The sequence below is a fragment of the Plecotus auritus genome (assembly GCF_963455305.1).
Source record: "Plecotus auritus genome assembly, chromosome: 5".
Classification (NCBI taxonomy): Eukaryota; Metazoa; Chordata; class Mammalia; order Chiroptera; family Vespertilionidae; genus Plecotus; species Plecotus auritus.
The window spans coordinates 45,209,199-45,347,072 of record NC_137776.1 but is presented as its reverse complement, the minus strand read 5'-3'; the positions used below and the strand labels follow the sequence as shown (position 1 = coordinate 45,347,072).

At 38.0% G+C, this 137,874-nt stretch overlaps 1 protein-coding gene across 8 annotated transcripts; it reads right to left on the bottom strand.

The window, feature by feature from the left end:
* Nucleotides 1–34,638: 34,638 nt before the first annotated feature.
* Nucleotides 34,639–114,603, bottom strand: LNPK (lunapark, ER junction formation factor). Of its 8 annotated transcripts, none has more exons than XM_080671351.1 (14): nt 114,457–114,599; nt 109,248–109,336; nt 107,697–107,738; nt 106,739–106,926; nt 95,693–95,751; nt 86,905–86,945; nt 79,375–79,458; nt 79,241–79,292; nt 66,035–66,247; nt 50,398–50,503; nt 49,130–49,200; nt 48,175–48,345; nt 45,134–45,216; nt 34,639–36,201 (listed from the first exon to the last, which is right to left on the bottom strand). In XM_080671351.1, the coding sequence occupies exons 2-14, from the start codon at nt 109,272–109,274 to the stop codon at nt 36,193–36,195; spliced, it is 1,146 nt and encodes a 381-aa protein (XP_080527477.1). In that variant the 5' UTR covers nt 109,275–109,336; nt 114,457–114,599; the 3' UTR covers nt 34,639–36,192. The 8 variants fall into 8 exon arrangements, with proteins under 8 accessions (XP_080527477.1, XP_080527478.1, XP_080527474.1 ...); XM_080671352.1 differs by lacking the exon at nt 114,457–114,599 and adding an exon at nt 112,008–112,286; XM_080671348.1 differs by lacking the exon at nt 45,134–45,216 and having other exon boundaries at nt 114,457–114,603.
* Between the last annotated feature and the right edge of the window lie 23,271 nt (nt 114,604–137,874).

The window sequence follows — 137,874 nt, the reverse complement described above, 5'->3', positions numbered from 1 at the left end:
AGTTATCCTACCCACCGTGAACAAATTCTGAAGTTATCAAATTCTGCTCCTGAACCTCAGTGTACAATGGGTTAAAACTGCCTCAATGTAGTCTACTTTGGGAAAACCCACTGGAGGTCCAGGAAGAAAAGCCCAAATTACAGTGGATCCAGATCGAATCCTAACCAGTTTATAATAATACCGTTGTCCAAAGTGATGCTCAAGCTGAATAATCAGATCACACTCCTTCTCAAAAATGTCATTTTAAAAGGAAAGACGAATATTCGCCGACCATAAAGATGGAATTGAGGACATCAGTCAGCATCTTACCCAAGACCCTCTTCATGAGATGTCTTTCAGGTCTTCACATGAGGAATAGTTGTGGGGGAAACTGGCTTTGCTTTTACTTACAGACATCATGAATCACATAGCTTATCAGATGTTCACTCTTCTCACTAGCTTCAGGAAAGCTCGGAGTCAAATTGGAAATACTAAATATTGCCTCTAGCAAGTAATTAGACACCTATAATAAGCACTTTGGAATAAGCCTCGTTCCTGGCTCCATTTCAGTTTTCTCCCTTTCTCTTTCTGACTTTTTAAAAGGTATTTCTAATGTATGTTATCGTCAAGTCATTTGCCAGCCTCTCTGCTCTGGTCCTGGTGGCTCAGCAGTTTCTAGTTATTGATTTCCCAAATGATGGTATCAGTTATGGGACCTGTTCTCATACATCTCATACACAAAACTGTCAGTTGTAACAGGCAAAGGCACGTGGCCAGATGTAACAAAAAGCTAGTCTTGGTGGGAAAAGGGGCAGGACATGTTACTAAGAATTCTAGATAAAAAATGTGAGAAGATTCTAAAAATTCAAAAACAACTGTTATTATCAAAATGAACAATATTTATGGATGCATCACTATTGTAACATTCCCAAAACACTGAGACCATATACTGAGAAAATATCAGGGTGATTATAATTTTTTTGTAAGTCAACTTATCTGGGTTCCTGATATGCAATATAATTATAGGCCGAGCTACACTTCATCAACTCCATCAATTAATTTAGCCCAATTTACTCACCCATCCATCAATATACATTTATTGGGCATTTACAAGTGCCAGATGTGTTAGGACCTAAGGATATGAGATGGATAGATAAATGCAATATGATCCCGACCCTCAGGGCCCCTACATTTCAGCAAGAGTCAGACACAGTAATAACTATAGTGTCTCTAACAGTATGAACCAACTGTGATACAAGCACAATAAAGCAGTGCATTGGTTCTATCCTAGGCTTAGGGAAAGGGGAAACTAGAGAAAGTTTCACAGAGAAGATGAAATTTGAATTTGACCTTAAAAATAAGGAGTCCTCAAGCATCAACCCAAAGAGGAGAAGATCATGGAGGGGGGTCAGCTAGAGCAGAGGACTAGAGGCATGCAAGACATAGCAAATTCAAGGACAGTCTGGCATGTGACGTGACTGGAGCTTAGGTAGGGATAAGGAAGCAACGTACATGCCTGCACCATGTTTAGGAGTTTGGCATTTATCCTACACATGATGAAGAGCCGGAAATTTAAGCAGGGAAGTGACATAGTTAGAATCATATATTTTTTAAGATCACTGATAGTGATAGGAAATGGACAGTTGGAAGAACAAAGTTATAGGATCAGATGTCATTTATGACCATCTCAGTTCTAGAAATACCAAATTTGTAGTTATCAGCATGTGAACACACTCTATAGCTAAAACGATGGGAATGAGGGAGTTCAACAATAATTTTAAAAAGTATAGAGAGGCAAGAGATGATCCAAAAGCAATGTCAACCACTAATGGTGCTGTGCGAGGAAGAAGGAGAGCCACAAGAAAAGGCTGAGAAAGGAGGCCAGAACTAGCAATGACCTGGAACAAGAAAAGTGAAAGTTACAGATGGACAAGATGGAGAGGAGTCACCAACAGTGCCTAGTGGAGGGGGGCAGTAGAAGAAGGCCACTGAGCTAGGCATTAGTGACTTGTGCACGAGTCATTGCAGTAAACACTGGAGGCAGAAGCCAGAAACTGGAGTTAAAGTGGAGGGAGCAGAAATAGACCTCTTTTTCATATAACTTGCCTGGGAAACAAGTAAGTGTAAGAGAGGCAGGATGCAGAAAAGATTCTTTGAGGTTGTCAAAAACTTGAGTCTCTGGGCGGATAGAAAAGTACTAGCCTTAAAAAAAGAAAGAAGGAAAAGTACTAGTGAAGAGGAGATGGTGGAGGGGAAGAGAAAGTGGGAAGAAAGCTTGCTTGGAGGAGAAAAACAGATGATACAGGGTCTTGAGAAGGAAGCTGGGAGATGTGGTCAAATGAAAGGATCAGATCTGGAAATCCATCAAGTCACTGGGGGGAAAAAACAGTCTAGCAAGTTATTTGACACAGCATGCCTGCATTTTTTAAATGTTTCAGCCTGTTCTGTCAAACTTTTGAAGACAGAGCCATGGTGACCTATTTAGAAGCCAGCCAATAGAAAGAGTAGTTTAAGATATTTTGGTTTTTTTTAAGTAAATCAGCCTGGAAATTTTCAGTAGTGCTTAGAAAAAATCTACACACACACCATTTAAAAAATTTAACAGTTTTGATGTAACCATTGAAGTATTAAAAGCACGTTGTGTTTTTTTAAATACTAATGACTATTTAGATAAAATCTCACATGAATGATTACTTGCTACTTGTGGAATGGGAAAATAAAGGCTTGCCAACAGTGAAACAGAAAGGACACTGTGGCTCACATGCTCCCAAATCTCCTGCCTTCGGGTCCTTATCAAATAGGTATTATGTTGTCTGACTTTATAGGCAAGGGACTTGAGCTGGGGCTAGAACCAATTCGAAGTTGTTCTCATCTCTATCTAATATGGTGCCTCCTACTGGGAAAAAAATGACTTGAGACTAAGAATATTGTACATAATTCTTCACAATTAAGGGCCCCTAAGACATTGGCTACCCTCAGTCATAATTCCCATTTCCAAAACTGGCAACTGGGCTTTGTCCATAGACTGCCCACTGCTTTTTAATCTGATCCCTAATATCTACTAGGAAATAACATAAATCTCACTTATTTCTCCTTCCTTTTTGCAAATTTTCTTTTGGTTTATGATTATTTAGCTTCTCCATGCTTATTTGAAATAAATTAAAATCTAATAGAGTCAGGAATCAGAATTCCCAAATTATTCTATAATACAATGAATCCTTTAATAGGTTCTATCTTTTACCAAGAATATGATTATAAGTTTTAAAATTAAGTGTAAGAATTCAGGAACTAAAAGGGCCCTTTGCTGGCCATAAGATATATAACTATGTTTAAAAATACATTAGACTGATATTTTTAAAGCCAGGGTTAGTTATATACTCAACCCATACTCAAAGAGGTATATTTATTTGACTACATAGTTCCTTTATGCAACTGCAAGAAAAAAACCTCTATGTCTCCTTTGTTCTTAGGTAAAGCAATATGTACAATACACGACAGTACCATGTGACTGGAAAGGAAAGTGTGCTCAGAGATTACGGAGAGCTGGCTGGTTAGGGAATGCCTAAACAAAAATACAACACTTGAACTGGGCTTTGAAAGGTTAGTAAGCCTTCAATAAGACAAGGACAAAAGAAAAAATTCCAGGTAGAACGGCAAAGGCAAAACCAATAAGAGAAAATTAAAATGTGCGTGTTTTCAGTCATCCTACCAAAAACGGATCTCCTCTCATCGGCTGAAGTCTAAGAATGTGGAAACAAACCAGATGCAGTCCATACTCGTAAAGCTCTCACAGGACCTGGGGGAGCAGCAGTGCCAGCCCCGCAACAGCGTGTCTGCCTGAGGGTGCTCTGAGCAGCCAGGGGAGCGAAGCTGGACCTATGTCACTGTCGGAGCGGTGCATGTTGAGAGAGCAGGGAAAGGGCCGTCCCAGCAGGAGGAGCAGCATATGCAGACATATAGACATTTACCTGCAGCTTCTTAGGCTAACACATACCAAGCTCTTAACTATTTGCTAGGTACAGGTATTGAAATCTCACTGAATTCTCAGATACCCCTCTGAAGTAGATACTATCTCCACTTAACAGAAGAGGAAATTGAGACAGAGGGGTTAAGCAACTTGCCCCAGGTCACACAGCCAGAGGCTAGATTTCAATTCAGGGAGCCTACTTTCTTAACCACAGTTTCATCACAGATAACCTATGTGGCGAGGGCAAGCAAATGTGGGAGATCTGCTCTTACCAATTCCATGGTTTGGAGAACAGTTATATTTTTCAAGTCCTGAAAGTTATCTGGAAGGCAGTCAGCCTCAAATATTAAGCATTCAGAACATTCTTTGTGAGACACTACCACCTCTATCCTTAACGGTATCCTTGGGTCGCTTGTATTTCTGGTTGGAAATTGTGGTGGACTACTAGCATGTCTTCTGCCCTGAACCTCTTGAGAACTTCTCTCCCCAACCCCTTCCTCTTCAACCATGGGATCACAGTGGACTGCCATGTTCTTGTATGACCTCCTTGGCCACAATTGATGGATCTAGAGGTATGCTTGTCCAGGCTTAACTGAACTAGAACTTGGAAATGACAATTGGTGAATCTAGTGAAAGGAGCTGTGAGATGCAAGACTTGGCATCATTGGCCATGTGTTCTCCGCCATATACAGGATGTTGCTGCAGTGGTTAAGGATGAAAGCAACAGGCAGAGAGAAACACCACTGAGAGTTGGAGAAAGCAGGAGTTCTGAGGGAATTTGAAAGTCTAGATCCTGTTGTCCCTAAGGTCTAGCCACATGACTTCCCTGACTGAATTTAGATCACATGAGATAAACCTGTAGCCTTCCAAAGCTAGTTGGAGTCCTGCCACTTGCAGTCAAAAAGGTCTTAAGTAACATACACACAAATAAGTAATGCACATAAAAATACTCAAAAAATGTGTATAAAACAAGCTTCAAGCAAGAACCACTCTATCACAATTTAAAATGGCACATAAATATACATAAGGTTGAGTCTGATCAGGGAACTCTTTCCTAAAGGTAGTGATCAGCAACCAACAACTCCATTAATGTTGCCAAGTGGTTCAATTTTACCCACAGTTCTTGAGACCTTCCCTCTTCTTTGAGCACATAGGACCACCTCATTTCTAAGTCAAAATGGTACACACAAAAGGACTCCACGGTAAAGCAAATAATTTTTAAATAAATATGCCAGAATCTAAAGCCAAAATGTGTGCTTTTTCCTTCAAAGCCATCAGCCTAGGACTGTGCACTTGATCTGTGAGGCTGCCCTTTCTCAAACAGCACCGGAACTTCATTTTGGGGACAACCTTCACAGCTTACCATCTGTGCCTCTAAATTCTCTTAACGGTACCAACTTTTGTCATTAGAGACCACAGTGGACTTTTAGAATGAGCCAAAATATTTAGAGCCAAGGTTGTTGATTAAAGTGAGTAATCAAACTTAGAAAACCACTTGGTATCAGAAATAACATTTGAATATAAATATGGAGATAGATTTGTCTTTCATTATTTACAAACTGCTTCTGACAGGTGATTTTGCTCATTTATGTACCGTGATAATTTTTAAATATAGTTTAACTGCAAAGTAAAAATTTTAAATCTGATTTCTACTTCTTATCTAATCAGATCCATAAGTGAGGAGAAGGAAAACCTCTTCTCCCTAAGCCCAAGATCTTAGAATAAGAGCAAAAGGTATGCCACCAAAACTATTTGGATGTATTATGTCCACTTGTAAAAAAATTAATTTGGATTTTACAGAATCTTCCATTCCAACTGCAACAATACTGAATTACCTGGACTATCATCTCCACCCAATGGGGCATTCATTACATTGAGAGATGAAAAGTGACAATATTCGGAAATTTTTTTCTCTAAATATGATCGTTTTCGGAGGAGGATCAAAGATGGCGGCATAGGTAAACACCTAAACTGCTGTCTCGCACAACAATTTCAAAACTACAACTAAAAGACAAAACGTCTATCACCCAGAACCACGGGAAAGCTGGCTGAGTGGAAGTTCTACAACTAGAAGGAAAGAGCAAATAGCATTGAGGGGTGCACAAGCGCTGAAAAGCTGAGGTACGGAGGCGCGCCAATCGGGCTGGCGACGGGCGACTGGAAGCGCTGCTTTTTTCAACCTGAAGGGAGACAAGCTCCCGATTACTCCGAACTCCAGTTTCTGGGGAGACGCGGGGGACCCAAACTCCTACGGGGAGAAGCAGGACTGTCTGCCGTGTGGTCAGAAAGTAAGGGTGGCTTGCTTGCAGGGCTGCACGCAGGAATAATTGTTTACTGTGCTGGGGCATGGGACGCGGGGACACGGTCGGAGATGCAGAGCCCACTAACTGGCAGCCATCGCTGTTTGCCATGCCCTAGCCTAGTGATGCCCTGAGACCCCGCCCCGCACAATCTACAAACCCACCCAAGCTCCAAGCAGCGGCTTTAGCATATGAATGATCTGCCCTATGGCAGCTTAACCTAGCAAACTTGCAGCCCGGGTCAGACAGCTCCAAAACCTCCAAACACCAAGCAAAGAGGAGAAAACTGTAGTTCTCACTGTAGTGCCTGCTAGGTGGCCTCAGACAGTAGCTGACCTGCATCCCATTGGAGATCCAGAAGCCAGTGTACCTAGTGGTCAGTGTGAGACACCAGATTTCAACTCCTCACATCCATAAGTGACACATTCAAAAGGCAGACTCAGTGAGCACCAAAGCCCACTGAAACAAGTCCTGCACCATAAGCGTGTCTCCAGCGCAGCAGTTCTTCCATTATAGACACAGCGGGTCCTCACAGCCAATTGGCCTGGAGGTCAATTCCTCCCAGTGTACCAACAGCAATCACGGCTTAACTACACCAAGACTTTGCACTCAGCCCACAAAGGGGTGTACCAAGAGCGTCCACCTCAGGTGATTGGGGAGGCTGAGCTACTGGCCCCTATAGGTCACCTACCACACAAAGCCACTCCATCAACACAGGGAAGCAGCAAAATGCGGAGACAAAGAAACATGTCATGAATGAAAGAAATGGAGGAAAGCAAACTACTGGATGACAGAGAGTTCAGAACCACATTTATAAGGTTACTCAAGAATCTTCTAAAAACCGCTGAGGAACTTAGTGAGACCTTTAAGGATCTTAATGAGAATGGCAAAAAAAAATGGAAAAGGACCAGTCAGAAATTAAGCATACACTGTCTGAAATAAAGAATATACAGAAACTCAACTGTAGATCAATGTATCCCAAGAATCAAACCAAAGATCTGAAATATGAGGAAACAAAAAACACCCAACCAGAAAAACAAAAAGAAAAAAGAATCCAAAAATATGAAGATAGTGTAAGGAGCCTCTGGGACAACTTTAAACATACCAACATCCGAATATTTGGGGTGCCAGAAGAAGAGAGAGAGCAAAATAGTGAAAACCTATTAGAAGAAATAATGACCGAAAACTTCCCCTACCTGAGTAAAGAAATAGACTTACAAGTTCAGGAAGCACACAGAACCCCATACAAGAGGAATCCAAAGAGGACCACACCAAGACACATCATAATTAAAATGCCAAGGGCAAAAAACAAAGAGAGAATCTTGAAAGCAGCAAGAGAAAAACGGTTAGTTACCTACAAGGGAGCACCCATACGACTGTCAGCTGATTTCTCAACAGAAACTATGCAGGCCAGAAGGGAGTGGCAAGAAATATTCCAAGTGATGAACAGCAAGAACCTACAACCAAGATTACTCTACCCAGCAAAGCTATCATTCAGAGTTGAAGGTCAGATAAAGAGCTTCACAGACAAGAAAAAGCTAAAGGAGTTCATCACCACCAAGCCAGGATTACATGAAATGCTGAAGGGTATTCTTTAAGAAGAGGAAGAAGAAGAAAAAGGTAAAGATAAAAATTTTGAACAACAAAATGACATCAAATACATACCTACCAACAAGTGAATCTAAAAATCAAGTGAATAAAAAATCTGAAGAACAGAATGGACTGGTGAACATAATAGAATCAGGGACATAGAAAGGGAGTGGACTGACAATTCTCAGGGTGAAGGGGGTGTGAGGGGTGCGAGAAGAGATTGGACAAAAATCTTACACCTATGGATGAAGACAGTGGCGGGGGGTAAGGGCATGGGGTGGGGTGGGGAATCAGGTGGAGGGGAGCTATGGGGGGGGGGGGAAGAGGAACACCTGTAATAATCTGAACAATAAAGATTTATTTAAAAAATAAAATAAAATAAATATGATAGTTTTCTCATACCATAGCAGTTAAAATATAATCAATGTTTTTCACTTTTTGCCTTTTAGAAAGTTTTTTATTCCTCTATAAGGTATTCTTTTGCCCACCCCATGAGGCCAGTAAGCCTACTGGGGACTCTCTAAGGGCCCAGGAGACAAGGATAGAGGATTCTCTTAAGTTTTTCAGAAATGTTAACCATTATGGAACACTTCCAAAATCTTTTTTACATATTTTCTGTCAAGTTACAGAACACAAGGGTTGCAAAGCAATCTCTCACATTTCCCAGAAAATAAATACATCTGATTTGGCAACTTACATCAGCGAGATTGTGCAAATATTATTTGTAGCAGTTATTTCTTAAATAAATAAATACAATCCCCAAAAATCTTTTTAAAACATCATTTCAAACGATACAAATAGAAATGTGACATGCATGGCATGGCTGTCTCTTTTACTTGTACTGCTTTCCTGTTTCATATTCTGAGCAAACAGAGAGGCTATTTTCCCCCAAGGGTTCAGGAGGGCATACAATTTCATTTCTTCAGAAAATTGTTTCTCAAGATTTCAATCTTCTTAGCTGAAGATGACAAAACATAATATCAGGAACACTTATGCTTTTTATCTACTATATTTTCAAAGCATAAATAAAAGCTAAGTATGCATTTAAGACAGGTAGATGCAAACTTAAGATTAAATCACATACATATTGCAAAATGGTTTTATAATGTAAGAACATCTTAATTTTAAAATACTTACGAGAAGATCAATATAAAAACTAAGCCCTTTAAAATTATTTTGCATTGTCATTCTTATTTTACTCAGGTAGCATTCAATTTTCTAAATCTTGGGGTTAATGAAACAAGTAATAAAAAATTAAATTGGATTTTTAGGAAAAGGGATTCAAATGGACAGCATTCAGCTAAAGCTTCTTTTTCTATTTCTCTGCACCATGGTGAGCACTATTTTGGATTTCAACCTCATTACACTTCTATTCATAAAGCATGGTATAAAAACTTTAAACCTCAAATGTTTTAAGAATAAAACAAATCATGCATCTATGAAAAGATGAGCATAATGGCTTTTCTGTAGCATGCCTAGTGCACTTGTCGACTGGTCTTGCAAGGCATTAGCTGAGCAATTCCCATTAGCATTAATATGCTCTTAAGTTTCTACTGTCCTATCATTTAAGCAATAATTTGAGGATCAATTCAATTTCATGGGAATTTCACTATTCCAGGCCGGCTTTGTGGCTTTGTGACATGGAGAAATTTAGTTGTTGAGACACTTAAAGTTTCATAGTCTTTTGTGGAGTAATTGGACACATACATACATGTATATACCCATGATACACATGTCATTAAATTAATGTCATGGATGAAACCAGATACAAAATAAGGTAGCTTCTGATGTATGGATACCCATCAGCCTCTCACCTTCCTTCTCTCAGCTCCCAACTTGTTTCCAGACACCATAGTAAATAGGTCATCCAGCAAAATATCAGGGTTGGTCCCTTAAGAGATTTAAGAGACACTTAAAGAATGCTTGAGTCTCTATTCCATTCTGGTTGCTGTCTTGGGATAAGGAATTGCCTCTAGAAGGTCTCTGGTAAGATACCAATATCTGATCTGAGAGAGTTATCAGGAACTCATTAGCAGAGTTCCCTACATGTAGTAGGTATTCAATATATGCTTATTGAATTGATATAGCACCCATGAGATCACCCATGTGATTTGCCCAATTAGTAATGAGCAGAAGCATCAGAGGACAGAACAAGAGTCCTGAGTGCTGGGGTTTGGTGGGGGGATGAGGGAGAGGAAGGGTGATCGCAGAACATTTACATCCCACCTGAAAATTCGTAATTCTTATGTTAACTGAAAAAGGTTTAGAAAGAGGTTTCGTTGTTGGCTGAGCAAACTATATTCTTAACACTAAAAGTTATCTCTAGTGGTTGCAAGAAGGTCCAGAGAAGTCACTATTACAAGCTTAGGCAGCATTTTATAGATTCTCGTTCACTGGAACTAGGAGAGGCCCGAGGCATCAGAACATTACACTAAGACTGATAGGTTGTGAGACTTCTGAACTTTGATACTAATAAACCTACAAAATTTTCAGCAAGTCTCCTGGCTTATCTTGGAATCTCTTAGTGTTTTTCTCTTTATAGATAATCCTGCTCCGACCTTAGTTTAGCTTCCCAGGACAAGCCCTGAAGATGATCAGTTATAACAACCACATAACATGCATAAAGAAAATGAAATAAACCTATTCTACTATAAGCAATATATGTGTTTCAAAATATATTTGCATTCTGCAAAATCACAGGACCTATAGGAAAAATAAAGTTAGCAGCAGACCACTCAAAATTTGAGCAATTTTGTAACAAAAACACCAACAACAAAAAATAATAAACCTAATAAAATATTTTCACAGTTTAAAAAAAAGTCAAGTTAATGTCCTGATTTTAAAAAGACTGCTATAAACAGAGGAATTTTTACCTTGGGGAAAAAAAAGATATGTATTTTGCCACAATAAAAAAAAAGCAGAGAGAGAGAGAGGATAGCTTGATGGGAGACATAAAAAGAAGGGTTGAGGCTGCTGGTTTTTGGAAACAAGAGCAAAATACCCAAAGATAAGAGAGAATCACACAATAAGACAAAGCACATGGTCAAACTGTTCACAGGACAGTCTATTCCTTAACTTAGTTTTCATATTTGTTCTATATTCTATGTTCTTCCACAGCTTGCTGCATTCAGCTGTTGTTTGGTGATGCTGGCCTCATTCTCTTATTGATCAGTTGTATGAGAGCTAATTCATGCTACAGAAACATACTACAGACTCTACTGGAAAAGCTATTGCCCACATGTTGACATGGTATTTTGTGAGAAAACGTAAGACATCTAAGTGTCCTATATGCATTACTCCTTTAACAATCTAGAAGCAAAAACCTAACCTACATAACCTCCAAGACCAATCTAGCTCTTCCATTTCAGGAATATTCAATTCTGGAGGCTCCACAGCAATTTAATTTTTTAATGATAGGTAAATGATAATACCTGTAGACGATATAGATACAGTTGACAATAAATGTAGGTACTAACCATTGCCCAGTACCTCAAGTACAAGAGGAAGTTTTCATAAAGATGGAATGATTTTGAAATTCCTACAAATAAGAGAGCTCAGTCAAACAAGAGGACAGCTAATCAAGTCATCCATAAGGGGATATCTATGCCTTTGGGAAACAGGTGGCCAAGGTATATCATGGTTTTTAGATCCAGGAAAAATCTCTTCATTTAAAGACACATTCACAGTAGTCAACACTTTCTACCCTTTGGGATTGTTTAATCAATAAATGTCCAACAGACTGTATTGTGCTCTATTGCATTTCATCAAAAGAATTTACCCAGGCCTCTTTCTTTTAGGCCCTCCTCAATGCTAAGCAGTTCATCCTTTTAATCTGCTTTATTCAGCACAAAATATGAAACAAAATAAAGTCAGTGGCTGACTTCCATACCTGCCTTTTGTTTTACCTTGTTGGCCCCCTCCTGCCTATTTGAATAGTACTGTATCCCCTTCACATTCCGTTCTTAGTAAGGTTATTTACCTTGCATACCCAATGAGACTCTATTATATATAATAAATTCTCTTCTCTGAGATATGTCTGAGAGGGCAGCTTATTCAACTACTAAAAGGGTTAACCTTTTAACTGAGAGTGTTCTTAAGTCTGGACACAATTTTCATGCTGAGCTTTCAATTACTTAAAAGATGTCACAATAGCACACAGAGGTGTTTACATTTACATATACCAGTACATCAACTTTAAAAATAGCCCCTCATCAACTTTTCAAAATGGCTAGTAAAAAAATCACATTAGTTACTACATGTGTCTTGCTCTTGCGTATGTGTGAAATACAGGTGTACTAATAATGCAAACTGGGAAGTAAAAAATATAATTTTAATGCATTAGTATTACTATTAATTATGCGTGCTAATAAAATACATGGAGGTACAATCCATATAGACCCTTCAAGTTTCCTTTTAGCCAATAATTGTTCTTTTCTCCTCACAAAACTTTTTAACATAACACTAACTAACTTCATTGCATCTTTTTATATTCTCATCCCAGATGGGAAAGAGTAACAAACAGAGAAATAGCCAAAAGTCTAGAAACAGAAAATGGATGAGGAAAAAGCAAATGGCTTGGATATTCCACCATTTGGACAATAGATTTGGCTTTACCTCATCAATAGGGCTGTGGTAGAGGTGAGGGGGAGGTGGTTGGTGGTTGTGCAAAAAAAAAAATTCAGTTACTTATTTAGGCTACATAGGTCAAATGCTTATACTGCATCCAAAGTAATATGAAAAGGAATTTTCATAAATCTTTTTTCCTCTAAAATCCAGTTAACGTTTGCATTATGGCACAGCTCACCCTCAGATTCTCATGCACATCATTACCTAGTCTGCTTGATTAAATGTTTTACTGACCTAAAAAGGATTTGTTTATAGTGGTATCCAAGGCACTGGAGAGCAGATCTCTTAAGTCAAAACAATTTGGACTCGAGTCTCTGGAAAGGAGTAACTGAAAGGAGAATCTCCTCTTGGACATAAACCATCTTGTCCATGTCTCTTGCAAAAGTCCCAGGAAATTTTAGTCTATTTACTCATGCTCTGAAGCTTATGGATTATTCTAGAGAATTCAAATATTTACTGATACCCTACCAACTGCTACGTAATGGGAATAGAGCAAAAAGAAAACATTCAGAAATTCCTGGCAACATGGATTGCTTTCTACTAGGGGAAGAGGTACAATAAACAAAGATGTTAGATGGTAATAGCATTGATATTGAATGTTAGTGATAATAGAGAAATTGTAGACAATTTTAATGGAGGAAAAAAGCAGGAAAGGGCTATTTTAGGGAGGGTGTTGTTAGGTCAGGGAAAGCAAGTTGATATTTGAGTAAAGAACTGTTGAAGTGACTGTAAGCAATAGGCTAGCCCACTTCCTCTTCACTCTCCTGGGAGGGCCTGATCGCACAGCCCCAAACTACTTCCTTACCTGCCTTACCAAACATCTGGCAATAATGTTTGACAGCAAAATGTGTTGGTCGAAGTTTATATAGAAAGCATACTCTTCGAGAATAGCACCATCACAATGCATGAATCACATACAATAAACAGGAGTCATGAAAACTATCTGGAAAAACCTTAAGAACTAAGGGAATAGTTAATACCCACCCCAGTATCAATAGGAAGACATGCCAAGTACTGGTATGCACGTGCTGAGTGCACACAGGGATCACAAAGGAAGGAAGGCAAGAAGGGCCAGACAAGGCGGCTGACTAGTATGGGATCCTTTGTGGTGCCAGGGCCTCTAACCAAAGGTTAAGTAGAGAAAGGCAGCTGCTCATCAGTGCCTGAATGTCTAGGTAAAAACCAACAAGATGGGAACAGCCATACCCTTCCCTTCCTGACTTCAACAGAAGACCTAGAAGCACAAGGAAAACCAAAATGGAGGTTTCTTCATTCCATTCCAGAATCCCAAATTTCAGAGAAGATAAGCATCAATATCAAGGGCACAGTGTCCTGCTAAGAAACAATTCAATTCAACAAACATGCACTGAAACCGTACCATTTGCCAAGTGCTGTTCAGAGTGGAGAGCTGACAATACCTAAGTCACAATTAGACCCTCAGTGAATGTACAGTCCAGAAAGAAGTCTATATCCTTTGCATAAACCAAACCAACATTTAACATGTTCTCAGAAAAACATTTTGATAGACAATAAATGTTATTTTTCAGTGCTTTCACTGAAAATCTCATGTGAAAGACTATTTTTTTACATATTTTTTACTGATTTCAGAGAGGAAGAGAAAGGGAGAGAGATAGAAACATCAATGATGAGAGAGCTTCCTTCATGCCTCTCACTGGGGATCGAGCCCACAAGCCAGGAATGTGCCCTTACCAGGAATTGAACCATGACCTCCTGGTTCATAGGTCGATGCTCAACCACTAAGCTACACAGGCTGGGCTGGAAAGACTAATTTTTAAATGGCACAGAATCAAAGAATTTATATGCTGGTTTTATAAATTCAGTTAGTATCAAGAACAGAAGTATAATTTATATACAGAGCAACTTATAATCATCTTTTCTGCTGTTGTCACAAATCAGCTCAACTCTGCATGATACCCAAAAAAACACAGCCAACAGTGAAAGTGGAGTGAATGCACACTGCACCCTGCCAAGTGGAGGAGAAGCCAGCAAGCATTACAATATCATTTTTTCAGCTTCTAAAATAACTAGAGGCCCGGTGCACAAAAATTCATGCACTGGGGGGGTCCCTCAGCCCGGGGAGCGGGACTAAGCCATCACTCGGACATCCTTAGCACTGCCACAGAAGCAGGAGAGGCTCCCGCCACCACCGCTGCACTGGCCAGCCAGGAGTTGGCTTCTGGCTGAGCTGTGCTCCCCCTGTGGAAGTGCACTGACCACCAAGGGGCAGCTCCTGCATTGATCATCTGCCCCCTGGTGATCAGTGTGCTTCATAGCGACTGGTCATTCTGCTGTTAGGGTCAATTTGCATATTACCCTTTTATTATATAGGATAGTTAACATCTCTAATAGTGTTTCACAAAATTAGTGCAACCTAAAGAGTGGTCATCTTACTAAAGGGGTTCTTCAAGATAGTCTTCAGAATATTTAAACAAAAATGTTGCTATGGAACATTTTTACAGGATATTTTAATCATTTAAAGTAGACAAGTTAAAGACAGTGTTGCTAACAAAGAACCAATTTTAATAAATGAATAAGACTGGAGGTGGTGGGATACAGTGAAACATTTATGGATCAACCTAGGTTCAAATTCTCCCTTTGCCACTTACTAGCTGTGTGACCTTAGATGAGTTAATGAATTTCTATAAACTTCAGATTCCTTAACTATAGGGTGGAGATGAAAATTACCCATTTCAAAGAATTCTTCTAAGGATCAAGTGATATTGTGTATATGAGATGTCTTACAGCAGGTTGAGTATTTATTCTGTCAATTATTCTGTCCAGTAAGCCAGGACAAGTGGAACAGTGAAACTGAGACAGATAGCTGAACAAACTGGCAGAGCAATTTGCAGAGATACAGAAGGTCACCTACCTAGATAACATCCAGGCCTCAGTTGTATTTCAGCTCCAGATCCAGAAAAGCAGCAAAACCAGGTGGGCAACACCAGAACCAGATGCAATGACTGACGACCCCCTGCCCTGACACTGACCAATCAGTGAGGATCACGGCCCTGAAGAAGCACACCTAGAGGGCTAATTAATATTCTGCTGACACCCTCCCTGAGACCTCCCCTAAGATTCTGGCCTTCTGCCTTCGATAAAGACTTTGATAAAGCCTTAAGACAAAGGACCTAGCCCATGCTCTCCCTCTGGGGAGCAACCCCCACCATTCCCTTTTCCCTCTGATTCCTCCATCTCTTCCCCCACAGGCATGCATCTCCCCTAAAGGACCCCATGAGGCTTGCAACCTGGGGAGCAATGGGCAGCAGCATGCAGGCTGGTCCCCTGAACCTGGTCCCAAGGCCCCCTTTTCTCTCTTCCCAGAGAGCTAGGGCAGCCCAGCCTAGGCGCTCCTGTTGCTTCGTCTATGCTAAGCCCTTTCTTACTTTACTGTCCCTGGCTTTAATAAATGTTCCCTCAGAGTCACCTGGACTCGTGCTGAGAAATTTTTCCTGCACAAAGTCAAGAATCCACACACTACTGGTTGGTCCTGGGCAGACCCACCAAGGGCCAGGTCCCCTTTCTGATAACATTATGACTTCCCCGTAGGGGACCAGTAAGCAATACAGTATTCTTTCTTCAGTATATCAGAGTATCCCCAGCTACTGGGATACATAAATTGGTCACAAGACAATGGTGGACCAAACTGCACTAAAATGCATTACTGCATACTGCACTGTTATGATTTCTAAATGTTTATCAGAACCCAGATTTAGGGAATTATTGGAACATCCATAAGAAGCAGTCTCAGTATGAACTTAGTTGTAAGATTTCCAAAGAAATATATTAAGGGAAGATCAAAGATTATGGTGATATATTGTGTATAACAAAGCAACTATTTATTATAAGACAAAACATTTTATTCATTCTTTTTGATTAAAGAAGTTAATGGGCTGTGTACGCCTATATATATGCTTATAAAAGAAGATGGAGAAAAGATGTAAATGTGGGGGGCTTTCATACCACTCTACAAGCTGTGAGCACTTTAAACTGCAATAAATAAATAAATTTAAGCTTCTCAGATTTCTTCCTAATTTTTAAGTTCCTATCATTCATAAACCATTCATCTTTCTTCTTTATTCCAAGGTAAGAAAGGTCTCTATATTTTTACTGCTCAGATACTCACTTTTTTTCTCTTCATTTTAAATTTGAACTTAAGTCAACTTTTTCCCAAGACTCTGCACATATAAAAATGTTCTGAATTTGGGAATATCTGAACTATTAACTGAACTTAGAACACAGTGATTTTTTTGTAAGTCATTATTCTAGATTTTTAATTTTTCCTTTAAAAATTAGCTTTGCTAAAAGTATACAAATTCTTGATATTCAATTTGGAAAATATAGGGGATTTATAAAGATAAAAGTAACTCATATTCTACAATCCAAATATAATTAGTTAAATGTTGTTGTATTTCTTTAAAAAAAATCTCATTGGCTTTATTAAACAATTCATGAGGGCAGCATCCCATCTAGCAACTAAAAGGGCCTCTGAGGAATTACACAAAATGGGAGGTTTTCACAGGAAGAAGGGCGGGGCAAGGGAGCAGTTACATACAAAAGAAAAGATTCCTTTTAGGCCAGGACTCTCCTTTGGAGGGGAAGGTAATGGCAAGAAATTTTATCATGCAGATTGGGGGCAGGGGTGAGTGTCAGAGGGTCCACATGACAGATTACCTTACTGGTGCTTGACCAGACAATTCCAGACTGGTTCATTAAGATTACATTGCTGGGAAAGGTTGAAACAACCATTAGGTCAGGTAATTAAATCTAGGTTTGGTATCAGGGCCTTTAGCACTAGTGCTACCATTGTGGGCCTACGGTTTCTTTCCTCTTTAACACTAACACTCCTTGTCTGTACCCCAGCCCCACAGGCCTTTTTTCAGTTGTGAAAACCCCCAGTGGCCACAGGCCCTATGCACAGTCAGTCCCCTCTATTTGGAATATCTACTCCCTCCCTTTGCTCATTTGGCTCATTCATTCACTCATTCATTCATGATTTAATCATTCAACAAATACTTACAGAGCACCAACTATGTGGCAGATGCTATTTAAGTGCTAGGGGCAGCACTGAATAAAGAAAAGTTAAATTCCTGTTTTCATGGGGAAAACAGAAAAAAAAATAATTGAACAAGTAAATAACTGAAAATAATAATGTCAGGAGTTGAATTTCTCTGAAAATAAATAAAGCAGGGTAAAGGACTTGTGAGAGAAGAAGACACTATTGCAAGAGTACCCAAAGAAGCTCGCTCCGGAGAGGTAACACGTGGGCAGGACCCTGAAGTGAGTGAATGAACCACACAGGTAAGCAGAGAACACAGCAAGTGCCAGCATGTTGAGGAGGGAATGCTCAAGGATTGTGTGAGGCCCCGCCAGGAACCCAATGTGACTGGAGTGGGTGGACAAAGGAAGGAGTGACAGAAAGTGAGAGCAGTGGGATAGCCAGGGGCAGATCATGTACAGCCTTGCAGACAATGATCTGGATTTAATTTACACATGATGGAGAAGCCTGAGAGGGTTTTGAGCAATGGAATGAAATGATCCATTGTGGAAGAATCCTCCTGCTATTGGAGAAGAGAGTGTAGGAGAGAGAATGAAAATGGCAGGTCAGTTAGGAGGCTGCTGTGGTGGCCTGGTCTCCAGCAGCAGTAGTGGAGGCAAAGGGATTTAGGACATGTGGTTAGAAGGTGTAGTTGGCAGGATTTCCTGATAGATTGAATCTGAGAGTAGGATGACAGAGAGGTTTTGCCCTGATTGACCTGAGTTCTCAGCTCTAAGATTCTTCCTTAGGGAAGACCTTCTCTGGCATCCAGAGTAGGTGAGGTCTCCTGTAGAGCGGGGGTGCGTTACCCATCCTACATTTTCAGAATATAAAACTGTAACCTGCACATTCCTGTCTTTGTTAGGTATTTTTGTGACCCACGCAAGTATTGGTTTGGGTATGCTAATAAAATCTGCCAGCATCCAGAGCCTCTAGTCGGCTCTGGTCTATTTTTTTTTTTTTTTTCCACATAAAGGAATGCTCACACCCAAAAATCACACCAAAAAGGTACCATTATTGGCTCCATTTGATTCTTGAGGAAACTAAGGCTGAAAAAGTTTAAGTAACCTGTCTAAGCTCACAGAGCTAGAAGTGAAGGGGCTGGGATTCAAACCCTGGTCCTGCTTCAGCTAAAAGACAGCACTTGAGAGGAGGAGTCAGTTAAAGGATAAGCAAGAAGAAAAGATAGGACAAGTTCCTGAGTACACTATTCAACCAAAAATGTAGGCATAAATTTGTAATTTTTGTTGTTGTTGCTGGTTTACAAAGGAGGACTTCCCTTAAGCAGCAGGTGAATTAAGAAGGCACAAATAAGGTTATTTTGAAACCAAAATAAGCAAAGCAATCCTGAGAAACCATTTTTTTTTTTAGCTAATACAGTAGTAAAATAAAAAACAAAACCCCAAAACCACCACCAGTGCTGCTGAAATTGTTGAAAAACTAGTTTCTGCCACTTAGTGAGCAGCTGTATTTTTAATTCACACTATTGTCAGTTTGTAACTATACACTTGTGTGGTGATGTGATTAATGCCAGCCTCGTGTACTAGACTGGAAGCTACATGAAGGCAGGGTCTGTGTCTGTTTTGCCCTGCTCATGCCCATGGAGCCAAGCTCAGTGCCCTACACCAGCAGAAACTCAATTTGTAATAGTTGCATAAAGGGATGTTGTCATGATTAACTTTTTGGAAAGCAATGGAGCAATATATAATAAGACCTATAAGATGTAATATTATTTGATTAGTACTCTCTTGTGGGAAAATATTCAACAAAAGAGAAAAGAAAGGTATGAAGGTACTCAATTCTGCATTATCTGTGAAGGTAAACAAACAACTAATCACAGATTTTATGTATGTGGATGGTAATATTCAAAGTAAAACAAAAGAGCATGTTCTCAAATGCAGTCATGAGAGTGTGCAGAAAGGAAACTGACATTTTTGTTGATGGGACGAAACCCTAGAACTGGTACCTGTTAGCAGGTTCTGGACCTGGGCCCTCCCTTGACTACACAAGAAGTTGGAGCCTGTTCTGGACTTCTGCCCCACCGCATCTTGTCTGTGGTCAGCCCAGAAAACACCCATGGCACAGGATGGCACTATTTGTTCTTCCAACCCTCAGTGATTGGTCTCCCCACCTTCTTCTACTACCCAGTCAGTTAGGGAGTCCTATCAATGGCAAATTGATTCATCCAGCCAACAAACATTTGTTCAGTGCCTATTGTGTGCCCGGTACTCTTCCAAGTGTTGGGCAAGAGAAATGCACTAAACAGACATAGTCCTTCGCTCATGGAAGTTACATCTTAGCAGAGAGACAAGACTGTTAATGACTAAACAAATGCATGATGTCAGGCTCCTCCCTCCATTCTGTCACCATAAGGCAACAACCTTCAGATTTTTTTCCTCCTCCAATCTCAGTGGCTGACTGTTGTATTTTAAATGGCAAATCAGAGCTCATATGTCCTGATTAATATCACCTTGGCTATCAGGACATTGTTTAAATTTCTTATTATGCACAGGAAGCCCTTCAGGATCCCCCTGCTTACCTCTCCAGCTTCATCTCCAGGCACCCACACGACCTGCACACCAAGACCTTTCCATGGCTGCCACCTTTCTTCCACTCAAATGCTCTCCATCCACCAAACACCTGAAGAAAAAGGGGAAGGGATAGGAAGTACAAATTGGAAGTTATAAAATAGCCACAGGGATGTAAAGTACAGCATAGGGAATGTAGTCGATAATACTGTAATAACTATGTATGATGTCAGGGGTGTCAGTCAGTAAGTTGTATAAATATGTAACCTCTATGCCTAGCACCTGAAACTAACCTAATATTTAATACTAGTGGCCCGGTGCACGAAATTCATGCACATCAAAGGGGATTAATTAGAGGAAATAATTTAATATTGCTATTTGCCCTTTCTCTATAATAGAAGTGTCAGAGATGAAAGAAAATTAGTAAAATGTATATGAAAACCTTCCTCCTGTCAGCGTCTGGGGCACACCACGGGACCCAGAGTCAAGTCCCTGCCCACCCACATGCACCTCAAAATCACGTGAGACCCAGACCCGGCCGCCCCGCCCCCCTCATTGGGATAGATCCAGATCATGGCTAGTCCCACCCTTGTCAAGCCCCACTGGGCAGGGCACATAGCCTCAGGTCCCCTGGCCCGGTGCCAGAATGGGAAGCATGGCCTGAGGTCCCCCAGCCCAGACTGGGGTGGGAGGGCATGCCTTGAGGTCCCCTGTCAAGCCCCGCCAGGCGGTGGGACACAGCCTCAGGTCCCCCAGCCCAGCAGCGGGAGGGGGGAACAGCCTCAGGTTCCCTGTCAAGCCCCATTGGCAGGGGGGTGCAGCCTCAGGTCCCCCCTGGGTGGGGGGCGCAGCCTGAGTTCCCCCAACCCAGCACTGGGGGTGCACCTTGAGGTCCCCTGTCAAGCCCCGCCAGGCAGGGGTTGCAGCCTCAGGTCCCCTGGCTCAGTGCTGGGGTGGGGGGCGTGGCCTGAAGTCCCCTGTCAAGCCCCACCTGGTGGGGGTGTGGCCTGAGGTCCCCTAGCCCAGCACCAGGATGGGAAGCGCACCTTGAGGTCCCCCGTCAAGCCCTGCCGGTTGGGGGGTGCGGCCTGAGGTCCCCCAGCCTGGCGCTGGGGCGGGGGGAGCAGCCTGAGGTCCCCTAGCCCAGCACCAGGACAGGAAGTGCACCTTGAGGTCCCCCTGTCAAGCCCTGCCCGGTGGGGGGTGTGGCCTGAGATCCCCTGTCAAACTCTGCCAGCCTGAGGTCCCATCAAGCCCCACGGGGGCGGGGGAGGGAGTAGCCTCAGGTCCCTGCTGATTGCTTGTTAAGGCTCCTTATGGGAACTTGGCCTCAGCTGTGGGTGCAGCCATCTTTGTGACGGAGTGATGGTTAATTAGCATATTCCCTCTTTATTAGATAGGATTAACTGGGGGGAAATAATAAAACAGAAAAGAATAAAAATCAGAGAACAACAACAAACAAACTACAACACTTGAGTGCCTACTGCCGGGCTGGGGGCCTTACCCTTCCGGAGAGTTTCCTTCTATGCGCCTGTTATGTGGACAAGGTTTGAGCCTCGTTCATCTCTCTGGCAAAGGCCAGGCATCCAAGAATCATTCGTGGAATGAATGTGAGACCTCGCAGGTATCTGCACTTCCGTGGGAGGCTGGGTGGGCCCCTGAGGAAGGGAGAAGCGCCTCTCTAGGAGCCGCGCTCTGCTCCGTGGCCAGGAGGACTTGGGGGGGGGGGGGGGGGAGCGGGGCAGGCGGGGATGGGGCAGGACAAAGGGCAAATTTGTTGTATTTCTTCCCAGGCTCTTTATATAGAGACACACACATATACACACATGTGTATACTTGAGACCAGACCTACATATACTGTGTAACCATATATCCACGTTTCTCTTAATATTAAATCACAAGCACTTTCTCACATTATTAAAAATACTTAAATGCATTATTTAAACATTCTCCCATTCCTGAACATTTGGGTCATTTTTTTTTTTTTACTATCATAAATAATCATGTGATGAACCTCATTTTACAATGCAACAGGTTTAGACCTAAAAAGCAAATTATACAAACTCAAACTCAAGGTATGTTCTGAAGGAGAAATGGAAGAGGAGATACTTGGGAAAGGAGTGAGACCAGGTATCCAAGCCCTCAGCGTCCGTTTGCCGGAGTAGATGGGGGGAAAGCTCATCGCCACGTGACAGCTGCTCAGTGGTCTGTAAGCAGTTACAGGTTCAAACTTCTTCCAGTGACCATGCCCAGGGCTTCAGGTGTTGCAGAATGGATAGTAATTGACTCAGAAGTCTGATCACAGCTCAGGTGAGAGAGGTACAAGAGGCAAGTAGGATCCCACACAGAGTACCTCCTTCAGACACTGTTTGGTTTAAGGATACAGCTGTGTACATATCAATTTATAAAGCATATGAGCTAAAAGGAATAACGGCCCTGGCCAGTTTGGCTCAGTGGATAGAGCATCAGCCTGTGGACTGACGGGTCCCAGGTTCGAATCTGGTCAAGGGCATGTACCTTGGTTGCAGGCACATCCCCAGTGAGGAGTGTGCAGGAGGCAGCTGATCAATGTTTCTCTCTCATCGATGCTTCTAGCTCTCTATCCCTCTCCTTCTCCCTTCCTCTTTGTAAAAAATCAATAAAATATATTTAAAAATAAATAAATAAATAAAATAAAAGGAATAACGACTAGAAGAAAACCTAGGAGAAAACAGTTAATGCATTCCAGTGACAGAATACAGTGAAATAGCTTTTCAAATTTTTCTCTTAAAGTTGTGTCTTAGGATTCTTGTATTAAAAACCAAATGAGAAAAATATCCAGGTGTTGGCAAAACAAACTAATTTTATGACATTATTGCATGAGCAGGAGGTTAATTGGGGGTGGGGAGATGGCAGGGACAATTAAAGAACAAGCTGGGGGTGATGAAGGAACAATATTTATAATATCAAAACGGATATTGTGATTCCTTACAATACCACCATTTTATTTTTAAAATTCAACTTCACTAAAACCTGACAAGTTTTAAGCAATTCTCATGTCTGAAGTGATCACTGCTAAAGCTATCAGTCGTCTAAAAACATGCAAGACTTGCCCTGGCCAGTGTGGCTCAATGGGTTGGAGCACCGTCTGTGCACTTGAGCCGTGGGTTCGAGTCCAGGTCAGGGCACATACTCAGGTTGCAGGGACCTGGTTGGGGCACATATGGGAGGCAACTAATCATGCTTCTCCCTCACGTGTGGGATCGATGTTTCTCTCTCCAATGTTTCCCACGTATGCTCTCTCCCTCTCCCTTCCTCTCTCTCTTAAAAACAATTTTTTTTAAAAAAAACATATCCTCAGGGGAGGATTAATAAAATTAGCATATTTTTTAAAAAACCACACCACCCAAGACCCACATACTAAACTGTAGTTTCATTTTTTTACTAATTTTGCCACTAGTATGACATTGCTGCTTTGTATCTGGCCCATAGCTCCTGGCCATGGGGATAATTTGAAAGATTCTTTAATGCCCAAAGAAAAGATATGTACCATTCAATTGATTTTTTTTACATCATTAAACCAAATATTACAGTAATGCACACCATTTTTGATAGCCATTATCCTAGAAGAGAGCTACAGCATTCCTGCTCTACTGACTCATGGTCCCCCTTGAAAAGTAGATGAGAGCTAAGTATTCTCTTTCTGGAAAAATGTGCAGGCACACATACAAATTCTGCAGAAAATTTCCAAAGGTGCTTAGACTCCCTGACTCCCTTAGTAAACGTCTATACCAGAGAAATGGTAAACTAACTGACCGAGAGGTGTAGATAGAGATAAAGGAAGGATGAAAAATATAGAAAGAAGGATGAAAAATATAAAGTTCCTTTCTGGACTTGGCCTAAACTTTTTCTGTTATTTACTTTTCACAGCAGCTCCGTGTACTACAGATTTTTTTTTTTTTAATATCCAGGAAATTAAGGTTCAGAAAGGTTATGTAACTTTCCTACAAGGTCAGACTGCTGAAAAGTGGCAGAGTCAAAATGCAAATCTGCTCTGCTGACTTTTTAAGTCCAATGCACATTTCACTTTGCACTTCCTATGTCAACTGTCTGCTTTTTCATCTTGGGACTTCTCCAGGTAGAATTGAACTGTGAGGTTAACTGTACCTAGTAGACTAGGAGCTCCCTGAGAGTAGTGCCCATGTCTCAGTTATTTTATACCTCCAGGGCCTGATGCATAGAAGGTACTCATTAAAGGAGAAGTGAATGTATAAATTAAAACACTGGTGCAGCAATCCCATAGACAGTGGCAGAAGTTATAGGTAGCTGTGTGTTGCCACAACACAAAGGTCCTCCTTGTCATCATTAAATATTCCTTTACATGACCACTGGACACAGATTTAAATATATTTTATTTTTTAAATTATTTCAGAGAGAAAGGAAGAGGGAGAGATAGAAACATTAATGATGAGAATCATCTATTGGCTGCCTCATGCACCGCCACCCTACTGGGGATCGAGCCAGAAACCCCAGCATGTATCGTGACCAGGATCAAACTGTGACCTCCTGGTTCATAGGTCATGCTCAATCACTGAGCCACACAGGCCAGGTGATTTCAATATATTTTAAAACACACATGGTAAAACCCATGTTGAAAATAAGTGCATAAATTAGGACTATGTATAAAGATACTTAATTTTTTAAATTTCATAATAAGAACTTAAATGCATTTTTGTTTTTGCAATCATTGCTCCGAAGATGAAAAGTAAAGCACCATTTCAATGTAGTAAAGGTAATTGCTGCATTTACTGCTCATGTCATGTTGATGTATCACTATGTATCAAAGGTCATCCTTCTGTACTCATACATTATCAAATTTGAAAGCACAATATTTGATTCTGACCAACCTTTAAACTGCCCACAATGTTTGTGAAAAATAGATGGAGTTCTACCTTGGGTTTTTTTAAAAAAATGAACCTATGTTTCGGAAGCAGAAGGGTCAGGAAACCAGTGGCAAGGTTAGATGTCAGCACTATGAATCTCATAATGTCGTAGCTTATCAATGAGGTCTAGCACAATGATCACAAGCTAACATTGCTGTATTAATGAAGGCGAAGGTCTGAAAAATTAGATAGCACCGGCCCTCTGACAGAGGGCAGTGCCTTGTGGACAATAATGCAGAAATAAGGACATAAATCACTCTTCAGAGACAATAAAACCTATAATGCACAAATTGAATTGTTTACATGTGCATTGGAGGCACTGATAAAAACAGAAGTGTCAGCCATGGCCTTGCCTCTTGTTAGTCACCTAGAAAACGGCAGCCTCAAATTCAGCCGCTTGATTAGAAGGCAAGTCGTCTGCTACCCACCTCTGCTCTTCCAACTCCAGAACACAGCACTGCTGTCCTGACACCCAATTTAGTAGTCTGGTGCCATCCTGACCTAAAAGGAGGGCTGGACAGTCAGGCTTGCTGCAAAGTATTACTTACAATTGTTTGCTGGGCAGATAAATTGGTCTTATAAGAATCTACTAAAACCTGAGCAGCTGCTGTATGTGGGGGTGGGAGGTAGTGGGGGGTGAGGGCGGGGGAGAAGGGGGAGACGGACAGCAGGAAAGAGAAAATCCCCACTCTTCAGCAATGGTGGTGATTGTACTTAAATAAAGAACAAGTAATTTCATTAAGCCCAGCTACAGGAGATCGTCTTATTGGAAAGAAGGGACATCATAGAAACGTGCAAAAAGAATCCAGGGCTTCAAAAGCTAAAAGAAAAAAAAGTGCTGAAAACAATCCACAATTCCACCCAAAACATGTTTCAAGCATATCAATTTTATTTCAGACTGTACTCAGTTTAGATTATTTTATAAAATTCACAGTATCTTATTCCAAAAATTCATGTATCTTTTGGCTGTGTGAACACTCATAATTGAGAATATCTTTTCCAAAATTTGATTCCTTTTTATTCCTAGAAAAAAAGACTTTTTAAAAAGCAAACCACTGTAACTTCATAAAATGTGTCAACTCTTGGCAGGTAGGCAAAGCCTATAGAATCCTTGCTATAGACAGTAAGGCACAAGTTGCTTGTTTCATTTTTATTTTATTTAAATATATATATATACATGTATATATATATATTTGTATATATTAATTTGAGAGAGGGAAAGGGTGAGAGATAAAAACATCAATGATGAGAGAGAACCATTGATTGGCTGCCTCCTGCATCCCCCTACCTGGGATCAAGCCCGCAACCTGGGCATATGCCCTGACTGGGAATCAAATCATGACCTCCTGATTCAAAGGTCAATGCTCAACCATTGAGCCACACTGGCTGGGCACTTGTTTCATTTTTAGATAAAAATAATGATTAACCTAGGTGATTATGTCATAAAATATACCTCACTGAGAAACCAAGATGGCAGCATAGGTAAGCGCCTAAACTGCTGCCTCGCACAACAATTTCAAAACTACAACTAAAAGACAGAACGGACACCATCCAGAACCACAGGAAAGCTGGCTGAGTGAAAATTCTACAACTAGAAGGAAAGAGAAAAGCTCACAGAGACTTGGAGGTATGGCAAAGGGTCTTTGTGCGTGCAGAGGGAAGGGCGGCTGAGAGCCTGGCTGACTTTCTGTGGCAGAAGGGGGAAGGAAGCCCCCGACCGCACTGAACCCCAGTTCTGACTGCACTGAACCCCAGTCCTGGGCGAAACCCCGTGGACCCAGGCTCATGCAGGGGGCGTCTGGACTGTCAGGTAGAGAGAAAGGCACCCGGAGACTCGGAGACCCAGGGGAGCCCCGGCGGGCAGGGGTCTGGTGACACGCACGCCAGTGTGCATAAAGGCTGCAGAGGTTGCCACAGGCTTTCCCTAGCAGAAGGGAGTCAGAAGCACCTGACTGCACTGAACCCCAGTTCTGACTGCACTGAACCCCAGTTCCAGGCGAGCCCCTGGGGACCCACGCTCTTGTGGGGGGAGTCTGGACTCTAGGGCGGAGACTCAGGAGCCGGGGAAGGCAGAGGTCTGGTGGCGAGCGCGTGCCAGTGCACACAAAGGCTGCGGAGGTTGCCACAGGCTTTCCCTAGTGGAAGGGAGTCAGAAGCTCCTGATTGCACTGAGCCCCAGTTCTAGGCGAGCCCCTGGGGACCCACACTCTTGTGGGGGGAATCTGGACTCTTGGGCAGGGACTCGGGAGCCGGGGGAAGGCACAGGTCTGGAGGCGCGCACACGCAAGGGCAAGGCTGACTGGAAGCCAAGACTGTCTGCTCTGCCCTGAGACTCCACCCCATCCAAGCTGAGCACAGAGGCTTTTGCAATTTGGCAAGTCTAATCCTATAAGGCTGTCTCCAGCACCGAACTTCTCCCAGCGTAGACACAGCTGATCCTTACAGCCAACTGGCCTGGAGATCAATTCCTCCCAGTGATACCAACAAAAATCAAGACTTAACTACAACAAGGCTGTACACACAGTCCACAAAGGGGTGCACCAAGAGTATCCACCTCAGGTTAACTGGGGAGGCCGACCCACTGGGCCATATAGGAAACCTAGCACACAAAGCTACCCTACCAACTCAGGGAAGCAGTGAAAATGCGGCGACAAAGAAACAGATCACAAACGAAAGAAATGGAGGTAAACAAATGACTGGATATAGAATTCAAAACCACGGTTATAAGGCTTTTCAAGAATATCCTACAAAGGCCGATAAATATAACGAGACCCTCGAAGATATGAAAAAGGACCAACTAGAAATTAAACATACACTGACTGAAATAAAAAATATTATACAGAGACCCAACAACAGACTAGAGGAACACAAGAATCAAGTCAAAGAATTGAAATACAAAGAAGCAAAAAACACTCAACCAAAAAAGTAAAAAGAAAAAAAAATCCAAAAAGTTGAAGATAGTGTAAGAAGCCTCTGGGACAACTTCAAGCGTACCAACATCAGAATTATGGGGGTGCCAGAAGAAGAGAGAGAGCAAAATACTGAAAACCTATTTGAAGAAATGATGATTGAAAACTTCCCCCACCTGGTGAAAGAAATAGACTTACAAGTCCAGGAAGCGCACAGAACCCCAAACAAAAGGAATCCAAAGAGGACCACACCAAGACACATCATAATTAAAATGCCAAAGAGCAAAAGACAGAGAGAGAGAATCTTAAAAGCAGCAAGAGAAAAACAGTTAGTTACCTACAAGGTACACCCATACGATTGTCAGCTGATTTCTCAACAGAAACTATGCAGGCCAGACGGGAGTGGCAAGAAATTTTCAAAGTGATGAATAGCAAGAACCTACAACCAAGATTACTCTACCCAGCAAAGCTATCATTCAGAATTGAAGGGCAGATAAAGAGCTTCACAGATAAGAAAAAGCTAAAGGAGTTCATCACCACCAAACCAGTATTATATGAAATGCTGAAAGGTATTCTTAAAGAAGAGGAAGAAGAAAAAAGTAAAGATAAAAATTATGAACAACAAATACATATCTATCAACAAGTGAACCTAAAAATCAAGTGAATTAAAAACCTGAGGAACAGAATAATCTGGTGAATATAATAGAATCAGGGGCATAGAAAAAGAGTGGACTGACAATTCTCAGGGGGAAAGGGGTATGGGGGGTTCAGGAAGAGACTGGACAAAAATCATACACCTATGAATGAGGACAGTGGGGAGGAGGTAAGGGGAGAAGGTGGGGTGGGAACCAGGTGGAGGGGAGCTATGGGGGAAAAAAGGAGAAACAATTGTAATAATCTGAATAAAGATTTATTAAAAAATAAGAAATTAATAAAAAATAAAAAAAATAAAAACCATTCTACTCCTAAAAAAATAATAATAAATAAAAATCAATGGAAAAAAATATCCTTAGGTGACAAACCAAACAAAAAAAGGGGAGTTTGTTAAACAAACTCAATTTATTTTATATACGATTTAGAAACCTTATCCAAATGATGGGTTCATGTGAATTAGGAAAGAATTCCTACATTGTAATCTCCCCCTAGCATATTGGCTCCTAGGTCATCTCCCGTTCAATTTATTCAGTTATTGAACATCTATGTCAGGCACTAAGAATACAAAAACAAATGATTCCTCCCTACCCTCAATGTGCTAACAGTTTCCATACTCTCATATCTTGAGCTAGTCCTCACTTTCTAATCCCAATTACTTTATGTGTAGGAGTTTCAGATAGAAGCACACCAACCACTAGTTAGTGCTGACCAAGTAAGTTCTACCACATATTTATACAAATCCACTCTCTAAACATGCATGTAGCAGACACCATGCCAGGCTAAAGTTTGGTTTTAATTTGTGTTGTTTTGTTTGAGGAGAGCAAGAGAAAATAAAAATTGAGAAACATAGCCTATCTTTAGTGTTTACAGTTAAATAAGGGAGGCTGACAATAACAAGAGGTAAGGACACTACAAGTTACATATAGTGTATCAAGTGCAAGGGGAACAAAAAGCAAGTAATTGCTTAGGAAAGCTGAGAAAGATATCACTCAGAAGATTACAGATAAAGCTAGGTCTTAAAGAAAGGAGAGTTTAACAAGGATAGCAACATATGAGATCAGTGCTGAGCATCTCTCAGAAGTATGGAATATTCATCTGCGATCAGAGCATAAGGGAGAGTAGTGGGAGAGAAATCTGGAAAAGTAATTCACATTCTGAAGGGCATCCTTACAAACCACCTAAGGAGTCTACCATCCTCAAATGAGCTTTAAAAATTTTAATTTGTTTTAGAATGCTCCAACAACAATGCAGGTGATGGATCAATATTAAAAAGAAAGACAAAAGAGTCCATTGGAATTTGCCTAAATTACAATTTAAAAGTTATCTGGCCCTTTCCCTACTGAATAATTGAACTAATAGGATATTTGCAAAATTCCCCAAACTCTAAAATCTTTACTGAACAACAGCAGTATTTCCCATTCTGTGTGTGCACGTGCATGCATACTATCTACTCAACAGATAATTTATTGTGTCTTCTAGATGCCAGACACTAGGAATGTTATGATGAACAAAAACAGATATGGCTCTGCCTTCATATTACGAAAGAATTTCAAGGGGAGGGTTATGAGTGGAGAGTCTGACAAGTGTTAGGCTAAGAGAAGACGGGCGATGAAGTAACACTTGAGTTATCACAAAAATATGAGAACCTACAAGAGCATTAGTCTATGTCTTTCAGCTACCAAAGGAAAGAACTCATAGGTAGTGAAAAAGACAAGGACTTGACGATCCTAGGTTCCAATTCCATTTACAACATCCATAAATTAAGAGGTCTTGGGAAATTAATGTAATCCCTGCTTGAATAGAATTCCATCTCCTCACATGGTGGTTGTGAGAACTGTAAGAGAATGTACTTGTAAAAGTACCCAGAGCACAGTGCCTGACCAAGAGTAGGTATCCAAAAAATGTTTTTAATTCCACACTTTCTTCACCCTTCAAAATCAGACTATGATAGAAATATTTATTTTCACAAAAGTAAATTATTTTTCCCAGTTTTCCTAAATCAAGTGCCAGGGATCTGGTAAAAGTCTTTGGCAGCTGAAAATTTGGCTTATTCTCATATAATCCTGGAATAAGAACTTAAAAAAAAAAACTAATTTATGACGGAGATTTTTGAGAACACTTTTTAATCTTCTCAGTGTGCTTCCAACTTCTACCAAGTTTGCTGCCAAAGAAGAAAAAGAAGGTACAAATATTTTTTAAATCTAGAGAAAAATACATAAAGCAGAAAATCTAGGTTTTAAAAAACATCAACTAAGATAGAACTATGTATGTAAATAGTGTTTTGTTCTCCTAAAGCCCATGAGTAGCATAAATTAATCCACATACAACAGGACCTCTGGAGGAGAAAGAATGAAAAATGGGCCCTGGCTGGTTTTGCTCAGTGGATAGAGCATCGGCCTGCAGAATGAAGGGTCCCGGGTTCGATTCCAGTCAAGGGCACATGCCTGGGTTGTGGGCTCGATCCCCAGTAGGGGGCGTGCAGGAGGCAGCTGATCAATAATTCCCTCTCATCATTGATGTTTCTATCTCTCTCTCCCCTCTCTCTTTCTCTCTGAAATCAATAAAAAATGTTTTAAAAAAATGAAAAATGGCATCTAAGTTTCACACAAAGGCAAACTGATAAAGGGCAATTGGGGGCCACCTACTATCAGTAAATGCAACAATTTCTAAAAAGGCATTTTTAAATAGTATTAAAGTATAAAATGCGGATTAATTTCTGAGGAGGAAAGAAATTCAGCTGAGACAATAGTTTATAGACTGATACAATTTAATGTTTTAATCCAGTACTTAATTTTTATTCTTGTTTATATTCTAATAAAGTACTTTTCTGTATTTATATATTTATTACCTAAATTCAGAGCCTGAATATATTAACTTACTAACCAGGTAGAGTTTATACATTCAGATGAAATATTTTGGAAACAAGTCAAATTACAAACTGTAAGATTTAGCAGACCATCGATTCACAACCATCTGTTTTGCTTCATCTTTACATATTATTTTAATAGCTCTTTGTAGCTCATAAACTATATTTAAATTGCATATAATTTTTGCAATGAATTAAAGTTATCCTAGATAATAACACTGCATTTTCTTCCAATTTTCTAAAGCAGCTCTGTTCTCCATAATTGTTTCACAATCTATCCATAATTCCATAAGTTATCACCATTCTTTGACCCGTTGTCTAGCTGATTTGCACACAATTCAACAGGTGATACTGGAGAGTAATATTGTAAAATAATATCACAAGAAAAATTTTTTTTAGTTTTAAAGAGTTAAGTAGCCATCAGCTGGAAATAAAAGTAAACATGTTACATTTTTAATCTTAAACGCTAATACAAATATTGACAGTGTAAAATTGTTGTTTCAATATAAAACATCTTGCATTAAGAGATCTGAGTTTTGGCTTAGTTGACATGCTATTATTCCTATGACCTTTTATAAGTCACTTAGCTTTTCTAACACTTAGCATACAGTATTTAATGAATTATTAATTAAACCTCTCATCACACACACACACACACACACACACACACACACACACACACACACACGAAGCTATAGCTCTGATTCAGTTATATTCTCCATAACAATATTGTGTCCAATGCATAAAATGAGAAAGATCCATTTCAAAAATAAAAGGCATAACTTAACAGCTAGCAAAATTTCTAAACTTGAGTTTTAACTGCAACTTTTTCAAGTCAACAACTATTTATTGAGTGTCCCTGGTCCCTGTGATTATGTGAGTGGGAAAATATTGCAGGCAGAGGAAGAACACAAGGTTGGGGGATTAGAAACACTTTGCATATGCCCACCACAGAAAATATTAATGTAGCAAAATTAAAAATGTGTATGTGGGGAAGAGAGGGGGGGACAGTGGCAATAGTTGTAGTAAGAAATGCCAGAGGTAATTAGCAGCAAAATTACACAGGCTCTGTAGGCCATATCAGTAAATTCAGACCTCTTCCCAAGACCAGAGAGGAATCATTAAAGGGTTTAAGCAATGGTGTGGTGATATGATTCAATTTCTAATTTTGAAAACTCCAGTGCACAGGATAGCAAGGCAAGACTGCAGACAAGAAAATCAGTTAAGAGACAGTTTTGAGATGATGAATCAGAAGGCAGTACAACAGTAATTAATAGGAAAACTTCTGCAGTTAGTTGCCTGCATTCGAATCCCAGATTTTCCACTTACCAACTTGCTATTTCTACCTGTTTTCTCTTCTATAATCCAGAGATAAAAAAAATCTTCACAGGGTTATTGCCAAAGAATAAAACAATACTCATAAACAGCATGTTGCCAGGCACAGAGTAAGAATGCTAATGTTTATTATTAATTATTAGTGGGCAGATAAATGAGAATATTAACGGGTAGATGTTTAGGAGACAGAAATTGACAGTGAAGATATAGGACAAAGGGGAAAGGAATTAGACTCTAGTTCCTGGCTTGAATAATAGCTCTATTTGATGAGATGAGAAACACAGGTGGTTTGAAAGTTTTGAATGTTTGAAGGAGAAAATAGTGTTTTTTGGTATGTTGATAGTGAGAGACATTCCAGCAAGCAGGTGAATGTAGTACTCTGAAGTGAAGGAAACAGATCAAGGCTCGAGGTCTGAGAATCTGAGCAACAGATGGTAATCTAATCCATGGAGGCTGGTGAGAACCCCTGGAGAAAGGACATGTGGGATGAAGAAACGCTGGTACTAGGTAGAAGCTATGGAACAGCAACATTAAAGGAAGCCTGCAAAGGACACCGAGAGAAGGCGGGCCCGAGAAATAAGAGAACAATAGTGTGAGCACTCAAAACCAGAAGGAAAAAAAAAGTGTTTCAGAGGACAGTGCTCAGCAACGTCCATACTGCGAAGCAGTGAAATAAGGACAGTTTTCACTGCATCTAGCAACAAATTATTCATTCACATAATAAATATGTGTCGGCACCAGGCCCTGGAGATGCAGTAGCAAATAAGTCAACAAGAGCCTTGCACACATAGATTTTATGTTGTGAAGATAGACAGTAAACTAGCAAACAAAATACTTACTTTATTTGAAATAGTAGAGATAAAGTGACATATATGAGAGTAAAAAGCACAAACCACTTTAGTGAGTTTGGGATGGCATCTCTCTGAGGGAATATCTAAACTGAGACCTAAAGCAGGAAAGGGCTCAGCATGGTCAAAGAATTGAAATAAGCTGCTGAGGCCACAGCATAACAGTGGAGGAGGCATGGAGAGAAGCCAGACCATGTTTGTAGATTATGCTGAGGGCATAGTGAGAAAAGTTTAGATGATGACCTGTTAAACATGTAAATAGGGAAGTTAAGGTCACTGTAGCTAATAGCACTTAGTTGTTTGCTTTTCCTCATTAATACTAGCCTTAATAATCAGAAATAGGACATGTCACCACTCTTTCAACCATTAACTGTTTATTACAATATCAGAATAAACTTTTTTATTTTAAAGGATACTATGATTATAGCATGTTACCTCTAACATTAATATTACTAATCCCCTTTTAACTTTCCATATTTCTTCCGAAGATATTTCTCATAATATTTGCTTGATTCTATGACTAAATTATATTTCTCTGGGGTATTTTCAAGCAATGTACATCAGAATTTGAATATTTTATAACAGGAAGAATCAGCAAGGTGTTACTAAAACCTGATTAAATTCATCCAAAAAAATTTCCATAGAGTTTATATTCTGTAATCTTATGTTCCTATCTCCTTTATATATTTATATACATGTATATCATAGGTAAAAGTTGATGCAGAAAACATTGGCTTGATTCTGAGCAGCTGAATTACATGTTCATATTGTTTTTTCATTTCTTTATCTGCAAGAGGAAGAATTTATGGCCCTTTCCTATTTCATAAGGATATCAATAACATAAAATGCTATTTACTTGATATCTATTATCAGGCACTGAGGTCGGAACATTACATAAATTATGTTTAATCATCCTCATACTAAGACTGCAGAGGCAAAATTTAAGCCCAGTTCTGTAATCTCAAAAAATTGGGTCACTAAACCATGATGCTTCAGACTATTAACAGATTGAGTTTCTTAAAAATACCTACCCAATATAAGATATTAAATCATAAACATGAATTTTAAATAACGTCATTTTATTAAATTTTTAATAAACTATGTACAACTTAGAAATATTTGCTATAGACACCATTCCTATACATTTCTCCTTTTGTCATAACTTGATTTAAATTTTTTTAATAATGGAGAAGAGAGGTAAGACAGAAAAGATAACCACACTGTGTTTAAGGTACCAGAATTACCATTATGGGTCAAAATTTTTCTCTGTTAATCTTTAAAACACATATTAAATCCAATGAACTGCCTATTCTCATAGAACTTATGTATCTCTCAAAATTAAAAATTACAAATGGCCTATAGTTTTCCTGAATTAGAAAAACCTAATCTCTGATTAGAACCTCTAAATGTCACTAGTTTCCTGAATTCAAAAGGTAACAAGTCTCAATAAAAGCATCATAATTTGCCCTCAGCAGTATCTACAGAGTTGTTGTATTGTGAGCTCTTCCTACTAAGATTTTTTTCAGGTAGCTAAGTCATCCACCAAGATTCTGTATGAAGAAGTCTAGATATTTAACAAAAAGAAACTACTGCCAGATCATCTTTATTTTCCTTAACAAAATACACACAAGAGCACAAAATTCACTTATAATATCATTATTTTACAAGTATAAATAATGCTCAGAATTCAAGTTACAGTCAAGTGCAGAAATATTTCCTATGTTATGTAAACATAAGCTAATTATAATATTATGTGCCTTTGGCCCAACTGCAAAATAAGAGACATCAAAAAGAAACACTGCACTTGACTGTTCAACTGCATTCTTACTGAGAATTCGTACCAATGCCTATATAGTTAAAATTTGTATACCGCTTAATGTAAATGCATAAATAGACATTTCCCCGCCCCTGGCAAATATCTTGAGAGTAAAACTTATATCCATTTAATGATGAACTATTAAAAATCTTGAGTTTCATTCCTTAAAACAAACACTGTTAGAACTTACTCCTAACCAAAGTTCTTCCTATGTCAAAAATGGATATTATTTACAGGTCACACATAAAAAAAACAAGAATGCTATCATGTTTACTTTTAGAATGCAAAAAAAATTCTAAAAGCCAGTGTGGGTCTTTGTACATTCAAAAATATTTTACTTCACTGATATCACTTGCTTGTAGTTTTAATACCTAGTAGATAAAATTTTGACATATTGAAATAGCTAGGCAATCTGAATTCAAATGGTATCAAGCATATCCTTAGAGAGAAAAAAAAAGCACCACCTAAAAAGCAATAACTGACATCAACAAAACTACAGCTATCCAGTTGAAGGCATGTGGAAGCATTTACTACATCGTCATCAATGATTCTCCACTTAATTCAGAATTAGGAATAGAATCAGGAATAGCATCAGAAATAGAATCAGGAATAGAATCAGCTTTGGGAACTATTGATTTGGCTTCATTCACTGAGGTTTCCTCATTCTCAGTCTCTTCTTGCTTCTCTTCTGGTTCCTCTGTACCAGATGCTTTTTCAATCACTTCATTTGTCTGCTCTGTATTTGTTATTTTGTCTTCTGTCTGCTCTGTAGTGTTATCCAAAACATCTTGCTCTTCTAAAGATTCTGAAAAGACAAAGAGTTAAGACTTCAGGAATACAAAAATGTTAAAATTGCTAAATAAGGTACATGAATTGGTACAAAAACAGGAAAAAAAAACAATTAGGGGGAAACAAATCCATACTTTATCTAGTCCCATATTTTCATAAAATTTAGGAATTTTCATATTTAAGAATTTTCCTAAAGATGCATTTGAAAGTTGAATGTCCAATCTAACAAAGCCCCAATAGAATTATGTGCTGTAAGACAATAGCCCAACAAACAAAACCAATGTATTAAATCTCAGATTATGTTTCTTGAAGGAACTGTCTCCCTTGTGCCAGGCAAACCTGTGAGCAGTGTGTAAATATGTACCTTTGTGTGTATGTAGGTGGTGTTATTTCCCACACTGATTTACATCTCTATTATCCCAGACCTTAGAAGGTCTATAGACCAAGACCTTACATCTCTATGATCCACCTTTTCCAAAGGCATGACAAGTCTCCCCTCATCTCTCTATACAAGACAAATCCTCAGGATTTAAATCTCTGGGTCAGATATGCTATGTACCTACAATGGTAGGGAGAGAAAGAAAAGGGTCTTTTGTTCCTGTCTCTAAAATGGAAACTAATTAAAGGTCTTGTTCCCCACCTGAAAATTTGTTCCCTTTAAACTCTCAAGTAAGTTTCATTAAATTCAAATCTCTTAATAATAATTTAATAATAACAACAATTTTATTATATAAAGTCTCTATAATTCTTTATGTTTAAAGAATGGGATGGGAGAGTGAATGACCAGAGCAGTTTTTATAATAAATAGCAACTAATGTTTTTGCTAGGAAGATAAGGTTAAATCACATCAGCTAAACAAATAAGCAGATTTTTCTACCCTCATAGAAGATCCCTTATGACATACAACAAATGTTATTAATTCAACATTTATGGAGTAAAGACCAGTCTACATCAGTAAAAAGTTCTAGTTTAGTTCCTTATGTAGTACAAAGTGTGTGTGTGTGTGTGTATGATATTTTAAAACAATTATTTCTATACAGATATTTTAGAGACTAGTTTACAGAATTATAAACTTTTTTCCAATTTTTTATATAGGATGAAGGGCCAAAATTATACAGTTAGGAACATCCGAGTTAATGAGGTTTTACTATATAAAAACTTCATATAACCACAAAAAGTAGTAAGAAATGGTTCTCAAATCATATTATACCAAATGTCACAAAAATGCTATTTTTATTTCAAAAGGAATTTAAAATGGTATTGCAAATACCATTTCAAATCTTACAAAAATCCAAGGTAAAAAGCCGTAGACTGACTGTTATTTGAATGTTCCAATGCACAAAGGGAAAGCAAACAGTGCAGATAAAATTCTATGGACATGTACAGATAATTCTGCTACCTGGGCAAGTAAGGCCTTCAATGGAAAACTTTAGGAGTTACCAACCATTTGTAATTCTACCCTCACAAAATTTATCAATAGAATTTTAAGTTATGGTTTTCCACAATACTTACTTGCCAAGAACTTTACAATTTGTTAAAATTTAGTAAGCCCTCTGAATAAAACCAATAAAACCAAACAAAATGAAAAAAGTTCAGAATCCACGACTCAATTCACCAATAAACATGTTTAAGTGAACATAGGCCCACATAGTTTGTCAGATTCTGTCAGATAGACTGCCTCAGTACTAAACAAGAGAGGTATCAAAGTTTATGGTTTATCATGTTAAAGCTCTGTGATACAACTATTTTCAGAAACACATCACTACTCAAATCCATTTAATTTTAAAATTCTTGGATTTTAAAAATGTAGTTAATACAAACAGAACAACCATACTTAAAATTTTAAATGTCTATAAAGGTGAATTCTAAGAAATGCCATGTGCTATTATAATTAGGAAAGGATATTATATACTGTGTTGTATTTCACAGAATATATGAAAGACTAAAAAATTGGTAAAATGATAGTGCTTAAAAATAATCAAAAAGCCTACTACTTCTCCCATGTTAATTTGCAGAAAAGTAATTTTAATAGCAGTAACACTACAAAAAAACTGGCATGTGCCATGATGCCTATAATACAGGTATTGGCTAGTCTAAATGACATAGATATTCAATGTTTGGACACCAATGCTATTTTATGAGAAGTCATCCAAAAAAGATTTAAGTGAACTAGGTGAGCAAGAACAGAAAAATACTTACCAGTTTATTAACTAAATCATAGAGCTTTATAATATCACTAGAGGCCCGGTGCATGAAAATTCATGCACTGGAGGGGGGCGACCCTCAGCCCAGCCTGCCCCCCTCTCACAGTCCAGGAGCCCTCAGGGGCAGGAGGCAACCCAAAGATCAGGGGAAAACTAATCACACCTCTGCTGCTGCCACTGCCGGCAGCACAAGCCTCGGCCGGCCCTGGTTACCTGAGCCTCAGGCGGCCCTGGGCGGCTAGGCAGCTGCCATCCAAGGCTTGTCTGTGCCTTGGGCCAGGTCTGGGTGGCTGGGCAGCTGCCATCCAAGGCTTGCCTGCACCTCGGGCATCAGCTGGGCAGCCGTCATCCAAGGCTTGCCTGCGCCTCGGGCGTTGGCTGGGCAGCTGTCATCCGAGGCTTGCCTGCGCCTCGGGCCGCCCTTGGCAGCTGGGGGGCTGAGGGGACTGGGGGACTCCGGAGGCAGGAGCATGGAGGGGCCAGACCCGCCTGGGGGCGGGCCTGGCCGTGCAGCATGCCTGCCACCCCAGCGGGGCTGAGGGGACTGGGCGCCACCATCTTGTGGCTGTGGGCGCTGCCATCTTTGAAGGCATGGCAGTCAATTAGCATATTCTCTCCTTATTGGCTGTGGGTGCCGCCATCTTTGTGAGGTGTGATGGTCAATTAGCATATTCCCTCTTTATTAGATAGGATTAAGTATATTCTAAAAGTACTGACTTTATTTCTATGAGATAGTATCATTTGCCTAGTCTAATAAAACAATAAATTTTTTCTGTGAAGTTGTAATTTAATGAGATGTCAACATATGAGCATAAAATACTAAAAGAAAAACCAGCCTTTGGGGTCACACCAGTTTAGACTAAAAATGAAACAAAATTGTCTGAATGATGTAATTCCATCTATAAGACATTTTAAAAATCAACTGTTGCCCCATCAGAGTGGCTCAGTTGGTTGAGCATCGGCCCATGTACCAAAAGGCTGCCGGTTCAATTCCCAGTCAGGGTACATACCTGAATTGCTTATTTGATCCCCAGTCAGGGAGCTGAGGGAAGGCAAATGACATCCCGCGCCGCCCACCCCCCAACCCCCATCTCTAAGCATGTCTTTGGATGAAGATTTAAAAAAAGAAAAATGGCATCTGTAATGTGAAGAAAACAATATATTGCAATGTGATGAGACAAAAATGACCCATGAAATGTGTTCCTTTCCCCACTCCTACCCCCTGCCCCATGCCTACCCCAATAATCTTAAGAAACTTTTTCTACCAAATGTAAAAAATTGGCTTCCAGTTGTTTAGGAAAAGCCTTAACTAGACAACTCAAAATCATAAAACAGTGTAATTGTAAAACTAACACTACTGCCTCACCTATAAAGCACACACATGCAAAAACATATAAGAACATCAACTTACCTTTAGACTTTTAGTCTAGCTCTTGAGAGAATAATTTTCTAAGAAAATTAAAGAATAGTCTAGCAAAACAATTTCATATATTTACTTTAGAAAAATATATGAAATTTTCACAGAAAAATACATAATTCTATTTAGATTATACCTTTAAAAACCCCTTGTGCTGAGCATCAACCTATGAACTGGAGTTTATCATTCGATTCTCTGTCAGGGCACATGTCTGGGTTGTGGGCTCAATCCCCAGTAGGGTGATCAATGGTTCTCTCTCATCATTGATGTTTCTATCTCTCGCTCCCTTTCCCTTCCACTCTGAAATATATATTTTTTAAACCCTCGTATTTTGGTGAACTCATTTAGATTCTTTTTATTTTATTCCTTTTCACAATAGTAAGAACAAATCTGCCTTGCTAACACAGCAGTACTCACTATAGACTATAAACTTGCCCATATGAAATTTATTAAATTAAAATACACAATTTGTCTTTGAACTTGCAGGTTTTAAACAAAGAAGTTTTTAAAAGATTTTTCTCTCTTAAAGAAACTGGCCAACTTATTTTAAGAAACAAAGACATGAATTTCACCCCAAACTCAACCCACAGGCTCAATGAATAAACTTCAATTAAATAATAACCACCTAGGAGAGAAACCAAGATGGTGGCATAGGTAAACACCTAAACTGCTGCCTCGCACAACAATATCAAAACTACAACTAAAAGACAAAACGGACACCATCCAGAACCACAGGAAAGCTGGCTGAGTGGAAATTCTACAACTAGAAAAAAAGAGGAAAGCACATTGAGACTCAGAGGAGCTGCAAAAGGCTGAGGTATGGAGACTCGCACACGGAGAGGATGGGCGGCTGTGTGCACGGGCGGCTGAGTGCGCGGCTGGCTTTCTAAAGCGGGAGGGAGAAGAAAGCTCCCGACTGCACTTAACTCCAGTCCCGGGTGAGATGCTAGGAAACCAGACTCATTCAGGGGAAATCTGGGCTGTCAGGAAAAGAGAAAGCACACTGAGACTCGGGAGCTGTGGAAGGCAGAGGTCCGGAGGCGCGCGCGCACAGAGAGGACTGACTGTTGAATGCACGGGAGGCTAAGTGCGTGGCTGGCTTTCTAAAGTGGGAGGGAGACAGAAGCTCCCAACTGCACTGAACTCAAGTTCCGGGAAAGTTTCTGGGAACCCCGACTCATTCGGGGAGAAACTGGATTGTCTGGCAGCGGGCGAAAATCAAGGGCGGCTTTCTCTTAGAGGTGCTTGCAGCGATTACCGAGGGACACTGAGACCCAGGGGCCTCATAGGGCAGGGCTGATGGGAGACCAAGGCTGTCTGCTCCGCCCTGAAACTCCGCCCCATCCAAGCTGAGCACAGAGGCTTTTGCAATTTTGCAAGTCTTGTCTCATAAGAGTGTCTCCAGCACAGAAGTTCTCCCAGCGTAGACACAGCTGATCCTCACTGCCAATTGGCCTGGAGGTCAATTCCTCCCAGTGATACTAACAACAATCAAGACTTAACTACAACAAGGCTGCACACACAGTCCACAAAGGGGTGCACCAAGAGTGTCCACCTTAGGTAACTGGGGAGGCTGAGCCACTGTGCCCTAGAGGACACCTACCACACAAAGCTACTCTACCAACTCAGGGAAGCAGTGAAAATGCAGAGACAAAGAAACAGATCACAAACGAAAGAAATGGAGGAAAACAAATGACTGGATATAGAGTTCAAAACCACAGTTATAAGGTTTTTCAAGAATTTCCTAGAAAAGGCCAATAAATTTAGCGAGACCCTCGAGGATATGAAAAAGGATCAACTAGAAATTAAACATACACTGACTGAAATAAAAAATAATATACAGAGATCCAACAGCAGACTAGAGGATCACAAGAATCAAGTCAAAGATTTGAAATACAAAGAAGCAAAACACACCCGGAAAAGCAAAAAGAAAAAAGAATCCAAAAATATGAAGATAGTGTAAGGAGCCTCTGGGACAACCTCAAGCGTACTAACATCAGAATTATGGGGGTGCCAGAAGAAGAGAGAGAGCAAGATACTGAAAACCTATTTGAAGAAATAATGACCGAAAACTTCCCCCACCTGGGGAAAGAAATAGACTTACAAGTCCAGGAAGTGCACAGAACCTCAAACAAAAGGAATCCAAAGAGGACCACATCAAGACACATCATAATTAAAATGCCAAAGAGCAAAAGACAAAGAGAGAATATTAAAAGCAGCAAGAGAAAAACAGGTTAATTACCTACAAGGGAGCACCCATACGATTGTCAGCTGATTTCTCAACAGAAACTATGCAGGCCAGAAGGGAGTGGCAAGAAATACTCGAATTGATGAATAGCAAAAACCTACAACCAAGATTACTCTAATTCAGAATTGAAGGTCAGATAAAGAGCTTCACAGATAAGAAAAAGCTACAGGAATTCATCACCACCAAACCAGTATTATATGAAATGCTGAAAGGTATTCTTTAAGAAGAGGAAGAAGGTGGTAAAGATAAAAATTATGAACAACAAATACACGTCTATCAACAAGTGAATCTAAAAATCAAGTGAATAAAAAATCCGATGAACAGAATAAACTGGTGAATATAAAAGAATCAGGGTCATAGAAAGGGAGTGGACTCACAATTCTCGGGGGGAAAGGGGTGTGGGGGGTGCGGGAAGAGACAAAAATCATACATCTATGGATGAGGACAGTGGCCGGGGAGGTAAGGGCAGAAGGTGTGGTGGGAACCGGGTGGAGGGGAGCTATGGAAGGAAAAAAGAGGAACAATTGTAATAATCTAAACAATAAAGATTTATTAAATTAAAAAAATTAAATAATAGTAATAACCACCTAGGAGTTATTATATAGCTCATCCTATATAATAAAAGCTTAATATGCAAATTGTCCCCTCAGGTGGTGGTTCCACCTGGAGTTTGACCGTTCGCTATGACGTGGCTAACCACACGGGTGCAGCGCGGAACATGGCGGGCATCGGCAACACAGCACTGGCAGCAGGCAACAGTGGAGGCGCTGCCGGCCCTGATGGGCCCCGACGAGAGCGGGACCGTGGCAAAGTGGAACCGGACTGCAGCAGGATGGTGGAACAGGTGAGCAGGCGGCGCCAGGCCAAGGCAGGTGCGAGCAGGGGCCTGACCACCCCACAGATGGCAACCAGCAGCGGCAGTGGGGGGCCCAGCCCTGATCAATCGTCCCGCAGGTGGGATGGTGGAGCAGGTGAGGGGGTGGTGCCAGGCCACAGCAGGGTGCCAGGCAGGGCTGCGAGGCTGGGGGCATGAGCTGGGGCCCAATCTCTTCAGGCCACTCCGAGGGACCCCACCTGTGCAAGAATTCGTGCACCAGACCTCTACTATAAAATACACAAAATACTGCTTATTTACCATTGGTGAACAAATCCATTAGATGAGTAAGAATGTCATTATTAAGCAATGCTATAAAACTTTTTTTTCGGTAAGGGTATTTTAGAAAAGAGAATCTGCAGGCCAAAAGATCTCTATGAATAAAATAAGCATGCAAACTGATACTACGGTTAAGTTTACATCTTGAGTAAACTGTACATAATTAAATATAAATAAAGGTATAAGCTTTATACTAGTAGATCTAGTAAATATACAGAATTCAACAAAATTTACATTAACAAATAGTTCAATATCATAGAGCATCATAACAAACAATACTACAAATAGAATTTTCTCTAGATCAACAGAATCTAATAGTAACAGTATATTGCTAAAAAGAAAGGAAGAGCAGAAATCAGGTTATCAAGATAAATTTCTACATTATATAAATTTTACTTGTTATTTTTTGTAGTATTGATTAGATGCCATGAGTTTTATTAGCAAGCTATTTCCAGTTGAATAAGAGCTATTTTTTCCTAATATAATTACATAAAACCTAAACAAATACAACTGAGCAATGAAAACAATAATATTAATATTTTTCAAACATGCTAGCCTAAAACCACTGTACTAGTATATTAACAATGTAAAAACTTCATACTCTCTTACCATATTTAACAAAAAAATACTATATGTCAGGTATTTTGGATTGCATATTTTTTAAAAGCAAAACTGATAAATCACTTTAATGTGGCTTAGCAGATTCAAGTATTACTGTACTATCAATTTAACCATAAAAGCAACTGAGGAACCTAAAAGCAATTCATTACTTTGGAATACCATACCTAGTATGCTCTTAGATACAAAGACAATCCATAGTCCTAATTTCTTGTGTTTCTTTAATATTCTATTACCAAAGCATTTTCTATAGACAACTCTAAAAAATAAAATTCTAGGAATTCAAATGAGCAATTAATGGAAGAAGTTTCTTCTAGGCCTCCTTCTTTGATGAAAACTTTCCAAGATTTCATGTTGTTCTAAAGAGTGGTCCAAAAATTTCAAAAGCCTTGTGCCTCATCCTAAATGCAAAATCTTCCAGTAGCAGAATCAAGATACAACTTAATTTCAAAGTCTCACATCACAGATTTTTAAGGTGTCTTCGATTAAGTCTAGATTATTCATATAAATGGTTTTAGAATATTCATTGAAAGAAAATTCAGATGGAATAAAGTTACCTTTTCATTCTGTAAATTCAGTAACCGGATTTTGACAGCTTTTGCTGCTATCAAGGAACTACTGCAATACTTAAAAAATATAAAAATTATAGCAGAAAAGTTGTAGAAATCAGAAATCTAAGCCCTCAATTACATTGGCTGTCAGCATAGAGAATAGATGATTAAGATAATATGATCTTAATAGTTCAATTTAATCATAAAGATATGCCTCCAGTGTTCAAAACAAATGCATCTTCTCTGCTCATCGAAAATACTTCCAGTCATTTACTAAAGGAATCCAGCTTGAAACTGATAACTTTATATCATAGTGTTGAGATGAGTCTTGGAGAAAAGTTCAATCTTCTAGAAAGCCAAAGAAGTAAAGGGTGCTCATTGCCATTTTAATGAATCCAAAGAGAAGTTTAAAAATTACTACTCTAGCCGAAACCGGTTTGGCTCAGTGGATAGAGCGTAGGCCTGCGGACTGAAAGGTCCCGGGTTTGATTCCGGTCAAGGGCATGTACCTTGGTTGCAGGCACATCCTCAGTGGAAGGTGTGCAGGAGGCAGCTGATCGATGTTTCTCTCTCATCGATGTTTCTAGCTCTCTATCCCTCTCCCTTCCTCTCTGTGAAATATCAATAAAATATATATTTTAAAAAAAATTACTACTCTAAAGACTATCTTAAACCAGATGCAAGTGTTGCTTCAGTTTCTAGCACTATGAAGTTACTAGACCCTGCCTCAAGTTTTGTCTTCACCTATTAATATTACCTTATTAGGGTTGAATATGAGCCAGTTAGACTTCACTCCAGAGATTTCAGACAGAAAATGAGACATCTGGGGTATTGCTCCTCCTAGATTAGATGAGAAGGAAAGGTATAGCTCGGTGTTGTTTGCTAACTATCTATATTGACGTTAGCAGAAAATATAAAGCATTAGGCTCATTATCAAGATTTTATTTTGTTGGCTGATTTCTCTTTTTCTTTTTGTCCCAACTATTGGCTTTCAAAAATTCACTTTAGCTTTCATAAGCAAGGTTACTCATGGAAAGGACTTCAATGTTTCCTCTCTAGGCATCTTCAGTAAGAAAGTCTTTCATTTTCCAGTTCCAAGAGGGTGTATTGGTGAGGCAGATGATTTTCATGTGACAGCATGAAGCTCAGAGCATGACTTAAGCAAAAGAAAAAAATCTGATATTATGTTTGGAGTTGATGTTGCAGACTTGGAGAAGATGAATGCATTGATTCACTTTTGGAAGTAACAGACCTCTTGTCATGCCTATCTATTCAAATTCCTTTTGGTATTTGTTATTAAGCCCAAAGCCAAGCCTGAGTCAACACATGTATTTTATTATTCAAATTTTTTAAGAAGATACCTCACCCCTTCTGAGGGAGGTCTCCTGCCCCCATGGCTGCTTTGCTTCCCACGCACAGCTCAGATCGGGACACAGGTGACAGACAGTGACTTGGCCCAGCTCAGATTGGGACCCAGGTAACAGACAGAGACTTGGCCGACAGCAGCTGCCCTATATCTAAATCCAGCCTAGCACCAGGAATGCTCAGGGCCTACTCAAGAATGCAAATAATCTTTTCCACTAATATTTACAGGGTAAACTAAGATTGTTGGTAGAGTATTAAATTTGACAGTAAAATAATAATCAAGTTTTCAGATTAATTTAAATAGGCTAATTGAAATAAGTGAATATTCAAGAGAATTTAATTGTACTGGACAAAAAGCTGTTCCTAATGTGGTAACTAAAATTTCTATTGGTAGTTCATCTCATGGTAAAATTCCTGAACATGCAATGAAACTAAAGCAATCATATTTTTGTGCAAAAAAATTAAAATTTAAAGTTATCAAGACTGCATTATAAAATTTACAAAAGCCTCCATTAATCACAAAAGGGGGGATAGTAGGGTAATATCATGTAAGGAAAAATATCCTATAAGTAAATTACATCTAGAAAACTTTTACTTTACAAAATTAATTTTCATTTGTAATGCTAACAGCAAGACACCCATGAAAAACACACATGGTGTCTAAATAAGACAAAGGAAAATCGTTTGGGCAAAAATAAAAAGGACCCCAAATCAATTATATAGAAAAGATTCCTTTATTAACTTTTGGTCGAGAATATGTTTGTATATTTTCAGAAAACAACTCCAAGACCATGTGGATTCCTGCAACAGAGAGGAATTGACAGGTCTGCTCCAACCACGAAGAGGAGAAACAGTCCAGAGATGGAAGACGCCTTGCCATGCTAGCAGTCAGCAGCTGTGCGACGCAGCAGGTTGCCTAGGACCAAACCAGAGAGGGTTGGACCTGCATTGCCACCATGTGCCCACCATCCAGATATCATTGCTGACATGTACACTTAAGGAACTGTTTGACATTGAAACGGGGACTCAGAACTGTTGGACATTGAAATTGTGACTCAAACTTTTTTTGTTATTATATGTTTATTTCTAGTCTGCAGAGGCAAGATTTTTTAAAGGAAAGAAATGGGGGAAAAAAATAGATACAGAGGCAAAGAAGCATTGAACAGACTGTCAAACTACAGAGGAAGGCAGAGGAGGTTGGGGGCAGGGGGGGCTGTAAGAGATCAACCGAAGGACTTGTACGCATGCATATAAGCATAACCAATGGATAAAAGACACTGGGGGGGGGGGGCAGGTAAAGGCATGTACTGGGGGGAAGGGGAGGTCAATGGGGGGGGGGGGGAAGGAGACATATGTACTACTATTTGTAATACTTCAAACAATTAAAAAAATAAATTAAAAAAATAAATAAATAAAAATAAAAAGATACACAAATTTTCATAATAAACTTCTGATATCTGAAAATTCCCTCTCATATTATTTTTAAAGCAATTTTCCCCTATTCAATGCTTTTATAAAGAAGAAATCAAATACATATAAATAATAAATCCTAGAAATTAAAAGGATGAATATTGATAGCTAAATAAACTATGTAAGATAAACTTCCAATATGAATTTTTTTCTCTATCAGCCATAACACCAAAATATCATGGCCTTATCATAATTTTAGCAATCTTCAGAATTCAGAGCTGCTTAACAAACAGCTCCTCACCTCATTATTAACAGCAAGAAATAGTTGGCAATTAATAGACAGCTCTTCCAACTCATGTTTTCAATTTTTTTTTCATGAAACTTCCTCAAGAATTCCTCAAATAGAATTGCAAGATAAGGCCTAAAATCCAATGAATTCCGATGAACTCTGTTTCTCTAAAATAAGGTTGTTTACATCAAGGCATGTGTCAGCAATGTTAGTCTCACCGATCAAGATAAACTGTTTCAAAGGACTACCAGTCGTATCAACACAGTCAACTAAAGGATGCAAGGATGACTTTCCAATTCCAAGGTTTCCTGCTTGCAGTAACTTCTAATTCAAGTGGTAAGCACAAACTTATTTTATCAATGTCAATTGCAATTTTTAAAAAATTATATCTTATAGTTGTTCCATAATTATCATAATCTGCTTCATTCAAATAAATTGGGAAAAAATTATTCCATAAAAACATTACTAGTCAAATCTTCCAACAGTTATTAGAAGAGGTCACTCCATAAACAATGTTTGCCTAGCTATTGCTGGATGCTGCTTAACAAGTTATATTTTAAAACTAAAACACATCATACCAATTACACAGGAGGCTACAGTATCAGAGTAATAAGTGATATATGCATGCTGCAAAATCTGATAAATAAATCCATTCTTATTTAAAAGCATTATGCTGTTATTGTTAAATAGTAAACATTATTAAGAGACAAAACTTTTAATTAACACATTCATACCTTCACTTATCTGGTTCTCTGATGAAATCACACTTCCTGAGGGCAAGGGGCCAACTGAACTTGAGCCCTCCACAGCCTGCCTCTTCTCAAAACTAAACTCTGGCAGTCTTGGAGCCTGAGGTCTGGTTTTTCTTGCAGGATTCAAGAAAAAACAGTAGGCACACCGAAAAGCTGCAGAGAATTTTAAAAAAATAAACAAAACCACAAACCAAAGAAAACTCAAGGACTAGTCAGATAACTAGCAAGATTACTTTTGCAAATAGTCAAAGAACTCTTCAAAAGTTATTTATCCCTAGTGAAATTACATGTGGTTTTAGTAATATTATTGCAGGTGTTCTAACCAAAGCTAATTTTAAAGTATACTTTCTAATTATTATTAGAATATTAATTTTAAAGTAGAAAAGATAAGTTATATAGCAGGTTAACTAATAAAAGCAAAACAATATTAATGACCTAAGTGTATTATAGAAATTACATTTCTAGTCACCAGAGTCATTAGGTATTTTTTAAACCCAGAACCTTGCTCATTTACCCAAGAAAGTGTAGTATATCATATATGAGAAACATAATTAACTTAGTACAAAGTTTTTTAATAGTGGCTACACATGAGAATCATCTGAGGAGCTTTAAAACCATGCTGATGCCTAGAACCCCACCCCCTATCAATTAAAGCAGACTTTTTGTACGTGGGCCCTGGGCATCATACTTTTTAAAAGCTATTCAAATGATTCTGATACACAGTGAAGTTTGAGAACAGCTGGCCTAGAGATTGTACATTGCTGTGAGAAAAATCTCATTTGTCTTTACTGCTTTGCTGTGTTCTAAAATAAGGACAATAGCTTGAAAAATATATACAGAGACAGTACCAAAATTAAAATGACATTATATGGGAACGGGCATAGAATAAAAAATTTGAGCATAAAATATTTAAATCTAACTGCCTAATAATTCTTACCAATGTATTCAAATTCTTCTTTCAATGCCATGCCATTATGAGAAAAACACTGCTGACATATAAGGGCATACCTATACCAAAAGGAAAAATAGACTAGTTACAAATGCGAACAAAGCCCATGGGAAAGGCTACTTTAGCCATTATAGCTAACTTATATTTTAACATAACTAAATATGTCATAACAAACTACATGTTCTTAGTAAACAATAAACAATACTGTTTAAGCATAACAGTCAAAATTTCAACCATTTTAAAATATAATTTATGCATCAAATTTTAAAAAAAACTAAGCAACTAGTCAAGTGAATACAACTTTTTTAAGTTAGCAGAAACATTTGGTAACAGAACACTTCAGTGTTTCCTAAAGTATCTGGGGATGATAGACTCAAAATGTATAGTCAGATAAGATTGGAAAAGATGGAACTTCTTAGAGATTCACAATGAGAAGTTTTGTAGTAAAGAAATTAATTTTGTTTAGTTCAACCCAAAGATTAATTCTGTATACCATATTTCCTGTATTTATCCTAGTTACACTTAAACATCTTCCTCACTTTCTATTTACAGACTGATTCTATTCTTTGTGTATGTACTTAACAAAATATTTGGCCCTATTTGAATAACATACAATTTATTATGTTAACTTTATCTAGTCCCCTTATTAAGTTGATAACATTAACCAATAACCTTGTCAAATATCTACTCTACTATTTTAAAAAAAATTCTTAAGTCTATACTATAACAATTGCTATATCATAACTCTCTTCCTAAAATTATTGTAAGGATCAAATAAAATAATTGAAAGAATATTCTGAAAACTTTAAGTGCCAAATACATATAAATTGTCCTAATTGTTATTAAAATTATCACCATCGCCAAGTCTAGCACTGACATCTATAAAATTCCATTTCTTATAACCTATCAAGTTTTCACTATTTGTATGCCCTTCAATTTTAAAAGTTTTAGTGAAAAGAATCAATTTCTCTAAAAATAACTGTATAGTATTATAATAATATAGTAGGGCTGCAATGTATATATATATTTCAGTATTTTACTTCCATGCTTTATCCAAACTCCTACTGAAAAAAAAAAACAAAAAAAACTGAATACATACTCTTTTGCAGGGCTATGAAATATTCCATTATGTTTTAAAATAAGGAAACAGGAGCTACAAAACTACAGAAATCTAGTGCATGCACACACAACATACACACCATGACCAATAAACGTTTTCTTTATTTTCATTTTTTTACCACCCTAGTAAACATTACCTGTTTTGTGGACCATCACCAACTAAATATTCAACAACTCTATCCAAAGCACTTCGTTCTCTGGGGAGAATGGGTCGAGCTAAAGGTGGACCGGGAGGGTGAAGACCTGGTAAATAAATAAACACATAAAAATTATATGTATAAAATACATATAAATTTTAATTCAGTTTACCAAGAACTACCTATGTTTTTTAGAATTTAAATGATTTTAACAAAACAAAAATAACATTGAATATTATAAATCTCTGTAAAGCATTCAACATATATAATCTATTAAGACATGAAATGATGTTAGGTTCTGTACAAACTAATTTTTAAAATGGCCAAACTCTTAAAAGCATATGTAATAATAAATTACAGAATTCCACTTTGGACCATTGTAGTCACAGGGGTCTTATTTACCTTCCCAACTAAAATATTGTGCAAAATATATGATGCAACAGTTTTAAAGACAATGGATATCAGGCAATGTAGGATAAAGATTTCTTACAGACAAAAAGCAAATAAGATGAGCCCTACAACTGCCCCAGCTTGTTGTCTAGAAAGAATTTCTAGGCAACAGCTGAGGGAGGGTAATCCCAGGTGAAGTGAACCCGTCTCCCTGAGATGAGGAGATAAAGCTGGAACTTTGGGGAAGCCAAAGCAGCTTGAGTTCACAGGAAAGAGTAGAAGAAAATGCACAGAGCAAAGATTTACAGACTATTCAACAGAGTACTGAATGACACATGCATATGAGGAAACTACCTGAGGACAGAGAAAACTGCTCCAAAGTATTTAAAGGTAACAGTAGCTCACACGGGACCAAAAATGTTGCATGTTTCCACCAGTCAGAGTGGAAAACTTCATAACTCACAGGTCACTGATCAAGTATTCAGAGGAGTTTTGTATAGGAATATAAAAATATCCCATATCCAAATAAGCAGAAAAATGCAACCCATCATGAGAAAAATCAATCAAAAATGACCTTGAAATGACAGTGATAATAGGATTAGTAGACAAATATGTTAAGACACTTATGACTACATTCCATATGCTTCAGAATCTAGAGGAGACATTCAATGTTAAGTAGAGGCACAGAAAAACTTTAAAAGACCCAAACTGAACTTCTGCAGATGAAAACTACAATGTCTAGGATGAAAAAATCCAGAGATGGGATGAATAACAATTTGCATATTACAGAAAAAAAATATTAGTAATTATAAAGACACAGCAATTGAAACCATACAAAACAAAACACAAAGACTAAAAATATTTTTAAATGAAAAAATCATCGATGAGCTATAGAACCTCAAGCAGTCTACTCTAACATACATATAATTAGAGTCCAGAAGAAGAGAAAAAGGGAAAAGTAATATTTGAATAATAAATAATGCACCAAAATTTTCCAACTTTGATGAAAACTATAAACCCATAGATCCAAAAATATCAACAAACCTTAAGCACAAGAAGCATAATTTTGCAATAAGACACAACATATTCAAATTGTTTAAAACTAGTGATAAAGAGAACATCTTAAAAGCAGTCAGAAAAAGATACATTATGTATAGAAAACAGAGATAGGAATGACAGCACATTTCTTATCAGAAAAATAAGCAAGCCAGAAGACAATGAAACAATATGTTAGAAATTCTGAGGGAAAACTATCAAATTAGAATTCCATATTAGTGAAAAAAGTCTTTTAAAAATTAAGACAGCCCTAACTGGTTTGGCTCAGTGGATAGAGCGTCGGCCTGTGGACTCAAGGGTCCCAGGTTCGATTCCGGCCAAGGGCATGTACCTTGGTTGCAGGCACCTACCCAGTAGGGAGTGTGCAGGAGGCAGCTGATCGATGTTTCTCTCTCATCGATGTTTCTAGCTCTCTATCCTTCTCCCTTCCTCTCTGTAAAAAATCAATAAAATATATTTTTTTAAAAAAAATTAAGACAAAGATAAAGACTTTTTCAGATATACAAACTGAAAAAATTCATCACTAGAAGAATTTCATTACAAGAAATGTTAAAAGAAGTCCTTCAAGCAGAAGGAAAATGACGCCAGATGAAAAGAGGAGTACCAGAAATGCTTACCATGTGGGTAGAAATACAAAACTTCTACTTTTAAAAGATAACTGATGGTATAAAGGAAAAAATTAATTTTTTAAAAATATGTTTTTATTGATCTCAGAGAGAGGAAGCTAGAGGGAGAGAGAGAGGTAGAAACATCTATGAGAGAGGAACATTAATCGGCTGCCTCCTGCAAGCCCCCCTACAAAGAATGGAACAGTGACCTCCTGGTCGATGCTCAACCACTGAGCCATACTGGCTGGGCAGGAAAAAAATAATTTGTTGTGGGGTTTATAACATATGTAGAAACGAAATGTATGACAACAGCAGCACAAAGGCTAAGAAAGGAAAAATGTAAGTATACTGTTGTTAAGAGTCTTAAACTATATATGAACTGGTACCCTATCATGTGTACGTTGTGATATATCAAAGATATATACTGTAAACCCCAAAACATCTCATCGATGTTTCTCTCCCTCTAGCTTCCTCTCGCTGAGATCAATAAAAACATATTTTTAAAATTTTATTTTTTTCCTTTATACCATCAATTATCTTTTACAAGATTTAAAAAGTAGAAGTTCTGTATTTTTCCCCACATGGTAAGCATTTCTAGTACTCCTCTTTTCTCTGGATCCAGCTTTTCATGTGGTGTCATTTTCCTTCTGCTTGAAGGACTTTTTAACATTTCTTATAATGAAATTCTTCTAGTGATGAATTTTTTCAGTTTGTATGTCTGAAAAAGTCTTCATCTTTGCCTTCTTTTTTAAAAGACTTTTTTCACTAATATGGAATTCTAATACTAAAATTACACACAAAAGCAATATAGCTAATAAGGCAACAAAATGTATAAAATGGAATAAAAAAAATAATCCAGCCCAGCTAGTGTGGCTCAGTGGTTGAATATAGACCTATGAACCAGGAGGTCAGGGTTCAATTCCCAGCCAGGGCACATGCCTGGGTAGAAGGCTCAGTCCCCAGTAGGGGGTGTGCAGGAAGCAGCTGATCAATGATTCTTTCTCATCACTGATATTTCTATCTCTCTCTCCCTCTCCCTTCCTCTCTGAAATCAATAAAATAAAATTAATTTTTAAAAATATTAATAATCCAAAAGAAGGCAGAATATAAGAAGAAAGGTAGCAGAACACATAGGACAAACAGGAAAAAAATAGCACAATAGAACATTTAACTCAAACCTATACGTACCAATTATTATATTAAATGTATGTGGCCTGAACATCCTCATTATGAGGCAAAGATTGACAGAATGAACAAGAAAGCAAGGACCAACATAAGCTATTACAAAAAAAAAAAAAGACAGCCCTAAACGGTTTGGCTCAGTGGATAGAGCGTCAGCCTGTGGACTGAAAGGCCCCAGGTTCGATTTCGGTCAAGGGCATGTACCTTGGTTGCAGGCACATCCCCAGTAGAAGGTGTGCAGGAGGCAGCTGATTGATATTTCTCTCTCATCGATGTTTCTAACTCTCTATCCCTCTCCCTTCCTCTCTGTAAAAAATCAATAAAATATATTTTTTTAAAAAAGACATTTTAAATATAAAGACCAAATAAGTTAAAAGTAAATGGTAGAAAAAACATATATATACACACACACATATATTAACACCAATAAAAAGAAATCTACAGTAGCTATATTAATAAAGCACAGTAGATTTTAGAACAAAGAATATTCTCAGGAATAAAAAAAAAAGTAATTTCATAATCACAAAAAAGTTAATTCATCAAGTGGGCATAGCAATCCTAAATATGTATGTGCATCATAATAAAGCTTTAAAACACATAAAGCAAAAATTATACAACTATAAAAAGAAATAAACAAATACACAATTATAGTTGGAGATTTCAACAGCCTCCTCTCAATAGCTGGCAGGACAGCAAATCATATAACGTTGATAAAGAACAACATTATCTACTACCAACTTGATCTAGTTGACATTTATAGCCACTCTACCCAACAGGAACAGCATATAGTCATGCATTGTTTAATGACGGGGATATGTTCTGAAAAATGCAGCATTAGGCAATTTCATCATTGTGCTAATATCAAATTCACACTTATACAAACCTAGACAGTATATAATATAACCTACTATACACCTAAGCCATCCTATATAATAAGAGAGGAATATGCTAATTATCCGTTTACGCCCTGAGGCGTAACGACCAGATCACGGATCTGCAGGAAGGTGGGGCAGTGAACTACAAGCAGTTGGCCTGAACTACAAGCAGTTGGCCGAGAGCTACAGGAGGGGGCAGGGCAGCAAGCTATGAGCGTGGGGGGGTGAAAGGAGAAAGGGGACAGGGGGAGCTACAGGAGGGCGGCAGCAACCTACTGGCACAGCGATTCGTGCGCAGGCTACTAGTATAGTATAATACTGCCTATTGATCCCAGGCGACAAACCTGTACAGCATATTACTGTACTGGACACCGTAAGTAATCATAACACAACTAGAGGCCCAGTGGACAAAATTCATGGATGGGGTGGGGGGCGGGGGGGGGGGGGGGAGGAACCTCAGACCAGCCTGCATCCTCTCACAATCCAGGACCTCTCAGGGGATGTTGGGCCTAAACCAGCAGTCAGACATCCCTCTCACAATCCGGGACACTGCATGCACCAGTGACCATACTTTTCATCCAGGTGAAGGCATCTTTCTGTTGTATGGGCAGCTACATTTTTTTTGCCCTGATTATGAAAAGTAGTACATAACATGATCCTTCTGAGGCAGTAGTACCATTTTCCCCATCCTAAGGGTGTAAAAACTGAAGCAGAGAAAAGTTAAGTAATTGGCTTTGTCACACAGTTATAAGTGTCAGAATCAGGGCTGACCACAAAATGTACAAGCCAGAGTCCATGCATGTCATCGCTGCATCATCCTGTTTTTTTCAGTGTTAGAGTAACCTTGCCAGGTTTTAATTTTTAAATCTAAGAGACTGTTCCCAATATATAGGGTAGGGTCCCTAGGCCTGGCCAGCGATCAGGGCCATCTGTGGGGCAACCGGCAGGTGGGGCGATTGGGGGGCCCCCATTGGTACCTGCTGTGGTTGGTGACCTAGCACTGCCTGCTGGCCGGCCCCACCCCCCAAACGCCACCGCCGGTCGCCTCCCTCTTGGGCGGGGGGGGAGGGGGGGGGGAGATGCTCAACACAGTGCATTCGGTCAATTTGCATATTAGGGTTTTATTATATAGGATGGTACTTCTGTATCCAAACACAGGAAGATTAAAAATGGTACACCTGAGAGAAACCAAGATGGCAGCATAGGTAAAAACCTAAACTGCTGTCTCACACAACAATTTCAAAACTACGACTAAAAGACAAAACGGACATCATCCAGAACCACGGGAAAGCTGGCAGAGTGGAAATTCTACAACTAGAAGGAAAGAGAAAAGCACACTGAGACTCACAGGAGCTGCGAAAGTCAGAGGTAGGGAGGCGCGCGCGCGCGCGGAGAGGGCTGACAACTGAGTACGCGGCTGGCTTTCTCAAGCGGGAGGGAGACAAAAGCTCCCGACTGCTCTGAACTCCAGTTCCGGGAGAGACTCTGGGGACTCAGACTCATATGGGGAAAAACTAGACTGTCTGGCAGCGGGCGAAACTCGAGGGTGGCTTTCTCTCAGAGGTGCTTGCAGCGATTACCACGGGACACTGAGAACCAGGGGCCTCTAGGGCAGGGCTGATGGGAAGCCATCGTTGTTTGCTCCGCCCTGAGATCCCGCCCCACGAAGCCATTGCTGATTGCTCCGCCCTGAGACTCAGCCCCATCCAAACTGAGCGCAAAGGCTTTTGCATATGAATGGCCTGGTCGTTTGAAATCTAAACTTACCTATCAAACTGCAGCCGAGTCAGTGAGACCCAGAACATCCAAAAGAAGACCCAAGGCTCCACAGCAGCTTGCACTGCTTCACAGCTGGGCCTCATCTGGGCACCTCCAAAAGCCAAACAAAGAAGAGGCATCTGCAGATCTCTCTGTAGCTCCTGCTGGGTCGCCTCAGACAGAGACTAAATTAGCACCTCCTTGGAGATCCAAGAGCCAGTGTGCCCAGGGATCAGAGTGCAACCACCCAGATTACAACTCCTCAGATCCATAAGGGACACACTCAGTGAGCACCAAAGCCTCATTGAAGCAGGTCTTGCCTCATAATGGTGTCTCCAGCACAGAAGTTCTCCCATCATAGACACAGCTGATCCTTACAGACAATTGGCCTGGAGGTCAATTCCCCCCGGTGATACCAACAACAATAAAGGCTTCACTACAACAAGACTGTGCACACAGCCCACAAAGGGGTGCACCAAGAGTGTCCACCTCAAGTAACTGGGGAGGCTGAGCCACTGGACCCTATAGGACACCTAGCACACAAAGCCACTCTATCAACTCAGGGAAGCAGCCAAAATGTGGAGACAAAGAAACAGGTCACAAATGAAAGAAATGGAGGAAAACAAATGACTGGATATAGAGTTCAAAACCACGGTTATAAGGTTTTTCAAGAATTTTCTAGAAAAGGCCGATAAATTTAGCGAAACCCTCAAGGATATGAAAAAGGACCAACTAGAAATTAAGCATACACTGGCTGAAATAAAAAATAATATACAGAGATCCAACAGCAGACTAGAGGATCGCAAGAATCAAGTCAAAGATTTGAAATACAAAGAAGCAAAACACACCCAACCGGAAAAGCAAAAAGAAAAAAGAATCCAAAAATATGAAGATAGTGTAAGGAGCCTCTGGGACAACCTCAAGCGTACTAACATCAGAATTATGGGGGTGCCAGAAGAAGAGAGAGAGCAAGATACTGAAAACCTATTTGAAGAAATCATGACTGAAAACTTCCCCACCTGGTGAAAGAAATAGACTTACAAGTCCAGGAAGCCCACAGAAACCCAAACAAAAGGAATCCAAAGAGGACCACACCAAGACACATCATAATTAAAATGCCAAGAGCAAAAGACAAAGAGAGAATATTAAAAGCAGCAAGAGAAAAACAGTTAGTTACCCAAAAGGGAGCACCCATATGATTGTCAGCTGATTTCTCAACAGAAACTACGCAGGCCAGAAGGGAGTGGCAAGAAATATTCAAAGTGATGAATAGCAAGAATCTACAACCAGGATTACTCTACCCAGCAAAGCTATCATTCAGAATTGAAGGTCAGATAAAGAGCTTCACAGATAAGAAAAAGCTAAAGGAGTTCATCACCACCAAAAAGAAGAAGAAGAAGAAAGAAGAAGAAAGAAGAAGAAAGAAGAAGAAAGAAGAAGAGGAGGAGGAGGAGGAGGAGGAGGAGGAGGAGGAGGAGGAGGAGGAGGAAGGTAAAGATAAAAATTATGAACAACAAATACATATCTATCAACAAGTGAATCTAAAAATCAAGTGAATAAAAAAATCTGATGAACAGAATAAACTGGTGAATATAATAGAATCAGGGGCATAGAAAGGGTGTGGACTGACAATTCTCGGGGGGAAAGGGGTGTGGGGGTGCGGGAAGAGACTGGACAAAAATCGTACACCTATGGATGAGGACAGTGGTGGGGGGGGGGGAGGTAAGGGCAGAGGGTGTGGTGGGAACCGGGTGGAGGGGAGTATGGGGGGGAAAAAGAGGAACAATTTTAATAATCTGAACAATAAAGATTTATTTTAAAAAAATGGTACACCTGTATAGGGCACTTACCATGAATGGAGCTTGCAGCTCTGGAAGTTGCTCTGGCTGAGTCAGTGAGTGAATGTTAAGTGAATGTGAAGGCCTAGAACATTGCTACACACTACTGTAGGCTTTATAAACAATGTTCCACAAGCCCTCCTCCTGCTTTCTCCCAACAGGGTCAGAAATAGACCACTGAAGTTGTCAATGTTTCTCCATGAACAGGAATGTGGGCTGAACTAATTAGAAACATGGAAGAGAAACTGGCTGGATAAGGCATAGATCAGCATAGTAGTGACTGTTAGGAGGGAGTGAAAGGTAGCCTGAGATTCAGTAAAAATAAGAAAGCAGATGAAGACATAGATGAACATAAAGAACTGTCATGGCAATGTGGTTTTTGGCTACATGTTCTAGTAGTCGTGAGATTAAGAAACTCTGTAGTATTCATGAAAAAATAGAGTTTAACATGGAGAGGGTGCAGAATTGAGGAAATAAATACCTTTACTTTGGAAATATGCTTTTGGTTCCATTGACCCTGTCGGGCACAAAGGGCTCTCTCTGGCATTGAACTGAAAATATATGCAAAGTTCAGGGACAGGCTGGCTCCACACTACTACAGAAAGCTTTTATTAAAGTGGCAGCAGCACTTAATACTTTTTAAGGTAGCACCTGTGGACCTGTGTCCTTGTACAGGACCTAAGTTCTTCAACAAAGAATTTATAGCAATGTTCTCTGAACACCATCAGCTAGATCTGGGAGGGCTGTGGTGCCCTCTGAATATAGAGTGCTGGGGAAAACAGCTCCTCTATGCTGATACAGATGAGTGGCTGAGTGGCTGGGATATAACCTATACACTCAAAATTGAGGTTTCGAGAGTGAGAGGGAATCTATTGCTAAGCCCAACAGATATTGTTCCCACAAAGAAAAAATTCCTCCTGAATCACATATCCTTCCATTTCTTACAGGAAATTCATCTCCATTAAAATCTTATGGGACCACCATCATATGTACATGAGGTCCATCACTCACCAAAACATCATATGTGGCATATGACTATATATTCAAGTGGGGAAAAAAAAAAAAAAAAAAAAAACATTTACCAAAACAGATGATATTCAAAGACATAAGACAAATCTCTATTATTTGAATCTTCTTAAATTACATTTAAGAAGATTCAAATAATACAAAGTATGTTTTCTGGCCATAACAGATCCAAATTAAAAATAAGCAACAGAAAAATCTCCAAAATATTTGGAGACAAAATAATATCCATGAAATAATTCAGGGTTCAAAGGGAAATTAGAAAGTATTTTTAGCCGAAACCGGTTTGGCTCAGTGGATAGAGCGTCGGCCTGCGGACTGAAGAGTCCCGGGTTCGATTCCGGTCAAGGGCATGTACCTTGGTTGCGGGCACATCCCCAGTGGGAGGTGTGCAGGAGGCAGCTGATCGATGTTTCTCTCTCATCGATGTTTCTAGCTCTCTATCCCTATCCCTTCCTCTCTATAAAATATCAATAAAATATATTTTAAAAAAAAGTATTTTTAAATAAATAAAAAACTTTAAAACATCAAATTATGATATGCAACTAAGCCATACTTAGAGAAAATGTTATAACACTAAATACCTATAACACCAAACACTTACAAAAGAAGATAAGATAGGTCTAAAATCCATGAATTCAGCTTCCACCTTAAGAAACTAAAAGCGAGGGGGGCAATGGTAAGATATGTACACATATAATACCTTAATAAAAAAATAAATAAATAAATAAATAAATAAATAAATAAATAAATAAAAATAAAAAGAGAGTTCCCAATAAAAAAAAAAAGAAAGAAACTAAAAGCGAAAAGCAAATAAAATCCAAAGTGAACAGAATAAAAGAAATAATAAAGATCAGAGAGAAAACAAATAAATTGAAAAATACAAGAATAATATAGAAAAGCTAGTTCTTTGAGAAGATCAATAAAATTGGTAAACTTCTAGCCAGACTTATTAGAAAAAGAAAGAGGGAAAATACTTAATACCAATATTGGGAATGAGAGAAATGACATAAATGCAAATTGTAAAGATATTAAAAATATAATAAGAGTATATTATGAATAACTTTATGCCAAATAATTTTATAAGTTAGATGACATAGACAGATTGAAAGACTACAAAATTACCACAACCTGCTCAACAAGAAATAGATAACAATTCAATTTGTTAAAATTTTGTTAAGAATTTTTACATCACCCTGACTGGTTTGGCTCAGTGGATAGAGCCTGCGGACTGAGAGGTCCCAGGTTCGATTCCGGTCAAGGGCATGTACCTTGGTTGCGGGCATATCCTCAGTAGGAGGTGTGCAGGAGGCAGCTGGTCAATGTTTCTCTCTCATCGATGTTTCTAACTCTCTATCCCTCTCCCTTCCTCTCTGTAAAAAATCAATAAAATATATATTTTTTTTAAAGAATTTTTACAACATCTGCCCTAGCTGGTTTGGCTCAGTGGATAGAGTATTGACCTGCGGACTGAAGGGTCCCAGGTTCAATTCCAGCCAAGGGCACATGCCTGGGTTGCAGGCTCAATCCCCAGTGAGGGATGTGCAGGAGGCAGCTGATCAATGATTCTCTCTCATCATTGATGTTTCTATCTCTCTCTCCCTCTCCTTTCCTCTCTAAAATCAATAAAAATATATTTTTTTAAAAAAAAATTTTTTACATCTATGTTTATAAGGGATATCAGTCTGTCATTTTTCTTTTTAAAAAATTAAAATTTTAATTAAAAAAAAACTCCTACAAATAAAACACCAGGCCAAGATGTTTCAACCTATAAATTCTAAAAAACATTTAAGAAAGAAATGATATCAATTATATACAAACTTGTCCATAACTGAAGGAAATACTACTCATATAAGGACAGCATTACACTGACAGAAGAAAAAAAATACTATTAACTGATATTCCTAATGTAAATATTTTAACAAAATTTTAGCAAACTATACTCAACAATGTGTGTGTGTGTGTGTGTGTGTGTGTGTGTGTGTGTGTGTAAAATAAAACATCATGACCAAGTGAGATTTATCCCAAGAAAGCAAGGTCGGGGGCGGCGGGGGGGAGGGGGGTCTGTAAGGGATCAACTGAAGGACTTGTACGCATGCATATAAGTATAACCAATGGATACGAGACACTGCGGGGTGGGGGGCAGGTAAACGCATGTACTGGGGGGTAGGGGAGGCCGGGGGGAGGTCAATGGGGGGAAAAAAGGAGACATATGTACTACTATTTGTAATACTTTAAACAATAAAAAAAAATAAAAATAAATTAATTAATTAAAAGAACAAAACCCTGAAAAAAAATAATAAATTTAATCAATCACACAAAAAAAAGGTGAGTATGTTTGATTTAACTCACTGTCATAGCAATTTTATAGACCAAGTAGTATAAAAGTGGGTCCTCCAAAATTAACTGAAAGGAGGGTGGACAGACTATTTTTTCCTAAACACACTACTGTGCAAATTTTAAACAAAGAAACAAAGAAACATTCAAAGCCTGGAAAAAAAAAAAAAGAAAAAAAGAAAGCAAGGTCATTTAACATTTAAAAATTAATGTATTTCACTAAATGAACAGATTTTTTTTTTAATAAAATAAAATAAAATAAAAACCCATAGAAGCATCTCAACTGATGCAGAAAAAGCATTTGTCAAAATTCATAAGCTATTACTAATAAAAACCTTCAGCTAACTAGGAATAGAAAGGTACTCCTCAACCTGATAAATACTATCTACAAAAAACAAACGATAGCTAATATCATGCTTTCCTCCTAAGATCAGCAATAAGGCAAGGATGTCTGTTCTCATCACTTCTATTCAGCATTGTACTAATAAAGGTTCTACAGAGTGTAATAAGGCAAGAAAAAAAATAAAAGAAATCAAGTAAAAAGGAAGAAGTAGAACTATATTCACAATTATGTAGAAAATACTATGGAATCTATAAAAAAGCTATTGGAATGAGTTTAGCAAGATTATCTATATTATAAAAACACAGTGGCCCTAACGCCATAATGACCAAAGACGGCTGTGTGCGTGGCGAGGCGTGCGCAGGTGGATGGGGCTGCGCGATTTCACGCGCTGGGCTTCTAGTAGAATATAAAATTAATATACAAAAATCAATTGTATTTTTATATATATTAAAAATGAACAATTGGACATAGTTTTTAAAAATACAACTTATAATTTGATCAAAAATATAAAATAGATGTACTAGTAGTACATTTAACAAAATTATGTGCAAAACATAAATACTGATCATTACAAAACATTGCTGAGAGAAATTAAAGATCTAAATAAATGGAGAAATATATTGTGTTCATGTAATAAACTAGGTAATACCAGAAAGAGAGGAATGGAGAGTGGGGAGTGGAAGAATAACCTAGAATTTAGTTAATGATCCTATCTAATAAAGAGGGAATATGCTAATTGACCCTCACGCTGTCACAAAGATGGTGGTGCCCACAGCCAATAAGGAGGGAATATGCTAACTGACTGCCCTGCCCTCAAAGATGGTGGCACCCACAGCCAATAAGGAGGGAAAATGCTAATTGACTGCCCCACCCTCAAAGATGGCAGCACCCATAGCCAATAAGGAGGAAATATGCTAATTGTTGCCCTACCCTCAAAGATGGAGGCGCCCACAGCCACAAGATGGCAGTGCCCAGTCTCCTCAGCCCTGCCGGGGCGGCAGGCGTGTGGCACGGCTGGGCCCACCCCCAGGTGGGTACGTCCGCTCCGCATGACTGCCTCCGGAGTTCCCATTCCCCTCAGCCCCCCAGCCGCCCAGGGCCAGCCCAAGGCGCAGGCAAGCCTCAGATGTCAGCTGCCCAGCTGCCCAGGGCCGGCCCAAGGCGCAGGCAAGCCTTGGATGGCGGCTGCCCAGCTGACACCCGAGGTGCAGGCAAGCCTCAGATGTTGGCTGCCCAGCCACCCAGGGCCGCCCGAGGCTCAGGTAACCAGGGCCGGACGAGGCTTGCACTGCCGGCAGTGGCAGCAGCAGAAGTGTGATGGATCGTCACCTTCCCCTGATCCCCGGGTCGCCTCCCACCCCTGAGGGCTCCCAGACTGTGAGAGGGGTCAGGCCGGACTGTGAGAGGGGTCAGGCCGGGCTGAGGGACCACCCCCTCCAGTGCATTAATTCTCATGCACCAGGCCTCTAGTTTATTTATATCATATAAAACCAATAACAAGAATAAAGAGTTACGCAAACTTTATGAATTGTTACTCCACAATCTCTCAAAAGTGAAAGAGAATTGTCTACAGGAAATACTCTGAAAAAGACAACACAGAAGAAGGCATTGAGAAGAAAGTGGGAAGATAAAGTAAGATGTAATGTTTGCCTTTGTAAAACAAGGAAGGATGAACATAAGAGCAATAGGAGCAGCAATGGAGATTTACAGGGAGACCTCATAGAAGCCTTTGAAACAAAATGAGGCTTTGTTGGAACAAGCCTTGGAATACAAGGACACAAGTTTTACAAATTGACTATAACAAACACTTTAAAGCAGTCAAGATAGGCTTAAGGTAGGAATATTATATTAATACTTTAAAGAATAAGAGATTTGCTTTTAAATAATCACAAACCTAAAAACTATTACCAACTTAAAAATAAGCAAATGATGCCAAAATTATAACTATTAGTAAATAAAATTTAGGTTCTAGAAAAATTAGTATTACAAATCAAGTAATTTTTCTGGCTTTATCATATAAGTTATTTGTTTACTTGTACTAACAACATTCAATCATTATCATAACAAAATAAACATTAATGCAGACATTAAGTGTTAACTCTTATAAAATTTTCAACTTGAATAAGCATGCCAAATGAGATTCAGAAAGCATTTAAGCCAACTTAACTTTTGCTGGAATATTTTACTTCTACATGTTTAAAATGAAAATGTCCATAATAAAATCTGAATACATAAAACAACAGATTTCATAAAAATATCTTAAAATCCTTACATACTTAGTAACTTTTAAAATAATGCATATTCATCTTCATACTATTAAGGATAACAGTAATTAATACAAACATCAAGTGCAATCATTGTAGGAATACTGGTCATTTTTATATAGCTTGGCAAATTATCAAGTACCTGCTGCTTATTAATTTTCAAACATATGGGTGCCCTGTGGTAATACACATTAAATTGATTCTCTTCTACAAATATGGCATAATGAAAAAATGAATTGTTAATCTTCTCTATAAGAAATCACTTAACTCATTCATATTTTTGGCAATGTTCAACTTAAATACAGTCTTTTACACAGAAGCTAATTTAAAACTTTGGTAAAATGTTATATTGACATGATCATGAAATTTAGGCCATTATTCCTTCTAACCCTATTCTGAAATGTACAATACCGTTTTTACTTTATGTAAGTTGCTAAACTTGTATTTCTTTAAAACTAATTAAATACACAACTGTATATAATACATGCATTCTCACCAAAACAGTTATTTCATTAAACAACTAAGAACTTTACACATCATGTGTATCTCAAATCAGTCAGATAACAATTGAAAGATAAATAATTTTCAATCAATTTCATTTTTCTCAATTTCACAAAATATATGGCTACCTTAAGGAACATAATTATATGTCAGGTTTAAAAGTATTTTTTCAATAACTGTTTTGAAAAATATGTTTGTATATATTTCATTTACAGCCAGATTTCTTAATGTTTATAAATTAACAGTTTTCTAGTTTTCTAAAATATTATGCTGCTTTTTTTGAAGGAAGAGCAGGAAAAACAATCCACTGTAATATTAACATTTAGATTGCTTATTGATTTTATTACATAAGTGTCCTGAATACCTGATATCAACTACTGACTAGCCTCAAAATCATTATAAATTATGTTAGTAATTAGTCATAAAAATACCAAAATAATCTAAATTAGAATTAAATACCCTAAAATAGTATAATTTACAATCAAGTCAAGAACCTGACATGGAAATCTACATAAAATAATGTGATTTGCTAAAGCAATGAACTTCCAAGTCCCAATCACACCCCAAAAGAAAATTGCAGGGTAATGTAATACGTTACACTCCAAAAATGGGATCTTCCCTAGTGATCCTCCACACTAAAAAAGGAGAATCTGCCCTATCAGTGTGGCTCAGTGGTTGAGCGTCGACCTATGAAACAGGGGGTCAGGGTTCAATTCCCATCAGGAAACATGCCAGCTTGCAGACTCATTCGCCAGTAGAGGGTGTGCTGGAGGCAGCCGATCATTGATTTTTCTCTCAACATCGATGTTTCTATCTCTCTCTCCCTCTCTCTTCCTCTCTGAATCAATAAAAAAATTATTTTTTTTAAAAAAAGAGAGAATCCAAAGGAATGAAATAATAGTAAAGAAAATATGCTAATTTAATGGGACTTTATGCTAAAGTATCTGTCACAAAATACTAAGGTTCTTTGGCTTAAAAAAAGAATACTTTAATACCAGTCCATAATAACAATAGTAGTATTATACACCACAATAAAGGAATATTCTTCCTGAAATATGTTAATTGTCCTGTTTAAAAATATATGTGAAGGGTGTAGCAAAAAGTATAAATATATTCCAAAAGTGTTCTCTTCTATCCCCATTTTAAATAAATCTGGAGCCATTCTAAAGGTGAATATAAAAAGATATGCTATACTGTTGACTACAGAATACTACAAAGTTTTATCGCCATTTAAACAAAGAAGCCATAACAGTTAAATGAGCTCAAGAAATAGATTTCAGTATCACAAGGTGCCAGCTGTAAAGAGTTATGGCTAATTGAATATGGAACTCCTGCTTAATCAGATAACTGCTCTGCTATTTCCAAATGAAATGCCATTTCCATACTGTCTGAAAATGGCCCGTTTTATTGGTAACCAGAGAAAACAATATAAACTGTAAATAACATTAAGTGCTCTGTTTACCCATTCCAGGCACAGAAGTAGCAGGAGATCCAAGACGTCTTGGTAATACATTTGACGATAGGGCTGGAGTAACAGTTCTTTCTGGGGGCCCACCAGGGGCTGAAGTGTCCTTTGTTGGACCAGGAGATACTGGAACTTGTGGAGGAGGGCCCTGGCTAGACCTTACTGGTGTTGGAGAAAGGTTTCTTTGAGCTGCAGTTCGCTGACGAATCTCTGAGAAAAAGAATAAAAAGTATAAATTACATTTAATATCCTATATACCACATTAGCCAATACCACAAGTATTATTTACATTTAATTTACTTTTGTGACACCAAAAGGCATCTGTAGGACCAAAACTGCTTGTAATAAGAAATCTATAAAATGTAACATTGAAAACTGACTATAACAAAGTACTCCATTTCTGAACCTACAAGTCAACTGCATATATTTACACAACAAGCCTTGATCTCAATCCATCTACTAATATCACTTTTCAAAATAAATTCAAGTAAAATAAAATCACCACCCACTGTGTCGTGTCTTTTACAGAGTAATCCTTCCTAATTTATAATAAAGAAAGGAAAGTTTACCAGAATTTAGTGAAAATTGCAGGTTTTTCAAGATAAAAACAATGGTAACTCTAAGCAATGAATGAGTAAGTATATTCTGGTACTACCAAATAATTTGTGAGGTAATTAATCTAAGTAGTCATAGATATGTTGCAAAAGTATTCTTTACTATTAGGTGCCATGCCTATTCTCCTTTACAATACTGCTATTTTCTTAGTAAATTTCTTTTTGCCAATACATTCAATAAAAAAAAACTTCCTACTCAGCATAAATAATGTATCACCATAAATAAATCTTATATTTAGCTGCAGAAATTAAAAGATTTCTGTAACGGTTTGGCAAATGTGCCATATCCAGGCTGCTGCCTCTTTTTGTAGTTTTACTGAAACACAATAATGCTCTTTTTTTTTACATTTTAAAGACATATTTACATATTGTCTTTAAAAGAGCTGAGTAGTTGTAACAGAGACCATATGGCTCTCAAAGCCATCCTATCCTATATAATAAAAGGCTAATATGCAAATTGATTGAACAGTGGGGCAACCATAGCATCACTATGATGCTCACTGACTACCAGGGGCCAGACACTCAACACAGGAGCTACCCCCTAGTGGTCAGTGCACTCCCACAGGGGGAGTGCCACTCAGCCAGAAGCCGGGCTCACGGCTGGCAAGCACAGCAGTGGTGACGGGAGCCTCTCCCCTCTCCGCAGCAGCGCTAAGGATGTCCAACTGCCGGCTTAGGCCCACTGGAACAGGACTAAGCCATCATTTGGACATTCCCCGAGGGCTCCCGGACTGCGAGAGGGTGCAGGCCAGGCTGAGGGACCACCCCCCAAGTGCATGAATTTCTTGCACTGGGCCTCTAGTTTATTATACTTACTATCAGGCCGTTTACAGAAAGTTTTATGATCCCCCTAACTCGATAGCATAAAATTCAATTCTATCAATCCCCATTCCCACCAATACCTTACTTCAGTGGTCGGCAAACTCATTAGTCAACAGAGCAGCAAACCCCGCGGTTTGTCGACCACTGCCTTACTTGAATGTTGATGGTAACATCTCAAGTAAAGAAGAACGTATAGATTTTTAATTCTACATATCACATTAAGTTATTATAAATCTTGAACTAGGCTGAAACTAAAGAAGTTAAATTTTAATTGGCATTATTGGTAAAAATGCACGCTCCCACAGCAAAATACTTTAGATTTGGACTTTGACAGTTAAAGATTTTCATGAAAAGTTAATTGCAATCAAGAGTACAGCTCTAGCATCAGACTTCAGTTTACTACAATTAACTCTACTAGTTAAGAACCTGGGCCCTCTGGTCACAAAGGTTTGGTTAGAATCCTGGCTGTTGCTACATTACCTCAGATGGGTTAACTTCATTAAGTCTATTCTTAACTTACAAAATTATTATGAAGATTAAAAAAGATAATATCTGTAAATTAATAGCTCATACTTATTGGATTACATATTATTTCAGATGACAGTGTTTTCACGCAATTAACTATTTTCAAATGACCAGTTAACTATAATTATTGGAGTCAACTAATTTTCCATTGATTCTTAATGTAGTCTCTAATCCAGCCCCTACAATAATAAATTATAAGCATGTCATCATTATATAAATAGAACTATCTTTATATTTGGCTATTTTCCATGCAATTTACATAGAAAGTTTCAGATTTTACCTGGATTTACTGTATCCTAATATCTCCTGCAAATTATTTGATCACTTAATAATTATAAGGAATTCACAAGAAACACCTTAAAAGGTAGTTACACATTAGGAAAGCCATTAAATGCTACAAAAGGTACTGAGATCAATAAAATCATATTAAAATTTGGTCATTTAAATTAATTTTCAAAAACAAGGCATCAAATATTATAAATCATTTTTAGCTAATTTTCAGATAAAACCACAACTTAAAAAATGACATTTCTTCCAGATAAAGTTTAACATGTATTAGGTTATATTAAAAGTAGCTATTATCTTTTTCCTTCTTGAAGAGAGACCTAAGGCTGCTTCCTCTGAATGTGCATTTACCCTGTGAAAATTAACCAAAGCACATTTTTAACATCACTCATGTGCTACTAAAAGGTGAGGTTTATAACTAACTGGTAAGCAAAGAACACCATGTCTAACATTCCATAAAAGAGACTTAGCATAGTTTCTAAATTTAAATTTAGGCAGACAAAGGGGGGGAAATGATATACAAGAGTCAGGAAAGGGAGAAAATAGTATCATCGTTTTCAAAAAAAAAAAAAAAGCAGGTAATAAAGACAGTATAGTGATTACTAGAGGGAAAGGGGGGTGAGGGGGGATAAATGTTGAGGGAAGGAGACTGAACTTTGGGTGGTGAACACACAATACAATATGTAGATGATGTATTATAGAATTGTACAACTGAAACCTATATAATTTTATTAACCTATGTCATCCCAATTTAATAAGAGTTACAATGTCAATAGTTAAAAATATCTAGTGATCCAATCAACAATTGGTAAAGTGTTATGAAATATTCAGGTACAGCTTGATTTAAAATATCTAAGATTTGCCCTGGTCAGTATGGCTTAGTTGGTTGGAATGTCATCCCGTACACCAAAATGTGGCGGGCTCAATTCCTGGTCAGGGCACATACCCAGGTTAAAAGTTCAATCCCGGTTGGGATGCATGCAAGAGGCAGCCAAGCAATGTTTCTCTCTCACACTGATGTCTCTGTCTCTCTCTGTCTCTCTGTCTCTCTGTCTCTCTCTCTCTCTCTCTCTCTCTCTCTCTCTCTAATCAATTTTAAAAAATAAAATACCGACAGCCACAAGATGGCAGCGCCCAGTTCGCTCAGCCCTGCTGGGATGGCAGGCCCGCAGCAAGGCTGGGCCCGCCCCCATGCAGGCCCGGCAGCTCCACGCACCTGCCTCCAGAGTCCCCCAGTCTCCTCAGCCCCCCAGCTGCCCAGGGCTGGCCCGAGGCGCAGGCAAGCCTTGGATGGAGGCTGCCCAGCTGCCCAGGGCCGGCCTGAGGTGCAGGCAAGCCTCGGAGGGTGGCTGCCCTGCTGCCCAGGGCCACCTGAGGCTCAGGTAACCAGGGCCAGCCGAGGCTTGCGCTGCCGGCAATGGCAGCAGCAGAAGTGTGATGGGGCGTCACCTTCCCCTGATCACCGGGTCGCCTCCAGCTCCTGAGGCCTCCCGGACTGTGCGAGGGGGCAGGCCGGGTTGAGAAACCCCCCCCCCCTCCAGTGCATGAATTTTCATGCACCGGGCCTCTAGTTTATGTAATATTTATACAATATTATGTACTAGTTAATTCTTTGAGATAGTTCCTATCCTCAGTTTTCAAAAGAAACCAAAGCTCAGAAGCTAAGTAACTTGCCAAGAATCTCACAGCTCAGAGATGGAGCCAAGATTCAGATCCCAGTTTTTATGACAACAACTAGAGGCCTGGTGCACGAAATTCATGCACGAGGGGGTCCCCTCAGCCCAGCCTGCACCCTCTCCAATCCGGGACCCCTTGGGGGACGTCCAACTGCTGGTTTAGGCCTGATCCTGGGGACATCCATCTCACAATCCTGGACCGCTGGCTCCTAATCGCTCACCTGCCTGCCTGCTCCCCGCCCCCCCCCCCCCCCCCCCCCGCTGACCTGATCACCCCTCACTGCTCTGCGTGCCAGTCTGATTGCCCCTAACTGCCCCCATTGCTGGCCTGGTCACCCCTAACTGCCCCCCCCCCCGCCGGCCTGGTCACCCCCAATTGCCCCCCCTGCTGGCCTGGTCGCCCCCAACTGCCCCACCCCTGCTGGCCTGGTTGCCCCATGCAGCCTGTTTGTCCAGTCGTTTGGTGGTCCCTCACTAACCCCCCTGCTGGCCTGGTTGCTCCACACAGCCTGTTGTTCAGTCGTTTGGTTGTCCCTCACTAACCCCCCTGCTGGCCTGGTTGCCCCACACAGCCTGCTATTCAGTCGTTTGGTTGTCCCTCACTAACCCCCCCTGCCAGCCTGGTTGCCCCAAGCAGCCTGCTGTTCAATCGTTTGGTCATCCCTCACTAACCCCTGTGCTGGCCTGGTCATAGGCAGCCATCTTGTGAGGGTATGAGGGTCAATTTGCATATTACCTCTTTATTATATAGGATGCCCTCACTCTGTTATATAACCTGTCAGCTACTATTGCCTCACTTGTATTCTACTTACTTGACTTTTTGCAGGCTATGACAGTGGATGCCTTCTCTATTATACTTCAACTTTTTACTAGATACTAGTTTAGTTATACTTTTAACTCTGCTCATTGCTTCTGTCTTTTTCCTGGGCTATTCTTTTTTTTTTTTTTTAAATATATTTTTATTGATATTTTACAGAAAGGAAGGAAGAGGGATAGAGAGCTAGAAGCATCGATGAGAGAGAAACATCGATCAGCTGCCTCCTGCACACCTCCCATTGGGGACGTGCCTGCAACCAAGGTACATGCCCTTGACCGGAATCGAACCTGGGACCCTTCAGTCCGCAGGCCGACGCTCTATCCACTGAGCCAAACCGGTTTTTGGCTGGGCTATTCTTTTTCCATTTATCCTTACACATTAATGTTCCCTGGAGTTCTGCCATAGATCCTCCTACTCTATTTTCTCATCCTAGGAAATTTTACTCAATCCCATGGTTTCAATAAGTATGTTGCCTATACTTCCCAATGATTCCTAATCTATATCTACAACCTCAACCTTTTTTCTGAGATCCATTAGAAATAATCAACTTCCTATAAACCACACCACTTGAATGTAATTCCCTTTCAACAGATCCAAAAGAAATACATTATCTTTTACACAACCTACTACTCCGATTCTTATGTTCCTTATCTTGCTTAAAACACTAACATCTAAACAGTTACCCAAGCCAAAAACCTAGGCAATATTGTGACTTCTCCCACTCCCCACTTTCCAAATCTGATTGCCATTGAGTCCTGTCAATCTACTCTTAAACCTGAATTCTCTTAAATCTCTTCCTTTTTCAACTCCTTCACTACAACTTTATCTAGTGCAGGCCTTTATCTCTTACATATGTTAGATGATATCCAAATTGATCTCCACGTCTCAGCCTTGCTCTCTCCAATCCATTCTCCATGTTAAAAAAAAAAAAAAAAAAAAAAAAAAAGTGTTCTTTCTAAAATGCAAACTTGATCTTAAAGTTCACCAAGGTTGTCCCATTTGGTAAATTACTATTTCATAACATTTAAACAAAATTCATGAATTAAAAATTTTCTTTTATTTTCTTAAGCTCAACACATTTATTAAGCAGCCACTATAAGGAAGGCACTACTAAATGGGACTCAGAGCTGCATTTAGAGGTGGCAAGCAAAGATAATACAAAATACATATATGCAAGGTAAGTACCATAAAAAAAGGAACCAACAAAGTACCATGGAGAGTTCAAGAAGGGGAAGATATAAACTCAGTGATGGGATGAAGAAAGGGTTTATAATAATGGTAGCATTTAAGATGAACACTGAAAATGGATGGGGATAGAAATGCCTTTGTTAACTGTATTAAGGTACATGCAGTAGTTTCAAGAATCCAAAATTCTTTGATTTGCCTCCCATCAAATGGAGGAGGAAGGATGTAATTGTCCCCTCCCTTGAATCTGTGCTGTTACTGTTTGACTACAAAAATACAGGTGTACCAGTTTCTAAGACTACTTTCTGTCTCTTGAGCTGTGTGCTCTTAGAACCCAAACACCATGTTAGCAGCAAGCCCAAGTGACCCCATTAGAGAGGTCCAGGCGGAGACAAACCAACAGCCAGCACCAACATGTTAGCCTTGTGAGTTAAGCCATCTTGGTAATAGATCCTTCAGCTCCAGTTAGATACCTCTATCTGATGTGAGACAGGGATGAGCTGTTTCTACCAAACCTTGCCAAAATTACAAATTCATGAGCAAAACAAATGAATACTGTTTTCAGCCACTAAGTTTTGAGGTGGTTTGTAACAACAGATAACTGTAACAGTATAGATATGACACTTAAGTAAAGAACACCCAAAAAAGAAAATCTGCTATTTTATAAGGTGTTTTCCAGATTTTCTTAATCAAATGTATATTCACCCATAAAAACAGCAAAATATAAAGTGCCATTCCATTTGCTCTCAAAAAAGATTAATGATTTCTACTTTAATCTTCCCTACATGCCATGGAAGTAAGTAAACTCTAAACTCATAAATAAGAAGTTGTAATCTGTTTGCTAGAGCCATTAAATTTTTCTGCAATACTTACTGATTTCAAATTTAGCTGTGGCAGGATACAACTGACTTTTCTTTTGTTAATTTCATTAAGAGAGGTGAGTGCTATATACACAGGTAAAGAGAATGCATAGGTGGCTTCCTTTTTGAAACAAATATAGAAGGGTCTGTTAAGAATTTATTTTAGCTACAGATGGCATCTTCCAATATTCTTACCAGCCTCTCTACTTTAGTCATTCACTCCTATCTATGGTCATCATCTAGTCCTATAACCTTGTCATTAAGGATAACTGCACTCCTCTCAAGTTCAATCATCCCACTCTCAAAACACACTTAACTTTTCAGCTATTTTGTAAAGGGTCAGACAGTAAGCATTTTATATTCTGTTGACCATATGTGTTTTCTGTTGCATAGCTTGTTCTTATTTATTTTTTAGAACACTTTAAAAATATAAAACCAATTCTAAGCTCAAGAGCCACATAAAAGAGATTTGGGCCCAGATTTGCAGGCTGTAGTTTGAGAACCTTATTTTAATACTACCAATACCTCTGACTTTCCATTATTCCCCTCTCATTGTCCTTATTTCCCTCATGATCATCTTAGATTTCATAATACAGTGTTATAATCCTTCCCTTTTTATATACAACTTCACTTCCCTACCCCTTTATCACTTTATCCAATCCATTAGGCAAAATCTTAGTCCTGGTTAAAGCCAACTCTCTGCCTACTCCATGCCTGGTACCCATACAGCTAAACACAACTAGAAAAGACACATGCTTTAAATGCATGACCATTAACTTCAAGTGGATGTTAGTGTCCCCCGGCATTCCTACATTTTCCTAATCTATTTACTCTTACACTCTGCTAGAGAATTATTTTATACCTTCTCTTCATAACTCCAACATTTTCCTCATCCATGCATTCTCATTAAGAAAACAGATGAAACACAAATGCTTCTGCCTCCAGCTACCTATTTTTCCACTCCCTTTTAGTCAAAATAATTGTTTGTTCAATTGTCTCCAACTTCTCTACTCCCATACTTTCTTAAACCCACCCTAATCAGGCTTTTGCCCCCATTCTTCAAGGTCACCAAGAAACTCAACATTACTAAAAATCAAGGGTCAATTATTGACCCTCAATTTGTTTGGCAGTAGTTTTTGTAACAGATGACCACTACCTTGAAACACTCTTTTCAATTAACAATCAGGACTCCACCTCTCCTGGGTTTCCTATCTTACTGAACACCTCTTTCCAGTTTCATTTTCTGGTTCATCTTCATTATTCCCAACAGCTGAATATTAGTATACCCTAGGGTGGCCTTAGTCCTTTTCTTTCTCCACATCGGTGGTAATCACATCCAGTCTCATGGTTTTAATACCATCCACATACCAGTGACACCCAAATTTATATCTCCAGCCCAGATAATTCCTGTTTACCAGACTCATACTCAACTGTTTCCTTAATATCACCACTTGGATGTCTGTCTAACAGGCATTTCAAACATATATGTCCAAAATTAACTCTGTTCTTCACCACCTTAACTCTAAAAAGCAGTTAATTACAAGAGACCTAGTAGAGCCAGGAATACTGGAACAATACACTCCAGAATAAATCTTTTTAAAGATTATCAGCTTCTTAAAGTAAAAAACCATATTATAATCATCTGTTTATTCTCCATGGTGCCTGCACATAAGTTATTTAATACATTCTTTTAAATTAACACTTCATTTATATGTAGCTAAATGTTAATTCTCCAGAAAAGAATATTTGAAAGCAGAATATTCTAAGGCAGAGAGACCACCAACAATAAGTTTTATTGTTGTCGTTTTTAGCAATGGTTTTTCTATAATTATGACACATCAGAAGGAAAAAAATGTATTTGAATATCAAAGCTTCTAAGTAAAGATAAGTTTAGCTTCTTGAAGAAATTTATGTTGCCTAAATATTAATAAATACGTAAGAATGTCAGCAAAGGGAATCATATCTGTACTTTTTAAATACGAGTGAAAAGGTCATATTTTTTTAAATAACTGCTAGCAACAGATTTTTTTAAAGTAACTGCAAAATATCACATTTTAAAAATGTATTCACTAAGATTATTTAAAAAGTATTTTTTGAAAAGTTAGTCCCAGTTATACAAAATAATGTAAAAATATAGAAACATAGCCTATAGACCAAAAAAAAAAAGTTTTTCATAATTATTAGGAAAAAGTTTAAATTTAAGTAGAAAATTTAAACTGGTTATGAAAGTAGGAGTTTCATTGAAAGTATTGATGCCCAATTTATTTTAATCATATGTAAACTTTTACATTTATCAAAAGAGCAAGCTAATGTTTCTAAAAATCAAAATCCTATTTACGGAATTATGGAAGAGGATGGGATTCTTCCCAATTAGAAAACCTAACACTATTATAGCTTATTTAGTATACAGAGTCTTTGGGGACATTTATAAAAGAATTGACTTCTCAAAGTTCTATATGTCATCCCAACTTTATAATCAGACTACAATTCTGATGATTTATAAGAATAAATGTTAAAAGGGAGAAACCAAGATGGCGGCATAGGTAAGCACCTAAACTGCTGCCTCGCACAACAATTTCAAAACTACAACTAAAAGACAGAACGGACACCATCCAGAACCACAGGAAAGCTGGCTGAGTGAAAATTCTACAACTAGAAGGAAAGAGAAAAGCTCACAGAGAATTGGAGTTATGGCAAAGGGTCTTTGTGCGCGCAGAGAGGAAGGGGGGCTGAGAGCCTGGCTGACTTTCTTTGGCGGAAGGGGGAAGGAAGCCCCCGACCGCACTGAACCCCAGTTCTGACTGCACTGAACCCCAGTTCCGGGCGAGCCCCTGGGGACCCACGCTCTTGTGGGGGGAGTCTGGACTCTCGGGTGGTGACTCGGGATCTGGGGAAAGCAGAAGTCTGAAGGCGCGCGCGTGGAGCTGGGGAAGGCAGAAAAGTCTGAAGGCATACGCGTGCCAGTGCGCACAAAAGGCTGCGGAGGTTGCCACAGGCTTTCCCTAGTGGAAGGGAGTCAGAGGCTCCTGACTGCACTGAGCCCCAGTTCTAACTGCACTGGACCCCAGTTCCAGGCGAGCCCCTGGGGACCCACGCTCTTGTGGGGGGAGTCTGGACTCTCGGGCGGAGACTCGGGAGCTGGGGAAGGCAGAAGTCTGAAAGCACGCGCGTGCCAGTGCGCACAAAGGCTGTGGAGGTTGCCACAGGCTTTCCCTAGTGGAAGGGAGTCAGAGGCTCCTGACTGCACCGAGCCCCCGTTCTGACTGCAGTGAACCCCAGTTCCAGGCGAGCCCCTGGGGACCCACGCTCTTGTGGGGGGAATCTGGACTCTCGGGCAGAGACTCGGGAGCCGGGGAAGGCGGAGGACTGAAGGCGCGCACGTGCCAGTGCGCACAAAGGCTGTGGAGGTTGCCACAGGCTTTCCCTAGTGGAAGGGAGTCAGAGGCTCCTGACTGCACTGAGCCCCAGTTCTGACTGCACTGAACCCCAGTTCCAGGCGAGCCCCTGGGGACCCACGCTCTTGTGGGGGAAGTCTGGACTCTTGGGCGAAGACTCAGGAGCCGGGGAAGGCAGAGGTCTGAAGGCGCGCACGTGCGCGCAAGGGCAAGGCTGACGGGAAGCCAAGACTGAGACTCCACCCCATCCAAGCTGAGCACAGAGGATATTGCAATTTGGCAAGTCTAATCCTATAAGGCTGTCTCCAGCATTGAACTTCTCCCAGCATAGACACACCTGATCCTTACAGCCAACTGGCCTGGAGGTCAATTCTTCCCAGTGATACCAACAACAATCAAGACTTTTTTACAACAAGGCTGTACACACAGTCCACAAAGGGGTGCACCAAGAGTGTCCACCTCAGGTTAACTGGGGAGGCCGACCCACTGGGCCATATTGGAAACCTAGCACACAAATCTACCTTACCAACTCAGGGAATCAGTGAAAATGCGGCGTCAAAGAATCAGATCACAAACGAAAGAAATGGAGGAAAACAAACGACTGGATATAGAATTCAAAACCACGGTTATAAGGCTTTTCAAGAATATCCTAGAAAAGGCCGATAAATATAACGAGACCCTCGAAGATATGAAAAAGGACCAACTAGAAATTAAACATACACTGACTGAAATAAAAAATATTATACAGAGACCCAACAACAGACTAGAGGAACACAAAAATCAAGTCAAAGAACTGAAATACAAAGAAGCAAAAAACACTCAACCGAAAAGCAAAAAGCAAAAAAAAAAATCCAAAAAGTTGAAGATAGTGTAAGAAGACTCTGGGACAACTTCAATCGTACCAACATCAGAATTATGGGGGTGCCAGAAGAAGAGACAGAGCAAGATACTGAAAACCTATTGGAAGAAATAATGACCGAAAACTTCCCCCACCTGGTGAAAGAAATAGACTTACAAGTTCAGGAAGCGCACAGAAACCCAAACAAAAGGAATCCAAAGGACCACACCACACCAAGACACATCATAATTAAAATGCCAAGAGCAAAAGACAAAGAGAGAATATTAAAAGCAGCAAGAGAAAAACAGTTAGTTACCTACAAGGGAGCACCCATACGACTGTCAGCTGATTTCTCAACAGAAACTATGCAGGCCAGACGGGAGTGGCGAGAAATTTTCAAAGTGATGAATAGCAAGAACCTACAACCAAGATTACTCTACCCAGCAAAGCTATCATTCAGAATTGAAGGGCAGATAAAGAGCTTCACAGATAAGAAAAAGCTAAAGGAGTTCATCACCACCAAACCAGTATTATATGAAATGCTGAAAGGTATTCTTAAAGAAGAGGAAGAAGAAAAAAGTAAAGAGAAAAATTATGAACAACAAATACATATCTATCAACAAGTGAACCTAAAAATCAAGTGAATTAAAAACCTGAGGAACAGAATAATCTGGTGAATATAATAGAATCAGGGGCATAGAAAGGGAGTGGACTGATAATTCTCAGGGGGAAAGGGTTATGGGGGTTCAGGAAGAGACTGGACAAAAATCATACACCTATGGATGAGGACAGTGAGGGGGAGGTAAGGGCAGAAGGTGGGGTGGGAACTGGGTGGAGGGGAGCTATGGGGGGGAAAAGGAGAAACAATTGTAATAATCTGAATAAAGATTTATTAAAATAAAAATTTGAAAAAAAAAGAATAAATGTTAAAATTTTTAAATAGTACTGTCTATATTGCAACAAAAGCCTTACAAACTATATTATTTTATTCTGTACAAGAGAACGAAGAGGAAAGCCAATGCAAACTCAAAAATATCTTTTCACATGCCTGTCTTGGGAAAACTTTATATAACCACTTAAAATAATGACTTTTAAAATTTACATAATAATCCTATCTAATAAAAGAGTAATATGGAAATTGACCATCACTCCAACACACAAGATGGCTGCCCCCATGTGGTCAAAGATGGCAGCCCCCACGGGTACACAAGATGGCCACCACAACATGGCCAGCAGGGGAGGGCAGTTGTGAAGGACCAAGCCTGCAAGGGAGGGCAGTAAGGGGCGATCAAGCCTGCAGGGGAGGGCAGTTAAGGGTGACCAGGCCGGCAGAGGAGGAAAGTTGGGGGCGACTGGGCCTGCAGGGGAGGGCAGTTAGGGGTGACCAGGGGAGGGCAGTTAGGGGGCAAACAGGCTGGCAGCGGAGCAGTTAGGCATCGATCAGGCTGGCAGGGGAGTGGTTAGGAGGTGATGAAGCTGGCAGGCAGAAGTGGTTAGGGGCAATCAGGAAGGCAGGCAGGCGAGCAGTTGGGAGCCAGCAGTCCTGGATTGTGAGAGGGCAGTCAGACATCCCTCAAGGGGTCCCAGATTGGAGAGGGTGCAGGCTGGGCTGAGGGACACCCCCCCCCCCACCGGTGCACGAAATAACATAATAGTGATGATTTTATTATGTTAATAACATAATAGTGATGATTTCACTAATAATCTGGCAATATAACCTCCAAAAGAGTTAATGTTATTAGATAGCAGTAATTCAATTTTTTCCTCATTTCTAAATTATTTTCTCTTTCAGAAGAAACTTCAAATTTGACAAAAATCTTCATTAAACTTAATCTCAAAAAATAATAAAAATGTAAAAATTTTCTTAAAAATAGATGTTCCAAGAAATCCTTACTTAGAGGAGAAAAAGTAATTTTAAAATATTGTTTAAATTACTTGGATTTCAAAAAATTAAACCAATTGTATATTTAGTCTCAATATAAAACATCTTTGTCAACATAATCCTATAAAATCAAAATGAGATAAACATATTGCCATCATTCCAAGTCATACCCCAAATTACCAAATAAAAATTAACACAAAAGCATTCTACATAAATTTTTATACACCTCTAACACATTTTTGAACTCACTTGGGGAAATATGGATCTTTCCAACAGCAGCAGCAGTTTCTACAAAGTTATTTACCTTGTCCGGGTCTTGCAGTTACAGCTGGTCCAGCAGATGGCGGCTCAAACTCCTGTCAATTACAATAATGTTATTACAGTGATCTATTACAATGTGCATTTTATAATAAAATAGTAGTGGTATCACAGCCTTACCTTTGCTTTCTTTGAGTCTGGATCAAACCTTTCAAGAATTAATTTAGCTGTTTTATAAGTTTCTTTTTCCATGACTTCTTCAAGCTGCAAACAAAAATTTCCATAAATTCCACATTTTAAGACACACACAGCTTATTTTATGTCCCATTCAAAAAGTGTTCAAGTATAGGCTTAAAATAAACAGCACATAATATACCCAGATAGCATGAAAGACTTCCTACATTCAAATAATTAAAATCCAGATTTTAAAATGACTTCTAACCTCTAATATGTTACTTGTATTTAACAGTTTTACTGCAAGGAAATACCAAATATTGCTAATTGTTTACATATAATGAGGAGAATAATTACATGCACCAACTTCAATAATGGAATGTGCAAAAATCTATCAGCCATCATTATTGGAAGTTATTAGACATGACAAGCAAATGACAGGCAATTCCTTAGATTTATTTCCTCATAGCACTTAATGCTATTAATTTAAAGAAGGTCGTTAGCCAAGAGCTTTACAAAATAAAATCTCTGTGCCAATTAACTGCTGTCAGCATCGATTTTAGATTATTTATTAGCAGAAGCAATTAGCTTGCTGCAAATGCAACGAACACTCACTAAACTGGGAGAACAGCCATGGAATTTGCTCAAATTACTTTAAAAGCTAAAGCTCTCCCTTTTCATACTTAGAATCAAATAACTTTAAAGAGAAAAAACATGAACATACTAATAATTAAAGTTAAAATTTTACTGAGTTCTATGCTCACACTACTAGAGACTATAATTAAAATACTTCATTATTATAGCATTTTATTTACAATGCACTCAAGTCACTTTATGGGTTAATACTGGGTTTAATTTTAAAGTAATTACTAGTAAAGTATCATTTTAGCAGTTATGGCCCAATATCAAAAAAAGTTTAAGTTTAGTACAAGACAGTCATAGTTATAACAAATAGCTAATGTGTGGAATAAAATGCTCTTGCAAACATTGGAACAGGACCTTTTCCTTCTCAGTGACCACTGATAGCACCTTGGATTCATTAAATGTCATATTCCAAAGGACTTTTATTTTAATATGCAACACAGAACATACATACCAAATTAAAAATACAGTTAAAAATATGTTGCCAGAATAATAATTAATAGATTCCTCATGAAAAACTCAATTTAACATTTAAGGAGCTAAGTGCTTAGATGAATGATTTATTAACCTAAGTTTAGTGAAACTAAATTTATTATTTCAAAATTATAATAAATTCTCAAAGCAGGGAAATTTAACCTTCTGATGTAAAGGAAATACCACTTTAGAGTTGGGGAAAAGTTGGTAATGAGGTTAGAGAAAGGATATATGATAGAATATATCCCCAAATAAACATAATCTATATAGAATATCAAATAACTGAATCCCTGATCTCTACAAATTAATTTTTGATGTTTTAGACAAGTGTTGTGGCAATAGAACTTTATGTAATGATAGAAATGATTTATATCTAGATAACTACCAATGAAATTGAAGCAGTATCAAAAATCTTCCAGCAAACAAAAGCCCTGGTCCAGAAAGCTTTACAGGGAAGTTCTACCAAACATTCAAAGAAGAACTAAAACCTATCTCCTCAGACTATTCCAAAAAATTCAAGAGGAAGGCACACTTACAACCTCTTTCTATGAAGTCAGCATTACCCTAATTCCAAAACCAGATAAAGACACCACAAAGAAAGAGAACTACAGGCCAATATCCCTCATGAACATAGATGCTAAAATCCTCAACAAAATTCTAGCAAATCGGATCTAGCATTACATTAGAAAGATCTTACATCATGACCAATTGGGATTTATTCTGGGGATGCAAGGATGGTACAATATCCGCAAATCAATAAATGTGACACATCAAATTGAGAAACAAAAATCACATAATCATGTCTATCAATGCAGAAAAAACATTTGACAAAATCCAACACCCTTTCTTGATAAAAACTCTCAGCAAAGTGGGAAGAGAGGGATCATACCTCAACATAATAAAAGCCTTATGTGACAAACCTACAGCCAACATCATACTCAATGGGCAAAAACTAAAAGTATTTCCCCTAAAACACCAACAAGACAGGGATGCCCACTTTCACCACTCCTGTTAGACATAGTGCTGGAAGTGCTAGCTATAGCGATCAGACAAGAAGAAATAAAAGGCATCCAAATTGGAAAAGAAGAAGTAAACCTGTCATTATTTACAGATGACATAATATTGTACATAGAAAACCCTAAAGACTCCATCAAAAAACTACTACACTTTTTTAAAAATATTTTATTAATTTTTTACAGAGAGGAAGAGAGAGGAGAGGGATAGAGAGCTAGAAACATCGATGAGAGAGAAACATCGATCAGCTGCCTCCTGCACACCCCCTACTGGGGATGTGCCCGCAACCAAGGTACGTGCCCTTGACCGGAATCGAACCTGGGACCTTTCAGTCCGCAGGCCGATGCTCTATCCACTGACCCAAACCGGTTTCGGCAAAACTACTACACTTAATAAATGAATTCAGCAACGTAGCAGGATACAAAATCAACACCCAGAAATCTATGGCTTTTTTATACACCAATAATAAACTCACAGAAAGAGCAACTAAAAAAAACAATTCCAATTACCACTGCACCAAAAAAAATTAAGATACCTAGGAATAAACTTAACTAAGGAGGTAAAGGACCTATACGTGGATAACTACAGGACACTGAAAAAAGAGATAAAGGAAGACATAAACAAATGGAAGAACATACCGTGTTCATGGACTGGTAGAACCAACATCATTAAAATGTCTATACTACCCAAAGCAATTTGTAGATTCAATGCAATCCTCATTAAAATACCAACAGCATATTTCACAGACCTAGAACAAACTCTCCAAAAATTCATCTGGAATAAAAAAAGACCCTGAATAGCCACAGCAATCCTGAGAAAGAAAAACAAAGTTGGAGGGATCACAATACCAGATATCAAGCTATATTACAAAGTCACTGTTCTCAAAACTGCCTGGTACTGGCACAAGAACAGACATAACAGAGAACCCAGAAATCAACCCAAGCTATTATGCTCAATTAATATTTGACAAAGGAGGCAAGAACATACAATGGAGTCAAGACAGTCTTTTCAATAAATGGTACTGGGAAAATTGGTCAGATACATCCAAAAAAATGAAACTAGATCACCAACTTACACCATACACAAAAACAAACTCAAAATGGTTAAAGGACTTAAATATAAGACGGGACACCATAAAAATCCTATAAGACTCCATAGTCAGCAAAATAGCAGACATATGTCATAGCAATATCTTTACAGACACAGCTCCTAGGGCAATGAAGATTAAGGAGAAAATAAATAAGCTTTGAAGTCAGAAAAGATTTGGGTCCAAAGCACATCTCCATTCTTAATCATCTAGAAAGATTTTAAGCAAGTGTTTTTCCTAAAAGGAAACACTAACACAAAATAAATGTCAAAAACATTTTAATTTTGAGCCTGGCTAGTGTCGCTCAGTGGTTGAGCATCAACTCACTGAACCAGGTAACTATTCCATTCCTGGTGAGGGTACATGCCTGGGTTGCAGGCTCGATCCCCAGTAGGGGGTATGCAGGAGGCAGCCAATCGATGATACGCTCATCGTTGATGTTTCTATCTCTCTCTCCCTCTCCCTTCCTCTCTCTGAAATCAATTTAAAAAATTAAAAATAGAGGATTAAACTTTAAAATTTATTTTAATTTTGAAAGATGATTCTACACATATTTGATATTAAAGTTATCATTATTGAAATGAAATTTTAAAATATACAAATTATTAATTGCCCTAGCCAATATTCTTGATTTCTGTTTCATGACAAATATCCCAAATGTAGAAAAGTTTCTTTCATTTTGCATTGGCTTAGGTCAAATTATTAAGAATGTGCTCAAAGGCATCTTCAATTCAGAACATTAGGATACATGTTGCGACATTTAAACTCATCTTTTTACAACAATGAAAATATTATCTGTTTACCCTGATTTGGGTTTGCTGTTGAAATCAATATTGTATTGACTAATTCAGATTTTACATCATTTTCTGATTTCATATAGGAGTATTTCACAATAATAGTCACAAATTTTCTCTCTCTGCACTTTTTTGTTTAAGTATTTACAGAGATCTATAGCCTATGGTGAATATTCAAACACTGCAAAATTCCAGCAAACATTATTGGATAATATAAAAATGTAATATTTGAAACATCTAATGAGTTTAACAACCTTACACAGAATCACAGGCTGAAATTGCCAATTTAAGGACAGCCTTTATTTCCAAATTTATTTCATGAAATATCATTTGCAGGATTTTGTATAAAGTGCACTATATGTATAAGCTTACTAATATTTATTTGTGAGAACAACTCACCATTAATAAGACAGGCCCATAAAACATAGTTATAACATGGCCACAAGAGCAAGACTGACTAATTAGATTGTTCCACTTCTCTTGTACATGGTCCTGTTCCCAGAAATGTCCACATTAACTTACAGCTCAGAATGTAGGCATTTCTTGCTCTTGTTTTCAAGTGACATTAGTGGATTCTTTTGAACCAGTAATATTTGTAGTTGAGAATTATAACACTTCTTCCCATGTTTCCAATTTCTCAACTGATTTTTTTCAGGATTTGGTAAATTTCCTGAGAAATGCCAGAAAGAAGTTACCACATAGAAATGCTATCTTGGAAAAAACATGGCATTTTCATGAAGCCATTTAAAGAGGTCATTTTGACTAATGTGTTCTATCTTGATTTTGAATTGTTTTGATAGGATGCTCATGGATGCAGATGGATTATATACTGAACAATTATTTAAAAAAAAATTTAAAGACCACAAAACATGTGAGTGGCAAAATATACACATCCAGACTTGGCAGTTTTTTAGATAACTGAAGATTAATTCCTAGCTTTATTTTAATAAGCAAATATTTACATTAAGTTCTTAGATTTAAAACACTATTAAGATGTTCCTCATTTTCCTAAATAATTTAACTTTTTAGTTAATTTAACTTTTTATTCAATTGATAATTCACGTTCACTGTTAAAAATTATACTTTTACAAATTACACATTACAAATCTAATCATATTAAAGAGATGCATCCCTAAGAAAACCACCTTTAATAAAATATCAAGTAGTAAATATAGTGTATTAATTTTGTTAATAAAAGAGGTTAAGGAGTTGGATAATTTTAGACTGATAGTCATTTTCCCGCAGACATTTCAACAATAAAAGTATTTTTAAAGCTATAGATGTAGAGTGGAAACTTAAACATCAACGAACAAGATCAGTTTTGATTATTTAGCTTTTGCTCAAACTAATGTCCCTTCTTTTTCTTCTCAGAACCAGCAAAATCAATAGCTAGCCCTGGCCTACTACTATTTCACCCTTAACAAAACTATTGTTCTAAACAAAGTGTAAAGCTACTCAAACAAAGCAGCTTTGTTAAGTGCTCCAGCAATAAAGGCCAGAGACTAGTTCCCAGTAGCAACAGTATTATTACTAGCAACATTCAAGTCAATGTAAATTGTGTTCCCTAATTAATAAAATGAGTTACAACAGCCAATTTATTTTTCTAATAAAATGAGTTACAACAGCCAACTTATTTTTCTTTAATCATACTATAAGAAAAATGCAATACTGAACTATTCTGTTAATGCTAATGCTTCATAATCCATTTCAATATTCAACTATTGAACCCTGAAATGAATTTTCCAACTGTCAGGCCTAAATGAAGCACCTTTTATGTTGTGAGTCCTTCAATGGCTATTAAAGAATTAGTAAATAGCTTGCCTTGCCATTTCATAGAATTTTCCAAGTTTGCTCCAAGATTCTGTTTTCCAGTGATGTGATGCCACTAATATGGGAATGGTTTTTCATCATTTGGAATTTTTTATTTTCTTCTGTGTTTTTTTCTCTTTTTTTCTTTTGTCTTCCTTGTCTTTTCTACTTTAATCAATACTTCTCTATTTTAGTACATACAGGGCTTGGCTCTGACCACCACAACCCGCTCCTTTTTATCATATCAGAAAACTATATCAATCATATCACAACTTCTAATTACTGAGAACCATCATTATTTCCTCACTTTGGCTTTTTTCTCAATTAAAGTTTATAATCAATATTATTTTGTATTAGTTTCAGGTGTACAGCATAGTGGTTAGACAAACACTTTACAAAGTGTTCCCCCTAGTATTTCCAATACACATCTGGCACAATATATAGTTATTACATTACTGACTATATTTCCTATGCTGCAATTTACATCTCCATGACTAATTTGTTACTACCAATCGGTACTTCTCAATCCCTTCACCTTTTTCACCCAGCCCCCTAACTCCCCTCCCCTCTGTCAACTATCAGTCTGTTCTCTGTATCTGTGAGTCCATTTCTGTTTTATTCATTTACATTGTTCTTTAGATTCCACATATAAGTGAAGTATTTCCTCACTTTGAATTCTAGCTGCTCCATAATGTACAAAATGCCAGAAACATAATACAATATAATGAAAATATTTGTTTCAATTTAGGACCATGAAAAATGTTAATGCAATTTTGATAAATACCTCATAGAACATTGAAGAAACATTAAACAAAACAGATAAGAAAGCCCTTCGAACTTAGTTTCTTTATTTTTCAGGTACTTAAAACCCGCAAGACCAATGTCTTTTACTACCAATTCACAGAACAATTTTTAACATTAATCTTAACCATATTAATTTTACTTATTTCATACATAATTGTTACATATTACATTTAGACTAAAATATATTCATTTGCATCTAATTAACATGACAGTACTATCAATTATCATTTTCATATTTCAAAAAAATAATTACATGAAAAAAGTACATGTAAATTCAAGTCAAAAGCCAAGTTCAATTAACTTATTAGAGACTACTATATATAAACCTCTAAATATCTAGGGCCCTTTCTCTCACTCTTGGCCCTCCTTCCAACATATCCAAAGGATGCATTTAACTGGCCCCACAATAGCCACCCATGTAATCTGAGTTGCTGACAAAAAAAATGAAAGAAACCAAAAGGGGCAAAATCTCTCTTTCCCCTTCCTTAAGTCTTTTCACGTTAAATTTGTCTCTTACAATCAATTTTCTTGATTCCCTCTTTTACCCTTATCATGTCAAGAAAACTTAAGAACTGACATATGTCAAAGTTTGGTCCTTTTTTGCCCCTAATCAATAATCAATCTGGACACCACTTTTTCATCCCTCTTCCTTATTTAGTCCTCCAATATGATTCATTTACTTACTTCTCATCTTCCACTGATATAGATTCTCAGCATCTCAAAAGTCCATTTAGCTGCTTTTTCCTGTAAATCATCACTAACTAGCAAAAATATTCATAATTTAGCTTCATCATTAAAATGCTATCTAAAAGCATATTTGTCTCTTAGAAGAGTCATTACTTAAAACATATAAACATTATTCAGTTCTTTATTAGTTTTACATAAATTAACATTAAGTAAAAGTTAACTTACTATTTTTTTCTTCTGGGATTTTAAATCATCCAATGCTTCATCTAGAAAAAGAGATTTAAATCAAAGCTAAGTGAGATATTAAGATACTTAAAGAAAAAATTGTGCCAAATGATAAACATTAAGCAACTGCAAGAAAACTTTCTCATTTTAATATTTCTCACTGATATGTACAAATAAAAATGACCTCAATCTTTACCCATATATATTTCATATTTTGCCTATATTATACACTGAGTGGCCAGATTATTATGGTCTCTGAATGCATAATAATCTGGCCACTTAGTGTATATACATATACATTTGAGGCCCGGTGCATGAATTTGTGCATGGGTGGGGTCTGGCCAGCCTGGCCAGGGGGAGGGGATATGGGCAGTTGGCCGGCCTGCCTGCTGGTCGAACTCCTGGTCAAGGGGACAATTTGCATATTAGCCTTTTATTATATAGGATATATACTGTGTGGCCAGATTATTATGCGTTCAGAGAGCATAATAATCTTGCCACTTAGTGTATATTACAAGCTACTTAAGTAGAGAGAAAAATTGCCTTAACACGGACTACAACACTTTTCCAAATTTAAAAATATATTATTCAGTTTTCAGAAACATTACTGTTATTTCTCCTTCCTTTCGTTATCCCACCCAAATTTATGAAATTAATACCAAATCTTTTTATATATTGCTAATAAAAATATTCTCTTTGTTTATAAGGAAATAAGTGCATAATATATTTTATTAAGTTATTCAACCTTCAAGGTATTGAGCACTAATAAAGAAAATATTTTGAAAATCTATAGTATTATACCTGAGGAGGGACCTGGAAAGGAAGAGAACACTCTTCACTTTTCAAAATTAAACTTTTCTAAGATTAGTCTGCTTTAGGTTGGTGTGGTAAAGAATCAATTCAAATGAATTATGAATGTCGATGTCTGCTTTACAAATGTATTTTCGGTTTCTAGTTTTTCTCTAGAAATATTGTCAACATCTGCTTTACAAATTAATTTTAGGTTTTGAGTTTTTATCTAAAAATATTTAATTAGTACAAAGAGAAATACTATTCCAGCTGGAAAAAAAGGAGGTAAACCTTGATTTAAACATTTTATCAAAGAGAATTTAAATTGTTCTTAATTTTTAATTAAATTTATAAATAACATTCTCTCTTCATTCAAGTTCTGGGATAGCAAACATCTGAATATCCAATTTAAAACATATTATTGAAAGGAATTTTAGGGATAAAATAGGCAGGTTTAGGAAGTCTTAGGAATAAAGAGTGTCCATGGGGGAGGAATGCATAGGTGAGGCCTTGGAGCTGCCAGAAGGCATACATTCAGAGAGAATAGAAAGGTGCCACAGGATAAGGGGAGAGGAAGGCATACATTCACAGAGGATCAAGGAAAATCAAGTGTGGGGGAAAAAGGAAACATACTTTCACAGAGGATAGAGAAATGCCAACAAATGCTGGGAAAAGGTAAACATGTTCACAGGAGAGAGATGTTACAAGATAAGAGAGAGAAAGGGGGTGGGGCACCACATGGGTTTTGGACTTTGAAGCTGATATTCTGCAAAAGACTGACCAATTTAAAAAGCACAGTCATAAAATCGGGAAGGGGTCCAATTAGAAGTGAGCATGAAGAGACAAAAAACTACAGCATTTATAAGCCTTGGGGAAAAAAAGGAGCTTAGTGGGTTACCACCTTGGGACCTTCTCCCTACATGGGAGTTTGTATCTGCTTCCAATAAATTTCCACCCTTTTCACCTATCACCTTTTGTCCATGGCTTCATTTTTCAAATCCATCTGGACAAGTACCCAGGAAAGAAATCACCCTTGCATCCTGCTCAGGAAATCAACCTGAATCATTATTTTTATTTTCTTCTTGATATTTGCCTTTTATCATGTCAGCACTGTACGTGATAAATTAATCACTTCTGACTTAAGTGAAAGCTCCTCAATTGTACAGTTAAATGAATTTTGGAATATTGGAATATCCTTTATAGTTGTGTGAGCTCGGGGGGGGAAATTGCTAAAACTGTAGTTTGAGCTCAAATAATGTATCTGCTACAAATTTGTGTGTAATGGAGATCTTGCTTCTTGTTTTAGCTTTTCATAGCACTTTTTTAAAAAATTACTTTTTGTCATTACAATGTTATTTGTTTTCTAAATGTCTTTATGGCAGTATAGGTTTCACATATAGGATTGGGATTGTTTGTCTTGAAATCTTAGTTTAACTCATTAAGAACCATTATCAAGTCTGTAGCAAACGCTAATTTCCAAAGCCAATGGTTGAAGGTGGTTCCTCTCAGAAAAATTTCAATCTGGGCTCTGAGCTCAAAATAGCAAAATAAAACTTTACCACTGCTAAACCATCAAACTGTTGTGTGGTAAAATAGGTCAAGATATTCATCTTCTACTTCTGATAAAAGTTCACACATCTGATTATGGTTAAGTCTATAAGAGCAAATGAAGCTCCCCATTGACACTACTAGTTCAATTAACATGTAAATTCAAATATAATCTGTAAGTACCTGCTATTAAATAGTACAGTGAATAACCATATAATTCAAACACCTTACAGTTTCACGAGCTTTTTCTGTTTCACACATATTTTTATTACCAAAAGTTGTTTCTTAGCAGATTCCATTTCAGGTTGTACTGAGTTCATGCATGTGTTTTTTCAACTTAACAAATATTCTCTCCAGGAGTTGTTCTACAGACTCTTCATAGAGGCTAATTTTTGAGTCATCTCAAGCTTAGCAATGACTCCTTAAGTAAACTACAATGTAACATCTGTCAATTCATCAAGAGCCAAGGAAGATCACTTGAAATAATTTGCCTTGTTTTTAAATTGACTATGTTACTTTCAATGTTCTCAATTTTTCAAGCAACTGTTCTTGCCAAATATTACTAGTCAAACAAATATATTTTCTCTGAATACATTTCTTCTGCTGCAGCAAACACACACAATTTAATTAATTCACCATTGGTAAGTGGCTTTCTTTGCTTACTTTGGTAGACATTCCATTTTCACCTTTTATTTTTACAAAGAAATGTTACTATGATGAGATATTCCATTTTAAATGTTCTAATTTTCTGACCATTGCTTTTCTGTGAGTTGGGAATATCATGATGAGTATTTAGTATAGTTATGTCAATGTATATTTGTATTCTTTTAGCACAACTATAATATCATTGCATAATAAACACAATGCTTTGCATTTTGATAATAAAATCTACACTCCATTGTGCCCTAAAAGTGCAACATTCAAAGTCCAATTTTCTGTTCTTGTTTTTACATGATGAATATGCACTGGTAACAAAAAAATAAAATTATCACAATACAGAAATACAGGTGGCACTTGAAATGCTGTCAAATTATAACTATGTCACTGTGATTTGTCATGCATGCTGCAACAAGTCTGAAGTGTTGAGAGCACCAGTACAGTCTGTCATAACTACTCAATTCTGCCATTATAGAATGAAAGCAGCTATACACAACACAAATGAATGGGCATGGCTGTATTTCAATAAAAACAGAAATTTGAATTCCATACAAATTTAACATGCTACAAAATATTATTCTTTTGAATTTTTTCAATGATTTAAAAATGTTCAAACCAACTAAAGGACTTGTATGCATGCATATAAGCATAACCAATGGACACAGACACTAGGGGGTGAGGGCATGTGCTGGGCGGTGGGAGTGGCCAGGGAGGGGTCAGTGGGGAAAAGGGAGACATATGTAATACTTGCAACAATAAAGAAATTTTTTAAAAATGTTCAAACCATTCCTAGATCATGAGCTATACAAGGACCTAGCTCACAGGCTGTAGTTGCCAACCCTTAATGTAATCTATACTTTCCAACTTGTAAAAGAAAATAAAACTAATAGAGAACAAAAAGCAAGAACAAAATAAAACAAACAAAAAAAGGCAAGCACATGACAAATAGCTCCAGATACACACACACACACACACACACACACACATATATATATATATATATATATATATAGCCTGACTTTATGCTAAAAAAAAGTGTAAGACTGCAAGACAATCTTTTATAAAGTCTATATTAAATGTATATGCAATACCTATTCAAATGAATTAGTAAAACAATTTTAAACAAAAGGATCCCTAAAATAAATTTTTAAAGCATAATCTTTTTATGTAATAACCATGTCCTGATGTGCCTCTTTCTCTTTCATTCACACATTTGAATAAAAGAGAAAAAAGCATATATGGCAAACTCAATATCTGGTGAAATAAAAATGTTTAAATAAAAAATTTCACACATTTGATTTCCTTAGAAAAGTGTTTTCAAGGACTTACTGTTTTTTTCACCATTTTGCTAGTTCCATGAAGTCAGAAAGCATATTTGTTTTAAACTTCTTACTATCATCCCAGAAGCTACTATATTACTAAATACCACTGGAAACAATACAATAAACTTAATTTCCTTAATCTGATTTTTAAAAGTATCAATATTTTTTAACCATATCAAATATCCTACTTAATGGTTAATCAGGAACTAGACAAGTTTACCTGCTATCCCACTTTAATATTATACCCATTAACTAAGGCAAGAAACATTTTAAAAGAGTAAGACTTGAAAAAGAAAAATTAGTGCCATCAGGCCACATGTGTATAACACTTAACAGTATTTACATGCTTTTACATGTATTTTTGTTCAGTACTTGGCAATAGTCCTGTCAAAACAAATATTTCTTTCCATTTTATAAATTAAGAAACTGAGGCTCAGATAATTTAAATTTATTTGGAGGACAAAAAGATGACCAGTATGGCTGGAGCAAAAATGAAAAAAGAAGAGTGGAAGGAGATAAAGTAAGAGAAATGGCATACTAGGTGTACCAGTTAATAATGCGGATTTTTTCAATAAATGGAGTTATATATAAGTTGATATATATGCGATATGATGTGTATGCTATTTTGTTATATTGACAGCAAGCTTCAAAACTTCATGTGTCAAATTTTCTGAAGGTGTTAAGATATTTTTACACTTAAAAATGTCAAATTTTGTGCCAAAAAAAGAGCATTTGTGGGAAGTTTTAATTCATTACTTTACTTGAAGAAAAGTGCTGCTGAATACTTCAGGAAGCTTATGGTGAACATGCTCCATCTCAAGATACTTGTGAACGCTGGTTTAAACACTTTAAAAGTGATGATTTTGATGTGAAAGACAAAGAAGATCCAGGTCAACTGAAAAAGTTTGAAGATCAACAATTACAAGCATTATTAGATGAAGATGCGTGTCAAACTGAAAAACAACTTGCAGAAAGATTAAAAGTTGCTCAGCAAACAATTTCCAATTGTTTACAAGCAATGGGAAAGATTTTAAAGGAAGGAAAATGGGTGCCACATCAACTGAACAAAAGACAAATGGAAAACCAAAAAGTTATCAGTGAAATGCTGCTTCAATGGCACAAAAGAAAATCTTTTTTGCATCAAATTGTGACTGGTGATGAAAAGTAGATTTGAGAATCCCAAATGCACAAAATCATGGGTTGATCCAGGTCAACCATCAACATCGACTGCAAGGCCAAATCGCTTTGGAAAGAAGACAATGCTCTATGTTTGGTGGGATCAGGAAGGTGTGGTGTATTATGAGCTTCAAAAACCAGATGAAATCGTTAATACTGATCGATACCGACAACAAATAATCAATTTGAACCATGCTTTGATCGTGAAACGACCAGAATGTGCCAGAAGACATGGCAAAGTAATTTTGCTTCATGATGACGCACCATCACACACTTCAAAACCAGTTAAAGACATGTTAAAAGATCTTGCCTGGGAAGTATTAACCCACCCACCGTATACACAAGACCTTGCTCCTTCAGATTACCACTTGTTCCAATTGATGGCACATGCACTTTCTGAGCAGCACTTCAAAACGTACAAAGAAGTGGAAAATTGGGTCTCTGAATGGTTTGCCTCAAAACAAGAGAAGTTCTATTGGGATGGTATCCACAAATTACCTGAAAGATGGGGGAAATGTGTAGCTAGCGATGGACATTACTTTGAATAAAGCACTTTTGATGTTTCTCTTGAAATTATCATGTTTTCTTTGATTATAAAATCTGCATTATTAACCGATAGACCAGAAAGTTGACGTAAGAATTCAAATTTTACTTTGGTTGCCATAAGAAGCCATTAGAAATTTTAAAGAGACACAAGATCGATTTAAAATAGACTGGTTATATAGCCCTGGCCAGGTGGCTCAATTAATTGGAGTGTTGTCCCACTTCAATTGCAGATTCGATTCTCAGGCTGGGCATATACCTAGGTTGCAGGTTCAATCCCCAGTCAGGGAGTGTGTGGGAGGCAACTGATCCAGGTTTCTCTCTCACATCAATGTATCTCTGTTTTTTCTTTCTAGATGATTGCATTGAGGCAGAATTAAATGCCAATAGAGAATATCCAACAGAAACAGGTGATGCAAAAGAGAGGATAATTCTAGGAAAGGGTAATTATAAGAGCAAAGTTCTTGAGATGGCCAGAGAGCATCTAGAATCCAGGGCATAAATGGAGGGCTTACCCACATACAGGATCGAAGTCATTCTTCCAGAATTTCATGAAGGATGACAACATACTTAGTAACAGATGGAGCTAACGATATATTTGGTGGCAGAGGTAGCTCCCATCTATTTACATCTATTTTCTCCATAAAGTGAGACTATCAGGTGAGAGTGGCCAGGTAGATTTTTGTGTGGTTTTGTTTGTGGCTTTTGAATTTTTATTCGGTTGGTCAGTTTGTTAGTTGGTTGGTTTTATTTTGGTTTGGTTCTGTGGTTTTGGCAGGGAGGTAGGTATTAGAAATTTGAGGAAAAATACAATCCCAAACAACGCTCTCAAAAAGGAAAACCATGAATCTACTAGGGAACTATAAAATAAGACTGTGCAATGTTTTTAATAGGACAGGGTTTTGGCAGTCCCTGATTAAGCATATAATTATGTTTAAAGAGGGTATGGTTTTCCCAGACAAGTAGACTGGGAAAGAGGGCAAATGAATCAGGAGAGCCTGCAAGGGATGGTCAGGGCTAGACCAAAGAATCTCAACTGGGTTCAAATAATGAGCAAGAAGGGCAGTTTGAAAGTCATATAATATATCTGTATGACCCTTATCTGGAACCTGAGTCAAACAAACGAAATACTTTTAAAGCAAATTATATTTATGAGATAACTAGAAATTTAATACTCTCATATTTAATAATATTAAGAATTCTTTTCAAAGAAACAAATAAACAAACAAAACAAAACCAAAAAACCTCACAGATTCAGACAAGATTGGTGGTTTCCAGGGGGAAAGTAGATAGGGGAGGGTCAAATATATGGTGATGATGGAAACTAGACTATTGGTAGCTAGCAAACAATAGTGTATACAGATATCAAATTACAATGTTGTACACTTGAAACTTATGTAATGTTATTACCCTATGTTAACCTCAGGATTTTTAAAAATTCTTTTTCAGCTGTTATAATGTACTAGAGGCCCGGTGCACGAAATTCGTGCACAGGGGTTGTGGCCCTCAGCACAGCCTGCACCCTCTCCAATCTGGGACCCTTCGAGGAATGTCTGACTGCCCGTGCACCAGGCCTCTATCCTATCTCACAATCCAGGACTGCTGGCTCCCAACTGCTCGCCTGCCTACCTTCCTGATTGCCCCTAACCGCTTCTGCCTGCCAGCCTGATTGATGCCTAACATCTCCCCTGCCAGCCTGATTGCCCCTAACTGCCCTCCCCTGCAGGGCTGGTCCCCCGCAACTGCCCTTCCTGCAGGCCCGGTCGCCCCCAACTTCCCTCCCCTGCTGGCCTGATCGCCCACAACTGCCCTCCGTTGCAGACCTGGTCCCTCCCAACTGCCCTCCCCTGCTGGCCATCTTGTGGCGGCCATCTTGTATCCAATGGGGGCAGCCATCTTTGACCACATGGGGGCAGCCATCTTGTGTGTTGGAGTGACAGTCAATTTGCATATTACTCTTTTATTAGGTAGATTGCGTTAATTATTTTAAAAGTCTGTTATGGATAGATATACTTCAGAATAATACAGAAGGTAGATAAGTGGGGGTAAAAATGAAACAAGATTGACCATGAGTTAAAGACTGTTTAGGTTGTATGATAGCTATAAGAGGGTTCATTACATTATTCAGTCTACTTTTGTATATGTTTGAAATTTTCTATAATGAAAAGTTATAACACAAAAACAAAATACACAGAAAAAGAAAAGTTAAAACAAGAAAAAATAAGTCACATAAATTTTATTAAAAATTAAATTGGCATATCTTTGGTTAATTATAGCTCATAGTTTTAAGACCTGAAAATCCTTAAAATCTGTACACATACAGAACAAATACAGACTATTTTATCATAATTTGCATATTTCAATAAAAACAAAAGCCATAGGGCTGTGAGGTTACAGAGAATGGTGCAATTAATAAAATAAATCAAAAGATGTATAACCGTATTTTACTCCATAATAACGTAAGATTTCTATAAAGATTAATTTAACAAATATAATTTCTCTTGATTTAAATAAATGAATTATTTTGTTTTGTGTAAATAAAAATTCTAAATGAACAAGAAAGAAATAACACAAATGAAAAGTGGAACTATCTTGATCATTCATAACCTTTCTTATGCTTCACAGTAAACAACTCTTCAATATTTACCATGTTTGTCATTTCCATATAACATTTCATAACCTGCCATTTAATTACAAACCAATGCACTATGAGTTTTCTAATGTATTTATACAAACTTAGAAATTTAACTTACTATTTCTTTCTGTTCTCTTGGAAAAGAAGAATATAAGCACTGTTCTTATGCTCCAGATGCTATAGAGGTGGCAAAATTCAGAAACAAAAATCATTAGAATAAGTAAATTAGAAGCCATATAAAATTAAAACAAATACACATTTTCATTAGAGTTAGGTTCATTGTTTCCTTTTATATGTTGAAAATAAAAAAGTACTCTTTTCTTTCAGAGACATCAGAAGTCTACCTGTGCTTTCAAAAGAGTTCTCAATCTAAAATCCATGGGCCTTCTGAGGCTCTTCTGAATTGCAAAATTGCCTTTGTGTAAATAAATGCATTTCTCTGGAGAGATCACTGCTTTCATCATTCTCAAAGAGGTCAATGAACTCCACAAAAGATTAGAAACAAAATTTAGAATCCCTTCGTACTAAGTATCAACTCCAAGAATTTATTTATCCTATGCATTAAGGGAAAAACATGGCCCTAACCGGTTTGGCTCAGTGGATAGAGCGTCGGCCTGCGGACTGAAGGGTCCCGGGTTCGATTCCGGTCAAGGGCATGTACCTTGGTTGCGGGCACATCCCCAGTGGGGAGTGTGCAGGAGGCAGCTGATCGATGTTTCTCTCTCATCTATGTTTCTAACTCTCTATGCCTCCCCTTCCTCTCTGTAAAAAATCAATAAAATATATTTTAAAAAAAAAGGGAAAAACATGTTTTTTAAAATCCAGAGCATTATACAAAAGTAAGTAGCTACTCTTTCCCTATTGTTTAACATTGGAGGGATCTTCTCAACTAATAGAATAAGCTATGTGGAGGAAAATGAAACCAAATAAACATTGATGAGTAAATTTAGCTAAATACTTCCTTCCAAAGATTTTATGAGGATAATTGTTTAAACCCTGCATTAGGAAGCCAGTAAATAATATTAAAAATATTGAAAAGAAAATCAAAGAATGATCCTAATCACAAACTTGTCAAGGTCATCTTTTAAATTTAATGTAAATATAGCAAAATATCTCTTTCTCCATATAACATGGCAGAATAAGTATATAAAAATTATTCATCATCTTATAAAAGAAATATTGTATCTGAATATGAATTCAGATAAGTATGGCACTGAGTTCATTACTCTAAAATATTATTGCTATTCTTGGGAGTCAGCCTGCAAGATAGTCACAAGTGTACTCTATTTCCTGGTATTCACATCTTTGTGTAGTCCTCTCTCATCAGTGTTGATCTGTGTGACCAATAGCACATGGCAGGAGGGATAGTATGTCATAACAAGATTACCTTATAAAAGACTACAGCTTGATTCTTGGACCTCCTTTTCCACTCACTATCTTTCTCTCTCTCTTGGATTACTCGTTCTGAGAGAAGCCAGCTGCTATGACATGAGGATATTCAGGGAACTCTATAGAAATGCCCTTGTGGCAAGGAACAGAGGTCTCTGGCAAACAGCCAGTGAGGAGCTAAAGCCTGCCAACAACTACATGTCTGAGCTTAGAAGTAAATTCTCCAGCCTTAGTTAAGCCTTGACTTGATTATAGCCCCAGCCAACAGCTTAAATGAAATTTGTACACTCTGTATATGAATAAAAGACCCTGAGCCAGAACCACCTAACTAAGCTGCTCCCATATTCCTGCCCCTCAAGAATATAAAAGATAATAAACATTTGTTGATTTAAGCTAATAAATTCTGGGGCAATTTGTTACACAGCAACAGATAACTAATACTTGCTTTTTATATTGTTATTTACTTTTATGATCTGAAAACATGAAATAACCAGCACCAGATTCCCACATGGTACTTGAACAGCTACCTAAGCACTAAAAAACCCCTGGATATTATCCTTATCAAGGAAAGGAAGATGAGAGAAGAGGTTAAACATAAGGCTCATAACCTCAAGGATCCCACAACAGTAGAAAAGTCCCATGATATTTCTCCACTTCAAACAAATTGAAATAGTGGCAAGCTGAGAGATGAATAAGAAAAAAAAGTACAGGGAATAAAAACAGAGAACACAGAAGAAATCACAGAGATGGTGCCTGGAATTCTATAGTAAATCAGTAAATTTTCTTAAATGAGTAGATACTTTTTTAAAAACATGTAATTTTTGCCCTGGCCGGTGTGGCTCAGTTGACTGAGCATTGTCCAATGTACCAAAAAGTTGCCGGTTCGATTCCCAGTCAGGGCACGTGCCCAGGTTGCAAATTTGATAGCTGGTTGGGGAGCATGCAACCGATTAATACTCTTCTCTCACTTAGATGTTTCTCTCTCTCTCTCTCTTTTTCTCTCTCCACCTTCCTCTCTCCCTAAAGTCAGTAAGAACATATTTAAAAAAAACAAACATGTAATTTTCAAAGTGTATAAACTACAAGAATTGAAATAGAATCCCTTACTTCAAAATAAAACTCATTAATTCACTAAATCATAGACAATAAATTCTCCCTTTGGTTTTGATCAGAACTACTGCAGAAGAAAGTGAGCTATCAAATTTCCATGTGTCAAGTCTTCAAAACTTGAAAGTGTAGAACATGTAAGTTATTCTTTAAGGCTAAATTAAATGAAATTCATGGCATTTAAAAATAAAATTTAGAAAAAGGATTAAAGTACATCAGGAATCTATGTTTTAGTTATCCCTAGAAAGGTTTTTCTCTCCAAATTAAATATAATTTATGAAAATATGGCAACATATTTTCTGGAGACATTGAAGATACCATTACAGACTCCCACTTTGAGAACAGTGACATAATCAAAATTTCCCCTTCCTCTTCAAGAAATAATCCAAAAAACAAAAACAAAAATTCCTTTTCTGGTAAAACTAAGATATAGCTAAAACCCAACCCTCAAAATATGTGGAAGGGCTCCCAAAAGCAATGGAAATCATGCAGGGACTCAAAAGAGTGGAAGCAGAGAAGAAAAATTGCTTATCTCACAAAGAGGTAGCAAGAGAAACTTCTCAAAGTATAATAAAGCCTTGTTTATCACAATGAAAATAAGACATACATGCTATAGGCAGAAACTCCTTAGTTTGATCCCATCAATGACACAGAGAAGGCGGGGCTTAAAGAGAAATCATTCATTCTTTCTGCCAAACTTAAGTGCTCTCTTTCCACCAACCACATAAGCCCTATCCAATTTATTGAAATGTTTTTAGGTGAGATTTCAATACTATATAAAACTAAAAATGAAAAGATATATAGGTCTCAATATTTAAAACTATATTGACTATTTTGTCTGTTTTTTCAACTATCAAAGATTTTGCAAGACTAACCTTCACATCCAGACAGAAAAAGAATGATTTATTTTTATATAAGGCAGGCATCAAGCTTTACATTTAACTTTTATCTATTTTTCGGTATAATTCAACACCATTTCCCCCCAATGATTTGAAATGTCATCTCTATACATATCCTATATAATAAAAGAGAAACATGTAAATTGACTGTACCTCCACTACGCTCACCAGCCAATCAGGAGTGAGTATGCAAATTAACCTTACAAAGCTGGCCAGTTAATTTGCATACAGGCACCGGGCGGAGAGCAGAGTGGGAGAGCCGGCGGAGTTTGGAGCAGCTTGGGGAACTTGGCTCCCCAAGCCGCCAGACGGAGAGCAGAGAGGGAGAGCTGGCAGCTTGGAGGACTTGGCAGAGCGGGAGGCCATGGGACGGAGATAGAGCAGGAAGGGGAAACCAAGAGCACGGGGAGCACCAGGAATTATGGGAATAGTAGTTCTGGTGGCAGCCCCAGGACCGGAAGCGGAAGCCCAGAGTGCAGGGAGCACCAGGAATGCTGGGAATCGCAGTTCTGGTGGCAGACGGATCTCCTAGAGAAGACACTAGAGCAGTGGTTCTCATCTAATGCCGCAACTCTTTAATACAGTTCCTCATGTTGTGGTGACCCCCAACCATAAAATTATTTTCATTGCTTCTTCATAACAGTAATTTTGCTACTGTTATGAATCGTAATGTAAATATCTGTGTTTTCCGATGGTCTTAGGCGACTCTGCTAGCGGTTCTCAACCTGTGGGAGGAGGTTGCACACGCAGGTGAGGCCCGGAGCGAAGACAGAGACAGAGACAGGGGGGCCTACCCAAGCTGGTGTGGCGGCTCGGGCGGCCCCAGAGCGGACACAGGCACGAGGGCCAGGGAACACTGCAAGTCAGGCGCGGGTCCCGCCCCCCCATGGCACTGGTCCAGCCTGACTCCCATGGCGGCTGGCACTGCACGAGTAAAGCGTGGGTCCCGGCCGCCTGCGGTGCCAGAGAAGCAGGGTTTCAGACAAGGGGATGCAGATAAGGGGATGTAGCATTCCACTATCTTGAGTTTGTGGTTTCCAAGGAAACAGCCAGAAGGGATGACAAACCCTCCGCAAATGGCAAATGGCTCAGCCAGCGCCTATCTAAGCAGGGGCTTCATTTAAATCGAGCCTTTCCCACAGTGAATGACCACAACCCTCCCTGGATGAGACAGGTTCCTGTGGAGTGCAATCTGCACGCAATACAGGGCCCCAGTTCCGTTCAGGTGATCTCATGCACGTTAGCTCAGGGCAGTGGGGAAGGAAGGGAAAAGGCATCAATGGCATCACGACCACAACCGGTCACCAGGAGGTGCATGGAGCACCTCTCGGCCCGGCACCCCACAGGGTGCCTCCTCGCACGGCAGAAGGCGGGGCGCCTCCTTGCACGAATTCAATCACGCACTGGGCCTCTAGTCATATATAAAAACCATACATAAAAAATCCCTTGGGGAGCCCTGGCTGGTTTGGCTCAGTGGATGGAGCATCGGCCTGTGGACTCAAGGGTCCCAGGTTCGATTCCGGTCAAGGGCATGTACCTGGGTTGCGGGCACATCCCCAGTGGGGGGCGTGCAGGAGGCAGCTGATCGATGTCTCTCTCTCATCGATGTTTCTGACTTTCTATCCCTCTCTCTTCCTCTCTGTAAAAAATCAATAAAATATATTTAAAAAAAAAAAAAATCCCTTGGGGATTTATTTCTGGATTCTGTGTCTCTTTGGTCTGTGTCTCTATTTATACACTGTACCAAACTTTTAATTAATAAAGTTTTATAATGAATTTGATGCCTCATAGACCTCTGCTTCTCATTCTTCTCCTTTTTTAGAATTTCCAAGACTATTTTTAGGTGCTTATTTTTTCATTAAAAATTATAGAAGGGTGCCATGATTTTTAAAGTATTGTTGTTATTTTTATTATGATCACACATTTTTAGATTAATTCAGAGAGAACTGATCTCATAACAATATTGAGTCTTCAAATCAAAGAACAGGAAATGTCTCTTAATTATGTCTCAGTACATAATTCTTTAAGTATAAAACTCTATCAAGTGAATATCTATCAATATTCAAATATTATCAATATTGCAAAGGGAATACTTGCAAAATGATTTTCTTACCTACCAAAGTAAATACAGTTGACTTTTGACAACACAGGTTTGAACTATGTGGGTCCACTTATATGTGGAATTTTTTTTCAATAAATGTTATTTTCTCTTCCTTATAATTTTCTTAATAACATTTTCTTTTCTCTAGCTCACTTTAAGAATACAGTATAATACACACAACACACAAAATATGTATTAATCAACTATTTATGTTATTGTTAAGGCTTCCTGGAAATAGTAGGCTATTAGTAGTTAAAACTTTGGGAAGTCAAAAGCTATATGTGGATTTCTAGGTGCATAGGAGTGTGTGGGGGGAGGGGGGGAGCATTGCCCCTATCCTCACCTGGTTCAAGAGTCAATTGTATTCTCCTTGAGTAAAATATCAGAAAATGTTCACAGACATCTACTCCTTTAAAAGCCAACTATAATTAATGAGAGATACTTTGTATTCTTAGTAGAGTGCCATGAAACAAATATGTAACTTTCTTCAAAAGGCTACAAATGATCACTTCATAGCCTTTTGGCTGAGATCAAGCAAAGTACCTGTTTTTATCAGTGTAAAAAGCTACAAATTACGTTTTTCAACCTTTTAGCTGGATTGAGAAAATATCTGTTACTAGCTAGTTGGAAGAAGGAGGAGTGTGAAAGAGGAATAAAAATTATACAATATTAAAGCCCTATCCTCAAATGGCTTTCAATTTAGTACAACGGCGATTTTCAAAAAGTATGCCACAGCATACTGGTATGGCACAAGAATTTGTAAAACATGCAATACCTGAGCACTGACCTCTTTCCCCTTACACTGTCAAATAAAAAATGTCAACAGCCAACACAATAATAGCGGTAAATCAGTATTATACCTTTTTAATTTTTAATTTTTTTGTCAGATTGGCAAAAGATTATTCTTTGGTGTGTCGCGTAATTTTAGTAATTAGTTTATGTGTGCCATGAGATGAAAAAGGTTGAAAATCACTGTGATAGAAAAACAAGAAAACATACGAAACAGGAATAGGACCACCTTCCTCAGTTCTTTGGCTTACAATCCCCTCCCCCACTCCAATAATCCCATTTAAGAGGCAAAAAGAAGGGTGAAAAAACACAGGGAAAATAATCCTCTGGGAGGGTCAACATTTTATGCTAATTGGTTTCTGAAAGGATCTTACAGTGAATGAAACTTCTAGAAAGTTATAATCTGTAAGAGTAGGGTATCTAGGAGTAAAAATCTATAAGGTTTGCTTGTAGAGTCCGTCAAGATAGAGACAAAGCTTCACAGTTGTTCACTCTGAGAAAATGAACCAACTCTCAAGGTAATGCATATCTGCCAGCATAATGTAGAAATACAAAAATTTAACTGTAGCCTCTTCCACCTCACTAAGCATAGCCTTAATACTCCTATGAAATAAATTCAGCATTTATACTATAATTTCAATTTTAGTAAGAGTTGCAAAGAAGAGACATATAAATATATTATTGAATCTGAAAGGGAGAAAAACAATAGGTTGAAATCACAGCAAGTTCCTCCATATTACAACCTGAAAAGATATAATTAAACCTCAAATCCATGCACCAGTAGCTTGCCAGTAGCTCGCTGCCGCCCTCCAGTAGCTCTCCGCCCACTGCCCTTCCCTACTGTAGCTCCCCCCACCCCCCGACCCCCCTCATAGCTTGCTGCCCGGCCCCCTCCTGTTGCTTGCTGCCCCACCCTCCTGCTGATCGGTGATCCGGTCGTTACGAGGTCGGTCGTTACACCTCACAACGTAACGACCATTTGCATATCACCTTTTTATTATATAGGATTGATAATAAAAAGGTGATATGCAAATTGACCATCACTCCAACACACAAGATGGCCACCCCCATGTGGACACAAGATGGCCACCACAAGATGGCCAGCAGGGGAGGGCAGTTGGGAGGGACCAGGCCGGCAGGGAAGGGCAGTTGGGGGCAACCAGGCTGGCAAGGGAGGGCAGTTAGGGGTGACCAGGCCAGCAGGGGAGGGCAGTTGGGGGCGACCAGGCCTGCAGGGGAGGACAGTTAGGGGTGACCAGGCCGGCAGGGGAGAGCAGTTAGGGGCAATCGGGCAGGCGGGCAGGCGAGCAGTTGGGAGCCAGCAGTCCTGGATTGTGAGAGGGATATCCGACTGCCCGTTTAGTGGGATCAGGCCTAAACGAGCAGTCGGACATCCCTCGAGGGGTCCCAGATTGCAGAGGGTGCAGACTGGGCTGAGGGACACACACACCCCTGTGCACGAATTTCATGCACTGGGCCTCTAGTCTATCATAAAAGACAATTTTGAAACAGTTATGATTATGCAATATATGCTTAGCCCTGAATCCATGACTTCTCAGTCCAGTAAAGTATTTGGAAAACCTGGACTGAAGAGATAGCAGTCACTTTTTGCACTTATTGAATGGATTTCTAAGCTGTGCAATCAATGAAGACAGTGATAAGTAAAGCAATACATTTTATTGCTCCTTTTGCCTCCATTTATTTAAGCAAACCCTGGTCCAGACCTCAAAACTTTGATTTCCAAAGGAAAAGAGTCCAGGGATAAGCTTAAGCAATACTGAAACTACACACAAAAGAAAATGTCCTTTGGTAAGTCTTCCTTCTATCTACCACAACATCCACTTTCACGTTGTTGTATTTTATTTCATGCTTTTTTGATTGTCATCAATCAGAAGGACAATTCTATTCTTTGTTGGGTAACTGGTCTATGCTTCCAAGGGAGAAAAGTTCACTGAAATAGAAGCTGCAGCAGTTGAAAACCAGTTCACAGACATGAATGAGACAAAGTGAGAAAAGGCTCTGAAGCTTAACCAGCCAAGAAATACTAGATGCAGGTGATGCAGAACAGTCAGGGAACACAGTAAGAATAATAAAGCTTCATACTCAAAATAGTAGAAAGATCAAAATGAAGAAAAACAAACATTTTTAAAGAATTGAAATTTTTCTACTTTTAAAAACAATTAGTATATGATTTACAAAAAAAAAAGTCTTCTGAATCATAACAGCAGATCCAGTAAATCACAGTGTGTGGGTAGCCATTAAAATTAGCACAGTAGTGCTAATTCCCTTTCTAAATTTCTTTTCTCCCATCTTTTTATGAAAAAATACAAGGAAAACGAGAGAAAGCAGCACAGCATTATAAAGTCTGCTACTAGACCTAAAGTAAGAAACATTCCAAAAGATTTCCAAAGGAAAATAAAATGGCAAGACATTTACTAGTATTCTGTAATACGTATGCACTCAATTTTTGGTTCTTTTTTCTACCTACAAAGTTAAAATTTTATGAGCTCCAGGAGTTCCAATTTGAAAATATACATTGCACTAAAGACTAAAGAGACAAAAAAAAATTATTATAGTAATCCCTAAGAAAAAAATCCTATCCTTGCCCTAACTGGTTTGGCTCAGTGGATAGAGCATCGGCCTTCGGACTGAAGGGTTCCAGGTTCAATTCCAGTCAAGGGCATGTACCTTGGTTGCGGCACATCCCCAGTAGGGGGTGTGTAGGAAGCAGCTGATCGATGTTTCTCTCTCATCAATGTTTCTAGCTCTCTATCCCTCTCCCTTCCTCTCTGTAAAAACTCAATAAAATATATTTAAAAAGAGATCCTATCCTTCCTCCATGTCAAACCAAAAAAATTAAGAATCACCACCTTGATTCCTCCTTTTCCCTTACCTCTTACTTTTTCCCATCAAACTACCTCAGTTTTACTTCCAAAACATTTACAAGTCATCTACGCATCTCCACTGCCACTAGGCAATCCAACCCATCTTCCATTTTTAGATTACGTCTGTAATAGTCTCCTCCCCGTTTCTACTCTTGTGCTCCTCTTAATCTCTACAAAGCAGCACTCATGATCCTTTCAACTTAAATCGAAAGCCATTCTTCCACTAAAACCTTTACAAGCTTCCTATTTCACCCAAAATGAAATTCAAACTTTTCTCCATGATTCTCCATGATCTAGATCCTACCTTGATTCTGAAAGCTCACTTCCTCTCCATGACAAATGCCAGACATACCTATCTTTTTGAACCTTAAAATAAGTCATGCTGTCTCTTACTTTACAGATTTTGCATTTTTTATTCTCTCTCCTTATACAGGAGAATTACTAGACAGATGTCAACTCTTGAATTTTGATGTTGTTTTTAGGACTTAAAGAACACATTGAGCCCAGCTGGTGTGGTTCAATAGTTGAGTGCTAATCTGTGAGCCAGAAGGTCAGGGTTAGATTCCCACTCAGGGCACATGCCTGGGTTGTGAGCTCAATCCCCAGTAGGGGGTTGTGCATGAGGCAGCCAATCAATGGTTCTCTCTCATCACTGTTTCTATCTCTCTCCCTCTCCCTTCCTCTCTCTGAAATCAATAAAAACATATTTACAAACAAACTAACAATAAATAAAATAGAGAGATTATCCTAGTGCAGTGGTCGGCAAACTCATTAGTCAACAGAGTCAAATATCAACAGTACAACGATTGAAATTTCTTTTGATAGCCAAATTTTTTAAACTTAAACCTCTTCTAACGCCACTTCTTCAAAATAGACTCACCCAGGCCATGGTATCTTGTGGAAGAGCCACACTCAAGGGGCCAAAGAGCCGCATGTGGCTCGCAAGTCGCAGTTTGCCGACCACAGTCCTAGTGGGTCTAATATAATCTGTTAAACCCTTAAAAGCAGAGGTTTTTACACCCGAGGGCAGAATACAGCAGAAGAATCAGAAAGATACAGCAGACGTTGAAAGAAGATTCTCCCCATAGAGAACCTAGATAAGATCCCAGACCAGCTAATAACCTTGACTTACATCTGTAAGAGCCTACACAGGGAACCTATTCTGACAAATCACATCTGTTCTCACCTTCACAACTGTAATACAACAAATGGGTGTTGTTTTAAGCCACTAAGTTTGTGGCAGCAATGAATACAAAGGCCGTTCCCTGACCCTCATGTCCTCCCCAGATTATGTGAGGGCCCCCGTTAATCCTCCCATAGCATTTGGCACTTCTTTTTCATAATATTCATCATACTTAGTACTTAATTTAATGTATGCTGTCTAAACTCTACAGTCAAAAATTCTGTATTTTTGTGTACCATACACCATTATAATCCAATGTCTATGCAATTGGTACCCATAAAGGTGTATTGACTGAATGGACAAATTTTTTATTCAATTCTCCAATCACAATACATCTTCTATAGTGGACTATATTATAAAATATTTCTATCATAAGGGCCAATTGTTTTATAGCAGTGATTAAAAAGAGGGGAAAACAAGTAGGATGAATGGAATATATTCAGAATCATTGGGGCAGTTGTTGTTTTTTTGTTTTACATACCCTCCCTCACTTGCCACTACCCACAATTTGAAATGCCCACTCCATGCCCAATACACGTAGGGAAGCATGACCTCTATTAGGGAATCACAAAAGATTGCCATAGAGTCTTTATTACTAATGTCACTGGGTCATATTCCTCAAGTATGTTGAACTATAAGAAAAGGCTTAAAACATCGTTTTACCTTTTTAAAGAAATATTTTTCAAAATGCAAAAACAAAGCATATTTATTCAATCTGAGACATTGTTTTTCTAATTAAAAAAAAGACTAAATATATTAAAACTGTCTAATCAGAAAGAGGAAACATCAATAAAAAGAACAATTTACTTACATCAATGGGAAAGTAAAAAATGGGAGTGTCATGGCAAGTCTTGCTGTAAGTTCATCGGGAAGATACCACAAGTAAACAATTAAACATGTAAACAGATAGAGAATTGAAGAGTAAAGAATTAATCTTCCAACCCATAATTTTTGTAGTCTCTGATTTTTTTCCCTAAATTCTTCCAATGCTTGAATTTCCTGTTAAGAGAAAATTATTTTATACTATTTAATCTCAAATTTCATAAACATGTTGATAAAAATTTTTCATATGATAGAGATAATATAGAAAGAACTCTTAAATTTCAATGAAATATAATACCTTAATATTTTAAAACAGAACATAATATGAAAAACTAAAATTAAAAATAAATAAAAATACCTATTCTGACAAATCACTTTTTTAAATGCCATATATTAAGATACCATTTTTAACCTACCAAAAATTAGCAAAAATTGGAGGTATGAAACTAGCATCAATAAATAGTATTAAATCAAACAAACAGTAATTCTCCTGTATAAGGTCTATAAAATATTTGGCTATAAAAAGAATTAATAAATATTGAAACAGTGATCTATACTATATTCTTTCAATCCATTCATCACTCTCAGTATTCCCATGAAATAGCCATTTTTAATAATCATAGAAAGCATAAAAAGCTGTGAAGTTTGCAGACTAATAAAAATTGTTGCAGACTATTTTATAATCTACTTTATCCTATCTATAACATTGATTTACACAATGCTGTACACATCTAATTCCATTAAAACAGGCTCTATCGCTTGGCACAATCTTAAATCAGTGGTAGACTGGATTTTTTTGAGATTATGTAACATCAGAGTTTTCATGCTTACTCTCTATCATCTCTAAATTCCCATTCCAGATCCAGTCTCCAAAATAATATATACTAAAATAATATTTACGTAATACCTAAAATGGATTTAAAACACTCCAGAGACAAAGAACTTACCTTATCTATATTTTCCAGAACTTCTACAGTTGAAGGTTTTGTCTGTCACAGAAACAGAAATTAGACACAGCATTAAAACTTGTTATTACAAATTTAGAAACACCTTGATTTATATAATCATAAAAGAACACTTTAACCCAACATTGTTTTTTCAAATGCTGTCAAACAATATATATTCCTGTTTATTTATAAATAAGATTTAGATTTAAATAAAAATTATAATTATAAACAAGACTATATAAGATTAAATAAGCATTTTTCCACTTAATGTCTTTTTAGTCCTGTAAGTACCTTTAACTGATAGCTCAATTTTTACCATTCTTAAACCCAACAGAACATATTTTTATCAAGAGAAACATATTTTCCTCCAAGAAAATTTTTCTTAGATATTATTATTTTAAAAAATTCATATATCAAAAATTCAAGACTAAAATTAGTCTGATTTTCTATTGCTAAAACTTCACTTAGGACTCTGGAGGTCAAAAAATCATTCTGAATTCCTAAAGTACTTTTCTGACGATCAGATTTTAAAAGGGCATCTAAAAATACTTTCATTACAGCACAGCTTGTTTGTTAAAGGTGTTTTTAATACCACCTAGAATAAAAACCAGCCAAAATGACTCATACAACACTTGAGAAAATGTTTACCAATTATATACTCAACAATCTAAGTGGGTAATGAATATCAACTCATTGTCTTTCCCCCAAGAGTTGCTAACATTAGGTTGAACCATATGAAATTGCTATTTATGTAAGTCAAAGCTGTTGAAAATTGGCAATTTCATATGGTCCAACCTAACACAAGAGACAAAAGAATAGATAAATTTGATCTTCTGTAAAAAGGTTTCTAAAGGGGGGCAGGGGTCAATATAATGCCAATCCAAAACAGAGCAGTTCCAGCAATAGTTCAAAACTAAATTCTGTACCAAGTAGTACCAGACTCAATTATTATGGTAAAAAGGAGTCTAAAATAAGCGAAGTAATTTTTCCTAGGCTATATTACCTCCTCTTATATTAGAGAAGAACATTTATCAATATATTTTATATTTTCTAGCTCTAAAGTTGAGCTATTTCCTCTGAAGACTTAACCAATTAAAATCAGACTGCATTTTTAAATCTATTTAACCTATTTCCTGAAAGTATATTTAGTGTGACTTCAGTAAATATTTGCGACAAGTTTTAAGCAAAGAAATACAACCTGTAAAAACTTAAGTACTGTATAAAATACTAATTTCAACTATCTTTCAAATAAGATTGAAATTTAGGTATTATGAGAAGAAAACAAGATAACTACTCGTACATGACTACATAGAGAAATAAAAACAATTCATAAGCCAGAATGAAATAATTGTTAAACAGAGACCAATATAGCAAGTAGAACTCTAAAGTCCAAATAAAAAACTAATTTGTAAGAGAAGAAAGAAAAATTACAGTCAGGGATAATATCAAACTACTATTCAAGTCTACATCACAAAGGAGACTTTCACAAATAGTTTTTTTGGACACCTTCATATCAGACTAAAAAACTGACTGTAAAGAAAAGTAACTTACCCTCCATCGGGAAAATAATCCACCCATCTTTTAAGTGTAGAAACTGGGCACAATGATAAATATCATCAATTGTCCAAAGAAATTCACAGCTAGAAATAAAACAAGCACTTAAAAAATTTAAGTTACAACACATAGCCTACCCACTATAAAATTTAGATGTTTTAGTACTCCTTAAAAATACTATATAAGATTAATTTCTTTGGACTCCACTTAGGTGAAATTTTAATTTAGACAGTCTTGGGATAGAGTCCATCTTTTAAAAAATCCTTCTTCCAAGCCAGGACATATTTAAAAGTGAAGATAAAGCTGGAAAAGCTTTTTAATAGCAAGGCATTTTAGAAGTGTATATTCATACTACTTTGCAATTTTCTGTTCTTTAAAGTAAGTCCCCCATATTGTTCTTGTCAGAAAAGTTTTAATCTATTATTTTCATTCTACATGACTAAACATAACTTTTTCTTTCAGCTGTCTCCAACTAGTTATTTGAAATTAAGGGTATTTTACAATGTTTAGGATAATATCACCTTACAACTAATAATATAGAAATCCAACTGGATTTGAATAAGAAAACAAGGGTTTCAAGGCTACCTGTGACCTTGAGTAAATCATTTCATGTTTCTGAACCTTAATTTTCTTTTCTGGAAGTTAGAGTTAATAATGCTATCACTTTTCACAGAATAGCCTTCATTGTTACCATTTTACAAGAAAATTAAGTGAAAGAGGTTTAGTGATCTGTCCAATAGCTCAGAAAAAACATGGCCAAAAGCCACTCTATCTTCAGAATTCTCATCTGTTCACTACTGTTTAAAACCCAAATAAACATTTCTCTCTAAAACTGTGTCTAAGTCACCCTCAAGTTAGTTGATCTTCATGTCAGCTATCTGTATATCCTCTTCATTTAGTTTTTTTCTATTACTCTGAAATGTATTATAATATTACCATATGCTTGAAAATATATCAGCAATTATATTCTAAATCAATTTACCAGTCAATAATTATACAAATTTTTATTCTTTTAAGTTGAACCAGTGAAAGTACACTTTCAAACTTATATATATTTTACCAGGTTATAGTTACATACTGCCAATGTATAAAACTATTTCATTTCCATAAAATAAAAAGTTAGGTCATGATTCTTAACATTTTTTAAACCATATTATGTAATAAAAAATAATAATAATAATGCCAGTACCAAGTAAGTACTCTCTGCAACACTACTAATAGGTTAGAATTAGCATAAGCCATACCTATCTTGGACTTTTTGGTTAGAGAAGTAACAAAGAGCCTAACTATAAAATACTTTCACTTACAGAATAACTTTTATAGACAGAAATAACTATAATCTGTCCCAAATTTGAAGTTTATAAATATAACGAATGCTATAAGCCATATTTAAGTTGCAATCTAAATATTATTAATCCTTCAATATGAACTCAGTATTCAAATTTCTAAATGCAGTTGTAGGAAATCCAGGAACATTAATGAATGAAAGTATAAATTTCTGAGTTAAGACATTAAATAGACCTTAAAACCTTCTTAATATGCTAAAAAATAATCAAGAAAGATGACTGGGGAGGGGAGATTCAGATGAACCACTTTAAGTTGGTATTTTCAAAGTATACATCATCCCATTATTTTGAAACTAATGTATGGTTATCTAGTTTTGTACACAACTGACCTACACATTTTGATTTGTAACAGACTTACATGCCAAGTTAAGTTTGTAGCCATCACAAATCAGAATTTTTAATATTTGAAAGTAATAAACAACAATGATAGTATCAGTTAAACACTTGCTAAGCACTTACTCTCTAGCAGGCCCTAAAATAAATGCTTTATTACATGAATGTTATCATTTAGATACTACTATTGCTCCATTTTATAAATGAGGAAACTGAGGCTAGGGAAGTGAAGTAATTTATTAAGGCCCCAAAGATATTAGAACCAGACACATTTTAGTTTTGATTTTTTAAAGCAACCAGTTATTCCCAATGACACAAAATCAGAAATAAGTCTAGTTTATATATGAGATTGAAATATTTATATGTAAAATACATGAAAGCACCTGTGTCATTCTCAAATAGCTGGTAAACAGAGATACTGAAGTGGAAAATGAGTTATAAACACAGGAGACAGTGTTAGTATAGTATAGCATGTAGCCCAATTCCTTCTTTTGATTAACTTTGAATGCATACATCTGCGTGGAAGAGATGCTAATGGTTTGCCAAAATCATACAACTCCAGCTAGAAGCAGAACTGACACTAGAAACCTGCAAGCACTTCCTTTGTTTATTGTATATCACTTTTAAAATAAGTGTAATGTTAAATATATGCATAAAATTGCAATTAATAACTGATTTTGACATCAATTATTTGCTTGGATAATTGTTTTGGAATTAATGAAACAAACTATGGCTTAGCCTTCAAGATCCCTGAAGCAGAGGATTGTGCTTTTCAATTTGTCCTTTAAAACATTAGAATAACAGTCATTAAATGCCATATCTATGCTTTCAGGCTCATAATCAAAGAACCAGTAAACCCTCATTATTCCAGCAATTTCCTATCGATTTCTGGTATTTGTTAAAGAAGCTGACTTACTATAATGCACATGTAATGTTATAAAGATATAAAAGTATAACAAAGTTAAATAAATCAACTATTTCTCTATAGCTTTAATTTCATACCTCTTCTATTTTCAAACACTTTTTCCCTCCTGCCACCCAAACATCTTAATTCCAATTCCTGTGACCCATTACTTACAATAAAGCCTTGGGCAAATAAGTTATCCTCAGTTACTCAATATCTTCATCTTCAAAGGAGGGATAGTTAAGGACCCTCTTAAATGTTTAAAGGCTTAAATAACATAATGCCTTCTAAACGATTTATAACAGTGCCTGACCCACATTAATTTCTCAATACAAATTGTTGTTTTAACTGCTATGATCACTGCTAGCCCATCTCTGCTTCCTTTCAACACATGGAAATTACATTGGAACCAAATAACTAGCACTTCTTTCTGAAGCATAAATCAATCTGCTTGTCCTTGAGTGGACAGATAGCTCAATTTCAAGTGGCTTATCCCCAAGAACTCTTCCATGAACATGTACAGAGAGTCTCTTTCCACTCTGATATCATAATGGGACTTGACATGACCTTAAAAGCTAGGTGCATCTAACATGTTTTCAATGAATAATAATGCCCCCATAGTACTTGATTTTTTTTCTATTAACTGCAATTCACACTCAGGTTTAGATGTCAAAATTTTAAATCTTGGGGCATGTTATTTTTAGATTTTCAACTCATTTCAAGTCATATTAAAATAATGGAGTAGAAAAAGTCTAGGTTCAAAATATGACTCAAGCACATATTAGCTATGTGATCTTGGATAAATTAAACTCTCTAAGCCTCAGTTTCTCCATTTATAAAGTGGCAAAAATATCTATACTTCACAGAATTATTGTATGAAATAAATGAAATTATATATCACTTGGCACAGTATCCAACAAATTTTAAGTGCATTGTAGCCACTGTTATTACTATTACCAGAAAACACATATAGTACAGACAGTACTTCTAATATGAACACATTTCTTTCTAACTTCCTATAAAGAAAGAACCTGATTCATAATTTTAAAATTGAAAAATAAAATTGCAGTTTGCTTTTTACTGAAATTGTATTGCTCTCATCTTTATTATAAAAAATAAAGCAAAATACTCTGGAGATTCTTCCATTAAAATAACATGTAGGCCTTTAACAGCAAAGTTTAGTTTTATGTTTATCAAGTTTAAAACGTAAGTAGAAACTACTCAATCACTATCAACAGTACCTCTATAACACATTGTACTATTCAATTTAAGATTAAAAGTGGTCTGTTTCAAAACTCTAACTTTCAAGTACATAATTGAAAAGGCAATTCTGAAATATCCCAAACTGCCACATTTATTGCTTAAAAATAAAATTATTGAAAAGAAGTACACCTCCAAAAGCACTTTTACTATATAATGATTACGTTCTGGTCTTCATGGTAGGTCAATGTTCATTCTGAACTAAACACTACCAAAAATGATTATTTGATTAGAAAGTTTTTTATATGAAGTTATGATAGTCAATAATGTCTTCCTCTTCATATATACTTATTCAATTTCACAATATAAAACACTATATAAAATTCTAATTTTAAATGCATCACTCCTATTTTTTAAAATGTGTTCAAAATCAACTTGGTCCTCCTAAAACGGACTATGGGAACAGCTGAGGATAAGAGATTAGCATTCCCTGATCAGTTTGAACATAAGACTGAAATCAACCCTATTCACATCCACACAAACCCCTGTAGAATAGGGTTAGTTTTGTCAATGGTGACACCCAGGCCACAGAGAAAGGAGAAAACAGTTGACACTAGGCATTGCAAACCAGAAGCTAATTAGGAAAAGCAGAACATGGAAAAGTTAGTGAGTCACAGGTCTTACTTAGTACTGTGAGGGAACCCTCAGCAAAACTGAGTTCACCAATCCCAATTCTCTCTCAATCCCCATACACAATATTACAGAATTAAAACTATTGATGTAGATTCGATTTGCTCTTCTTCTGCCATGCTTATGACAACTAAGCACTCCTGCCCTTCCCTCCACCCCCTACGTGGCCCATCATTCCTCAAATAAGGACAACAGCTGTACACAGGCTTCTCTAAACTGTACATAATCCACGCCCACACGCCTGGGCCGAGCCGAATGACACTGACAGTTTTCGGTCCCTCCTGACGCCTACGAACAACTCAGAAAGACCTGGGTAGGACACTGAAAGCCACAGCGCGGCGTAGGACCTTCTGACCCTTCGCCTCCACGTAGGTGGGCCGAAGAGCCGATGCTCAGCTCACCGCAGTCACCACCACCCCGCCCCACCCCACCCCCGCCGAGAACAGGGCTGGGCACCACCTTCCCTAGGGGGGAAGGCAGGGGTCTACAGCATTCCAGAACCACCGCGGCCATTGTGCGGGGAAATCCAAGGGCTCGGGTGGCGAGGCTGGGTCAGCGCGCAGCAGGGAGTGGATTTGCCTGGCCGCCTCCGCGGAGCGCTTAGGCCACTCGGCAGGGGCGGGGGCTGCGAGGAGGGCGAGCGCGAGACCCAGGAGCGTGTTTCCCAGGAAAAAGCTCAGCGCGCCTTCCCGCTGCCAAGCCCTCCAAAGTGCCCTCATTTTAAGCGTTTTACCTTCAAGAAGCGGGCACAGCCCGGCGCTGGCGTCCACCTCGGCCAGTTTCGGCAGCCACCGCGCAGCCCGCCTTCGGAGCAAGCAGCAGCCGCCACTGACAGAGAGAACGGCCCGGCCAACTCCTTCCCATCAAACCCCGCGCTCCCGCCGCCGGCCAATCGGCGCCGCGGCCGGTGCGCGCCGCTCCGTCACGTGACTGTGAGAGGGCGGGCCGTTGGGGAGGGCGAGCGGGCGGTTGGCCTGAGCGCGCCTCCCCCGGTGACTTCACAGCCGAAGCGGGTGCTGGTCATCGCGACTCAGAAGTGTGATGCTATTGATTTTGACTTTTACCAATATAGTTAGTCCTCCCTTTTCCTCTGCCTCCTCCTTTGCTTTTAAAGCCCGTTCTGCAAAACTCCTCGGAGAAAGAAAATGCCCGAAATTAGTCCTAGACCATCACGAGAGAGGAGTGGGGTTGAAGGTGGAGGTGGGTGCGGATGGAAGGTAATTCTCCCTGCAGAGTCCCCTCTGGTCGCCGTCATCCAGCGGGTAGCAGAGCAAGTTAGTGCTACACGTAATAGAAGAGACCAGCTCCCCCCCCCCCCCCCCAAAAAAAAAAAGCGGTGCGAAAACAGCCAGGAGAGCCTGAGGCTCCTTATCACCGAGGACGTCAGAGAGTCACCTGAGAACTGCACGCTTACCTCACCCGCGTGTTGTAAGCTTCCAATGCCAAGTGAGGTTGATTTCAAAATGGAGATAACAACATAAGCCGACTTTTCTTCCTTGAAACCCTTACGTCAAAAACACTCCTTTCAAAGGTCCTGATACCTGGGCCCTAACAAAGTAACCACCCAGCCTCCATTTGCCTCAGTTTTGAAACATTGCCTAGCGGGCATTCAGTTTCCTCGTCAAATGGGAATGACAGTCCTAAATAACAAGATACTTGAACCACGCAAGGTAACAGGGAGAAGGGTAGAGAAACTTCAGCCAAAGCTTTTGTCGTGTATTACCCGTGACATGTATTTTTGACCCTGTGTTCAAACATGTTCATGGGATTGTTCTGTTGGTTACACATTCTAAAATTAAAAAGTGGCGCTGATTTTTAGAGTGTAATTGTTTTAACATGCAAACAAGCAAGAAAAGAAACTGAACGTGGTATTTACATGGTAAGAATAGTTTATTTTGGAAGCTACCAGATAATCCTCTGTGGAGTTCCTTGTCCTGGATGCTAAAAATCTTTAGTAACGGAATGAAGGAAAGGGAACCAAAGTTTACTTGTGTACTGTGGGTCAGGCACTTCATAAATCTAGAAGAAAATGAAAACAGGTCACCTAATTTAATAAAGAAATTAAGCATTCTGTTTTTTCAACCTTTGCTATTTCAACGTGTTTTTTTCAAAGGCCTGTGCTGTTATGCAAATACTACATCTCGCCTCAGCAAGATCTCTTTTCTAAAAGAATAGGTAGGGAATGTTTTCCACTTGCTAAAGATTTATTCGATAGTTTTCATTGAACCATCAGAGACTATTTGCAAAGGGGAAGGAAACAGGAAGTGGGAAACAGAAGAGTTAGCTGGATGAGATTCCGAAAACCTAAGCCAGCCACAAAATTCTCTAGGTAATTGCTCCAGAAGAGCAGAGATTTGGCCTGACACGGAGAGGGAGAGAAGTACTGAATCATTTTAACCCTCCCCACAAATGAGAAAACTGAAAAGTAGATTTTATTGTTGAAGGTCACACTGTACCCACTGCCTCCTTTATATCAGGTGGTAACAATGTTAGGCACAGTGAGGGAAGACATTACAAGCTGAGAAATCGACATGTGCACTGTATGGCTGGACTACAAGCTACAGGGGTCCTTCTAAATATTGAGGACAAGACTTGTGTTAAGTGCTGAGGATACTGAAATAAATAAAATAGCTGCCCTAAAGCAACTGACACTCATGAAAGAAACCTTCAAGAAAACAAAACAATAAGTACTGTGATAGAGACAAATGTTCAAAAGGTTAAAAAATAATAAGCCAGAGGTTATGTGGGAAAGCCAATGAAAGAGGTGCTTAGTTGCGTCCAAATATTAGAGTTATTTCCTACTAATTCTAAAATCATACTGTGATAGACTCTCAGGAAGTGAAATTGCAAGAGCACCAGAAAAGATGTGAAAGGTAACTGTTCTAGCCAAAGGAATTCTAAAAGGTCTAATTAAGTGAGCCACGTGTATTTAGAGAAATAAATGAAAGTTGCAAGAGATAGGTGCTATGGGGCTTACAGTGGAGTCATTCATTGACCTGGCTGAAAGTTTAGGAAAGGCCTCTTTGAGGAAGTCACTCTGGAATGGAGATCTAAAGGATGAATAACTGAAGAACAGAGAAAAGGAAACAGAACATCTTATGTAAAGGCATTTTGTCAGGAAGGAACATTATAAAGCCTGATGGGTTGAAAGCAGGCCATTGTGGCCTAGTAGGCCATAGGTTGCAGGGAGAGGGTGCTACAGTGTGAAGCACTTAGACCACACTAAGCAAGACCCCACTGGCCATACTGAGAACCTTCATCTTTTTCTTGAGAACAAAGTGGGGAGGGAATTTGATCTGATCAGAACTGTGTTTTGAAAAGATCATTCCAGCTGCAATGTGAGAATATGAACAGGGCCAGCATTGGACCAATTAGGATTTATGATGGTGGTTAGTGTTGGTAGTAGTCAAGTGGGTTGGGGTGCGAACAAGGAGATGAAGACAAGTGGGGGTATGAATGGAAAAAAAAAAAAGCCACATGCTACCTGACTAGTTCAGGGAAGGCCTGCATGGCGGTTTTACAAACTCAACCTACTGTCTTTCTGCATCTAAGATAGCATACCTGTGTAATGTCTGGGTAACTTATAATTTCCCTTTTTCAAGACTCCTTAGTCACAACTGGCGGGGGACCACAAATTTCCCCCCCCCCCATTGTTATTGTTATCATGTTAATTGTCAACTGTTAACTATTCTGTATCCACCTATGGAAAAGTAGCATGTGTCCATCATTTAACTTTTTATCCAATCCCAGAGGTTCCACCCCCACCCCCACCCCCACCCCCACCCCTACCCCCACCCCCACCCCCAGCTTTGCTTTCTCCCATCTCCCTAATATATCACCAATGGATTTCTTGTAACCCATTTATGGCTCCTTCTTTGATGGTAATTTATAAAAACAAGTAAAAACCTGCCATTCTCCAGAGCATTATCTCAGTACGTTGTGGTTTTGCCTCCCAGCAATTGTTGACAGTTTGGCTCAAATAAACACAAAAATTCTTTACAGGTTTGAATGTTTTTTGTTTTTTGTTTTTGTTTTTGTGTGTTTTTTTTTTACATTAACAGGGTGAAATGGAACAATTTAGGGAAAAAAATGTTAGCTTTTGATGATTAATTTAGATTTGGTGGGGCTGAATGGGGATTGAAGGAGAGGGAGGAGTCAGAGATGACAGGATTTCTGTCAGGCACAGTGAGTGGATAGTAATGCTACTATCACTGAGATGTGGGAACACAAATAGAGTTGGGTTTTGGGGAACGGGGTGATTTCAATTTGAACACATTGAGTTTAAGATGTTTTTGTGACTACAAGGAGAGATGCCACATAAACAGATTATGAATCTTCAGTCCTGTGGAGAAATCTGTACTGGAGAAAAAAATATAGTTTGTAATCTGTTCTTTTCCATAAGGTACTTATTTTTTCAAAATGCAATTATTATAAACAGATGTTTTTAAGTACATTGCAGAAAAACAGAAAATAAAAAGTAGTCTCGAGCAGTTTCCCAGACTTCCCTGTGAATCACCTGGGGTCTTTGTTTTAAAAAAATAAACTCTCAGACCCTTCTCTGGAAATTCTGATTCTACATGTCTGGTATGGGGCCCATAAATTCGGATTTTTAACAAGTGCTGCTGATGGGAGTTTCCCTGGGCAATGGTACTCCAGTACCAGCAGCCACCTGCATAAGAGTTACCCACAGTGCTTACTAAAATACAGATTCTTGGGCCCTGCAGACTAAAATCTCTAGGGGTATAATAGAAGGGAGGAATGGAGAGAGGAAGATTGTGCAGTACCAGGTGGTCCACAACTTCACCCTCCATCTTTGCCAGAGGCGTCTTAGGCTCACTATCAGGAAGTTCGGAGGAAAGCTGGTGTCCTTTGCTGGGTGATGCATATGTAGGCAGTAGGCAGCCCTCAAAAGCTGCTCTGATAACAGCTTTCCTGGCTTCTAGCCCAAGTCTCCTTTCCTGTCCACTGAAATGGCACTCAGCCCACTCTGATGCTGTTTTTCCACTGCTCCCATCAAATCTATCCTTCCCTCCCTGGCTTCCAATCTTCTTCAGTGTTATGCTCCATATACTCCTCCCAGTTCAGTATTTTTTTTAGCTAATCTGGTCAGGGCTGGGAGGGAAACGGTCAAATGCTAAGTTTCACTCTCGGCAAAGCTTCTCTTTTTCACTCAGCAAAGCTTCTCTTTTTTGGTGATGTTGTTGAGAACCTACTTTGAAAGTGTTTTTGTGGGGGGTTTTTTTAAATATATTTTATTGATTTTTTACAGAGAGGAAGGGAGAGGGATAGAGAGTTAGAAACATCGATGAGAGAGAAACATCGATCAGCTGTCTCCTGCACACCCCCCACTGGGGATGTGCCGCAACCAAGGTACATGCCCTTGACTGGAATCGAACCTGGGACCTTCAGTCCTCAAGCCGACGCTCTATCCACCGAGTCAAACCGGTTTTGGCAAGTGTTTTTGTTTTTAAAGACTGAACTGTGTGTTCTCTTTGTAATCTTGCTATAACAACTCTAAGTCTCTATGAGGCACTGTATATGATTCTAACTAGAGAACGAATCAGGAAGAATGGGAGAAAAAGATTAGAATTATTTTTTTGTGATTGTTAGTATAGCAAACATAGAGAAAAGTTCATAAAACAGGAGTGTGATACTTAAAGACTATAACTTAAACACTCATGTAACTCCACTGGGTCAAAAAGTAGAACATTACCAACATCCCAAAAGGTCCCAATGTGCTCCTTCACTTATAAACCCCAATGCCCAGAAATAACCACTATAATGATTATCGAATTATTTACTTTGTTTGTAGTTTTACTGCCTAATTGCTCATTTTTAAACAATATAGTTTATGCCTGTTTTTTTTTAACTCTACATAAATGGAATTATAGAGTAAGTTTTTTATACATATTAAAATTCTTTAATCAATGTTATGTCTTTAAGATTCAGCCATGGGATGTGGCTGTGGTTTATTCGTCTTCATTGCTTAGATTACTATATTGCATGGATATACCATAATTTTCTTGTCTATTCTATTATTGATGGACATATAGGCTATATCAACCTGTAGGCTATTATAAACAATACCGTTGTGAGTGTGTGTGTGTGTGTGTGTGTGTGTGTGTGTGTGTGTGTGTCCTGGAGCACCTAAACAGATTTCTATAGAATTTTTAGCTTGGAATGGAATTATTGGTTCATAGGTCATGTTTATCTTCAGCTCTACAAGACTATGCAAGAATTTTTCAAAATGATTGTACCAATTTATATAGCCAACAATCTGTAATAATAAAACCATAATATGCAAGTCAACTGAACGGCCGAACAGCAAAATGACCATCTGGACAACCATGCTATGACACACACTGGCGCCAAGCCAGCCAAGGCGGGTGCAATGCGGTTGGTCAGGGGGTCCCGCCATCGCCCCACGATTGCCCCAAAGAAAAAGGCCCAGGCCACCCTTGCAGGGTGACCAATCGGGAGGCTCTGCAATCGCTCCAAAGAGGGTGGCCCAGGCTACCCAACCAGGGGCGCTGCAGCGGGTGGGTGGGGCCTCACTCTGTGGGGTGATGGAGTGATCGATGGGTGGGGCGGGAGGGCACTGCTGAGGGAGGCCCAGGTCCCCAGCCGGTGCTGCTGCAGCAGGTAGGTGGGGCCTCCCTCTGCAGGGCAATCAATCACAAAGCTCCCGGACTGCGAGAGGGCGCAGGCCTGGCTGAGGGGACCCCCTCCCCCCCAGTGCATGAATTTCATGCACCAGGCCTCTAGTAACATATAAAAGTTCCTGTTGCTCCACATTCTCACCAACACTTGAATTGTCTGAACTTTTAATTTTTGTTGGTCTAAAGCAGGGGTGGGCAAACTTTTTGACTCGAGGGCCACAATGGGTTCTGGACCGGAGGGCCAGAACAAAAGCATGGATGGAGTGTTTGTGTGAACTAATATAAATTCAAAGTAAAGGAGCGGAAGGGAGAGCAAGAGAACCCTCCGCTCTTTAGGCTCCTCGGGCCAGATAGAACAGCCGAACGGGCCGAATCCGGCCCACGGGCCGTAGTTTGCCCACGGCTGGTCTAAAGGATGTGTACTGCTAACTTATTGTGACACTATTTTGGATTTCTCTGATTATTAATGAAGAATAGAATCTTTTGCCCTAGCTCAGTGGTCGGCAAACTCATTAGTCAACAGAACGGCAAACCGCGGCAACCACTGCCCTAGCTGGTTTGGCTCAGTGGATAGAGCATCAGCCTGTGGACTGAAAGGTCCCAGGTTCAATTCTAGTCAAGGGCACATGCCTGGGTTGTGGGCTTGGTCCCCAGTGGGGGGTCTACAAGGGGCAGCCGATCAATGATTCTCATCTTTGATGTTTCTAACTCTCTCCCTCTCCCTTCCTCTCTGAAATCAATAAAAAAAATTTTTTTTAAAAGAATTGAATCTTTTCATATGAACATGGGCTCATTGTTCAGGTGTTTTCTCATTTTTATATTGGGTTGTTTGTCTTTTTCTTATCTATTTGTATTAATTGATTATATAGTGTGCTACAGATATTATTTCCCACTCTGTGGCTTGCCTTTTCACTCTCTTAATAATGTCCTTTGATGAAAAGAAATATTTTTTAAACCTTTATTGTTGAAAATATTACATATGTTCCCTATTTTCCCCCATTGACCCCCTTCACCCTACTCTTGTCCCCGCCCCAGGCCTTCACCACCCTATTGTCTCTGTCCATGGGTGATACATATATGCATACAAGGTCTTTGGTTGATTATCTCCCACCCACCCACCCTCCCCCACTTTCCCTCCAAGAAAAAATAAATTTTTAATGGAGTCACATTTACCACTCTTTTCCTTTATGATTAGTGATGTCTGTATCTTGTTTAAGAGATATTTTCCTACCCTAAGGGCATATGTCTTCTAAAATTTTATTGTTTTGCTTTTCAAATTTAGTTCTAAGCAGACCTGAAGTTAACTTTTTTATGTATGAAGAAAGTGAGACATCTGTAGTCCTCACACCCCTCCACCTCCTTCCAATGTGGAAATTTAAACCAGCACCATTTATTGACAAACAGACCTCTCCCCTTTCTCCTGCAGTGCTATGTTGATAATAAACAAAGTAGTCATATTGTGTGGATTTGTTTCTGACCTTGCTATTCTGTTTGATTCCTGGTCAGGGCACATGCCTGAGTTGTGGACTCAAACCCCAGTGTGAATATTTCTCTCTTTTCTGCGTCTAGCTCGGCTAGAGAGCCGTCCGGTTCCTGAGTAGGGGCTGCTGGGGATTGAGAAAATGAAAGAAAGAGACAGACACAGAGATGGAAGGAAAAAGCTGGGGCCGGGTGGGACCACTGTCCTCTGATGGAGAGACAGGGACTCAGAGCCAGTACAGCATGTTTATTTTATACAGCAAAAACCAGCAAGTTTTACTAAAGGTCAAGACAAAGGAGATTATTCGAATTCTTGGGTGGGCCCGAGTCATATTCATTCCTGGTGCTTGGCAGGATTTAAATAACAAAACCCACCCCCTGGCACCTGGGCTGAAGGTCAAACTGACAACACTCCTCTCTCTGGCAAAGCGTGTTTCCAGGACGTGGCTCTGCCAACGCCACTGGATTCAGCTGACAATAATTAAAGAAGTGCCCATGTGCCTTCTCAGGCGCTCTCTACACCCCAATAGGGGGCATGCAGGAGATAGTCAATGGATGATATTCATCATTGATGTTTCTATCTCTCTCTCCATTCATCTCTGAAAAAAAATATATATATATACATATATGTGTGTATGTATTGACTTGACCCATTGTTGCTGACTGAAAATGAAGGGAAAGGATCATAATCCAAGGAATGTAGGCAGGCTCTAAAGCTGAGAATGCCTCCTATCTGATAACTAGCAAGCATTTGGAAAACTCAGTCATACAACTATGTGGAACTGAATTCTGTCAGCAACCTGTGGGAAAACGCCTATTGTCTTCACTAGCAGAGAGGTGTGGACAAGGAGCCTGGAATGCTGGTGACCCTTGAGCCCCCTGGCAAAGGTCAGAGCTATGCACCCACTGTTTAGTCCAGACAATGGTAGCTGAAGCAACTTCCCCACCAGACAGTCATGTAAATCCTTACTGATAAGATAGTCTGCCTGTTGCTGGAAATTGCTTGCCTAAGGCTATAGGTATATCCCAAATTGAATAAAAGGATGGCAAGGCCTGAGCCCAACCAGAGTCCTTCCTATTGATTTGGGCTCCTGCCTGGTCCCCCAATATTTCCAAATTATTATTTCTTGTCTCATCTTTTTCATTTGCTTGCGGCCCCTCTTCCAGAGCCCGAACCCTGAACCACATGGGACGTGGGACTTTCACAGCAACCTAAACAACCTTGAAACAGGTTCTCCCTTGGAGTCTCCAGAAAAGTACATAGATAGCCTGCTGGTTCCTTGATTTTCAGCCTTGTGAAATCAAGGAATCACCCTTTTGTCTATGCCCATGGGTTATGCACATATGCATACAAGGTCTTCGAGCAGAGAACCAGCTGAGCCAAATTGCCTGGATTTCTGATCCACAGAACTGTGATATAATAAATGAGTGCTGTTTTAAGATACTTAAGTCGTGGCAATGTGTTATGGCAGAAAAGAAAACTAATACATACTTTTCCTACACACCTTTCTTATTAAGCAAAAATATATTTGGTGGCTCATCAAATAAGCCTTTAAGTACAATGATACCAGGAAAGTCACACTACTCAAATCCTGTAGCTGAGATTGTTTTTTAGAATTCAGACTAAAAATGCACATACACTGAGTGGCCAGATTATTATGATCTCTGAACACATGATAATCTGGCCACACGGTGTGTGTGTGTGTGTGTGTGTGTGTGTGTGTGTGTGTGTGTGTATTACAGGCCCGGTGCATGAATACATGAATTCGTGCATGGTTGGGGTCCGGCCAGCCTGGCCAGGGGGAGGGGACATGGGCAGTTGGCCAGCCTGCCTGCTGGTTGAACTCCTGGTCGAGGGGACAATTTGTATATTAGTCTTTTATTATATAGGATATACACTGAGTGGCCAAATTATTATGCTTTCAGAGATCATAATAATCTGGCCACTCAGTGTATATTGCCCTGGCCAAGTGGCTCAGTTGATCGGAGCATCATCCTGTACACCAAAATGTTGCAGGTTTGACTCCTGGTTCAGGCGTGTTCAGGAGGCAACTGATCGATGCTTCTCTCTCTCTCCTCCTCTCTCTCTAAAAATCAATAAAAACATATCCTCAGGAAAGGATTAAAGAAAATTCACATATATCTAAGTGAGGTGGCATTTAAAGCTATTCTCAGCTACCCCCAGAAGGTAGGTTGAGTAGACAAGACAAGAGAGTATGTGGGAGAAGAGGAACAAATCAGGGAAAAGACAGCACCAAAGTAAAGAGCTCAAAGTACAGCAGAATGAGCAGTGTGGCTCCTCAACCTCTGCTTGCCCACTTCAATATAAACTCATCCATCACACTTTCCTGAAGCAAATGTGAGCTAAATTTGGTGTGTGGGTTCCAATAAAAAAAAAAAAGTAGGAAATAAAGTCTAGACTTCTGTGAAATAACTTTAAAAATATCAATGTATTATATATACATATTTTTTTTCTTTTATTTCATAGAGGAAGGGGGAGAGAGAGAGAGAAACATCAATGATGAAAGAATCATTGATCGGCTGCCTCCTGCACGCTGCCCACTGGGGATCAAGCCCAAAACCTGGGCATAAGCCCTTGACTGGAATTGAACCCAGGACCCTTCAGTCTGCAGGCCAACTCTCTATCCACTGAGCCAAACCAGCTAGGGCTATGAAGACATTTTGATACTGACATTTGTCCCATCTAATATTGAAGATTCCTATTATCATAAATAATGCACAATTCCAAAGACCATTTGTATCTGAAAGGCATGATTTAAAATTAGAACACAAGGTATTCTGTCATGTGCACAATTCCATGAGAAGTCAATCTAATTTTGGGGGGGGGAAAGAACATTTCCTTCTTAAAACATAAAAAAAAACAACTTTGCTTGTTCTGGATATATATATATATATTAAGCAAGTTAAAATACATTATTGGCTTGGTGCCCAGTAATTCCAAAAGGTGGCATTCTAATGCTACCTAAAAAATAATGATACACATGACTAATCAAGTAGCTGGTGAAACTTGAATCTTCTCTTGTATGCTTGTAAAGCTTACACATAAAATAAGAAAGATGTAGCTTTATCTAAGTCATACTAAGATTTATTGTTAATAAAAGTCATAAGAGTACATGGTGTAAAAACAAAGCATAAAATATGGAAGACAAATTTTCTGCACTAAGGAGTTTAGTAAAACATGTGTAGGCAATAGCTAACAGAAAAAAAAAAAAATTTAAGACATGGTGATTTACAAAGTGATCACCAATGGAAGACTGGGTATTTAAAAAAGTCCTATAAAAAGAAAGAATTGAAAAATGCCAAGGATTTAGATAGAAGGAGACTGTGAAAGCTCAAAGAATGAAAAAGAGATGAGAGAAGTGAAAGACAAAGTTATAAGAAATTAGGACAGAGGAAGATGAAAGGTAAATGAAAATGCTTGGTGCTAAGCCAAAACCGGTTTGGCTCAGTGGATAGAGCGTCGGCCTGCGGACTGAAAGGTCCCGGGTTCGATTCCGGTCAAGGGCATGTAACTTGGTTGCGGGCACATCCCCAGTGGGAGGTGTGCATGAGGCAGCTGATTGATGTTTCTGACTATCCCTCTTCCTTCCTCTCTGTAAAAAATCAATAAAATATATTAAAAAAAAAAAAAAAGAAAATGCTTGGTGCTGTGAGATACAAACCAATACATGAGAAAGGAAGTAGGATTGATTTGCTTGACAAACCTCTGAAATTAGATGACTAGAAATTCTAACTATGCAATTAATTTCTTATAAACTTAAGATCTAGTTTTCCAAACAGTAGGCATTAAACCAAATCTCTTGTTCAAGCCATATTATTCTATCTATAACATATGCATACAAATTCCATACAAATCTGTATGCAGCTGAATTGTGAACAACTTTGAAAAGTTAAGGATATTTTTAGATATAGTGTAATAGGAACTTCACTTTAGAAGATATAGTCAAAAACACTAGTTTTCTTTATATATACATATGTTCTAGAAAAGTCCCAATGCTAAAGCAGTATTGAATCAGACCCAATATTTCCCTACAAGATAGAGACCAACTTCCTGTGCAGTGCATACAGAGCCCAAACCATCTCCAGGCACTACCTTTTGTGGACACAGAGGCTATAAAGACTTCTCTTTATTCCCCAGATAGATCATACTCAGAGAATTATCAGTTTGAAAAAAAAAGGTTATTGCTCAGACCAGTGTGGCTGGCTCAGTGGTAGAGCTTCAGCCCAAGCACCAAAGGGTCTCAGGTTCAATTCCCAATCAAGGGCATGTACCTGGGTTACAGGCCAGGATGAGTTCAGGAGGCAACCAATTAATGTTGTTTCTCTTTTCCTCCCACCCTCCCTCCCTTCCACTCTCTCTAAAAATCAATGGACATGTCCATGAACACAGACCTGGACATGGGGAGGGGGGAGGGAAAAAAGGGGAAGAAAAGGGGGTCATCTGTAATATTCTCAACAATAAAAATTATCAATGGAAAAAACATCCTCAGGTGAGGATTAAAAAAAAAAAAATGAAATGCTTTTTCTGCATCTATTGAAATCATCACATGATTTTTCTTCTTTACTGAGTAGATATGATGATTGATATTGATTTTCAAATCTTAAATCCTGTACAAGACTGTAACCATAGTATAACAGCTCTCACTGAGTTCTGCACATCCTTCTAGTGAATGACCAAACCTGAATGTGGTTTTGAGAACCCCTCTGAACTTGCATTGGTGTCAGAAACCTTAGGTGGACTTGGCAGTCTAGAGAACTGTACCCTCAAACTTTACAGTTTAGCTAATTCTAGGTAGCATGCAATCCGTCTATTTAGGCTCAAAACACAAATTTCATCTCTCTTTCTAAAGGTGATGGTTTCAATGTTAGTTCAGGGTTTTTTGTTTTGTTTTGATTGGTTGGTTGAATGATTTGCTAGGCTTTTTGTATTTGTCTCATGTTCCATTTAAAGGTTAGTCTGAGTTTTGAGATTTGTAGTTCCAATCTCAAAGCCTTTGCTGTGTAACTCTGTGTCTCCCACTGTGATAAAATAAAAATACATATTTGGTCTTTATCCCTAGGTCCTGGCACAGAACTCCTAAAATCCTTACACTCTCCTATATAAAAGTGCCTTTGGAATGCTAAGAGATGACTGTTGCCTGAGGGTCTCCTAGATAGTTTCAGGATAGGACTTAATCACTAGAAAGACCAAACCTTGATTAGAAGCTTAGAACTTTTCAACTCCATCCTCCAAACTCCAGGAAGGAGAGAGAGGAGGATGATTACCAATGGTTCAGGCCAGGCCTCTGTAAGCCATAAATAGGATTTATCTGAGTTTTAGCTTTCTGCAGTATGGATGCCCCATCTCTGCCAGGGGCCCACCCTCAGCTTAAGAACATAAGCAGAAAACTCTCTAGGTTTATTCCTTTCCCCAATCTGCCTGCTTAACTTATCCAAGTCCTCCAATAGTTGCTTTTTGTATTTTGTCTTGAGTTTTCAGTTGTAATTAGCAGAGAGATAGGCTTCAGTGGGCTTATTCCATCTAGGCCACATCAGAAGTTCAACCTGCATACTTTCTAATTGCCTCTTTGTATGACAATGATTTTGTAATGTCATTTTCTATGAAGAATAGGAAGATAATTCAGTCTTTTTGTTGATTAAAAATGCATTATTTACAGTTTTAGAAAATATTTCAGCTTTGTATTAATATTATGTGGGTTTTTAGAATGGCTGTCAAATGTGGGAAAAGTACTATCAGTTTGTTAGATTTTTTTCACATATGTACTATCACTGTAGATGTCAGGGCTTTTCAAATTTCCTTATGCAATAATTAATATGAAATGTTATTTAAACAATGAGAGTTATTACCCATCTGTGATGTCCTTGTTGAAATGGCATATTATGTGTTTTATATTACTTTTTTCAAACGAATTATTTTATGTCAAATCAACCAGTACTTTGAATCCTTTCTCAATGTATTTATTTATATGGCTCCCTCCTCTCATTAAGTGGATTAGCAAACAATCCAAGAGCCTATTCATTACTTCTATTTGAAATGTATCTCTTCTAGAGAATTCCTGCTTTTGGTGATGATTTGAAATCATTCCAGTTAAAATTCTTCTTGATATCAAAATATTTTCTATTGATTTAAGTACTTATCTTTTTCATTTTTGTGTCATATTCCATTAATTTTTATCTAAATTTTTTCTTAGTTATTTACAAATAAATTTAAACATTACAAACAATTATCCCCTTCATATAATTCAAGCAATGTGATTGCAGTTTCTTAAGTATCTTATAGAAATGTTTCAAGGTATCTTTCTGAATTGCAGTTAAAACATTGTATTTGATTTTTATCATCTCTTTGAATAAGCTTTTTGCTTTTTTGTGTTGTGGTTTTTCTCCCAAATCTTTGAAAAATATTTTTTAGAGTCCATAAACTGTCCTTGACCCATGTTGCAAGACTTCAACAACTTATAATAGACAACGCATTATATTACACTTAGACTTTTTTTAAATCCAAGTTAATATATGTATGTAAAATACTCCATTTATGAGAGGAACCTGAAAGGAAAATAACTGTCGTAAAATGCCAACGTGGTTAACAACTGTGGAGGCAGCTTTTTCTCTTAGCAGATTAAAGAAATGAGCTGCACATGGTGTACATCCTGCACACTTATTAATATCTTTAAAGAGTGCTAGGAGCCCTTTTCCTCACCTTTCATAGCAGCCATGTTGTTGGACAACACTCCATGAATGTTTTCAACCACAGCTTACTATTGTCCAAAAGTTATTCCACATTGTTGAATAAAGCCACAGGCTGGTTTCAGTCAGTGAAAAAGTTTAAAACTATACAGTTTCAGTCACAGCAGTAGAGCACAATAATGGCCATCTAATCAGTGTTGGATACATCCGGCATAGAATCTACAATAATGAAGCAATATTTGGTGTCTGGTTTATTTATTTGTTAACCCCTTTGTTATTTGTAAGTCTTCTGGTTTTCCGGTTCATTGACTATTACTTTTTTTTTTTTCATTTTGTGTATTTTTCCAAGTTCTGATGCAAAAATTAGTTAAATTTAACAATCATTTCTAGGATTCCCGTTAAATTTGGTTTTTGAATGAGGATTATTATTTTCATCATGACCTCTGAAGATTCCCTTAAAAATGCAATAACCTCAACTACTCTATTGAGCACTTCAAAATAATATGGGATGTTCTTTCTTAGCTGTTTTTTCATTTGTGTGTAATCTTTAAAAAGGTAGTTTTCTTGTGTTCATAGAATAGTCACAGCTTTTTCAATATATTCATTAAGTCTGAAAAACTATCCAGTAGAAGTAATGTCTGTCTTGTTGGAAATAATTTACAAACAAAACAATATTTATGACCTCCTTTTTTATTGCCTTGGAATAGACTAGCTAGAACTAAGAGTATGACTATTTAAAATATTTTTTAATCTTTTTGAGAAATATCTCTTTTGCCCATTTCATATTCTGTTGATCTATATAAATATTATTGGAATCACAAGTGTGAAGGGAAAAAGTCTTTAATTAAAGTATTAAATGACTTTATTACTTTTTGTAACAGACCTTAATGAAACCATAGTCCTTATTAAAGTCAAGTAAGTCATCAACATGAAGCTGCTGCCAACCTTTGTTGACTATACAAATTGTATTTTGCTTTGCTATTTTCCATTTTTTCTGTTTTTTCATTTCCTCTTTAGGAGTATCCTGATTCTTATAATCTTTATCTTTTCTGTTGTCACTTTAACCATCTATATTTTTCTTGGCCCTCATGAATGCTTTCTTTTCTCCATGATTTTGACACTTTCAGTTCATACTTTAATATAAGGTAGTTTTTGAAGCTTTTGTGAGTCTTCAGTTTAAATTTTTGACTTCCAAAAGGATACTTTCTTTCCACTGTATTTGAATGTTAGAATGATCAATAAGCCTGGTGTGTTTTATTTAAATCTGAAATTAAAGCATGCAAAGGAGCAATTCAAATGCATTTTTTAAAATTTGAATTTATATTATGAGCTGGAAAATTGTGTAACTAAACTACCCTTATTGCATACATTGGTTTATTGATGAATATATACAGGAGTTTTGTCACTGGAATACTTGTCTGCACTGAGTTAGTGACAACTTTGCATGCCAAGTCCCCTGAACCACCAAATTTTGTCAGGATAAGATGAATCAGTTAGCCTAAGATACTTTTTAATACACTGGGATGCAGAAAAATTCACAGAATGTCCATTGTGTTAGTGTTGCTACAGGTATATGCCCTACAAACACCAGAATTCTGATAAACGCTATTTTGCACAATTCCCACCAAAAAAATAAACATGTGAGTCATATATAATTGCATACACTGCATTATCAAGTACATTCCTGATAGGAAATAACTTTTAATTTCACTATATATTAATGGGAACTCAATCCTTCATTTACATTTTACTCAACTGATTGAATGAATTTTCCACAGACTAGCTTCCAGCTCCATACATTGCAAATCTTGTTTCTGCTCCACTAATAAACAATTTTCACTCATTTTCTGATAGTCTCTGGCCTTGCACCTTTATACCATCGTGCCAAGTGAATTGGCAGAATGGACAATTGGAATATGCCTAGAAGTTATCATACCCGGAGAGGGCTAGCAATCACCACAGGAGTGGCTGTAAACCATGTAAATATATCCCACGAAACCCCAAATAGCCTATCTCCAAATCAACTGTTCCTAAGCTGGATCCTAAAAATGCCTGAGCAATTGCAAAGCCACCTAACGCAAGGGGAAGTATGATGGAGGGAAAGCCAAAAGGGAAAGACATAGCGATCTTCTCTGATTGGAATTAAATTATTTTACTAGGGCAAATTTTGCAAAAATATATGCCCCTGTGAACACGTTAGAATGCCTGTGAAGAAGCTTTGTAACAGGTTCTTCCCAGGATTCGTGACACATAGACCTCCTTAGCTTCGTGGTAAATCTGTCTCTGGACATTACTTCCAGGCTTTATCCACAATTCCCCACACTGCCTGGAATGCCATACCCCTTTTTCTGCTCCTGGCAATCCCTACTCTTCTTTCGGGGCTTGATTCAAATGTCAATAGTTCCTTGAGAAAGAACTTAGTGTATTGGAAAGAATTTGGACTTTAATAAAAAACAGATCTAGGTTTTAATTATGGCTGAGTCATATGCCATTTGTATGTCACAAGCAAATTACTAAATTCTTTGAATCTTGATTTCTTCATAATATATGAATATATATATACATATACTTTGCTAACTTGTAAGAATTTTTTAGAATTTAGCATTTCACCAATTCTATTTTTTCTAATTTTAATAGCTCTCCATAGACTATTAAGAACATTGAGAAAATGGTCCTTGAGAGACTTTATTTATTTCTCTTCTTTTAACATTTTACTATGTGGGTGATCAACAGAATTGGAACTAGGATGAAATGAGCGAGGTATTTGCCTCAAGTCTAAAATATAGGAGGGGTTATCAAAAAACTCAATAATCAATATAAATAGTATTTAATTCAATATTATTCAGAATCCATAATGAACAAAATATCAAAATTTTATATAATGACAGGATCAGTTTTACTAATTTTTTTCTTTTGCTCTAGGATCTAAGATGGCTCACCTTAGTAGTGGTGCTCAAAACTTAATGAAAAAATTTGGAATATTATTTCTCTTTATATTTATTAATAGCAAATTTGAATTATTCTCTTTATATTCCATTGTTTTGACAGATGCCATCTTTCAATACCTGCAAAAGTAATTTTTCTAGCATTAAAACTTAACCCTCCACAACAGATGAATATGAGCAAATTATCTTGATTTTATCTTACAAACATTATTTGTGCTATTAAAAAGTGCTTGCTGTTTTGGGAATCTTTTAATAATTTCTACTAGAGATAACTTTACTCTAGAATGATCTACTCCATGTTTTCTTCCACTGAAGTTATTTAAATTTCACTCTCAACCTTTTGCAAAATGGCTCATTACAGAGAACTTCAGAGACCTTATGCTTCCTGTGGTAACTTTACCTATATATCAGTAGGCTGTTCTTATTTTCCATCTATGTTATTTAGATAAACATATTTATGGCCATTTCTCTTAGATAATGGAGATATTCTACTTGAGATGTGCTCTGAATGTGTAGTCTTACACACTGTTGGTGGAAGTACTTGTTCAAGTTCAAATTGGTACTTGTTTAAGGTCAATTTTTTAAAAATACCAAATTTGAAATATGCATGACACATATTATCTTAATAACTAAAAATGATCATTTTAAAAAGAAGTAGTGTGTTGTTTTTTCCACTCTATCCTTCTAGGTGAATGAGTATAGCTTCAAGGACCTCATACTTTCAGGATGAAGGAGAAAATAATGAAAACCTGTGACTTTTACATAGGATGTTGTTTTTAAATTGCTTTGAGGTGTGTTTTCATATTGTAAATATTAATAACCCACTCAGAAAGTGTGGCAGAGTCTTAAAAATCTTGGAATTGCCTATAATTTTATATTAAATGTAAATATTATAATATTCCTCAAACTAAAAATAAATGAGTGCTTATACTTATTCCTAATATTTCTATTTTTAATTATTTTGTTTATTTTTTGAATGGGTAATACGTACATATGACACAATATGTGAAAAAGGGCATTCAGTGAAAATTAAGTCCCTCTCCCACCCTGTCCTCAGGACTCATGGTTCCCCTGCCTATAGGCAGCCACTGTTACCAGTTCTTGGGTAGCTTTTCAGATACATTGTGTAAATATGTAACTCTCTCTCATTAAATTTTTGTTAATTTTTATTTTTCACAAAGAGTAGTTCACTCTATACACTATTAAGCGTATATATTAAGAATTATTCTCAATCTTTTTAGTGGCTGCATTACATTCAATTGAAAGAATGTAGCATTCTTCCTCTAGTCTTCTACTGATGAACATTCAAGTTGTGTCTGATCTTTTACAATTACAAACAAGGCCCTGATGGGTTTGGCTCAGTGGATAGAGCGTCAGCCTGCGGACAGAAGGGTCCCAGGTTTGATTCCAGTCAAGGGCATGTACCTTGGTTGCAGGTACATCCCCAGTAGGGGGTGTGCAGGAGGCAGCTGATTGATGTTTTTCTCTCATCGATGTTTCTAACTCTCTATTCTTCTCCCTTCCTCTCTGTAAAAAATCAATAAAATATATTTTAAAAAATTACAAACAAGGCAGCAATCTATAATCTTATACATGTGCCATTTCTTTATGTGTCAATATATACCCATAAGAAAGGATTTCTAGAAGTGGAAATGCTGGGTTAAAGAATATATGCAATTGTAATTTCAATAGCTATTGTCAAACTTCCCTCTATAGAAGCTGTACTAAATCCCAGTCCCATCAGTAATGTACTCCTTTTCTAATCCTGGACAACACAGAGAATGATCACATTTAAAAGTTTATTTTTGACAGTGTAATAAGCTTTTAAAAATAATATCTCATTATAGTTTGTATTTTTCCAATTATGAGGGAGGTTGAACATGACTTTGTTCAAGAGCAACATTTACTTTCAAGATTCATTACATAAAGAGTGGTCAATACTTTCATAGATGGATAGATGATAGATAGATAGATAGATAGATAGATAGATAGATAGACTCTTAGAATATAAAAGCAAGGTTTTCCACCTTTTCTGAAAGAATTCCATCTTTGGACTTGTAACAAATGAATAAAGTTTCAATAGTATTATCTATTAGTATAGTTTGAAATCCCCTCAATATATAAATCCCCAATTGTAATTGTTTCACAATTCCATGCCAAAATGCAAACTACGTGTACCAATAAAAAAGTTTTTCTTCAAAACTAAAGCTGTGATATTATTTAGTAATAAAAAGCCAAATTTCTAAGACTTAGAAAATCTCTCTTCTAAATTTCACTTCTAAAAAGTGAAAGTTTGTCTTTAATCAAATAAGCACAATATTGCTGTTCTATGTGACCATTGATGAGTAATTTAACCATAGTATAAATTTTAATGCAGTATCCATAAATAGCATTTTTACATTGTCACTAGATTTACAACACTAATGTAAATAAATATTATAAATGAATATCAAAGGTATTGTTTATCTATGTTCTATCATTTCACTGTTGACAATAAATCATATTTCCATTATTACTATCAAAGTTAAATTTTACTAAATAAAACCTAGCACTTGAAATGTATAAAAAAATCTCAAGAATTTTCCAGTTAGTTTGTATTGACCATATGGAAATTACTTAGTATCTTAGGGTTCTAAGTACAAAATATACTTCTTAATATCATTAATTTGAGAAATTAATCTTTCTATTCCTACATCCCACTCTACACCATCAGCCTCACCCAGAGAAATAACTCAAGTTACAGATAAGAGATGCCAATTAATCAGTTCTGCTGGTCACTGGAGTGAAAGATGTCGCTGCCAGGTTCCCTGTTACCCTGTACAGGAGCACAGACTCCTGAAATTGAAAGGGAGCCAGCTCAAGGAATCATTTAATCCAGACCTCTCTCTTCCTGCAAGTCTCTGCCTGAAATGTCTAAGACAGATGGTTTGTCCTTAAAATTCACTAGGGACAGAGATTCTACAGTATTACTCTGGAGCCTTTTCTAATGTTTAATCACTATTACTGTCAGGTCAGTTTAAGCTCTTTCCTGCTAGTTTTTCCTCTGCAGACATGGAAAACAGTTAGTCAGCAACCTCTTTATAATCACCTTTCTGAGACTCAATGACAGTTACCAAGGTGCCCTTCAACCCCTTTTATTTTCAAATTTATATCATTTATCTTCTGTCCATTTTTAATATATCAATATTTATCTTATTAATCATTTGTATTTCTTTTCATTAAACTCTTTCCATTTGTTCTATGTCACTCCTAACAATATTACAGCAAGTTCTTTCATTGTAATTTTAAAAATTTTAATTGTTGTAGGGCAAGGTAGCTGTACTTTCATTTATTCACTAAATAAGTACTCATTGGATATTTTGTGCCAACAAGAAAAAGATAGGCAAATTTCCTGCTCTCCTATAATATATATTCTAATAGAAGAAATCAGGAATAAACAAAAATGGATCTGTAATATAATATAATGTTATGATAAAATAGGCATCTTATATTAATTAGCAAAAGGCTATGTTGCTGTGCTATAGAACCAACAATATTATTCAGTGGTTTAAAGAAGAGGTTTGCTTTTTTACCTAACAGTCCAGTGTGATTGCTCTGGATCATCAAGGAGTTCAGCTCCATGAAGTCCAGTCCTTCTATCATGTTTCATCATCAAATCTTAAATTTTTGATGTTGTTGTTAATCCTCACCAGAGGATATTTTTCCATTGACTTTTAGAAAGAGTAGAAGGGAGAGAGAAAGACACAGAGAGAGAGACATCGATCTGAGAGAGACACATCGATTGGTTGCCTCCCACATGCATCCTGACCAGGGCCAGGGATCAAGCCTGCAACTCAGGTATGTGCCCTTGACCAGAATCAAACCAGGACCCTTCAGTCTGCAGGCCCACACTCTATCACTGAGCCGAACGACTAGGGCTCATCATCAAATCTTAGATTATTGCCATTACTTCTATAGTATAAAATGGGTCACCCTGAGTTCCAGCCAGCAGGGAGGAAAAAGACAGTATGGATGAAGTTATCCTAGGCCCTGAAGTGGCACACATCTCTTACTCTCAGTGCCATTGAAGAGAAGGCAGCTACAGGGCCACACCTGGCAAGAGAGGCTGCAATAATAGTCTAACCATGTGACCAGGAAGAAGAAGAAAATGAATTTTGGGGGACCAAATAGTATGTTGCAAACACTATCAATGTTTATCCCCAATATCCTCAGATCCCTTTTCAACTTTGTGTGTTTCTGCTTTCAACCACAAACACTGAGCTATTTTTCAAAAGATGCTCTGAGGACACTGGATCTCACTTTGCCAAGACTGGAAAGTGCCAGCTAACTCTCTTACCTTCTGGTCAAGATAATTCTGAGCCACAACTTACCTTCCAGAGTTCCCATGCCGGCAAAGGTTGAAGCTACCCTCAGTAGGAGTTGGACTGAGATTCATCCTTGCTTGGCTGTATTTTCTATTCTGCCCTGCTTTCTGCATCCCCTTATTGGTTTTTCCCAGGAGTATTTTCTTATATCACTTGCACATGAATCCTCATTTGATGGTTTGCTTCTAGGAAACCTAATCTAAGACTCAAGGTAAAGGATTAAAGATGCTGGATCATTTTTAATGGCTTCACACATAAGATCATATTCATCCATACATTAGCTCACAACTATCATCACTACTATGGAAAAAAAAAAAACACTGAATGTATATTTTTATTATTTTGCTAGGGTCACATTCAGATGTGTAAATTTAGCTTTTGTGCTGTAGATATGTACAACCTATTGCAAAAGAGATGCCTCTGCATCTTATTCTATTTTAGCAGATTAAGCTTCATAAAAATAATCTAATTAGAATTTTGCCGATATAGTTAAGTGAATAAAGAAAATGGACAACCAAAGTGCTCAGGGATACTGAGCACTGGGTAACCCAACAGGGACTTCAAAATACAGGATGTCATGGAATGAAAAGTGACCTCTTTCTATTGGCCAAATATGTCGCATGTAGTTGTTTTGAACAAGGACACTGGCCACTGAACTATGAAGGAGAAGAGTGTGGGGAGGGAGGATTCCAGAAGAAGCATTTGACAAAAGATTCACTGATTTAATTTTGACTTCACTAACCGTAACCATCTATAATTCTCTTCTGTGATCCCAATTACTAAGTTAATACAGAAGTTTATGTCATGCAGTATTTTTACAATAATATTGAAGTATGTAAATGTTAGACTTATTTGTGTGTTGCAGAGTTACTATGTTTTGTATGAATAATTGACTCAGTAAGATAAAATTTTTTAAAAATGAGTTTTTAATTTAAAGTACCACCTTTGATCAATACAAAAATCAGGAAATACAGATAATACTTAAAGTAAAATTAACTTACATTGAGATTACTGTTCTACAAATTTTACCCTGTCAGGTCCTGCAGACTTCTCTCAGAGACCTTTGTGGCTCTGATCACAGCTACAATTGTACATTTATTTTTGTGTTTATTTGATTAATGTGTGTCTCCAATACTGAACTGTAAATCTATGAGGGTTATTTTTTATCATCATTGTATCTCCAGCATCAAATACAGTTCCTTGACATTGGATATATGTATTTCATTGACCAAAAACATTACTAAATATATAAATGTGGGGTAATTTACATTACATTTCAAATAATAGAATCTTTCCCATCTAAAGAACATGGCACAAGTATTATTATTTATTAATCTGTAAATTATAGTAAATAGATAATACAAATAATTCTTGTTCATAAAAAATGCAAATAAATTATATCCAGTAGAATGCAATTGATTATTGCTCTATGCCAGTGATTTTTATCCAGTGTGCAGTGGCATACTAGTGTGCTGCAGGAATTTTTAAAACATGCAATACTGGACTATTTACTCATGGCACTGATCTCTTTTTCCTTAGATTGTCAAATTAAAAAATGACAACAGCCAACATAACAATAGCCATTCAGTGTGACTGAATTAAAATCATTAATTTTAATTTAATTTAATCTAATTTAATCTTTCTATTCCTATATCCCATCCTGCACCATTAGCCTCACCCAGAGGCATTTAAGCTTGTATTTCTTTGAAAAAGAAGACAACTTTATGTGCTCTTCTTGCATCCAGTCTTGGACTCCTCTCTCACAATTTTTGGTGTGCCACCAAATTTTAATAATTAGTTTAGGTGTGCCATGAGATGAAAAAGGTTGGAAATCGCTGCTCTATGCATAGATCAGCTTTGCATTTATTTGTAAATGTATTTTAACTTTTCATATTGCCCAAATGCATGCAGTTCTTTGGATTCTCTTTGATTTGCTTACAAGAACACTCCACTGGTCCCCTCATTATTTAACGCATTAAATAAAATACTTTATGTGTGT

Coding starts and splice junctions, on each gene's coding strand:
- LNPK (XM_080671348.1), bottom strand. CDS start 109,274: ATGGGTGGATTATTTTCCCGATGGAGG. Junction 107,739..109,247: donor GATTATTTTCCCGATGGAGG/GTAAGTTACTTT, acceptor TTTCTGTGACAG/ACAAAACCTTCAACTGTAGA. Junction 48,346..49,129: donor AGAAGAATTTGAATACATTG/GTAAGAATTATT, acceptor AATTCTCTGCAG/CTTTTCGGTGTGCCTACTGT.